General features: G+C 39.9%; 6 protein-coding genes across 16 annotated transcripts; 4 read left to right on the forward strand and 2 right to left on the reverse strand.

Annotated features, from left to right (window-relative positions):
- The first annotated feature begins 1034 nt into the window (after positions 1-1034).
- GEMIN2 (gem nuclear organelle associated protein 2) lies at positions 1035-9881 on the forward strand. Of its 2 annotated transcripts, XM_050897209.1 has the most exons (10): positions 1035-1180; positions 1855-1939; positions 3141-3230; positions 4925-4984; positions 5152-5262; positions 5889-5933; positions 6685-6753; positions 8678-8788; positions 9007-9065; positions 9395-9881. In XM_050897209.1, exons 1-10 carry the CDS (start codon positions 1059-1061, stop codon positions 9432-9434), a joined length of 792 nt encoding a protein of 263 aa, XP_050753166.1. In that variant the 5' UTR covers positions 1035-1058; the 3' UTR covers positions 9435-9881. The 2 variants fall into 2 exon arrangements, with proteins under 2 accessions (XP_050753166.1, XP_050753167.1); XM_050897210.1 differs by lacking the exon at positions 5889-5933.
- A 2295-nt stretch (positions 9882-12176) lies between these two features.
- TRAPPC6B (trafficking protein particle complex subunit 6B) lies at positions 12177-17407 on the reverse strand. Of its 4 annotated transcripts, none has more exons than XM_050897211.1 (6): positions 17243-17401; positions 17099-17207; positions 15765-15882; positions 14201-14284; positions 13038-13131; positions 12177-12359 (listed from the first exon to the last, which is right to left on the reverse strand). In XM_050897211.1, the coding sequence occupies exons 1-6, from the start codon at positions 17325-17327 to the stop codon at positions 12328-12330; spliced, it is 522 nt and encodes a 173-aa protein (XP_050753168.1). In that variant the 5' UTR covers positions 17328-17401; the 3' UTR covers positions 12177-12327. The 4 variants fall into 4 exon arrangements, with proteins under 4 accessions (XP_050753168.1, XP_050753170.1, XP_050753169.1 ...); XM_050897213.1 differs by having other exon boundaries at positions 17099-17142; positions 17217-17401; XM_050897212.1 differs by having other exon boundaries at positions 17099-17166; positions 17247-17397.
- A 1234-nt stretch (positions 17408-18641) lies between these two features.
- Positions 18642-29848, forward strand: PNN (pinin, desmosome associated protein). The gene is made up of 9 exons (XM_050897505.1): positions 18642-18778; positions 19259-19330; positions 20187-20255; positions 21415-21487; positions 22155-22249; positions 24236-24311; positions 26032-26187; positions 26270-26408; positions 27455-29848. Exons 1-9 carry the CDS (start codon positions 18666-18668, stop codon positions 28741-28743), a joined length of 2082 nt encoding a protein of 693 aa, XP_050753462.1. The 5' UTR covers positions 18642-18665; the 3' UTR covers positions 28744-29848.
- Positions 29849-36108: 6260 nt separating this feature from the next.
- Positions 36109-74514, forward strand: MIA2 (MIA SH3 domain ER export factor 2). 3 transcript variants are annotated; one of them, XM_050896901.1, is made up of 29 exons: positions 36109-36223; positions 37722-37855; positions 39160-39246; positions 39591-40749; positions 43936-44154; positions 44276-44373; positions 47749-47880; positions 49870-49891; positions 50010-50098; positions 50499-50567; positions 51300-51410; positions 51735-51806; positions 52227-52331; positions 56513-56635; positions 57212-57335; positions 58159-58205; positions 58403-58493; positions 59798-59936; positions 61893-61994; positions 63345-63405; positions 63728-63763; positions 64724-64791; positions 65521-65603; positions 65965-66096; positions 68014-68166; positions 69547-69678; positions 72404-72480; positions 72894-73119; positions 73964-74514. In XM_050896901.1, exons 1-29 carry the CDS (start codon positions 36109-36111, stop codon positions 74113-74115), a joined length of 4158 nt encoding a protein of 1385 aa, XP_050752858.1. In that variant the 3' UTR covers positions 74116-74514. The 3 variants fall into 3 exon arrangements, with proteins under 3 accessions (XP_050752858.1, XP_050752860.1, XP_050752859.1); XM_050896903.1 differs by lacking the exons at positions 36109-36223; positions 37722-37855; positions 39160-39246; ... (1 more) ...; positions 43936-44154; positions 44276-44373 and adding an exon at positions 45806-45977 and having other exon boundaries at positions 69541-69678; XM_050896902.1 differs by lacking the exons at positions 36109-36223; positions 37722-37855; positions 39160-39246; ... (1 more) ...; positions 43936-44154; positions 44276-44373 and adding an exon at positions 46614-46754 and having other exon boundaries at positions 69541-69678.
- A 3225-nt stretch (positions 74515-77739) lies between these two features.
- On the reverse strand, positions 77740-97611 carry FBXO33 (F-box protein 33). The gene is made up of 4 exons (XM_050898073.1): positions 97079-97611; positions 90278-90388; positions 84040-84725; positions 77740-79899 (listed from the first exon to the last, which is right to left on the reverse strand). Exons 1-4 carry the CDS (start codon positions 97609-97611, stop codon positions 79628-79630), a joined length of 1602 nt encoding a protein of 533 aa, XP_050754030.1. The 3' UTR covers positions 77740-79627.
- An 820-nt stretch (positions 97612-98431) lies between these two features.
- On the forward strand, positions 98432-120539 carry ZNF410 (zinc finger protein 410). 5 transcript variants are annotated; one of them, XM_050897886.1, is made up of 11 exons: positions 98432-98704; positions 99174-99314; positions 102722-102917; positions 112031-112166; positions 112460-112693; positions 112995-113186; positions 114037-114196; positions 115021-115202; positions 117998-118087; positions 119229-119354; positions 119912-120539. In XM_050897886.1, exons 3-11 carry the CDS (start codon positions 102885-102887, stop codon positions 120094-120096), a joined length of 1338 nt encoding a protein of 445 aa, XP_050753843.1. In that variant the 5' UTR covers positions 98432-98704; positions 99174-99314; positions 102722-102884; the 3' UTR covers positions 120097-120539. The 5 variants fall into 5 exon arrangements, with proteins under 5 accessions (XP_050753843.1, XP_050753844.1, XP_050753845.1 ...); XM_050897887.1 differs by having other exon boundaries at positions 98432-98700; XM_050897888.1 differs by lacking the exon at positions 98432-98704 and having other exon boundaries at positions 99131-99314.
- The last annotated feature ends 1280 nt before the right edge of the window (positions 120540-121819 follow it).

Raw genomic sequence — 121819 nt, forward strand, 5'->3', positions numbered from 1 at the left:
AGATGGACTGTGGGTAGCACTAAACTGACTTTGCGTGCAACAGAACTAAGAGGAAAAATAATATACAGATTGACATTTTGTGTAACAGGAATTTCATAATACACAATGTAAATGATTACAGCATTATCCTTCCACTTTTAACTGAGAAGCAACCCCCCCTTTGTGCTAATGCTACCTTGCTTTTGATTTGGCATGTGGATACTCCCACATAATAGTATTTAGATAAACCCATACAGCAATAAAAACAAAACTCAGGCATTGACCCTTCCAGAATGAGAACTGTTTAAATTTATAGCAATTAACTTGTGTAACTGATTTCAACACAGATCTCAACATATTTCAAGGAAGGGACACGTATCATTATTACTGAATGTCCACAGGTAGAACAGAAAATACTGATGGATGAGTTTTAAAGAACCACTTGCAAAAACTACAGTTTATCAGAATAATAGCACAGGGCCTAATAAAAATGGTTATTGAAGGTTTACACCGATTCACCACAGAAATATGCCTAGTTTGATGGGCAGTAAATTGGCACAACCACTTTCTGCACTGCTCTTTGGCCAAAGTTCCTTTTATTCCCCTCCCTGGGTTTTCACGGCACCTAAAACCTGCCGAGCAGGCCGCCGCTCAGGGCTTGGGGTTTCCCGGTGGCGCAGCCCGAAGCACACAGCGCGTTGACGGCATCACTTCCACGTCAGAGAGCAACACCAACGCGCCCTTATCAGGGCGCAAGGACCGAGAGGAGACGGGAGGCCCCGAGGTGTTTATAATGGCATGGCTCCCCGGACGCGCTCCTTGCGGCACTAATCCCGAGTGCCCCAAGACCCACCGGCCGCCACCGGCAACGCAGCGGGCACCGGAGGCACGCCTCAGCACCGCCGTGAAGGCCCACACGACCCCTCTCAGTGCCGGCGCTCTCGCGAGAGCAGCCCGCGCCTCGCACCGCCTCCCAGCACGCCTGCGTCGCGGCCGGCCGGCCCCAGCGGCGCCCGGTTAGGCGGCCTCCGCCGCCGGGGGGGCGGGGCGCGGGCGCCCATAGCGGTGGCGGTGTGGCCATGGAGCCGGGCGTGGAGGAGCTGATGCCGCGGCTGCTGCCCGTGGATGACTGTGACTTGGCCGAGGACTTCGACCCCACGGTGCCTCCCAGGACGCCCCAGGAGTATCTGAAGCGCGTCCAGTGAGTGGCGGGGCGGAAAGGCCGAGCTCCTGCGGGCCGGGGCGGCCGGCCGGGCCCGCCGCCGTCACCTCCCCGCGAGAGGGACGCGGCCGCCGGTGCTGCCGGGGCCGAGCTTCGCGGCGGGGTGCGCGAGGGCGGCTGTGTCGTGCTACTGTTAGCCTGCCAGCTGCAGCCGCCAGAGCCGCTTCCCCAGGGCTCCCGGTGCGGTGGGGTCCCGTCCGGCATCGCGCCCAAACCCATCCGCTTTCTGCGAGGCTGCCGCTTCTCTAGGGCTGTGTAACGCCCGCTGCGCGCCGCGCTTCGCGGCGTGTGCCTCGGCAGGCTCGCTACGCCACAGCGATCCGCAGCTCTGAGGGCCGACGCCGCTCTGTTTTCCACAGAAGGATGGAGGTCCAGTGCTTGTCTCCCCGTGCCAGCAGCGGTGGCCTTCCGAGGCCGCGCTTCAGGCAAGTTAGGATGTAAGCAAGCTTCGAGGAGGCCAGAGCAGTCGTGTAGCAACTGAGAATAACTGATCTGTAACTCTCAAGTCAAACCTTCTGTCAGAATTGCCGGTATAGTCAGTGTTTTACATACCTGAAGATTTCCGCAGATGCAGTATTTCAGAGCCATCCCCCATATAACCAACCACCTGTTACAAAAGAGAAAAAATGTAGCCACTTGATTTTATTTTGTAGGATTGAAGCAGCTCGATGCCCAGATGTGGTCGTGGCGCAAATAGACCCCAAAAAATTGAGAAAGAAGCAGACAGTAAACATTTCAGTAAGTTTGAGAGCTTTTACACGTTCTGAGAGAAAAAAAATTAAGGGGAAAGATGTTAATATCATAATGTTTATACTAATTTTGGGAAGTGGTTGGCATAACTAAATAGCACTGCTGGATTTTAAAAGCATCTACAGAATTAAATGTGTGGGTTTGAAGAAACAGCTGTTCAACTGCTGGCTAACAGCAGTCTTTATAACTGATTTAAATTGATAATATCCATACTGTTTGATACACAGCAGACTGGTTTACTGTCTGAGGAAATAAATTGTTGCATTAAATTTTACAAATATTTAATCATAAGACCTGCATAAACTTTAGAAGAAAGAGATCTCCATACCTATATTTAGGTTTAAATATATATCTAGGGTAAGGGTAGTAAGTGCAGCTAAGCTTTACTAAAGTCAGATGAAATTCTAGCACCACTTCTTTCCTTTTTGGTGGAATATTTTATCGGCATTTTTCCTTACTGCCCAAGCAGATTTTTCTGTTGTCACATTGCCCTGCCAGCTTGGTTTTTAGTCTACTTTCAAATAGTTCAAGAGACCAAGTTTGCCTTTTTGTAGTGAAAACTGTGTAATCTGAAATTTCACTACTAGATTGCTCGAGAAAAGTTTCTAGTACTGACATATGACCATGTAACTTCTGTGACCATTCTCTTCATTTGTCTCATCTCTGTAGTGGCATTCTTAAACATTTGTAGAAACATCCTTTTTTGTTGTTTGTTTTAAATAACTCTTTCATGCTAATCTTTAAAGAGTTTCTGTCTACTTAACTGTCAGAGTTAATTTCCTAAAAGATATTTTTGTGGTCTTCTGTCTTCCTCAACTTATTATCTTGGCAAGTAGAATGCCTAAGATTCGTAGCATCTGTCCAAGATAAGGAAACAGCACCCTGCTTTTTATAAACAGGGAAATTAAGGCAGAACAATTACTAAAAAGAAGACCTTAAATAATTCTTTGACAATGTATTTTGAATACTTAGTTTTCCTTCTTATTTGCATATGAGAAGAGTCAGAAGAAATTTTGTCTAAACCAACTGTTAAGTCAGTCTTGGATGCGGTCATGAAATTACCTTTCTTAGATGAAGATTTAAAGGATATTGTTTACCTGATAGTAAGCATTTACTGATTTCTCTTGTTCTTAAGGATTCTTCTTTAAAAGCTTTCTTTACATTATAATTATTGCCAGTGTTTTCTTAGATTTCCGGATGTCAGCCTGCTCCTGAAGGATACTCTCCAACACTCAAGTGGCAGCAGCAGCAAGTGGCCAATTTCTCAGTCGTTCGTCAGGTACAAAATGGTGTGAGGGGACTTGCACTGTCTAGATGGAACACATCTGCGCTTTACGGGGGACAACTTTGTATCTAGTATAGAAATGTTATGACTTTATGGTAGGACAGATATTCGTAAGCAAATGTTTTAAGTTCTTGAAAAAGAATGGAGTATATACTATGTGGCTTTTAAACCTGTGATAAAGCTCTTGAGAGAGTCACGCTTAAAAAAAAGTTCTCCTTCAACTTCAGCAAAAATATCTGTCAGTATTTAGATTAAATGATATAGAGTAGCTGAGGGAGGACAAAAATCCCTATGATGTTATGCAGTTATATTAAAACCTAGTGCTAGCAGAAATGCTCTGCAGAACTCAACAATAACTGAAAAACAGGTGGATTCTAACCCACCAGGAGATTCATGTACGTAGAACACGCTGTCCCTTTAGGATACTGTTGACAGTGGTGGCACCCATTATGAGGAGAAATACTGATTTGGTAAAATGTATTTCTAAGGTTGCAGTGTTAGCACAGACTTAAATCCTTCCTACCACATTTGCACCCTGCTCTTAAATAACAGAACAAAAATAGAGAATTGAGCAGTCTCTCTCTCTATCCACAGTTCAAACAGGGTGAAATGCAAAACACAATAAAGATGCAGGTAGAGATCATTTATGACTCCAGTACTGGGGAAGGCATGTTTACAATGCATTGATAGTGCATTGTAGGAATACCTCAAGTAACTGAAGTATAACCAACTGCACTGAAGCTGCTGTAGCACTGAACTTTGCATGACCTCATTTACCCTGTTTTTTCAGGGAGGTAAATCAGTGAAGGTGGAGATCTGTACTACTGCATCTACATTGTAAACATTAACTGAGCTAGCCCCTATTTCTGCAAGGTATCACATTGCATACTGTGTGTTAGGCATAATGTAAGGTTTTAGTAGAACTAAGGAAACTGACATCTAAAGGCATATTCACTGTACAGATATTTCTCTTATACACAAATCAATTGTCCTCTCATCTGTGCCAGAATTAACACTGTGAAGCATGAGAATATCCTAAAAACTATCTAAGAGAAAAAAAGAGCATCAGGAGTCATTTGTTCAAACACTGTGCATCAGCTACTGTTGCTTACGGCAGTTTTAGTGGTCATTTTTACTGCTACAATAACAATTGGATTGGGGGAAAAATTTCTTCTGTTACAAAAAGTTTACACCTCTGTACAGGAAACTGCCAATCAGGCCAATTTGTCTTATATGGCATCCCTGTCAGGTAGAAGAAATATACTAGGAAGGCACGCTTGCCTTCTTTCTAACAGTTGTGTAGACATCTGATAGAGATACAGACCACTGTTGGAAACAGGATATTGGCTTTATGTGTGCTTTTGGACTAAACCAATTTTTTTTTTCTTAAGCTTGTTATACCAAGAAAAGTCTGGAAGACTATTAAAGCTTACTACCTCAACTTAACTTTATGTAGTAGACTTTAAAATTCCTTCAGCTTTAACATTACTTCCAAAAACCCAGCATAAGCAACGTAGTTACATTTATACTAAGAGGCATGGGAAATATTTAGCCAGTTATGCCTCTACTGATTTATAGATCATAAAAATATACTTCTTATACATTTTAAGAATAATGAAGAGCAATTATGGGTAGGATAAAATAACTGCAAAGTTAAACTGTGATTTGGCTTTGTTTTAATTACTCAGAGCCTGAACAAGCACAGAAATCACTGGCGGTCACAACATTTGGACAGCAATGTTACTATGGTGAGTAGAATTCGTAACAGTGCTGTGGTTTTTTTCCAGTCATTAAATCCATGGTTAATCTTGCTTTACAGTTTAATGCAACAACTTGTGAATATTATCAAGTCTTTTCTTCAGTGTCTTCAAGATAGCAATATTTCACAGTTTTCATTTATTTTTATTTACTTCAGCCAAAATCAGAGGATGAAGAAGGCTGGAAGAAGTTCTGCCTGGGTGAAAGAGTATACTCAGAAATAGATGCACTATCTGATAGTGAAAATCTAGGAATTGATTACATAAAGGTGAGTATAGGACTTCTATCTAATTTTCAGCTGCTATTTTCAAGAATAACTGCCACAAACAATCCTACTGTTTATTACCACTTTGTGCTAAATAGAAAATAGGCTCTGTGCTAAATAGAGAGTAGGCTCTCTGGTGAGCCCAGAAAGTCCCATTTTTCTTTCCTTTTAAGTGGAAACTGAGTGAAGCAGAGAACAAGTCTATCCCTTCAGTCAAAAGGTTGAAGAGTCCCTTCATCTGTTATCAGCTAAAGCACACTACTTTGTTGCTCACTGAACTGAACGGAAAGCTTGCTGCATAGTCTGCTTTAGTTTTTTGTTGAATGGTGATATGTGGTTCCTCTCCTCATACATGCTATCCTACAAACATGCCATTCACTGCATTATTCTGAAAAAACAAAACTTGAACAAGTAACAGTAAAAGTAAGGTTCTTTGATACCAAATTTGACTGGACCTTATCTTGAACTTGCTTGGAAGATTTTTTTTTTTTAAATAGATTTCAAAGCTCAGAACAGACTTTCAAATCACTACAAATGTCTGACCATCACATTAAAATGTTAGTACGTTCTAAATTAGAACAAAAATGTTTATGATAATGTCCGCATTTTCCAACTTTTGGTTTTTTCAGGTGGGCTTTCCCCCTTTACTAAGTATTGTAAGCAGAATGAATCAGGTAAGCCTACCTCTTAGAATCGCACAGTGACATTGCATAAATCATTATTTCTCATATTCTGTCTGTTGCAGAAGTCGTATCTATTTTTCTGTGCTAGAGTAGGCAATTGTTTATTACAACCGCTATTCATTGTACACTTACAAGGAAAACACGTAATCGTTATCTCACCTTCAGCTACAAACAACTTTACTAGTGGACATTTATCATGACTAGTTTTAAGAGTATTTTGTCCTTGTAATTTCTCTATAGAACATTTAATGTTTGAATTTTTGCTGAATGCCCCATTAGGTGCTTGACAGTGTTTTAAGATTCCTCATTTAGTGTTTTAAGTGCAGTTCTTCAAATTGATTGTGAACTCTTACGTACATTGCAAGGCTAGAAGAATCACACTTACTTTTCCCTTACTACTGTGTTTCCCACTAGTTACCTTTATACAGATACATCCATTCAGTGTGATGCCTCTTTCCTAATCTGTAGCTACTTATCCATAACTTTTTGTTAACACAGAAAATTACTTCATTTTATATAAAGTTCTTTCCAGGAACTGGTGCTTTAATGCTTACTTTACCCTTATATGGAACGTCAACCTGGCATAAATACCATATAGTATCACAGTGGAGTAGAAATACATAATGTGTCTATTTTTAAAAAAATCACATTGCTTTTTATGTAATATAATCCTTTGGGTAGAAGGACAGCAAAAAAAACCATTGCAGGTATTGTATTATCTCCTTCTGTTCCTCTTTTGAAGGCAACAGTAACCTGTGTCTTAGAATACCTGATAAGCTGGTTTGGAGAGAAAAAATTTACTCCAGAACTGGTAATTTTTAATTTATTCTAACTACTTGCATGTGAACGCATTAAACAAGGGATAAATTGTTCATAGTTTTCTATCAAATTATTTTAGTTTCTAAAGAGTTTTCTAGATGCATGTATCATATTCAGTTACTTCCAAACTTTCTTGATTAGATACTAAAGCGAGTATTCACAGAACTTTTTGGAAGGCTAATTACAAAACATAACAGATGCAGACCTATCAAGTACTGCCAAAACCCCCTCCCCTTTTTATCACTGCCCACACTAACTTAACCCACAAGGTTAGTTGGGTATCGGCACTGGGGAGAGACGAGGGTCAGACTGCAGCAGCTTTGGTTCTGACAAGTTTAAGCGGGCAGAGTGCTGCACACTGTATTTACCAACACCTCCATTTTAGTTTGGAGATGCATGACGGTGTGCTGGCAAAGACACATTTAATCTTTTCATGTGCAGCACAGACCAGAAAGCTTAGCGGCATTGATGTGGTGACAAATCAAACCTAGTAAGAAATTCTGATTGACAGGGTACATTAGCATGGAGTCTGGCCACAGCTAGATTGCCTAGCTATATAATGGCATCTGTCCTGGTTTCAGCTAGGACAGAGTTAATTTTCTTCCTAGTAGCTGGTATAGTGCTGTGTTTTGGATTTAGTAGGAAAATAATGTCGATAACACACTGATGGTTTTAGTTGTAGCTAAGTAGTGTTTATACTAAGTCAAGGATTTTTCAGCTTCTCGTGCCCAGCCAGCAAGAAGGCTGGAGGGGCACAAGAAGCTGGGAGGGGACACTGCCAGGACAGCCGACCCAAACTGGCCAAAGGAATATTCCATACCATATGACATCATGCCCAGTATATAAACTGGGGGAGCTGGCTGGGAGGGGCGGATCGCGGCTCGGGAACTAACTGGGCATCGGTCAACGAGTGGTGAGCAATTGCATTGTGCACCACTTGCTTTGTATAGTTTAATTCTTTTAGTATTACTATTGTCATATTATTATTATCATTATCATTGTTTTTCATTCCTTTCTGTCCTATTAAACTGTCTTTATCTCAACTCATGAGGTTTTTTTTCCTGATTCTCTCCCCCATCCCACGGGTGGGGGGAAGTGAGCGAGCGGCTGTGTGGTGCTTAGCTGCCGGCTGGGGTTAAACCACGACAGCATCATATCTACAAAAGACCTTGGTGGATGCATCTCATCTCATTCAGTACCACAAAGCAAAAGAGTAATGAAAAATTACTTCCATAATACTAAACACAGTTTCACTATTTTTGAGTCACTTAAAGTCCTTTCATGTTCTGTCCTTTTCTGTCGGACTGTTTTCTTTTTAACCAATATGCTGCAGAGAATGTGCACGTTGACTTTTAGTTTATTCCCATAATGAAAGCCACTAGACACTGGAATTAAATTAAGAAGTTAGACTGGTAGCGGAAGTTACATTTGTAACAATGCAGTAGAACTCAGTGAAGTAAAATGCAAAGGACATGTTTTCACAGTGGTGCAAATCTTAAAGCTGATCTAACAGCATTAATTCCACAAAGATCTGACTGGATACATTCACCGTTCAGGAATGTTTTTCCACAGTTTGTGGCGTTAAAAATTAATAGCTAAGTAATAATCTTTAGATAATACTAAAATTATCCTTCCCTCAGACTTTAATAGTGTAAGCTGTATTAATTTATATCTTGGCCAGTATTCCAAAAAATATCAGGAAATCCAGGAGTACTGCTCACAAAAAGCTTATCTAAAGGCACAAAATTCTGCTGTGTAGTGTCTAATCTCGCTTTCAGACTTTTCAGTTCTGGCAGTAGCACTTAAATGCAATTTTGTTTTGAGACCTACACTCCAGGCCTGCTCTATATAACAAGAACTGGATGAAACTTCAAGGAAATGCTCATAATTAAAATTTGTTATTTGAATCCACACAGGGTAGATGGCTTTATGCACTGTTGGCATGCCTTGAAAAACCTTTGCTACCTGAAGCTCACTCCCTTATTCGACAGCTGGCAAGACGATGCTCAGAAGTCAGAGTACTAGAGGTAAGATTTAATATAACATTGCGCAAAGGACTTGCTGAACTTAGCAAATTATTAGGAGGATGGTTTTTCAGTTCTTGAAGTCTTGGTAAGTAATTTTTCATGTCCTAAGTTTGCACGAGAATGAAGGGAAGACTACAAGCATGTAACATGGCATGTAACAGCTTTTCTATTTGACACAGATGACAAAAGAACTGTTCTAGTATTTATTTCTCTTTCAGGAGAACAAGAATGAAGAACAAATATCAGCTCTCAACTTGATAATCTGCTTAGTTAGCAGGTAATGCAACTTATGTACCTAAAACAGTAAAGTATGTCCAGAATAAATGTGCGATTACTCTTGTCCTAACCTAGATTCTTTTAAAGTGGAAATCAATTAAAGTACCTGGGCCTATGTAACAAATATACTTAGCTAAAAGGACTTAAGATAAACCTAAGAGTAAAGTAAGCTTATTGGTTTCCTCAGATGAGCCCCCTGAACTGCAAAGCTATAATTATGATAGTAACACTAAAAGAAGAGCTAGAAAGCAAGGGGTCTAACAACTCAGAGCAAAGTAAGGAGTATGTTGCATTAGAGGTTTCTTACCATATTCCACTTCTCTCCACTAGGTACTTCGATCAACGTGACTTGGCTGATGAGCCTTCATAGACTGTTTTGAGAATATCAAGTATTTTGCGTTGCCATAGTACGAACAGCATTATCAGAGTTAACAGCAAGACACTGCACTGTTCAGACCTGAAGTACTATACAACCCCTTCAGAACATCCTCACAATAATGCATTTGGGACAGCTATGAATAACTTAAGCTGAGCTTTAGCATGAGATTGTCAATGTCTCCGATATCATCATCACCATCATCGTAAAATGGTCAATTGTCTAGCATCATCTCTCAAGCTACTATCTCTGTAAACGACATTCTTGGTTAGAAATTTCTACCATCTCAGTAATCCTGTGGACACCGCTATTACGTGAAGTCTGAGGTTATATTACAAATTATTGTTCTTTATCTAACACGCACCTATTGAGGGCTTTTTTAATAAAACTAAAGCATTTTAAAGAGTGTTCTTAAACATTGTGGCTTTTCTCATTCTTCATACTATTTAACAGCAGCCTTACTGTAGAAATCTACACAACTAGGACTGAATGTGTTTTTTCAAGCTTTGATTTCTGAGCTTAAGCACTGCTAAGCAGTTCAACTATAGCCAGTAAGTTACTGAAACAATTATTTTAGTAAAAATAAACATTACTACTTCCTGAGTAGCAATACTATTTTTTAGTAAACAGTTGCAGAAACCAGTGAAAATTACACAGCTGTATTCAATGCTTTTAATAGAAGCATTTATTAAACAGAATGAATAAATTTATTTTCTGTATGGTATCTTGACAAATACATTAGCTCGCCTAGTTATATATTTAACATGGAGTGCTTTGACAAGAGTATCAGCATCTGCTTGGTACATACATGACTCCCTCTGGTTCTAATTATCTTCAACAATTAAAAATCCATGTTAAAGGAACTATGAATTTTGCTGATAGCAGCAAATTGATACACAGTATTAACTGACATCTGCTTTCTGTATATTGTAGAATTTAAGTCCCTCCCCTCGCTATTAAAAATAATGATTAACCACAGCCAATCAATAATTATTGATAAACCTTTAGTGTGTCTTTGAATGATTGGCACTTTTGCATCTGGAATGGTAGTCTTAACTGTTAAGTGAAAAATCAAAGCGAATTACAGTAACTACTAGAGTTTTAATTCTGGAGATGCAAGTAACAATGATTCTGTGTATGTTGATACTGAATGTCTACCACACTGTAGATGCCTAAAATGTGATGACACTGAAATGTCCATCTATTAGACATACAGTGCAAGTTGTTTCTAGTCTCTTTAGTAACATTTTCAGCATGTTGAAAGCAGGATGAGTTGGCAACTGAAGAACCCATGAAATGCAAGAATACTAGTTAGCTAATTCTCTAGCCCTACAATTTCAAACAAATCTGAGTTATAAAAATGAACAACCACCACAGCCTTCCTATAAACTACCAGTATAAGAACCCAGCATTTTCAATCAGTCGAACAGCTGACCCCTACTGAGTACCATACTACTGTAGTTACTTTCATCCTTGCTAGTTCTATAAACAGTGGGACAGCATTCTGCTAGTTTGAGTTCTGCTCTAGATGTTTCCTAGAACTGCCAAGTTACTCAGCTACAACTACTAATCTCAACTAGCATTCACACTACCCAAAAAGATCACAATTTGGTCACATCTTAAGCTCAAGTATAATAAACCCCTGGTTATCACATTTATAATCTATAGCTTGCCAGCTTGTAACAGCTAGCTAGAAAAGGCTTGATCCATTACAAACTTCAGACCTTCCCTAGAGCTTAGGGAAGAACAACTTCCGCTGTTATTGCCCTTCATGCAACTGGACAACATACACTTCTCCCAACACAGAAGGTAGTTGTAACGATCAAAGGTGCTATTTTAACATGTTAGCTTTTCTAGTTAGCCTGTTACTTACTGGTCTCAAAGTAGAAACTGAATCACTATCACAAGGCATTCTCACACTTCTGAATAAACACCGTAAGTTTCTATCGTGATTCATTTGAAAGTATAAGGCCTGAACCTCCCAAAAGAAAAGTCTTACAGCAAAATTCATTAAAAGTTTTAACAAGATGTTTTCATGCTTACCTACAGCAACATATGTATTGTTATGCAAATCTTGTAACAAGTAGTATCTAGCAAACCCCAATGTCCTCAAGAGTCTTGGTGATGTCTTTATAGCTTCTTGCAGGCCTAATCATCTTCCTGCACAGACTCATTACAGAAGTGAGTTGTAGCTAGCAATTAAAAACAATTACATTAATATTGAGTTTATGCACAACAAGCTAAAACAAATTTCCTTCTTTGGCCAGTATAGATGACCTTAGCTGTAAAATTATTCTGACACAAAAAACAGGTGCTAATTTTAGGGAGGTAAGAGAAACTGTTTAACTATGTAGAAATAAGTTCTCTTTTCTACTGTCCCATATCATTCCTACAAAGGAACTAAGCCGCCACTGAACACTGTTAATGAAGGCTGTTGGTTCATGTGCTAATGGCTTCCTCAGAACAGTACAAAAGCAACTGCTGTCTCACAGTTCAGAGTGAACAGGGAAAGGTAGCAGTTGGACATTCATGTTAGGTGACACAAAACACAGTAGTTTCTTATTCCAATTTAGTTTTGGCCAGGCTTTTACTCTGTTCTCAAAGAGTGCCTCTGGTCTTCCATATGTGCTGTTTTGGTAATTGAAATATTTTGCTGAAAACTTTTGAGTAGATAGTGTTTACCATGTAGACATTAATACCTTGGTATAGAATAAATTTCATACCAAGATACAAGCATAGTGTTAAGTTCTTTTGATGAACATTTATTATATATTTTGGAATTGTGCTGCACACTGCTATAATTTACAAGCTACATACAAAACTGAACCAAGATACTGAATCCACACACAAAGGATTTTTAAGGTAGATACCCAGATTTGAATGTGCTCTACATCTTCTGTATCATCACCTGAAATTTACCTGCAAAGAAAAAGCAAAGTCACATCAAAGTATCACCACTAGAGTTGTTTTTCCAAGTAATTATTTGCTTGTAATCATTTTGTTAAAAGAAACAGTAAGGAACATTTCAATCTTACAGTTAAATTGTGAACAATCTAGCCACTATTTAAATTTAGCATTTAAATTTAACTCCAGCTAAACAGCTTTTTCTTTCCTTTCTTTTTTTCTTTAAGATGAACCATGTCCCACGTCACAACAGTTTTGTCAGCTAAATTTAAAATTTGTGCAAAGCCTGTGGAAATTTTTAAATCCACCTTAAGCAGCTTCGGTAGTTACAATGGACTTCACTTACTAACTTTCTTAACGACTTCTGTAGAGAAAGAGCATGTATCTGGTTGTTTTTATCTTCACTTGTTCAAATAGCCGCCTGGATGTACATCCTTATGCCTTTGATGCTTCTAAATGTACATACAACGTTTTAGTTTTGCTTTCCACTCAATATCATGGAGGTTCACCCTCTGTCAGTATTTTCTAAACGCTAAAACATTTAGTGACAAGCCATATCCTGAAGTTCATACTGACTCCTATGGCCCAGCAGCTTCAAACTAATCCCACCTTGATAAATGCTTACACAGTGATGAAGTCAGTAAGGAAAGTTACCAAGTGAGATAATAATTGAATACTCTGAGAACTACTTACATGCAGGCATTGATGAAACTTCAGCTGTTACAATACTCTTTATTCCCAAATTCGATAGGCCTCCTCTGATTAGTCCACAGGTAAATGCTAAATACTAAATATAAAGTTGCACTTTAAATAAGTGTCAAGGGTGAAGCTTGTTGCTAAAGATTGAAACCAAGTACTCAAGAACAAGACTTAACACTTGGACAATATAAAACTATGGAGGTTTTGTTACTGTGCTCGAGAAACTTCGTCATGTCTCTAATAGATGAAAGCTCTGATATTTGGTACAGCGGAGCTCACAATAGTCCCTCTAACAAGAGAAATCTCTATCTTGAGTCACTTGTTTGTTTCCATTAAACTTGTATGAACTTAATATCCTTAAAACAATTATTCCCAGGACTTAGCTGAAATTAGCAACTGGTATTAAAGTTGACGAAGGAGAAACAGTCCAAGACAGCATTCTTGTACAGGCCGCATCTTAGAATACAAGGGCCTGCAGATATTTAGAATATATGTTGCAAAACAGAAGAAACATTTCACCAAACACCAAAAAAAAATCCCAAGGACAGTAGCCTGCAACTGTGATGACTAAGAAGATCAAGAATTAAGAAACCAGAAAATGGAACTGAATGCCCCATTTCTTACATCCACCTGAACCAAAGTGATTTAAAGAGCTTCTGCAGAGGCACTGATTTCACTTACCTAAACTATTACCCTAACTCAGCATCTACACTCAAAACTATTTTTAATTGGTGGAAGATCTTTCTGAATGTTCATATAATCTCAGAAGCTTGTTCTAGGTAACAAATAGCATCTTCCAAATATGTTTTGGAAATTTTAAAAAAGCTTCTGAAAGCACATGCTTTCCAAAGAGAAAGAAAGAATTTGTGTGATAATGGCAGACAATGGCAGACAGTGGCAGACCAGCTCCTACCATCAAGTAACTCAAATGTGACAACAGCAAGTTTCACGACTATGACTGTTTCTTGAGCCATAAATCAAATCCACTGTTCCGAAACAAGGTGCATTTCTAAAAAGCACAGGTTTTGGAGACTAAACTTTAGCTGCCCTTTTGAAGAGTCTGTATCCATTCAATTACAAAATTTAAAGTTATTATTAATAGATCCAGATTAATTCAAATCAAACTGGCAGATCCCAAGGATAAAACTGAAGGGTACCTTTGGTGCATGTTCTAAATACTGCTTTCCTGCAGACATTTGTGTCAAGAGACGAAATTTATTGTCTTGAAGGACATAAATACCCTGTTTTAAATTAAAAAAAAAAAAAGATTTTTAGTTGACTATGCAGTAACATGTAATCAACATTTTATGTGAAGGGATTTGATTTGTAGATGCAATGTAAATGTTCTCAGGTTGAAAAATGAAATTTTAGATTAAGGCATATGTTATTTAAGTTTAAGCTATTATTTACTTACATGAAATATCAAAACAAAAGATACTTAATTGTGAGTTTACAACAAAACCCCTAGATAATAATATGATCAGTTAACCCTAAAAAATGTTTATTTACATTCTTCTTGGAAAAGTCCTTCCAGTGCTCAGAAACAACAGTTCCATATTAGAAAGTCTTTGTTAATATATCAAATGCATGCTGATTTTTACATTCAAATCTGAATCTTCATTTGGTATGCAACTCACTATTCTTCTTCTCAAATTCAGTGAGAATTATCTTCTTTAATAGTGATACAGGCAACAACACCCAGCAGATGATCAAATTAGAAGCCTAGTGTTTTCTACATTACAATTTTGTGCCACAATATGCATTTTAATAAATTAAGTATGAACACAGTATAGCTTAATCTACACCTGTCATTTTAATCTCTTTGCTAATGACTGTACTACTTTGGAACTTCATAACCCTTGAAATTAAATTAAGGCTGCGTATACAACTGAGACCTCAGCTCGATACTGCAGCTTTCTTTGAATTCAAAAACAGATTTCTAAGGTAATCATTATCTGATAAAGTTATTACTTGATAAACAGCTCACTGAAAAATAAAACCTATTTTATTTGGCACAATTCTTGTACAAATTCTCTTGTTCCTACTTCGATACAACAGGAAAATGGCCGTAAGAAAACCAAGTCATTCAAAAGGAAAAAGATTTTTTTACTCTAGTAAAATGGCTCCTTAAATTATTTTGATCTTAAGAACTGTGGCTGTTGACATAGGAAAGGACAGAGATACAACACGATGTCACCAACATGCAAATTTTGGAAGTTTTTCAGCTGTTTCTTACACAAGTATGTTCAGTAGAGTGCAACTAAGTGTCTCAACTGCTGAAAACTGTAAATATTCTTCAAAATAAAAAAATTACTTCAAGGCAGCCATTCTATTTAAATAGACATTAAGACAGCAATACCACTTTCTCACACTAGTTTTCTACTAAAATTTATTGGGAGATACATAAAAAAGTTCCTGTTTAAGTGTTAATCAGCTGTAACCGTTACTGTCCTGTCAGTTTGTAACTCTGCAACAGCGCATATGAAATGCGCTTTTCAAACAGGGTGGCAATAAAGACATCACAAGCAATTATTAAATTGTATTCTGAAGCTACATGCTAACATGAACCTTAAAAACATGCTTTCTAAACAAAACAAATAAAGAACATGTTGGGTTTCTTATCAGGTAATTAATTCTAGACCAAGAAAAATAAAAAATGCACTAGTAACTCAAAACTGTTACTGATTTTTTAAGTTAAATCTTATTCTACAGCATTAGTACCTGATGATTAGTCCTTAGGTTATCTATTTGTTTTTTGAATACAGTTGTCCAAAAATCTTTGCAAATGAACTTCATAATATCTAATTCATCCTTGAACCTGGCAGTATCTTTTGTAAACCTAAGAGATAAGTGAGAAATATATCAATAATGAAGATACACACATCTTGACCAATTAAACAGAAAAAGAAAATACAAAAAAAAGGTACTATGCAACATTATTTTTGAGGCTGTTACAGAAATTAGTTTTCCAACCATTGTACAGTATCGTTCTAGCATCACTCTGTGTTCATCAAGTATTTTAACTTAAGAGCAACACAGTGTTATCTTAATACCGGCAACATGACAGCAGAATATATGGTTTTAATTATGTGATTATTAAAGACAGCTGAAGTACAGAAAGATGCAAAACAGTCCATCAGTTTTATCTTCAACTAAATGTCTAAATAGAAGATAAACAAAAAGCTCACACCCATACTACTGCTTGGAAGGAGTCCTTCAAAAATGCAAAAAAGTACTAACACATAGGAACAAACATGTAAAACTTGTTCCTGTTTCCCAAAAAGGGATCTCTCTCTCTTGCTTATTTCAGAATTCTCTCCCTTTATCCTCTTTGAGGGTCTTTATCTGGCACTAGAGCACCTCTCTGTTCAATGAAAGCATGACTTCAGAAGCTCAAGAGTCTCCACATGACCTCAGAATGAGGGCGCTGAAGTTGGATGTGCAGCAAGTCATCGTGCATCCCCAAAGGGCCTGGGGAAACAAGGAGGCAACGTGCTCAGTCGCCAAGTTCCAGGGACTGAGAGTACTTTAGAAAAACGAAATCCAGGAGCAGCCAATCATAAAATTATGTTTAAGAAGGAAATTAGAAAGAGAAGAAAATCATGAAACGTACCAGAAGTAGGAAACATGCAAAAGTAGGTCTACAAAAAGTGCAATTAAGAAGGATTATAAGTATTAAAAGTAACCATATACCCTGACTCAATGTTCATGATGGAAAGCACTGGGAAAATACATACTCCAAAACTGTCCTATGGTATTCAAACACAGGTCCCCATAAGAATGAGGTGCCAAAAGAGAGGATGCCAGAACGCCTAATAAGAGGAACACATTCGCAGCGTAACTCTCTGTGCACTCAAAGCAGCGAGCAGCTTTCCACCGAGCGGGTGAACACTCCTGGCCCCAGCAGGCCGGGAAGGAGGGGGCGTGGGCCCTCGCCGGGCAGACGCAGGGGAAAACCCCCGGGGACGAGCAACGCCCGCCGGCCCCAGGAGGAAGAAGAGGGGCGCTGCAAGGGGCCGGCTGGGGGCGAGGCCGCGGCAGCGACGGGGACTCACCTCTCGATCAGCCCCTGCCCGACGCGGAAGCCCATGCTCTCCAGCTTGGTGGTGCAGCGGCCGTTCTCCTGCAAGACACAAGGCGCCGCCAGAGCGTTAGCCCCGGCGGCTGCCGGGCGGCCCCCAGGGCGGCCGCAGCCCCACTCACCCCTTCGCCCTGCTCGGCGGCGCGGTACAGCCCCGCCACCATCTCGTTGTGCAGCAGCAGGAAGAGCGCCTCGTCCGCCATCTCCGCTCCGCAGCGGGGCTCCCCCCCGCCGCCACCTCGCCCTTAGCCGCCACTCGGCGCCGCGGCAACGGCCAGCTGCCGCTGGGGCTCGCCGCCGCCGCCGCGCCGCCCCTTCCGGCGCGCCGCCGAGGCCCTGTCAGCCTCTGATGCTCCCGACCGAGGCGGAGCGGCCCAGCCGCGGTGGCCTGACTGGTTCTCCCCGTCGTGGGGAAGGCCTGCCGCGGCTGGCTGGCACCGGCCGAAGCCTCTCCTCAAGCGGGAAAGGGCCTTTCACGTTATCGCTTTCCAGAGCCCGCTGCCCCGGGCGGTGGCGCAAACCGGGGCTGCACAAACGAGTGCCGTGAAGGGGGGCCGGAGCTGGGGGGCAAACACGTCTCTTCCCTGCGGAGCTGCCCCCCCGCACTCCTTACTGCTGAAATGGGGGGGGGGGGGGATTGCTTTCAGAACGTCACTCGTTCATTCGCCTTCCATTTCCTGCCGCCGTGAACCGGCTACGGCCTCCGGGCCTGGGGGCTCACCCCAGCCTCTCCACAGAAACGGCACCGGCTGCCCGGCGGGGAAGAGCGCAGTTAAAAACCTCGCCACCCCAGGCGTCAGGAATAACGTCCCGTAACGGAGTCTCGCAGCCGCTAAGTGGAGAGCCAGCTGGCGAAGCCCGAGCCACGAAGCTTCGGGTGGCGGCCGGGAGGCGTGAGGGCAGGCGCGGACCCGGCAGCGCCCCCCAGCGCGGGGCCGCCCGTGAGGCCGCCGCCACACCCCGGCTTGCGCGCCACCGGGCAGCGCGCCTGCTCTCAGTAACGTCCCCGCCTATTGGCTCGCCTGGCGCAGCGGCCTCTGTAGTGGAGCGGTGATTGGCCCCCGCCCAAGCCGCCTGCGTGCCGGCTTGTCGGTCCCATAGAGAGTGAGAAAGTAGGATGCGTCCTAGGTGGGTGGGGATAAACGTCCCCGAAGCGGCTTTCTGATTGGGCTGTGGGAAATGGACGCATGAGTTCTCGTTAGCTCTGAGCGATGTCACTCCGGCGGTCCCTTTGGTGATTCGTAGAGCTGGCAGGCAGAGGCTTCCAGTGGTCGGTCGGTCGGGATGCCAGTCTGCCTCTGGGCCCTGTGATTGGTGGGCACCTTCCGTGAGCCGTTCCCGCGGGGCGTGCCCTTTCATCTCGTGCCCGCTTATTGGCGGTCAGAGGGGACCGCCGCGGGGCTATTGGCTGCGCCCTCCCGGCCCGCGGCTGCCGGAGTGGTGGGCCGCCAGGCAGGCCGCGCGTGGGCGGGGCCTTCCCCCCCCCCCGTTACCCAGCGGTGCCTTGCGCTGGGCCCCGGCTAGGCCGCGCTGCGGGCGGGATGGCGGTGGCAGTGCGCGCGCTGCAGGAGCAGCTGGAGAAAGCCAAGGAGAGCCTCAAGCACGTGGACGAGAACATCCGCAAGCTCACGGGACGGGACCCCAATGACGTGAGGTGAGGCGAGGGGGGCGCCAGCGGCAGGAACGGCCCGGTGGGGGGAAGGGGGGGCGTGAGAAGCGGCCAGGCCGGGGGGGGGGGGGGGGGGGGGGGCGGGGGTGGTGAGGGGCCTGGCGTGCGCGGCGACGTTGTCCCGGGGCGGGGGGGGGGGAGGGGGTGTTGCGTGAGGGGCGCGAGGGGCGGGCGGCGAGGAGCTGCCCGCAGGCCGCCGCCCCCGCGCCCTTCTCCGGGCCGTCCCCGCTCTTCTGGCGCAGCGCGGGGGGGGGGGGAGCTGGTGGGGCCCCGCTCCCGCTGGTTTGCCCGCGGCGTCTGCCCGTCGTGGCGGGGATGGAGGGATACAACCGTGGGGTGCGTGAGGGAAGGGTCATGGCCGCGGGCATCTCTGGCTAGGCGAGCTGCGGCGCCCCGGGGAGGCTCCCTGCAGCGGCGCGGGGGGCCGGGGCAGGTACCGCTAACAGCGCCCGCCGTTTCTTGCAGGCCCCCTCAAAACAGACTGTTAGCCATCACAGGCCCTGGTGGAGGTAGAGGGCGTGGGAGCTTATTGCTAAGGTAAGGAGTTGCAGAAACGGGCAGTGGGGTTTCTTCCGCCCTTTACCCTGGCACTGATTTGCTGTCCTTACGCTGCGGTGTTTTGTATTTCTCGTCGGACCCCGTTGCTCATTGTACTGCTGTTGCACTAAGTAGGCACCAAAGCTGGCCTACAGGGCATTTGGGGTTTTATGTCACAGCCTGAAATTTAAAGTACCTTCTCATTCTGAGTTATAACAGGTTTAAACTGGTGGTTTTCCCTAACCTTTTCAGTCGTTAGCCTGAAAAATAAGGGGGAACATCAAAGTTAAGGAAGGTGTTATGTGGTGTCTGGGACCTTGTCTCTTTGAAATCATCCAAAATCAGTCTCTCAGTAATTAAGAAACTGGTAGCTTTTCCAGGAAGAATAGAAAGAGTTGAAGTCGACAGGAATTTTAAAACACATGTAGGTAAAACCACTAGTGTTTTGTTGTGGCTTTTCCCTCCCCCTTCCCCCCCCCCCCCCCCAGTAGAATGAAAAGGCCAATTTTTGTTCCGTAGTTATTTCTTAATGGAGTATGTAGTGGCTTTTTTGTTGAATTTCAATATCAAACTGCTGGTTAAGACTTAATACATCTTGAAAATTGTTGCAAATATGAACACTTGAACATAATGGGGCTCCTTGAATAAATGCAGAAATTCAAGTTTAAATTAGTTGGTCCACAAGCAGTATGTTTAAACACTTTATTGCAGTAGTAACAGTAAATGATGATAGAGTTGAGTAAAACTTATTGTTACATCATGACCACAAAGCCAAAATATAGTTTGATTGTGCAGGCTTAAGGTGGACCTGGGGTTAGCCTAACTTGTTCTGAGATCACAAGCATTTTCTTTTTAGGCGTGGATTCTCGGATAGTGGAGGAGGACCCCCAGCCAAACAGAGGGATCTTGAAGGGGCAGCCAGTAGGTGGGTGCAAAAACTGATGCAGAGAACTTGCTTTATCAGAATAAGAATTTATAACAGTAAATTTTAAATACTTAGATTCAATAACTGTTAATAACTGATGACTTTCACTGTTGTCTTCAGAGATTACATATTCAAGACTTGTTGGAAATATATTTGGATGGTAGCAGTTGACTGTGGTGAAATCTTTTTTTTCCCCATACCTTATAACAATATAAAGATTATAGCAATAATATAAAGATATAGCAATACAAAGATTCTTGGAATTTTCTGTTTTACTTGGTGTACCGTCTGCTATATTCTGCTTAGTAGCCCAGATTTGTTTTACAGGAGACACAAATTGAATCATGACTGAGATCTCCCGCTCAATACATTGAATGCATACAGTGTGACAATAGACTCAGATTTTGAGCTTTCACATCTGGATGCAGATCCGTCAGATGTGACTGATTATAGTCAGCTTCATTCTGTGGGCACTTACGTGCAATGGTAGTTCTTGACTAAAGCAAGGCTTGCTTTTGAATATTTGAGTTAACACAAAATGAATACTGTGAAACGGCTTTACCAGTAGTAAAGTGCTGTGCCACAAAGCTGAGAGTGAAAGCTGAAAATAAGTTTTATTTAACACACTGCCTAGTTGTTCTTTGTTAAAGCCTCAGTTGGTCCAAGTTCTCAGGTCCTAAGTGCTCTGCCCCTCCTCACCTGTATTCTAGGTATTTGGCTAGGTAACTTAAATAGCGTTTCCCATTTGAAAAATCATACCAGCCTTTGTATCTTGATGCATTTAAATCTGTCTCGTGATCCCCTTATACCAGTAGCCATTTTAGAGGTTCTGGAAAAAGAAAAATGCAAACATTAAAAACAAGAAATAAATTCCAAAGGTATTCTAAAAAGTCAAATATGGTAGTAATGTGGGCTCTTCTGTTTTACTTTACTGTGCAAGTTGTATTAAAACTTAAACTGTTTTCTCTCACGGATTTTTACCGACAGTAGGTTCTGTCTGTAAAATGCTACTTACTGGTCATTGGAACAGTGGCGAGATTTTTACTGGAAGTGTTGGTTCTTCTGGCTAGATATGCTGACTTGTATTTTTCTTGTGTTAGAACAGATGCTGTCCTAAATATATGTTCTGTAGTGACCACTAATGCTTTTTCTTCCTCAGGCTGGGTGGAGAACGTCGGACAAGAAGAGAATCACGCCAAGAAAGCGACGCAGAGGATGATGATATTAAAAAGGTAATACATGATAAATGGATCTGTGCAGGAAGAAACTTACTGTCCTGGTTTCGGCTGGGATAGAGTTAATTCTCTTGTTAGTAGCTGGTACAGTGCTGTGTTTTGGATTTAGTGTGAGAATAATGTTGATAACACACTGATGTTTTAGTTGTTGCTAAGTAGCGCTTATCCTAAGTTAAGGATTTTCAGTTTCCCATGCTCTGCCAGCAAGCAGGTGTGCAAGAAGCTGGGAGGGAGCATAGCCAGGGCAGCTGACCTGAACTAGCCAAAGGGATATTCCATACCATGGAATGTCATGCCCAGTATATAAACAGGGGGGAGTTGGCCAGGAGGGGCAGATCGCCGCTCAGGCATCGGTCAGCGGGTGGTGAGCAATTGCATTGTGCGTCACTGTTGTTTTTTCTTTTTTTTTGTTATATTCCTTTTCATTACTGTCATTATTATATTTCATTATTGTTAGTATTATATTTTACTTTAGTTATTAAACTGTTCTTATCTCAACCCATGAGTTTTACTTTTTTCTTTCCTGATTCTCCTCCCCATCCCACTGGGAGCGAGGCAGGGAGTGAGGGAGCAGCTGAGTGGTGCTTAGCTGCTGGCTGGGGTTAAACCACAACACTTACTTATCTGGAACATGAACAAAGTAGTTTGTTTTTCTTTGTTGTAGCCAGCGTTGCCATCTTCTGTTGTTGCTACCTCCAAAGAGCGAACACGTCGAGACCTTATACAAGATCAAAATATGGATGAGAAAGGAAAACAAAGGTATGCAGCAGTCTCTTTTAAGCACTAACATGGTACTTCTGGGTGCTAGCATAGGAAGTAGCTTTAGATTTAAAAAGTGTTATACAGATGCTATTATGTATCAAAGATGATGTTGAAGAGGTACCATAATGGTATAAAATTGATTTCAAAAAATATTTTCTCAAAATACTTCACAGCAGTAACAACACATCGTTCACTTCACACACGACGGGTTCTACTTCTCAGGCCACCTACAGGAATAGGTTTGCTAGTGCTATTGTAACTGATTGTCTTTGAGTAAGACAGAAATATATATAGCTTCATTGGTTACCTAACGTTTTGGACTGTTACAGTGATGTCTTGGTACATCATTTATTTTGTTGGTTGAAGGAGGCTTTTGGGTATGGGTTTTTCCTTTTTTTTTTTTTTTTTTTTTTTAATGCAGTAGTTCCATCATGTGTTTCTTTTCTCTTATTACTTTCAGACTCATTTTGTGTACAGTCTGACCTTCCTTTTGCCTGCTTCTTTTTTGATTCCTCCTATGTATATCTTCTTTTTCCTATATTTTATTTGTGTCAGGGTAGCTCATAAAAATTCTTGCTGGAATGCAGTTCTACTGGAAAGAGGTTTTAGAAAAGCAAATTTGCAACTGTGTCCAACCTCTTGGACTCCATCCACTTCAGTCTGCAGCTCACCTGATGCAATAATAACCCATAGCTCAAATAAACAGAAGAATGAGAGCTGGAATAAGGAACTGTAGAGAGTTTCTCTGATAAGGACCACAGATCAATTAGCACAAAAAAGGCACTTCGCTTGCTTCTTTTACAGTTACAGCATCACTAACAGACTGCTGTTGCTTCCATCACCAGTTTCCAACTGCTTTCGTCACAGAAAGACTTTCAAAATTCTTAGTGGACTTCCTACAGCTTCAGGCACTAAAAGTTTGTTTCCTCAGAACTGTAGTTTTACTGTTCTGCACTTAAGTAGTCTTCTGGGGAGATGAGAAAACCAATATTGATCTCTGTGTGGCTTGTGGTGGAAAGAGGCTCTTTAAGAGGACAGCATCCATTGAACTCTTGATTTTGCTTAGTGTCTTCTGGGATGTCATTCATATACAAATACATTTTGAGTAATCTCTAGCTCTCAATTCTTTATTTATTCCTATTTCTACTGTTTTCATATACAAGAACCTTTGCCTTTACATGTCAGGTTTGTGCCACTGGAGTAGAGTGGTACTGAGTGAAGAGAGTAGCATTTCCTTTCTCTCTTAATTGGGTAACAGTTAAAGACGAATAAGAGAGTCTGCCTGTTGCTGTAAAGGCTTAATTTGGGATTAAATGGAAAGAAAGAAAAGGTGAAATTCAATAAGTTAGTTCTTGTTCAGAAGAAGGGAATTCTTTGAAGAATTTTACTTATTTAAGTTTTCTCAAAACAACACTTAATTGGATGAGAGCAATTCTGGTTTCATCCCACAGTGCAGTGTCTCACTGTAGAAGATAGGGTTAGGCAAACTGACGGATAAGCTTTCACTCCCTTGTGGCTCCATTTCTCTTTAATCCTCTGAGCGGCGCTGGCAGGGGGTGTGGGGGGGGTACGTTTTTCAGAAAGCCAAATGACCTTCCAGTTCACTGCCTTATTGATAGCTCACACTGTATTTACTCAACCTTTTCTTCAGTACTCTCTACTTTTGGATGTTTTTTTTTAATATTTCCTTAGTGCCATTATTTCCAGATGTAAAATGTGCAAGCTTCCAATTTTCTCAATGCTAAATGTGCTGTGTTATGGATAAGAGCTGTTTCTTACTCTTAAGCAAAATATGATATGTCACTGTAAATTATATCCTTGACTGTTGGCACAGTCAATATGTGTTCTATTGCTAATGGCCTTGAGTAATACTGAGCCTTTAAAAATAAACATCTCTGCAGTGGAAAGTTTCTCTGATTGTTTATGCAAATAAAAATCTTAGGCTTTGAACTGAATCTTAAACTTTTTTTTATTTTTATTCAGGAATCGACGTATATTTGGCCTGTTGATGGGCACTCTTCAAAAATTTAAACAGGAGTCCACAGTTGCTACTGAAAGGGTACTTATTTTTCGTTGTATCAGATTGCAAATAATAAAGCAAAATTGTATGGTTAAGCTGCTTCAAGTAGGAATGAAAATTCCCCATGGTGTAGGTTGCAGGTGCAACAGATTGGTAAGAGTGCCTGTAGGTTTTTGTTTGGTTTAGTTTAGTGGAATTGGGGTGGGAGGCAGGAAAGGGACTCTTAACAATTTCATGACTTTACAACACTATTTCTGACCATTGCAGGAGTGAAAAGGCAATGTCTTGTTGATTGGGTTTTTTTAATTGCTGTACATTTTTAAAACGTGTAAACCACAAAATAGATTATCTTTTCTTGTTTACATTATTTGGGGATCATTTCAAAGTAAATGGAATTTAATCAGGTTAACTATTTAATGGGTCATAGGCTACTTCTGTAAATAATGGTGATTCAGCATTGCTGAAGCAGTGCCCACCCGGATGTGTCCCAGATGTTTAAATCACAACCAAGTATACAGAAATGTATGGTTGTATTATGCTATCTGTTTGACTACAAATGGCTTCCCCCTCCCAGTATAGATAACAAGAATTACTGTTTTTAATAAATGAATATGTGATTGTACTGAAGTGAAGGCTTTGCATAGCTTAGTGGTAACTTCGAAAAACTTATATATAGGATAGTGGTAACTTTATTCCTAGTATGCTTTTTTAAATTGTGGAGGGTATGGTATTTGTTTACTGTTGCCCTAAATGGGTTATTCAGTTAATACTAATAACCTTTAGATTAAAAGCAGTGTTTGAAAGTTCTACTTTCAGCAGTCCGGTAGAAGCAGATACGAAGTCTTTAAACTTAAAACCTTTTCTGTGTAGTGTTAGCATAGCTGGTTTGCAGTGTTGGTATTGATTACTTTCAGATTCAGTATTTGGATATCCTGCTGTTTTATCTAACTTGTCATGTAGCACATGAGAAAGGACCAAAGTTCTCTGTTGCCTGCTTGCCTTTAGAACAAGAAACTATTGATTAGGATGGTCTAAAAACATGCAGTCCTTGTCTAATTTGTAGTAGTACGTGTTTGTATAAAGAGACTTTGAGGAGTTACTGGTCTTTGCAACGTTTTTCTGAGAATTTGTATAGGCATTGTTCTCTTCATACATAAAAACTTACTATAAATCAAAGTAGAGGCCTGAGGAGTTTTGACGCAGTGATTTTGTTGTCCAAGCACTAAATTGTATTTTTTTAATTAGACAACTGTTGTACAATCTGAGCATATGGCTGTCTAGAACATACAAACAGGGCATTCCTGGATTATAGTAATATATCTAATTAGCGATGAATATACTGGAAGTATTCTCAATGTAATTTGTTTTGTTCGTCACAAACACCAGTCTGCAGTCCTTCATTTGTTTCTGTGGGAGGTGACTTTTTTCCCTCCAAGTGGAACACGTGAAATCTATTTCTTTTTTTCTGCCGTTGGGGGAAAAAAACATGTTGAAGCTTGTATTGAAAATTCAAATTGAATGATAGAAAAGCAGACAGAAATCCACAGGGGCCCATAATTTTATAGTTAACCCACAAAAAATTAGGTGCCAGCAAGCAATGACACTCTTTTCTTCCATTACCTGTAATTTAGGAGATATTTCTTAATCTGTTTTTAGGAATGCCTTTAATGGTGTAAATAATTCAAAATTTTAATTGGACCAAACTAGAGCACTTCTTGATTTAGAAAAAATATTTAAGATGCTTCTTTATTTATCTTAGCAAAAGAGACGACAAGAAATTGAACAAAAACTTGAAGTGCAGGCAGAGGAAGAAAGAAAGCAAGTTGAAAATGAAAGGCGAGAACTATTTGAAGAAAGGCGTGCTAAACAGACAGAGCTGCGGTTACTTGAGCAAAAGGTTGAGCTTGCTCAGTTGGTGAGTTTTATTTTTGCTCTTGATCTTTCTCTTGTTTAAACTATTCTTGTGTATCTTAGGGTTATTTTCTTTCATTTCTCAGCAAGAAGAATGGAATGAACATAATGCTAAAATAATTAAATACATAAGAACGAAGACAAAACCCCACTTATTCTACATACCTGGCAGAATGTGTCCTGCTACGCAGAAGTTGATGGAAGAGTCACAGAAAAAGATGAATGGTAAGTGGTCTTTGTGATACAAAGGCCCTTGTTCTTGCCTCCCTTTGATGTTTGCTGTACAAATTTCTTTTAAGTCTCTCTACTTAAATACATGAATTTCATGGTTAGGACAAACTCTGTGTTCTTGCATGGGTGTTCATCATAAGTGAACATTACTCTTTCAGTGACTTATTTTTATGTTGGATGTGCTTTGATTCTCTTACAAGAAGTCAAAAGAGGTGTATGCATAATCTCAGAGGTATGTGTTTAAAACATAGTCCTTTATATTAGCTGTAGTATCCAGATGTATGCCAGTGCAGCAACTTAGTTTTTGAAAATGCAGATTCTATGGATTGACGACCCAAGGAAATGCAGATTTTTACAAAGGATTTGAGAAGCATTTTCTTAAAAATCATCATAAACTTTAGTGCTGTGCTTTTTTTTTTTTTTTACCTTAATGTGTGTTCATTTCTGTTTCACAGGATGACTATATTTTTCTTTTGGAAAACAATTTAAAATACTGCGGTTGATGGTAGTCCTACTGTTCTTTCTTATTAAACTGAGAATGTACTGGGTTTTTTTCTTAAGGAGTTTTTCTTCATTGTGTGGGGTTGGGGGATAAGAGAAGCTAGCTCACCTGTCTGAATAGCTTACATTATTTAAGCTTTCTTAATACCTAACCAGCTTTTTGCTGATTCTTACTGTCTTTTGTTTACCTTAGGAAATATAACCTTGTTAATATATAAATACCAGGAAATTAAGGTATTATTTTGATATACTGTTGGTTGGATTGATTTTAATGAAGTCAAAAACTCTTTGTTAGCTTAGATTTAGGGCTTTACTGTTCTGATACTCAGCTGAGCTGACTATCCCCTTTGCTTTGTTTTCTTAAGGTAACTAGCAGTCTTTTTCATTATGCATGAATGGCTTGCTACTTCAGAATGAATAAGGATGCAGTATTTATAAGTTAAAACAATTTGGTAACTTACTAGCTCATAGTTAAGGGGAAAGTAGACTTCAGTGTCTGTAGATTATCTGAAACTATTATTTATGCATTTATTCCCTAGCACTCTTTGAAAGCAGGCGAAATGAATTTGCAGAGCAGATTAACAAAATGGAGGCCAGGCCCAGAAGACAATGTGTGAAGGAAAAAGAACAGCAGGAGGTGCAGAATGAAGAAAAGAAGGAAGAACAGAACAAGGAGCAGGAAGAGGGTAAGGTGGCTCAGCAGGTGGAAGAGTTGGAGACAGGTAATCAGCACAATGATGTAGAAATGGAGGAGGTAGGGGAGGAAAAGGGAAAAATAGGTTCAGGGCATAGCGATGCAGAGAAAGAACAGGAAGAGGATGAACAGAGACATGAAATGGAGATTAAAGTAGAAGAGACTACCGAGGTGAGGGAGAATGACAAGCAACAGGATGGTCAGCATGAAGAGGTCACAGTTGTAAAAGAGGAAAGTGAAAACATTCAGCCAGTGGATAATGAGCAGGATGTGGCTGAAATGAATGAGGCAGATAGTGTAGAACCTGTAGAAAATGAAAATGGTAAAGAAGTGGAACCAGAAACAGAGTGTGATGCTCAGCCAGAAAAAGTGTGTAATGTTCCTTCTCCTGAGAAGGAGAAAGGTATCAAACCAGAAATTGAAGCTGAACCTGAAGAAAAACAGGAGAAGGCCCCTGAAGCTCAGCCAGAACCTGTGGCTGAGGCTCTGTCTCAACCACAGTCTGTGCCACTGCCACAGTCACCTCAGTTGTCTCAGTCCACTCAGGATACAGAGCCCCAGGCAGAGAAGGATGAAAATGCTGTGGTGTCTGTAAAGGTGGTTGAGGCACAGACAGAGCAGAGTCAGACACCGAGTGTAGAAATTAAGAATAAGACTAGGAGTAGAAGCAGGGGTAGGGCTGGGAACAAAACTGGTAAGAGTCATAGCCGTAGTAGCAGCAGTAGTAGTAGCAGCAGTACTTCAAGCAGTACTAGTAGTGGAAGTAGTTCCAGCACAGGCAGCAGTAGCAGTCGGAGTAGTTCCACCAGCAGCAGCACTACAAGTGGAAGTACTAGCAGGGACAGTAGCAGCAGTAGCTCTAGCAGCAGTGAAAGTAGAAGTCGAAGCCGAGGAAGAGGGCATAACAGAGATAGAAAACGCAGAAGGAGCACGGACAGGAAGCGAAGGGATGCTTCAGGAGTAGATAGAAGTCACAAGTCCTCAAAAGGTGGGAGTAGAGATACCAAAAGCTCAAAGGATAAAAGTTCAAGATCTGACAGAAAGAGGTCTATATCAGAAAGTAGTCGGTCAGGCAAGAGAACTTCACGGAGTGAAAGAGACCGTAAATCAGACAGGAAAGACAAAAGGCGTTAACAGAAGAGACCAAGCTTCCTTAGCCTAATCTTTGCAGCGGAAGATTATTTGAGTGAAAGGATTCCTTGTAAGGAGGAGGAGAAGGCTGCCTTAAGAATTGCATGCTGTAAAAAATCTTTTGGAAAAATGCAGACTGTTTACCAGGCATTCTTGTACTTTTTACATAATTTTGTAAAAGGTTACTTACCAAAATTATGTGAAGTTCCTGAAAATGTAAAAAATAAAAGATTAACACTCCTTTGCATCTTTTTTTAAATATCCTGTACTCATTAAGATTCTCTGTATATTTTAATGGGTAAACCTTTAAGTAGGTGTGATCACTTCTTCTGTATCATACACTTTTTTTTTTGTAGAAATAAATGTGCATTTTAAATAAATTGTTTGAGATGTCCTGTTGACAATTAAATTCCCCTTTTAGATCATATGTAGGGAGGCAGTGTTGCAGGAAACATGAAATTTTGCTTTTCCCCTCTATTCCTTGCAAGAATGGGAATCTTAAGACCCAGTAAAGGGAGTAATCTCTCTGGTGCTGGGTAGGAAGGGAAAGTAATTGATTTGGATCTATACTTCTTGTTTTCTTCTGTAATCACAAGCTTGTACTCAATTCTATCTTCCAGTTTTATAAAACTTTTTCCTATCCATAGGCAAGCAGTGATTAAATGGGAATGTTAACACTGGCCAAGATAGCTCAAGTCAGTCTGGAATACCACTCTTATCTGCCTTCTGCAGGTGCTTTGGTAGTATTTACATCTATGTTCTGGAGACAGTTAACCTGTTTAATGATGTTCCTTGCTTTGATGGCCAGTGGAGGAAAGACTTCAGCTTGCTTCTCAACCAGAATTCTTTTTATTTTAGTTGCAGACTAATCTTTCATCCCTTCATACCACTAGGAATAATTACATTGCAGTGTTGGAGTTACCTGGGACTACCTAATACTAATGTTGTGTGTGTGCAAGAATGCTTTCTGAATGTATTTAATACAACTTAAAGTGGTATGGTGTTATCTATGAAGGTGAATACTGTTTTTATATAATTTTGTATGGAAAACAATAACATCTGTCGCTCTGTTCTGTACATGTGCAAATAAATGTGGCTTTGTAGACTACTCTCTTGATGCCTATGATGTTTTCTGTAACACAGGTGTATTACCTTAGTCTTTCTACATTTAAAGCATGAATCATAGTTGCAGGTGACTGTACCTTAGAAGCTCTGTATCCAGAATGGTTCTTATAGGCTTTAATTAATGCCTATTAACTGAATATGAAACACTGTTAGAATCTGTGTTGTCTTGGCAGGAAGAGACGTCTCACACTTGCCAAATCACAGACTTGGAAGCCCTAGAAAGATTTCGGAATGGAAATGACATGTAAGCTTGTTTTAGTGTACAAAATGCCATATATACCCCATTTTTCTGGAACATAGAGCAGACTTTTGCAAAGTTTAGTTTGGGAGGGTGTCAATTTTTGGATTTTTCGTATGAACTCAGTAGTGACAGACTTCTGAAGTGCTGAACTTCCTGGCTTAAAGAAATGTGTCTAGCAAGGGATGAAGTGGAATGTTCTTTCAGCACAAATAGACACAGTGGGAAAACTCCTCAGGCTTCCCCCTTCTCAACAAGTTCAGTACTTGATTGATTCTTCAGTCCATTTGCTACTTCAGTATCCTGTCTGCCTCTGCTTCTTTACAACTGAGAATCATTTTTAGTTCCTGTCAGTAGTCTCCAACCATATTTCCTTCCCTTCAGAGGAATGTGGTGGCTTAATGTGCCGCCTTTTTTGAAGGACAAGCAAAAGTTCAAATGCCTCATTGAAAATGTTAAACATAGCAGTTTACCACAAGGAGCAAACTTACTGAGTAGTTGAGTCAATGTTACTGGTTTGCATGTTTCAACTAACTTCATATTTCAAATTGCCTTTGGAAGCCATTTTAATTTTGTTGACTAATTATATTTTTTTTTTTTCCTAACACTGAGTATTTTTAAGGTTTCTTATTTTGAGCTTGAGTGATTCACAGCTGTAGTGTATTTACAGGTTTTAGTGGCTGATACTGTGGTCATTATGCAAAGCTAGAGAAGCAGGTTGCTAGTCCAAAGCCATTGTTTCAGAGGACCATATTAACAGGGTTTATAAAAACAATGTGGTGGGCCCTGGTAACAACTAACGATTGGATTGATTACATTGTTTTAGGTTATAGGCAGTAAAGTATTTTTGACAAGGTGAGAATAATTGATTTTTGTTGCTGAGTACAAAGCTGGTGATGTATTTGATAGTTTAATGTTTGTTAGAAGAAACTTACTGTCATGGTTAAACTGTGCTGTTAATTACTAGTTAGCCTTGCTAAATCTAAGCAGCTCAATGCAACATAAACATCAGTGTGAGAAAACTTCATTCTTATGAAGTTATCAAAAAGCTAGATATTCCAACCAACATTCCACTGCAGAAATAGTATAAGATAGTAGTATACTATTAGCACAATATTACATGAAGACCTGTGTCTTTATAAAGCAGTAGTATTTTTAGTAATTGTTACATTTGCCCTCAAGGTCCCATCCTTGTACCCTGAAACAATTTCAGAGCTGTGGATAGGGCTGAGACCATGGCTGCAATTTCCTTCATCTGTTGCCAGTCTACTGTTTCAAATAGCTGACAATTTTAAGGCTGAATTTAATGCAACAGTTTGGGGTTTCTCAGAATTAAGTGCAGATAGCATAGGGGTAGGAAATGATTAAAACATTTTCTTTTTTTCCCTTCCCCATAGTGGTGAGTAGAGATCAAAGGAAAAATACCTTGTTCTCTTTTCTCTGAAGTAATGTGGAAAAAGGAACGATAGAAAAGGGGAAAAACTACAAATGAAGTAGAGATGCTTTATGTCAGTGGGCAACATACCATGTATGCTCTATGCCTGTCTTGTGGAGTGCTTCCATCAGATGGTCCCTTCTAGCTTTAAGTATAACTTTAGAAGGCAGTTGGGTTTGGTTTTTTTTTTTTTAGAGCTTTTATACTATGCACTGACTCTATACCATTTACTTGTCTTTTTCTTCAGTCCTGATGCACAGATAACCTGGAGGACTCCAAGAATGTGGTTTTTTCCATGATGCTCCACTCGGAGTCCTTGTTAGTAGATTTTATGCAGATTGTTAATTAATTATAAGCTAAAACATGACTTTGCATAAAAGGTACACCTCTTCAAATTCCTGCTCCTTTACTTAAGGTGATGTCTTTGTGCGTAGAACAGTGTCATTGTGTGTATTCAGAGGAAACCTGAATGTAATTTTTCTGAGGAAAGCAGGTATTAGTGAACTAAACACCCCCCTGCAGCAATATTAATTTCCAAAGCCAGTAAATTTGCAAATAGATTTCTGGAGCATCTTTTGTTTATCAGGGAAGTAATGGTCTTGTGGTTAGGTCCCAGTTATAATTTTGAAATTCAGGTTCAGCTGCTGATTTTGTAGCAATTCCTGTGGTACAACAGGACAAACCTATTCATTTTATGTATGTCCCAGATCTTCAAAATCATGCACAAATCTTAAAATCTGCTCAAAGAAGTATTTCTCTGAGACTACATGTATTTATGATGGGATCAAATGCTGTGGTGGTGGTATATGAGTAATATACAGAGATCTGTGTTTTGGATGATATAATTTTGCTCTTTCAGACTTCTTCCCCCCACTCCCCCCATCTCAGTTTTTTAGCAAACCTGTGTTTTACCACAAACCTTGTTTAGGCGGTTGTTATTAGGTGACAGTGTTCTATTATATGGCAAAATGTGAGGCAGTCAAAGCTTGGAAATGTATTATCAAGATTCAAAGTAATACAAGTCACAAGTTCCATGATTTTCTAGAAATGCACTGTGAGTTGTCATGCTTGTAACCATTTTTGTAATAGGGAAGCAATAATGGCTTTTTCTTGCTATTTGTTGTCCTGGCTGAAAAAGTTGGTTTAAATCTGGATGACAAATGACTGTTACCTTTTTAGATTTGTCTAACTGGAAGAGTGAATTAGTGTTCCTTTTCTTCCTTTGACTTATTAATTTTTAAAAGATACTTGTTTAAAAAAAAAAAATCTTTTTGGCATGACATTTGATTCAATGTAAAAGTTGACCTGTATTTTCATCCAAACGTCCCAAGTCAAGAGAACTATAATTTTAAAGTGTTTTTGCCATGGACTATATTCTTCCATGTATTAATGCAATATTCCACACAGTGAAACCCTACATTCTGTATGGAGCCTTCTGGTGCTATCATAAGAATATAACCAAAGCTGTTATATACTACTGTTGTTATAAAATAGATGTTGACTTTAATGTACTTAGAAGAACTTTTACCAACTTATGATTTGCTTTGGGATCTTTATTGTTAATGCAGATACTGAATAGTCCAGGAAATGCAAGATCTCTTTTACTTACACAAACTCATGTCTTAAAAGAGCCATCCAGTGTGTCATACTACTCAGTTTATTTAAATTACACCGTTAATTCGGAGTTGATCCTTCTGTGAATTTTAATATATCCTAAGGGATCTCTGCATTTCTAGCTTGGTAGTTAAAGCTACTAATATGTCATTGCAAATAAAAAGTTAATGGTTTCATCCTAACAAAAGCTGTTGGAAATAGATCTTACTTTTTCATTAGCATTGTTTGTCTTCGCATGTGTAATAGTACTCACATTTGTTGCTTCAGTTCTGCAGAACAGAAATTAACTGAAGTCTCACTCTATCTGCTATAAAGCTTTCAACTTTGTCCTTTGGAAGCCAGCTATGATAAACTCCATGAATCTTTATCTTTGACTTTAGTTCAAAGGTGATTAGAAGTTATGCTTGTATAACATCTGCAAGCATAGGACTTACACCCAAAAGAAAAGAATATTTGATATAAATATGATTTATTATTCAAGTCACTAGAGGAACAAATAACACAGAACAGAGATCAGAGCAGTGCTCATCAGCCTTTTAACAGCTTCAAACCTAGAAGAATGATTGTTAAGACTAAGCTACACAATGAGCAGTGCCCAGAATAACTTGAAAATTGCAGACGTAGATTAAATTGAGTAGCTAAGATGAGCTGCAACATTTTACCTCCATATAAAGACTTGAGAATTAGTTTGGGTATCCATATGAAACTGAAGTCAGAGCCATTTTCAGAGCTATTTTGACAAATACAGTAATAATGCGCAGATCTCAAGGTGTGGGTCTGATAGTTTGTTCTCCCACACAAGCTTGCTGAAGTACGTAATTTTAGGTGTCAGAATACCTGGCTTTTCCATTTTTAGGTGAATCAGCTCCATGTTACCAGGCTCAAAAAGGGACTGTTAACCTTTCTAGGCCCATTATTGGTTTTTGTTCCATGGTTAGTGTGCAACGTTATGAAAGACTCTTCTGACCAGTCGTTAATCTTGGTGGGATAAAAATGTTGCCCTTTTTTCAATTTTGTACAACACTTAGTATATATAGAGAGTCCCCCAGTATAAATTTCTTGTATATTCCTTCTCACCAATCTGTCCTAATCTGTAGAGACTTGGGAATGAAAAAAAAATGCCCGTCCTACTTTTCTGCTCACCAGCTTTCTTTGCATTTGTCATGTTGTAGCTGCTTGGTATTCCATTTCTCCCCTTTCACCTCCTACAGATAAACCTAGAGGACCCCAGGGAAGGTCCCAAATCACTGACCCTCTAAGCAACAGAAGATCCAGGGGAGTGAAGAGGAGAGAAGGTTGATGCTGGGGATGGGGCTGCATCAAAGCTAGTCAGGACCAGGGCGGGGGGACGGGGAGGAGCTGATCTATCGTGTATTTTCCCTGGTGCACAAGACAGCTCTCCGGTGGATTACCTAACAGCAGAGGCAGCTGGTGTACTAGGTCATAGGATAGGCCTGTCTGACTACCAGGTCATGTGGCAAAGGAAGGGGCCAAAGTGTTAGATTGCAACTAGAGGACATGTCATCTACTGTGATTTTTTTGTTTGCAGGACATATTGCTGGTTAATGTGACCCTGGCTCACTGTGCCCTCTCTCTCAACCTCCAGTAGATGATCTGTTTGCTGGCTCAGTAGATCAGGCTAAGCACCAGTGTCTGGCAGGTTTGAGTTGTGGAGCAGGAGGGAGGGGGAACTACGCTGCAAGCAGGGTACAGCTTAGGTTCATGGAAAGAGAAAGCACAGTGAATTCCGCGTGAGTCATGCTCGGGACTGAAGGAGGGGCAGGCCTATCAGGAAGCATATGGCTGCAAATATTATCAGGTTGGGAAGGAATGCAGATTCTTGGGGCGCTATCAAGAAGGGAGAGAGAAGAGGCTACCTCATGCAGGAGAGTGGGAAAGGAAAGGTGAAGCCCCTTTTGCAGGTAAATTACACATACTGTGTTTAGATGACCAAGGAAGTGCAGGACAACAATGTGAAGCCTTTGAAGCAAAGCTTACTTCTAATGCAAACCTCTCTGCAAGATTTCAGTTATAGCACAACTTCATACCTATATAACCAGTGTACAACTCCCTGCATAATTACTACTTTAAAGCATAACCTGTATTTGAGAAAACATTCTTTATAACTCCATATTGGATAATAGGTCGCTAAGAAACAGAGGGTATTCCTTAGAAAGCAGGACATATCATCTGCTTAGCTTTGGTATATTGCTCTGTGATATATGATGCAGAGATAGCATATGGATTTTCCAGTTGTCTTAAGAGCCTGAAAACTGCCAAGGACCTTTAAAAGACTTTGGAGTTGAGGAAGTATTCCCCGTGCTAAAGGATTGTACTTCGCATCTAGTGCATGAGAAAACTCCAAAAGAGCATGTGGAAAAAATTTCTGTTCTAAGTTCCCAATGACCACCTACAAATAATCTAAAACATATCAGTGCACATAAAATATAGTTTATTAAACAAAAAAAGCTAGAAAATTGTCAATAGCTATATTAGCAACCATGCAAATGAATACAAGCGTAAAATTGATAGTCCATCTTAAAATCAGATGGAAGATGTATATTAAAAATGCATTCATAATCCAGAAAAAATCCTAATACAACTCTTGTTGAATTTCCCCTAACACAACCTTCCACAAATTCAGTACAAAAGAACCTATCTGATAGAGGCTAAATTTTGATGTGACCAGAACTAGTTTCTTTGTATTCAAAACATCAGTCTAGCTAGCAGAACATAGTTAATTATTAAACGTATGTGTATAATCAGGACAACTGACTTCGCAGATTGTTAGCAGGTTAGCATAGTGTACTTCTGTTTAAGCAGATGAGAACGAAAATAGGATTACAAGTTCATTTGCAATGTTTTGTTAGGCTAAGAAAAATAATGTAGAATATTCTTGCTAATCGCACATCGATGCAGTTTCCACAGTTTCACTGCATTCCAGATTTAATCTAAAATGTCAAGGATCTTGGATCAGAGAATTTTGCTGTTAGTAATTTCATTTTTAACAAGTCTGCAGAGTACAAAGGTACTTTCAGAATGGAAGAAGTGTGGTGATCGGGAATGTGAGAGTAAGTAAAAAGTTTTTTGGTTTTTTTTTTTTCAAAAGGAGTCTGTGGTGTATGTGCAGCTATTACGAACCGTAATGTCGAAATCAGCAATGAAACAGACTAAAAATTAGTAGCCATAGAAAATGTTTGTTGTCAATATACTAAGTTTATGAGCAATAGGCTTAAACTTTTCAAAAAAAAAGAAAAAAATACTTGCTGGATTGCGTTGTGTAAGTATATAAAGATCAAAGTTCAGTAAAAATACTCTTGAACAGCTAGTTTTTCTCAGGTTTCCTCAAAACAGGCAGTATAAAGCAGCTTTAAAGTATTTTTAACTCATTCTTTACAGGTACAAAAGAAATTTTTAAAAACCAAAAATGGTAGGCTATAAACTGAGGAAGAAGACTATATATCTTGTGTTTATAGTACATTCACAGCCCATTTTGCTCTATTATTTTCTACTGTAAGCAAACTGTTTGGTTCGGGTTTTTTGTAATCCTTCTTACAAAAGACCCTATTAATATATCCTCTTTACTTATTTTTTCTTCTTTAACATGAAGTAAGAGCAGTAACTAGTTATGGGCTTCCTGGGGAGTAAATACCTCTGCGGGAGGTAGAACCACTGAATCACAAGCAGGCAGCAACAAATAATGCCCCATTTATTATCCATTGATTACCATTGTGAAACCTGTCATAATCATATGTAGTTGAAGCTGTTTCTAAGCTAAGCTGTCTCCATTGGTTTGGCAGTCTTAATTGTTGCACTTTCAAGGTGGATAGCTTGTCCTGAAGTGGAAGAGACCTTAGATTTCCTCTGCTGATGGATCTTCATTTTCCTGTGGAACCATACTGACTTCAGTGGGTTCTGGATGCTCAGAGATGTCTGTCTTTGTGCAACAGCATGTGGAATGGGCTCCAAACTGACCAGAGTACATCAGCAGTGGTTTCTGTGGGGAGACAGGGGTGGAGACAAAGAGAATTTAAAGTCATTCAAATTGAATTGGAAACTTTGTCTTTGACAATGTGTTTAAGGTTTATATTGCTTAAACATACCTATTTTCTTCATAAGATAAATGTATTCAAAATAGAGGACAAAATCCCTGAAATAATTACTAGATTTAACTTAGAATTTCTAAAATATACAATTATAAATATGCCTGGGAAATATTTTTTAGCTGTTTAGATTTGGCTTTAGTAGTTGAACTTGCTAATTCTCCACATGCATTTCAGCATTGAAAGCTTGGCTGAATAAGGACTGGAAAATGCCCATATAGGACAAGAGCTTTTCTCCTTGATGTCTGTACTAAATAGGAAAGAAGACAAGATAGGGCTGCTTTTTGTATTAGCTGCTTTCCACTTAATGATATAAATGGATTATTATCATAACAAAGCATATATTGATGTATCAACAAACATTTTAATGTATTTATATATATCAGACTTCTTCAGTAACCTGTCTGACTTTAGACAAAATGGTTGCTATACTTATTTGTTTCTTTCCTTCTACATACTATTCCAGCAGCAATGAGCAGAGTTCAAGCCACCACAGACTACTTAGGGCCTGATTGCCGGTATCTTAACTTCAAAACAGGGGAAGAGATAATGGTATACTCCAAACTTTCAAGGAAAAATGAAAACTTGTGGACAGGAAGTGTAAGTACTTAAATCTGAAAGACCTTCCCCATAAATAATTTAGATAGTACAATAATAGCGTAACAACTGCAGTCTGCTTGCTTCTAGGGATCTTCCATCTCTTTTGTAACATTACCCAGTCATGGACCAATATAGTATTTGGGAGATGGGTCATTGTTATTAACTTTATATAGAAAGGGAAAATCAAATCTTGGCAAAGATCGCTCATGGAGAAACAAAGTCAAGATCAGAATCCAAGTTTTCTATCTCCTTCATCTAATCATTTGGCTGTAATGATTTCATTTGATTTCTTTAAAAACATTCAGGTCTATCAGGTCAGGTACCTACCTACAGGTCTGTGGGTAAGAAGGTTTTACAGTGGCTTAATCAGCAATCCAGTATTGGGACCTGACTTCACAGTTCAGCGCTCAAGGAAACTTCCCAGAGAGGTTATCACGCATATTTAATGATTTGGAACAACTGACAATGTAGTTAGAACAGCCATGTAGTTATGTTATAGCTAAGAAGGAATAGATGCATTGATCCAAATCCAACTGCTAGTAAAACTGTGTAAGTGCTTCAAAACCAGAAGATATTGGTAAACTTTTTTTTTAAATGATCTGTCACATTTATTGTTTAACGGTGAAATTCTGTCTTCCTTTTTTTTCATCCGAGAGTATCTTTGCAGGTACCTCACTCTTCCTTGCTTTCCAAGATGTATTCCTCCATTAAAGGCTACGTGCAATGGTTTGATGAGAAAGTTAGTGGTTGGTTTCTTGGTCAGACTGACCCTTACTTGATTCTTTTGGGCATTATCATCAACTTATTTTCTGTAGTGTTGCCATCTTCATTGCCATTTTCTCTTCAGCCGCAGCTGGCCTCGTAGCTGAATTTCATATCCTACTTTTCTTGTAACTTATTATGGGTCATTAGTTATTAAGGCACGATTTTTCTCCCACTTGAGTCAATGGGAAATGTGCAGCTGATTTTAGCAGGAGATGGCTGAAACCATCTGTGCACACAACGTTGTCTTCAGTTGAAGCAGTGTTAAGGCTACTGGTTTGGTTCTGCACAAACACAAGGTCGTAAAAATAATACAGAAAATAACAGTATGGAGTAATATACTTCCCCTTGCTTTCTGGCAAATGGAACACTTTGGTGAAGGAAAAATAAACCAATCTTTTGACCAAACAAAATGAAGGGGGTAGGAGGCAGTCCTATAAACTTATTATTTGTTTATTCATACTTTTCTAGCATATATGCAAGCACCTAACATAGTTAGCACTGAAGTTTAAATGCTCTCCTTCCTTTTATATTTTTTACAGAAAGGAAAGGATTTTGGATATTTCCCAAAAGACGCTGTGAAGGTTGACGAAGTTTTTATTGCAGAAGAAGTTGAAGTGCTCACTAAGGTAAACCAACATCACCAGATTTTCCAATGTAGTTCACAGCAACTGAAAAATCTAATATCCAGTTAGAAATTCAAGTGTTGATGCATGTTTTATTTCAGATGATAATTCAAAACATGTTTTTTTCATTATTGCTCCATTTGCGTGTTTATTGTCCTCTAAAATAATTTTTATCTAATAAATGATATAGAACCATTAGGAATAATATAATTACTTACAGTCCGTGTAAAGTTTTACACAGGTATAAATACACAGAAAGAAAGAGAATAAAGATATATTGCTGTGCTACACAGTGCTGTAGAAAATTACACATGAAAACATTTTAAAAGTTAATATTGTTCTTTTAGGAAACTGATTTCCTTTGTCTTCATGGAGATAAGTATGCTTTTGAAAATGAAGATAGTGCATTACATGATCACAACAAAGAAAGTGAATATTCATCATCTGATGCAGAATCAAAGCTACATGAAAATAAACTCTTAAAATATACAAGAGACTCCATGCAAAGGGAAGAAGGAGTTGAATCAGTTTCTGAAAATGATCCCAAGGAATCTCACGCTCAGGAGGAGTCTGCAAGTAAAAAGCTGGTTAGAAAAAATGAGAACAGAAAAGATGATACTGAAGAGCCACAAATGCAAAACAGTCTCCCAATAAAACCCATTCCAACGCAGTCTAGTTGGATTGCAGGATGGTTCACCACAGGAAGTAAAAATGATGAAGAGCCCTTAAAAGCCATCACTGAATCTTTAGAAGAAAATACATACCGAGGCAGAAAAATAGTGGTAACTGCTGAAAATGACTTACAGGAGCCAAATGATAAGGAGGAACAAGAACCCCCAGCAACTGTTTGGTTTCAAAGTAGACTGACAGACTTTCTGTATTTTGGTGAAGAGAATGTGGATGTTGGTTTGGCATCAGAAAAAAATGATCCACAAATCCATGATGCTTCTGGTGTGCCTGGACATTCCAGTAATGAACAGGAAACAGCAGTCACAGAGTTATTGACAGAAGAAGAAAAGAGTGAAAGCCAAGAATCCAAATCAAATTGGTTTAATTTGGGTTTAAGTAATGTTCTTAATTTTGGCTATGCTGAGAAAGATACAATTGCTATGGAAGACCAGCAAAGTGGAGAAACAGAGGATGAAGCAAATAAGAATGAAGTGCAGACTTTAGACCAGAAAGAATCACACATGGACAAAGAATCAAAAGAGGCTGTTAAAGCAGTGACGGATGAAGAAGATGAAGAGAATTATGCACAAGAAATAATAGATTCAAACAGTAACATGCTAAATCCTTGGGAGATACCAGCAAGTGTGCGTACTCTTAATGACACCAAAAGCACCTCAAAGAGCACAGAATCATCTTTTGATATACTAACAGGTGACAAAGAGAAGCCAATTGAACCTTACAGTTCAGAACAAGACTTGGTATCAGAAAGCCAACTGCTGAAAAACACTGAAGCTAAAAAGAGAAACCAGGAGTCAGAAAGCAAACATGGCCAGTCAGGTTGGTATACAAATATCTATAATAGCTTTATTAATTATAATATGGGCACATATGATAATCAACAGGGACATGAATCAATTGCATCAGATCAGATTTCTTCTCCTAGCCCACCTCAGAACTGTGATCCCTCAGACACAAAAAATACAGAAGAAAAGCCTAACATAGCTGAAGAACAGAGCCATTTCTTCTCTTTTAGTAATTTTGCAGACATACTGAAGTTTCGGAGTTCAACAGCCAAAGAAGAGCAAGTGCAGAGTTTGCAAGATGATGTGGTTTTTAGTGAAGATACCCCTCAAACTGAAAATGATGATGAAATATTACAAGGAAACAATAACAGAGCCATGAAAGTACAAGTAAATCGGAGAGTTAGTGAGGAGCTGTCTGAAAAAGATGAGGGTGCAATCCAAGAAAGCAATCTGTTTTCCTCACTAGTTGTGCAAAATAATAAATGCAGTAATGAAAAAGCAAAACATTTTGTCAAATTAGTTAGCGATAGTGATGCTTCACAAATTTTATCTGTTGAAACACTAGTACAACCTGAAGTATCTCAAAGACAATACGTACCCTTGTTTAGTTATTCCAGTGCTGAAGAACATGTTTCTAAAAGTAGTGAAAGTCAGGAAAAGACCAATATAAAAGGTTATTATAATGACCCTGTCTCCAAAGATTCTCTATATTTACCTTCAAAATTAAATCTTGAAAATACAGTGGAAATTGGAACTCATCTGCAGGGAAAATAAAAAATGGAAACAGTTGAAACAGCGTAAAAAGAACAAAATACCCTGAACACTTGTATTCAAGAATCTGTAAATTCAGAAGGCGAATTACCAAGTTATGGGGAACTACCAGGAACTGCAGATAATCATTTGGGCATCAAGAAGACCCCATGTGACAGTGAACAGTGTCTTACTCTGGAAACATCTGAGAAAGGCAAACCAGTCGAATGCTGTGATACAGAACAAAATTCAGCATCAAAAATCCAGTTCAAAATGGATGGTGATGCAAAAGAGAAAATTCACAAACCAGAGAATAAAAACAACCCACTGGGCTTTTATGAAAACAACATCAAAGATTTCAGTCAGGATATTTTTAATGATGAACAGGACCAGAAATCTGAGGAGTCCCAAGAACTGACTCCAGACCAACCTTTCTCTCCTCACCCCTCATCTAGTGGCTTCAGTCTAACAGGTACCAAAACTTCCAAAGAAATTGGCCATTTGGAAGACATATCGAGTTTCAGAATGGAAGGTAAAAACTGCTTGCTGAGAACAGAATAACTAAGCTTCCATAATGAAAAAAGGCCTCAGTATAAGCCTTGATAAAATACTGTGGGAAAAAGAATCTTGAAGGCACCTCAAATCAGAAGGTTAAACATAACAAATCAGATAACAGTAATGCAGATACCTCCAAAGAGAATGATCTTTCTCTTCAGCTGGCAGTGCAAAATAACAAACAGGGCAGTGGAGGGGAAAAAACCCAACAAAATCTACCAGATTAGTAAAAGATAGGACAACACTTGATGCCCTTGCTGACAGCTTGTCAGGAGAGAAGCTACAAACTGAACAAATTCCTATGAATGTGCAACATCATCAGAAAGGTGAAGCAGAAATAACACGGGAAAATTCATGTTACCAACATGAGCTTCTGGTACCAGAGAATGGGTCAGAGGACAGTCTTAATCCAGATCTTAGAAAGAAATATAAAAATCACATGTGATACAGTAAAAGAAAAGATTATTCTGTATCATCAGATTTAGGCCCATCAATTCAAGCCATTATGGCAGTGCGAGATACAAAAACACAGAAAATGAATCTGAGTTTTGGAAGGCATCATCAAACACTACTTCAAAAGGCACAGTAATACCAAAGTCTTCAGCTGAATCCAAGTCCAAAAAAAAAAAAAAAAAGGAAAATTCATTGACAATAAAAGCAACAGAGCAGTCATGTGATATTAGTCTGACTGAATGTGAACTTTTACCCTAGAAGCCCTCTAAAATAGAAGACAATTTTAAAGAAAAAAAAAAGGCATTACAGTTAGTGTAATGATGCAACTGCACCAGCAATTTGAAAAGATTCATCATGAAATCACAGCTTACTCATGTAAAGACGATGTTATGCAGAGGAAACAAGTGATTGTGTCTGCACAAAAGGGGCACAATTTCGACACTGGGCAGGAAAAATGTATGGAAAAAAGGAATGTTCTTCTAGGGCTGCCAGAGCTTTTGTCTGCTATAACAATTAACTGTGCAGCCCGAACTGCAGCTAAAGGTACTGGACTAATGCTTCACTAACAGTGATTTAGCAAGAACAAAATATGCCTTGTTTGAGGAAAAAAATACAACAGATACAATGCTGTCTCCTTCTGGTGATTTAAAATCAAGAGGTAGCGAGCCTAACTCACAGTAGTTAATGACTGATTTATGATATTTTGAGGATCTGATAATACAGATTGAGTTAATATAACAGTAACAGTTTAAGAGCCAGTTACTCTTCCTGACTTTTGACTATTGGACTATTTGTGATACGTATCTTTGGCTAGCACTGACTTGAAGCATAGAATTAAAAAATTAATCAATTTGTAAATGGTATTTTTTTTTTCTACATGGGTAAGCAAGATGTGGGTTTTTTTGAAAGCGGTATTTTATTGGCTTCAGGAAATTTACTCCAAGTCACTGAAACTGAGGCAGCTAGGTGCCTCCAGTCATACTTCTGCATGAACATGCCTGTGGTTTCTTGTATTTTGCAGTGAAGTTTGTTATCTTGTGGGAAGCTGTTAATCTTTAATCCTACATGGCATTTTTAATTGTTCTTTTTGTAAAGCTTTTCCCACTTGTATTTGGATATAAGAAAGAGACCTAATAATCCTGAATAGGTAATCTATAGGCTAACTATAAAAACCAAGCATATTTTTTCCTGACCATTGATTTTAACTACTTTTTACTACAACACCAGTTTTGCTTAAAGCTCTATCCTCCAAACTCTGTTCTGAGACCATTATTTGAACAAGTATTTCTTAAATCATAAATCTGTAGCACATTTTTACTCTAATGTAGCACTCGAGTGTTTGGTTTTGAGGAAAATAAAAATAAAAAAATCAAAATCTCCATAGAGGTTAATATCTTATAAAAGTGTGTGTAAGTTCAATTCTCTGAAAATTAGCATGATTTCCCTTTGCAATTATTTGCAGGAGTACGCAGCAGAAGAAAGCTACTAGAAGAAACACCAGAGAAGGAACATGAAATGAATGCAGCTGTAGACAGTGAACACGATAATGACCAATATTCAAAAGCAGTAGCGATTCCTTCAGTAAATTCTGAAGAAAAAATGGACAGTTCAGTAGCTGACTCTCCATTTGATATCAAAAAGCCTTTCTCAGATGCCATCCAGAACTACGTTCCAAGTAACGGTAAGTGTTAATTTTAAGGAAAATAAATTTGCAGTCTTCAAAAAAATTGGTTGGAATTACATAAGTTGACAATTGTAATGTAAAACCTTTTTTTTTTTTTTCCTCCTTATGAACAAACCAGGAGGCTGGATGCATCAGATACTTCTGTGCTTGAATGCTCTTGAGATCAGGGAATCGATAAAATCTGTATTTTCAGCAGTGATGAGTATGATCAAAAAGGTAAGAATTCTTTATGTGATACAGTGTTGACATTAGTGCAAAATTAAGCCAGTTATTGGTTATGTTCTGCAATTAAGCTCCTAAAAAAAGAAAGAAAGAAAAAAAGATCCTTTTAAATAAACCCTCTGCAGTCCCCTTGCTTCTGGGGGTATCTGATGCTAAATGAGATAGAGATGGAACAAGAAAATGCCAGGTTAGCTGCTGTTCATCTGTCTCTGTTGTTTGCACTGCAGAACCTGATGAACTTAGTGTGCTTTTTTTTTACAGAACAGCCAGGAAACACCTCAGTGGTCAAAATATCAGCATTTGGCGTTTGGTTTTGTTTTTGCTTTAAATGAAACTCATGTCTCCCTCTAGTTCCCATGACAGTACTAATTAAATTTGCTTGGACTTAGAAAGTTTGGGTTAGGATGAGTAAAATAACCAGAATACTTCAGTTGTTTTTACAAAGTAATAATTTCAAAGCTTTGATTCCCAAAGATTCCCATACTTCATAATTGCATAAAAAATACTTTTCTAAGCAAATATATAAAATACAAAGTGGGATTATGAATGCTATGGGGATGTCTTAAATATCAAAATGTAGGGGCAGAGTGAAAGTGGACCTTACTGGACATAACTGCACAAGAAACAATGCCGCCAGAGGAATGTGAGGAAAGGTAGATGGTGTTGCACTGTCCCATCTAAATAGAAGAGTAGTATCAGGTAAAGTGGTATATGGTGAACTTCATTAACTTTGGTACTTTCGTTTAACTTTGTTTAGATTGGGTAACTGAAGGTTAAGAACCACAGAAATTTGTTCCTGATTTCTAGTGTACTTACATAGGTTCTGGTTAAATTGCAGCCTAGAAGAAAACTGAAGGGCTTTGCTTTTTTTTTCCCTCATGAAGCAGACGGGATTTCAATGCTCATTGATAGCTCACTGCTATGGCCAAACTCATTCTCGTACTGTTTGATACAGCTAAAAAAGCCACTTCCACCTTCTACCTATCACTGTCTCTTAGGTGGTACCAGCTTCACGGGCAAGTCACTCACCTTGCATTGTGAAAACTGAGTTAGCATACGTTAAAAAAAAAAAGTAGTAGTTAAGTACATGTAAAAAAAAAAAGAAAAAATATAATACAAAAATAGTCCTGGCAAATGAGATGAAAAATAACCCATTGCTATGTGGCACTGCAGCTACCGTTTCCCTTACATTCGCGTAGCAGCAGCCCCAGCACGATCAATTTTTAACGAAGAAACTCAGCCGAAGAAATGTGGCTTAAATTACGCTGAACTACTCCTGAGCGTATCGGGGCGTTACCGCGGGCCATGAAGGGCTGTGTACCGCCGGTGTACCGCCGCTGCACGTACGCAACCCGCTTGCGCAAGAGGGAGCGGCCGCCGCCGGTCGTTGATCCACCTGTTGCCCTCCCCCCCCCCGCCCCCCGCCCGCCGGGCAAATGACCGCTCCGGCTCCCTGGGTGGCACCACGAGCGGCGAGGTGGCATGTCCCCCCGGCTGGGCCAGGCCCTTCCCGAGGAATCTAGCCCAGATAAGTTTTATTTCTGTAAAGACCCGCTGCTGCACGGGTACAGATGGAAACGGCAGGCGCCAACGGGGAGGTGAGTTTCCCTGCGCGTAGCTTTTAAGGATGGAACAGGAGTAGGTTTCGGGGCCAGCGGGGCCGCGTCAGTACCGGAGGAAGGGGGGACGGCGGCGGGCGTACGCTGAGGGGAGCTGTCGGTCCTTCCCGCCTGCGCGCGTAATGCGAAGAGGAGGGCCTGTGGGGAGAGGTCCCGGAGACCTGCGGCTCCCTGGGCCCGCAGCACCGCCCGGTCCAGAGCCGCCGGGCGCCCCCCGCGCCAGACAGCTGCGCGGGGAGGGCACCCCTGAGCCGCACCGGCCCCTCGGCCCCGCCGGCTCTGGAACTCGCAGCCGCGTCCGGAGAGCACCCGCGCTCTGGGCCGAGGCGGGGCGGTGAGGCCCGAGGCCTGCTGCTGCCGTCGCGCTCTCACCTCCCCCGGCAGTGGTATCTCCCGCTCCGCCCCCCCCCCCCCCGGCGGTGGTGTTGCGCCCCCATTCATGTCGCAGTGGTACAGCCCACCGCCCCCTTCAGGCTCCCCTGGCTGCTCCCATCTGCGCCCGGGCTATTCCACCATTCCCGTGGTGTAGCAGTGGTTTTTCTCCCCCCCCCCCGTTGCAGTGGTACAGGCCGGTTGTCAAGCGGCGAGCCGGAAGGGGCCGCGCGGTGGGGGGCCCGTGCCGCCGCCGCCGCTCGCGGTAAGATGGCTGCCGGCGGCCGCGGGGATGCTTTGGACGTCGCCACCGCCAGCTTGTGGCTGGGCCTGCGAGAGAGCGCGCAGCGCTACTGCGGGTTGGCCTTGGAAGGGGCGCGCAGGGTGAGTGCGGGACCCGCCTCCGCCCGGGGTCGGCTCTGGCGGACCCCCGCGAGGGCCGGCGTCTCGCGCAGCGGCGCCTCGGCGTTGGGGGAAACGGCGCTGCCGGGGGTGGCGAGGGGCTCGGGTCTGAGAGAAACGGCCCCGCACCGGAGCGCACGGCTGCGGCACAGGAACCCCGTGCGCGGCGTAGAGCCGGGCTGTGCTTCGCCGGCGGCCTCGGGGCCCGGCAGCCCGCCGAGAGCTGGGCGGCTGGAGGGGGCCTGGGGGCATCCCGGGCCGCGCGGGTCCTGTTGAAGCTGGCCGTTTCTTCGAGAATAACGGAGGTCTCAGAAAGGCAAAGCAGTGAAACGAACGCTCCCTCATCACACACGCACAGCCCTCTTGGCTTGAGATGGGGGTAGTCTGGCCGTTTTATTAAAGAAATCGAGATTAAGACTTTACTGCACAGTAACACGTTCTTAAACACAGATCACACGTAGTAAACGTGAGCTACATTAAGCAGGTTATATCTTTGAGAAAATAGTGATATCCGTTTACAAATAAAAATTGGAAGTGTGTAAAATGTGTTAAATCATTGACTGTGTTCAGTATGTTATTTTAGCATGAAGTTGTTTGAGCAGGTTTTTCTACCAAAGAAATTTTCTACCAGTAAATCATAAAATACTTATTAGTATTGGTTTTTCTAACAGTGAAACGTGTAGACAACTCGAAGGAGAATTTACCGTAATTGGTAGGTTCAGAAGGAAAAGTTTTCAGAGCCTTATCTAGTCATCATCATATCTTGTTGGAACTTTTCTCTTTTCTTATTTTTTTTCTTCACTTGGTAAATGTATAATTTAAAAATCAAAGGCTTCTGTTAACCATTTTCTCAGAGTTTTGGAAAAAAATGGAGGTACAAGCCTTAGAAGTAAAGTAAGTCAACATGTAATGTCTATTTCTGTTGAAAATATTAACCTCTTTTCCTTTAGTTGAAGCTTTTTACTTTATTTTTCAGGCTGTGGCTTCACTGCCTGAAGATATGAGACCTGGTCCTGATCTGTATGGTTTCCCGTGGGAAATAGTGATTTGTGCTGGCATTGTTGGAGCTTTTACAATTCTCTTGTTCCTGTATAGAAGTTATCAATCAGTAAGTGTTCAAATTACATGCAGATATGTAGAGTGCATTCATGGTTTGAATTGAAATTGTTATTCTGTTCAAGATGTATAACGCTTCAGAGTTTTAAATCTGTTGTGATTGAATTTAGAATCCCTCTAAAAGAGAAATTGAGTAGTAGTCTGTTTTGTCAAGACAGTAAGTGTTTGGACGTGTACTGAGTGACTGTTGTCATTAGAGGAAATGTAATGAAACTCACGGTAGTAAGGCTTTCTTTCTCCTTCCCTTCTTAATTTCTACACCAGACTTTCAAAGTCAGCCCTTAAATTATTTTCACGGGATACAGAGGTCTTCCCTAGAGCATATGTATTGCTGTGTGTATTGATATCTCTGTGACTACCCTGGCTATAGCCAGACCAGCTCAGGTCTTTCAAGGTAATTGTAAGCAAAAGCAATGCAGATGGATTCCCATCGAAGGAGGCATTTTAAAACTCTTTGGACAGTGACCTTGATTCTGTTTATTGGAACACTGAGCCAGTTGTACTGTGTGCTGTTTGTATGCACTAAGCTGATGACTTTGAGAAAAGCAGTACTGAAACATTTTAACGCACAAATCAGATTATATTTTTTTGAGGTAAGGGTTGTCTTCTATTGTGAGTAAGTAAGGATCTGAGTAATAACAGCTGCCTATCATACTCTCCCTACTAATGAAATGGGGTCAGTGTCCATAATTCAGTATTACAAATTTCTCCCTAATTTTTGCATACTCTTAAATAGACAGAATGTGATTTTGGTGCTAGGAGTAATGATGCTCATGTTTGAAGATAGAGTGCTTAACGGTTTAGTTTTTCAGATATGAGCAACTGCATTTTTAGAGTTCTAACATCAACTTAGATCTGGAAAAATGCCACCTTATTCTGCAGCAGCATTTCAGATTGTCTGGAAGGGGATCTGTATTTGTATAAGTTAATGTATCTATAATTTGGGTCATTCCTTCTGTTTTCTAGCGGCATCCCTCTAGGTGGTATGAAAGAGGCGTTTCAGTTGAAATCAGTCAAGCAGCAGCTCTTGTAATGTTTTCCTCCTGCACATGTCACTAAGGCATTAGATATTACAGAAGTTATTGATAGCTTTTTCAGTCATCCATACTTAGAACTGCACTGACTGCTCATTGAAGAATTAATGGTTACTTACTCAGAAGTAATGGGGTTTGGTTTGGGGTTTTTGGGGGGATGATAGGATAAGGCGTGCTTATGACTTTCTTCCCGTTTTTCTATTACTTGGACTCCTTGGCCATCCCATGGCTTTAAATGAGGACGAAACAGGGAAAATCTGAGGGACCCATTGTATGTTAGGCAAGTGATTGAGGCCCAGCCTTGAGAGGAATGTTGTGTTGTAAAGTTTTTGTGGGTCCAGCCAAGTTCTGCATCTTTTGTCCAGGCCATTTGTGACAGATTTTGTCCCACAGTTTGTTAGATTTTGATTCTAGGACACTAGACCCCATGTGGCAGCTGCTGATTTGGCACTTCCCACTGAGTTGCATCTGGGCAGGATGCCCCTCAAGTAGTACCCTTACTGCAGCTCTAACTGTTATGTGTTATAACGTGTGGGTTTTTTCCTCATAGGAAGTTAATTCTGAGCTGCCACGTGGAGCTTCCCCCTCCCTCCCCTTTCCTACTCTTTTGGCTGTGCATGTCCACTACCACTTTGTGTTGGCAGTCATGGTTATGTGATGACTATGCAGAGGTTTGTTATAAAAGTGATCCAGGTGAAAACTAACTTCCTTTCCCGTCTTCTCTCTGTTTAATTAGAGTGGGAGAAGGACAGGGCAAACACATAGCCATGGAGGGGGTAAGAGCAGAGGATGCAGTTGCCCATTTTTAACAGCAGCCTGTATTTATATTCCTTTTTTGAGTTCCATGGTTAAACTGATCATGGAACCACAGCTTAAAAGATTAGTTTTCAGATACTATGCAAGAGTAATTGATCAGACATTTTCAGTATTTATTCTTTTTATTTCAGGTTAGAAGTCGACTTTATGTAGGTAAGCTTATTTTTCATACTGTTTCTTTGTAGTATGACTTTCTTTTTTTATTTCTTTCTTTTTTTTCTCCTTTTAATTATTTAGATGTTGCAACACTTAACTGCCTTTCTTTTTTTAGGAAGGGAAAAACAGCTTGCCAATAAAATTGCTGAGCTAGTTGAAGACAAATGCAAAATTCTTGAAAAACTCAGCCTTTGCAAAAAAGAGGTAATGGTCCTCATTTATTGCTTTCAGATGTGTCACAGAAATGGGCTCAATTTATCAAGTATTTAAAGTATTAAACTTACCTAAAAGTAAGATGTTTGAAACCTTTTAAAGTGGTTCTTCAAATGCTTTTTCCTGTCAGTGCCTTTAAGTGCAATTAAGGAGTTAGCAAGTTCTGCCTTTAACTCTTTAATACGATATATTTCACTGGGAGCAACTTTAAAATGTCTTTGTTTTATGCCACTGGGATAATCTACTAAGGCTAAGGCTTTCCTGATTTCCAGCAAGGTGCATTTGTGAATATTTAGGCGGTGGCTATGTTTCAGACTAGAGCATCATAAATTAATGCTATTATTGAAGCAATTCTTTACATACATTCTGACATAAAGTATTTCCTTTTCAGTTTGAAGATTTAGAATTGTCTCTGAAGGATGATAACATGAAAGAATCAACGGACACATCTTTTTTTGAGGTAAAAAGATAAATGGAAATTGTTACTTCTACAACTTAAGGCAGTATTTCAGGAAAATGCTGCCCATATTAAAAAATAAAACACCAAAAAACAAAAACAACAACCAAAACCCCAAAACAAACCCCCCAAAAACCTTAATTGTTTTAATTGAGAGCATTGTTATTTTAGTCCTGGGTTACTGAAAATTACATAGAAGCGAGGCATTTAAATTAAGAGAAGTTTTTGTAACAATTGCATTACAAATGATTGATACTACAGCAAATGGCATATTAGTATTTAATTTTTTAAAAAGTAAATTGTTCCCGTTTCTAGGGGAGAGAGAGTAGTGCATGAAGTATTTTTTCTCACATCTGATTTAATTCAAATATATTTTATAGGCTACTGGAGCACAGTTGTAAACAAAAGTTACCACTACATTGTTTATATCCCCCAAACTGAGAATACATTTGTAAAAGAGTTCCGAAGAAGTGAATCAAATACCTAATGGGCTCTATAAAATTTATGTAACAAAAAAGCGAATAGATTTATTTCATTCTGAACCTCAGAACCTATAGAGCTAATTGTTACAGGTTTTGTTAACATCCAGGAGTCTCTAGAGTGCTTGAAGATTTATCCTTGATACGGTGAAATTTGTTAAACGTACTTTGCTGTCATATTTAAAACATACTTGTCATCTTCATATGTAATTAATGTCAAATGTTTTATGTTAACTGTCAAAACAACTTGATTTAGGAAATGCATGAAAAACTGAATAAGTCAAACTTGGAACTCAACCAAGAAATAGAGAATCTAGAAAAAGAACTGGAAGAAGAAAAATCTAAGCAATCAGAAAATGATAACTTGGTAAGAATAAATAGAATCCTGTCTCTGTTACTATTCATTTAAAAAAAAATTCCCACAAAAAAATTCTCTATGGAGAAGACAAACTATTCTCTTTGGGTTTTTTGAAACAAAAACTACATTTCCCATTTTGTCTCCCCTCATACTCCCTGTAGCATATTAGAAAAATAATACCCATAAAAGAAGATACTCAAAAGAAGAAAAGCTGTTTTTACTGATGTGGCAGTGGAACCTTCTCAGTTTGAAAATTAAAATAACTTTATTAATTGCCTAGACCTTTTCAGTCAAATCTGTGGAAGAAGCTATATGACAACTAATAATTTTCAGGTGGCTGAAATTCAGAAGAGACTGGAGTCTTTAGAGAATGAAGCAAAATCTATCCAGTCACAAATTGATGAGGTATGTCCAATCTTTATAGTTTCTGTTTTCAAATCTTTGCAATTTATCTGTTCTCCATGTAGTTACTGTTTTAAATTTTTTTCTAGTAAGGGTGCAGAAATAATATGCTGTGTAAACCAAAAGACTTTGTAAGGCTTAGTACATTGGTGTGACTTGATTTAGCAACTTTGAGTTGCATATAGTGATTGGCATTTATTGGGAAGTACGGTTACCTTTTCTTTTGTTTACCTTCTTGCTCCACAATGATATATAGTGTTGCAAAACTACAATCAGCAAAAACTGTTGAAATTGTAGGGAAAATGTGAGAATACGTATATAGCACAGCTAGAAAACCTAAGAATAAGTCCAATAATACCATCATGACCTCACTTGTATCTTCACCTATACTGTTTAAACAGCACACTTTTTTATTTCACTTAGGCCAAGTCCACCCTAAAAGTATATCAGATTAATACAGAGAGACTCAAGACATCCGTTCAAGATGCAGTAGATGAAAACTGCCATCTCCAGGAAAGTGAGAAACAGGTAAGTTCTTCCTAGTTATCCTTAGAAATACTATATTTTCTTATGATACTATGTAAATACGGTTTTTCCAAGGAGCTTATCCTCAACGTGTTTGTTAATACCCCTTGCATGTTCTAGTAAATGGAATGAGGAGGAGGACATGGCTTTAAAATGATTTTATGTTGGAATAACTTTGTGTAAAATAGTCCTGTTTTAAAAGAAATTTAATAATTAGAGTTTGTGGGGAAACATGCATAGAGTTCAGTGAGAAAGAGAGCATATGGTAATGTGAGACCTGGAGGAAAGCAGAAAGATTTGCGCAAGTCCACAGCTAGGATCCTCTACAGAGGCAGAGAGAAAATGCTTGTACTTGATCCAGAAAACAAAAGAAATGAAGAAATTTCAGAGTATGCAAAAGGCAGGTAAAAAACTTACTGTAGTACCACTATGGATGAATTCATGGAAAGTCAGGTAAGTAATATGAAGGATCAGAAAAGACTGTTACTTCCCAAATTTTAGCTGTTTATTTTCCTCAGTGCCATAGCCAAATCCCAAAGAACGCTGATTATTTTAAAATGTTCAGCATATGCAATAGTTGTCCTGTGCAATAACTAGTTTTACAATGAAATTATTCTATTTTTTTCCTAACAAAAAGATATTCTCTCTGAATGTTAAGTGTTCCATGGGATGTTTTTGGGGTTTTTTTGGGGTGGGGTGGGGTGTTTGTTTGTTGTTGTTTGTTGTTTTTTTTTTTTTTAATGGATATGTGCTTATTTTCCTGACTGACTGATGATCTCCTTGTTGTCGGAACAGTACCCTGATAGATACCTTGCGCGGCAGGGGGAGTAGAAGTACAGGCCTGTTGGATTTTAGCAGTCTTATAAAAAGCTGGGGAGTGCTTTAGTCCTCTCTATCAAAACATTGTGCATATCAGACTTACTGATTTGGGGGGGGAAAAAAGGTTACTGGAAATAGAAAATTTTCTGTAGGAGGAATGTTTCAGTTCTGCACAACTCTTATCAGTAAAACTTCATATTTTTTCTAATTTTAGAAGGAGTACATGTTTGTGACTACAAAAAAAAGGACAATTTTATTAGATGCTGTGAGTGGAGAAACAGTAGATTTGGGTGTTATCACTGTGAGATGAAGTTGCTTGAGAATTATTTTCTTTCACGAGTCTTTTTTGTCTAATCTATACATCCTTTTTGTTTCTGTGGTCTTGGTGCCTTTTTTTCAAATGTGGCAGTATACTTATGTAATAAAGTTTGAGAAGCAGTACACAAAGTTTCAATAGAGAGGGATTTTTTTGTTTTTTTCTCTGGTAATTTCTTGGGTTCAAACAGTAGTAGTCCAATTATTTGTGTGTGTGTGAAAAGAATCTTCTTTTTCTTTCCTTTTATTAAAAAATAGTACTTAGAGTAAGATAATACTAAGGGCTGACAATTACTCTACATTTTATAGGCAATCATTTTATATCAAGCAAAACCAGGAAAAAAAAATCAGTAAAAAAACCTCCCAGGATGTAATTAACTTGCCAGGTTCCTAGATAAAAATAAGGGGGTTTGCATTCCTTCCAGATAAAATAACCTGGGTTATAGCAGTCCCTTAACCACATTATTTAGGATGAATTGCTACACTTTAACTGAGCTTTGTTGCAGTTTTTAGTAATTTGAGAGCATTTCTGTATATTGTATTTTGCTAAGCTTTTTAGTAGGTAAATAACCTGATAAGAGTTGATGGAACATGATAAGGAAAGAAGAGAAAGTGTCTGCTTTGCTTATTTGTATTCTCTTTTATGAGATTGTTGTAAGCATGTGAGTTAGTTTGCTATATTAGAATATCCATATCCCTTTTTTATTTTTCTTTCTTTTTTTTTTTTTTTTAAAGATGGAATTTCACTTGTGCTCAAAAGGTAACAAAGGTGTTATTTGTTCACAGAAACTAGAGTACTTTCTTCCTCTGTCCATTTGCACTAATGGGTCATAATCTTCTGGCACATCATAGCTTAAACATTATAACAGATGTGCTGTCTCAGATTTATGATGTGTCGGAGAGAGGATTGGGCCTTTTAGTTTGAACAAGGGAACTGTTAATGAACTCCAAACTTTCTGTGCTTTGTTTTTTGCAGGAACATTAGAAATATATATTGCTTTAGCTTATTGCAAATCCTTGCTATTTCTCTTTATTGTAATTCTTACAGGTATATAAAGTCATGCCAATTTATTTTCTCTTTGACTTCATGAAGAAGGAATCTCTTAAAAGTTTAGCTTCCCTTTGAGGATGACAATTAATGATAAAAGTAGTTGCCTGTGTACGTCTTCTGAGCAGTATTAGCAGAAAGAGTATTTTTGTTTTATCCGTAATACGTAGTTTGCATGATGCTGCAAATTCATACATGGCTTTTACTGCTTGAAAGGTGCAGTTGTGTGCCAAGTGGGGTTCATCCAATTCTAGTCACATACCTTTTGTTTTATGCCTTCTAGTTTATCTTTGATAAGTAGTGTTCAGGCTTGCTTGTCTATTTGCATGGCAGTTCCCCTGTTTAACTACCATTTTCTGGTTTTATTTTTAGTATAACTGGCTGTTATGTTCTTGTTCCTCAACCTAGTTATTCCTTTCTGTACATTCACTGCTTTTAAATTGGTTGCCTGTTGTCCAACTTTAAGCAATATTCTTTTGACAGACTCTTAAGACAAATTTTTTTGTACTGTACCCCATGTTTTTGTACTGCATGTTTTGTCTTAACAGAAATTTGCATCAGTTCAATTTCGTTCTCACAATATGAAGGCATGGTTTAATTAGTTAATAAGTTGCAGTGGTTATTTTTAATGAACTGGTGCTTAAGTGTACTAATGCCTTTGCTGTAAAGTATTTTTGTGAAATGAGATTTTACTAGGGGATGTCTGTAAAATGTAACCTTGTGTCGTGGTTTAGCCCCAGTCAGCAACTAAGCACCACGCAGCCGCTTCCCCCTCCCCCCTCCCAGTGGGGTGAGGAGGAGGAAAGGGGAAAAAAAAGTAAAACTCGTGGGTTGAGATAAGAACAGTTTAATAACTGAAGTAAAATATAATACTAACAATAGTAATAATGAAAAATAATAATAGTAATGAAAAGGAATATAACAAAGGGGGGGGGGGGGGGAGAGAAAAAAACCAGTGATGCACAATGCAATTGCTCACCACCCGCTGACCGATGCCCAGTTAGTTCCCAAGCCGTGATCCGCGCCTCCTGGCCAGCTCCCCCCCTGTTTATATACTGGGCATGACGTTCCATGGTATGGAATACCCCTTTGGCTAGTTCAGGTCAGCTGCCCTGGCTATGCTCCCTCCCAGCTTCTTGTACACCTGCTTGCTGGCAGAGCATGGGAAACTGAAAAATCCTTGGCTTGAGATAAGCACTACTTAGCAACAACTAAAACATCAGAGCGTTATCAACATCATTCTCACACTAAATCCAAAACACAGCACTGTACCAGCTACTAAGAGAGTTAGCTCTATCCCAGCTGAAACCAGGACACCTTGGAATCTACCTGTCTTTTTAGTTAACCACAGTTAATTACAAAGATACATACTAGTAGGTGTTGATTACATACAGTTGCTGTGACTTTCATTAACAGGGAAGCTTTTTTAAAGTAAAATTTAAAAATTACTTTAAGAGGTATGGAGGAGAGTAGGAAAAATAATATAGTTTTGCAAGTCACGTGAATTTAAATAGCTGTCTAAAGCTTCCTGATTTCCCTTACCTCACTGACCTCTTCTAGGCTGAAAAGACACAGGTACAATTTCAGAAGTGTGTGTGTGTGTATTGGGGAATGAGTGTTCTCCTCTCCATCCATTCCCCAGTGTTTGTAGCTGTTACACAAATTGTCGCTATTTTATATCCATTGCTATTGTCACACCAGGGTTTTTAAAATGAGTGGAATATTAGCTGAACTGTTCCTATAAATGTTTAAAAATATCCTAACAACTAATTACAATGGAGAGCTATTGCAGCTAAAGCAACTGGACAGTAACATAGAAGCCTTATTTTTCAACTCTCAAGGTTTAACTTCTTGTAGTCTCTCTCTGTTAATTCTTACTGATGGGTGAGAGGTTAAAATTCTGCTTATGTATGGATAATGTACATAACAGGCTCAAATACTATTCATCCTTGATTCTTGGTTGTAATAGACAATCACACTAATCTGGTATTTCCCTTTTTAGCTTTTACAAGAAGCTGAAGGATGGGGTGAACGATTTAGTGAACTAAATGAACAAACTAAGATGTTTGAATCGTCTAAAGCCGATATAGAAGAAGTATTGAAAAATAAAGAGAGTCAAGTCAAGGTAAATTATCACAGCTAGCATTGAATCAAATTATTCAGACTGATGCTAATCATTGAGTTCCGAGAAACTCTAACAACCCCTCCTTGTCTTAATATGCATTAAGCTGTTTTGGGTTTTTGTTTGCTGTCTCCATCCTCTAGTATCTTGTTTCCTGCTAAGTAAAAAAGGTTGCTTAGCAGCACAATGGAGCAGCCTGATAGCCTTGGAAGCCAGCACGTTAAATAAGGAAAAACTCTTTTAGTTCTGATAGAGTATTTGCCTTTTTTTGAATTTGGAGCGTGGGAGTTGGGAGTGTATTCTTACATGTGTATACCTTATATACACAAGCCCTGCCAGAAGCATGCATACTTGGCTATCTGAAAATTCTTCACAAGGGTGCACCTGTTGACCTGCAGGTATATGTTTTAATAGAAAAAGTAATATCAGACATCTAGAATCCTGTATATGTTGCTCACTTAATCTACTGAGGGAACTAAATAAAGGACAGAAATCCTGAAAAGATAATTGTAATGGTAACTACATTTTCATTGCCTGTATTTATTTCACTGTTTGTGTTTTGTGTGGGCTTTTTCTTAGTCGCTGACACAGTACTTACTGAAGATGAAAGACTGGAGTTCAGCAATAAGAGATGATGATGATGATGAAGATAATCACTGGGACACAGATATAAAGGGTGAAACAGAGAATGGAGAGCACTTAGGTATGGTTTGTACAGCTTTCCATCTTAAATACTAATTTAATAGATGTTTTAGAAATACAGAACCAACAAACTTCCAGGAAAGTTGAAAGATTAGCTCTGTAGAAGTTGGATTTTCAAAACTCACCCAATGTTACTCATGTTGGACGGTTGACTGATGCTTGGACACCTCCAGAATAACGATCTATGCTACTATTTAGCAGTGCGTGAATATAGCTAAAGCATACATATTATCAGAGAGCAATGTAAAGACTCAGTGCTCAGTCTATTGCAGAATGACTTTAGCCTATGTTAGTATTAAGCAGTGATTCTCAGACATTTTTAGGTGGAAACCTTGCTTCCATTTCTTCTTGAAGCTCCTCCCAGCAGTAGCACTGTGGGTCCTTAGAGCCTAATTTCTGCTTCCTTGTCCTTATGCAGATGTTACTTGTTGCAGGCAGTATGGTAGCACTGGAATCAGATGGGTGTAGATGTTGGTCCCCTCAAAACAGCAGCACAGAAGAGCCTTTCTTCCTCCTTTTTCTTGCTGCAGCTTCTTTTTATGCTGGTGCTGATTATAGCGTAGGGCACATCCCAGTAAATCTTACAGTGTGTATTCAGCATCTCGGATTTAACATGAGCATTCTGAGTCTGATTGATTGGCAAACAAAGCACTAGAATATAGGCTCCCCCTGCTTTTTTTTTCTTTTTCCTCCAAATATGCTATCCTATCATGGTATGTTGGGGATTGCTTTTTTGTAAAAACAAAATAAAATAATAGTAGTAAGCTCTGTCACAAACCTTTTTGTGCTTTTTGTGTGACGTATTATTCTATTCTGTGAATTAGATGATCAGCAAAAACGAACTGTAAAGAAATTGATCTATGCTGCAAAGGTATGTGATTTTAAGAAACTTGTGGATGGAAGGGGGGAAACTAGAGGGAATATATGCAATTTTTATGGTAAGTTTAATTGCATATAGATATCAGTATCACAGAGTTCAGTATCTTTTAATGTTTAATTAGATATTTTTCAATGCAAACAGTTTCTGGTAATCTTAAAATGCTAATTTTTTTAAAATTTTGATTGTAGTTAAATGCTTGTTTAAAGACCCTGGAAACAGAAAGAGATCAAATGTATTCAAAACTGTCTGATGAAAGTAAAGCTAAAGGAGAACTTACAGGTAATTAAATGTTGTTTCACCTTTAAGATTAATAAGATACTGCTTTTGTAAAATGGTGTTACAGGCTGTAAGTATTACTTCCAGTAAAAACTGAATTAAGTTTACATTAATAGCTCTACTTGGTTTTTAAAATGCCTGTTTGAGTTTAAGTTGCTTAGCTATTTTAAATATTTGATTTTAGAGGTAAAGCAATCGAAGTTGCTAAAGCACCATTTGCAAATTTTGTTGTACTCTGTTGGAATATTCTATAACTGTTAAGTTATAGAATCTTAAAATACATGGGCAAAGTGATGTTAATAAATATATTTAACATTTCTTTATTTAATTTACATAATTTCTGGACATGAAACAATGGAGTTTTAATCTAAATTTTAAAGCCATTATTAAAAATGGTAGCTTAATTGTAATTAGTTTGTAATGGGTGCAAGCTCAATACTTTTTAAAATCCAAACCACTGCATTTAGAGAATTGAACCTAAAAGCATCTTGCTCTGGTTTTTTTCCTTTGTGTAGGACATACTGAATTAAACCTTACAAAATGAAAACACTGCCACTTTAATTCAAATTAAAGCCTGTAATTAGCTATTGCTTTCATAGATAACAGCCAGCGGAGTAGCCATCACATTTGAATGTATTGTGCTTTGTTATTTGGGTGATGAAATGCTCTGTGAAACTGTATTTTTCAGTTTTTGATAGTCCTTTCAACTGACTCTTTGTGCTCTTGTGTTTTTCAAATTGATTCTAACTCTGTCCCATAAAGATACTCAAACTTACTTGAAGCTTTCTGTGTTTCTTGGAGAGGCGTAAGAATAGTAAATAGGAAAAGAAACATGACTGATTTTAATTTGGAAAGATAAGGTAGTTTGACAAATCTGAGTCATCCCTTCAGGCTACTCAGCAAGACCTTGTGTGGGTAAATCTGCAAGAGTGTATAATGGTACCGAATCTACTCCTTTACTAGAATAATTACAATAATAAGAGCCCTAAATGAAAATTTATATTGTGAATTACAAAACTGCATTGTTTTCAAAGAAGCTATACAATTTGGAGTAAAGGCTAGATGTACACTCAGAGCTGCACTTTGTGGCAGGTAGAGAGTATAGTTGCTGGTTTCCCATCAAAAGGAGCAATACTGCTTCTCAATTTGTATAATTTATTGAAATATATTAACGTATTATTGCTTATATTATTAAGTCAACATAGGATTAAAGGATTTTACAGACTTTTTGTATACTAAAATACTGCAAATATTTTGATTTTGTAAACTGTGCATTGTCCCAATATAATTATCTCTAAATTTGACAGAACGTATAGAAAACCTTCAAAGTCAGCAAGCTTCCTTGCAGTCTGAAAATGAACGTTTTGAAAGTGAAGTTCAAAAGCTTCAGCAGAAACTTAAAGTAATGACTGAGCTTTATCAAGAAAATGAAATGAAACTACACAGGTGCTGGTTCCTCTTTTTATATTCAAAGCTTACTGTTTGATTTGAATGTAACTCTTTGATTTGGGGGGCTGAAAATTATTGAAAATTTGAGTACTGCTTTCCAGAGTTTTCTGAATTGTGAAGACCCTGTTATTTTACACCTTCATGTACATTTGTGATCACACTAATTTTATAGAAACTGTTTCCATGAAAATAGTGGTATATTATTTTAGGACTTTTCCACAAGCAAGTACAGAAACAAAGATAAAACAAGAAGTAACAAATTTTTAATCTATGAAACAAAGTAGGTAAAGTTGGAAAGCTTGATTTTTTTTAAATTTTTTTAAATTAAATTAGGGTATGATGTAATACAGCTATCAAAGTTGCTGAAAGATAATCAGTAGCTGCTTTAACTGTGGGGTATATTTTATATAGTAGAGAGCTAGTCATGTCAGTAGAGGAGTGATGCTATATATAAAACTAAGCTTGGAGTTAAAACATAGGCAAGCTAACTATTATCAGTAAGCAACATAGTACAGCTCTCATTCTATCTTTCTTGCTGAGGAAAGCCCAATTCACAGGGGTTCTATCTGCCTCATAGTCAGGATGATAGTAGGGATTATGACTTACTGATTGAAATCAGAAATATGTTAAGGACTAGAAATAAAGTTGATTGGGATGGGATGGGGCATGTAATAACCTTCGGAAGTGTGTGTGTGTGGATGGGGCAGGGAGGGAGCAGGGGGCATTATTTTAGGGCATGATGGTAAAATTACAGTTTTACTAGCCAGAAATTATTTCTTCAAGGAGCAGACATAATCTTGAAGGCAGCAAGAGAAGCAGCACAAGTCTTGATCCTGTACTGAGCAGTATGCAGGACCTTTTTAAAGTATTACTTTCAATAATCTGCTCTGTAGTGTGTATATATATTTGTATAGATATTTGGCATCTTTGTAGATGCAACAAAACCTAGAAATCCACTACATTAATGTTTAATTTTAAAAAAGGGGGGGGGGGAGTGGGAAGGAACCTATTAAAAAGAAACTATGATGGGCAGTCAGAAAGGAAGAATGTTTGCAGACTGCGTGGATGATATTTAAAAATACCACACTGAAGCTCAGCAAATGTATGCTGCTTATCAAAGATTTTAGAAAAGCCAAAAAGGAGAGGGGAGAAGCTGGCGTGATGAGATAGCAGCATAAAAGAGGCTATTAGTATTAACAAGGCATCTTTTAAAAAGCTAGGTGTGTTCGAACAAGGGAAGTAGGAAAGTGGAAAATGAAGGTTGAGTAGAAAAGAAGTTTAAATCATGTTCAAAAGATCCATAATTTAGATAGTTTGATTGCTAAGGACTGCTGTTTACAGGAAGATGACCAGTTTATCCATTCAGGGCTGTATGCAGCAGTAGTAGCCATGTGTGTTCTGCAGAATTACCTTGTGCATAATCTGTGGTCTGAAATAAGGGTTTTCTCTTCTGTAGTGCCCGATAAGGCGTAAAAAAAGAGGGACCTGGAAATAATTTTTTTTAATAACTTTTTAATAGCTAATGAAAACCTTTTTCTTCTCTAGAAAATTATTTTAAAATGTAAAAAAGTACCAGAACAAATCACTGAAAGTTAGTGTAGTTTGGTTTCTAGTTTGTTTGATTTGATTTGTGGCTGCTTCCCCCCTCCCCCCGTCTCCCCCCCCCCCAAATAGAAAGATTCTTCGGGAATATGGATAAGTCTTCCAGATTCCTTTTAGGAATAGTGCTAATCTAATTGTTTCATATAGAACAATTAATTAACTGAATAAACTAATACGAATACAAACTAGTGCTATTTATGTCACTTCATACGTTGCCTATACAGCTCTTTATCTGGATAAATATCATGTATTCATCACGCCTAAATAATTGGAGAAGTTTTTCTTGACAGACCAGCTACAAAATTGTTGACTTGAAACAGAATTAACCATCGTTTTTGAATTTTCTTAAAGGAAGCTGACAGTAGAAGAGAGAGAACGCCTACAGAAGGAAGAAAAGCTTTCTAAAGTAGATGAAAAAATTAATCATGCTGCTGAAGAACTAAACAGCTACAGGTAATTACAGATTTTAGTTGCTGTAATCACTTGTTCCAAAGTGAACAAAAGGGCAATAGAGAATTAATAAAAACACCAGCATAAGTGAATGTATTTTCTTCCAGTTTCTTTGTTTTGTGTGTGTGTGTTACATGCTAGTTTGTGTAATAATACATACTAAGGGAGTTTTTGCTTTGTTAAAAAATTTGGGTATGGAAGATCACTAGCCACTTTTCTTCCATTAGAATGCTAATTGTATTGACATGTTAGCTTTAATGGAATGGTAGAAGTGGGTCTGTAATCTAGTTCCCTTTACTGAACAGAGGTAACAATACGAAGTTAAGAGAATGCTGTAAAATAAATGCAATGTTGTTTTCCTATAGATACTAACATATTTATGTTGTATAGTTATACTAGTCTATTTCTGTACCTCTAAGCTTGTCAAATAGTACTGTTGTTTAGAAATTCTTTACTAAAATACTGTGATGTGGGAATATTTTCTGTAGTTGTGTTTTAACTGCTTTGCTCTGTTTTGTGTGACACCAACGGTGTATCTCTAGTTTGTTTCTGTAGTTTCTCAAACTATAGCATAATTCTTCAGTCTGTAATGTATATTCCCCATCTTCCTTCAGTTTTTATGGGAGTATTGACTGTAACTGGATGATACTGATCAACAATGCTTCCTGAAGAGTTAATTAGATTAATTCTTTCTCTAGAATGTAAAGTTCTTGTAGACATTCTTCAGTATTCATACAGGAAGACAGAATTCACCCTTCTTGATTTACTCAGATCGTGAACTTTGTAGATATCTTAATTTTAACGAGAATACTAATATTGCAAATGGAGTATAACTAAACAATGAATGTGTCTTTGGCCCACCTGCTGAGAGAGTGTAGAACCTAGAGAGGCTGTGCACAGGGCAGCTAGCAGCAAAGGTGGCATCATACTTTCTGTGGTCTTGAAATAACTTTAGTGCAAGTGACTATCCCTCAGGACTGACTGCGGTAGCCTGTGACAGCATGATGCTCCAGCCACATTGGTACATTTGCTGAGCTGGGTGAGGCTGGCTGTTAGGGCATGTGTAGAGGGATATCCTTTGTGTTGGAAACATATCGCAGACCACTGAAAAGTTGGGGAGATGTTGGGTTTTTGGTTCTGTTCTTTTGTTTACATTCCTGATTGCACTAATCTAGGGCCTAGAATTTCCACTGCTACTATAATTTTTATGTATCCCATGGGCCTAAGTGACAATACTGTCTTTTGGATAAAAAAATCTTAATTACACCTTGTGTTTACCATCGTGTTTACTGTATTTAAAATTACTTTCCTCCACATTTTATTACAATGCCATAAATCCTAATGTTGTTACAGACAGCGAGCAAAAGATCTTGAAGAAGAGCTAGAAAGAACCATTCGTTCTTACCAGAATCAGGTATGTGCTTTGTGTTACTTACCATCTATGCCGACTAGGAGAGGTGTTATTGCAACTGAAATACCACTTTCAGCTAGATTGTCACAATGTATTTGGCTTGGTTTTGTTGGGTGTGTTTTTGCCCCCCCCCCCATGTGGTTTTGGCTGATGCAATTTGATAGCAGAGATCACCAGGTAACTTTTATTTAAAAGTTAAATTTTAAGCTTAGATGTCTCATTATAAATTATCCACACACATTAGATTTACAAATTAGAGCATATACTCAATCTTAAATTTTCTTTTTTAGATGAATATCTAATCTAATGAATCTCTCTTTCACAGATTACTTCACATGAGAAAAAAGCTCATGATAATTGGGTAAGTTCCAAATACTGAATTTTCTGAACTTTGTGCATCTTCCGTGATTTGAATAGCTTGCTTTATCACTTTTTTGTTTCTTATTAAAAACAGATAATCAAAATTAACCTGTCATCTTTAAAACATACAGATTTCTTGCAGAAATACACAAAACAAGTTAAAAGTACTTCTGTCATATAAAATAGTCGGAATAATTAAGCCAGATACCTATGAGCACAGTAGAATGATATTACAATATTATTTGCTATAGCAATAAATCTGCTGGAATAACATGTTACCATTTAACAAGTGTGTGACATTTTGCTAATAATAAAAGCTTTTGGCCTTGTTTCAATGCCATTTTAATCTTTTCCCTGGATGTACTTCACTCCTTTTATCTACTAATAAAAGACGTTATGTCCTCCGAGAACAGTATGTTCCATTGACAGCTTCCTAAGAATGTTGCTACAAAATCCCTTTTTACCTTTTTTTCCAAACAGGAAACTTTAAAATATTTCCTGACTAATACATTCTTCAGTTTCACAGAATGGTCTGCATAAGATAGAATCCTGTTAAAAGCTATGGCGCTTTGTGGTCATAATTTTACAGTTTTTAACTATATGATTTTAAAGTAAAACTTTCTTACATAAAATTTGAGACTTTAAATCTTGTACATATTCTGTAGATGCTTCAAAGCAGCTATAGCCAAAGAATTTCATTTCTGCAGTTTTAAGAACCTGCAGGAAAGCCATATCATTCCTCAAAAATTTGGGTAGTAGAGCTGCTAATGTCATTTGGTGACGTACGTGAGGCTCTGTTTCATATGCTTTATACACAAGTCATGCTTGTGAAAATACAGTCCACACACTTCAGATAGGGGAAAAAAAAAAAAAGTCTTGGATCTAGGACCTGTCACATTTATTAAGTGTTTAATTAATAAATAGCAATATCTAAGCATCTGATTTTTGTCTCTCCCCAAAGCTGACAGCCCGAGCAGCTGAAAGACACCTCAATGATATAAAAAAAGAAAATGCACATAACAGACAAAAGTAAGTGCAGTCCTGATCTAATTCTAAACAAATGCAATTTGGCATGTGAGCATGTTTTGGATTTATGCAATTTGGTGTTTTCTAGACCTATGTTAATCAATTGTGGCCCAAACAGGGCAGAGAGAGCACAGTGTACCATTGGAGTTCTGAAAGAAAGGGAGTCATTTGAGCATTACTGTAATGATAAGATGCAAGAAAGTAAGAACTTAAGAAGTATGTGAAGTATTGAAATACTTCAGGAAAGAAGCAGAATGTCGTACTAGAACTCAAAGGTTTTGGGGGTTTGTTTTTTGTTTGTTTTAAATAAGTATGTATCAACCAGATGTCATGGTTACCTAATGATTTTACAGCTTATCTTAGAAGTTAATACTGAGCTAACAGATCAGGTGGTGGTGGTTGAAAGGAACCTTTAGGTGTGAAGTTAACTAATACTTGGAATGCAGTTTAGAGTACTCATGAGAGTAATGACATGCTAGGAATCGTGACATCTAACATGCCACTTCAACTTCTGAATTACAGTTTAAATACAGCAGCATAGAGAAATACTTCCAGGAATTCTTAAGTTCAGAATTCTGTGACATCCTTTGTCTGTCTTCTTTTTATTTAGGGAATAAAATACCTTGCTTCATTAACCCTTTAAGTAGAAAGCCTAGCAGGAAACAGTGCAGTCCAGTAAAACTTTTGCACTTCTTGGTTATTTACTACTTTTTTTTTTTTGTTTATTTGCAGATTAACTGAAACAGAATTTAAACTTGACCTTTTAGAAAAAGATCCTTATGCTCTTGATGTTCCAGTTAGACCATTTGGCAGAGGTACAGTATTGAATTGTAAAATAGAGCCCAATTGTTTTGGTTTATGGTTTTGTTTCCCACGACCACACACATGTAATTGTTTGAAAACTGTCTTGGCCATGTGTATGTACAAATAACAGTCATTTAAAAAAATAATTGGGTCATAAGTGACTCTAGGTCATCTTGAGTATTTTGTTGAAACTAAGAGCGTTTGTAGTACCGATGAGAGTAGACTGGGAATATGATACACATGGTAATTAGAGCACAATTTTCATTTCACTTATACAATTTAGTTTTAAACTTTACCTGAGAAGTTAATTACTTTATACAATTCGCTAAACTAAATATTGTGAACTTGAGTATTTTGTTTTAACTGTTCCAGAGCATTCCCCATATGGACCCTCACCAATGGGCCGGCCTTCATCTGAAACAAGAGCTTTTCTTTCCCCTCCAACTTTATTGGAGGGTCCTTTAAGGCTTTCACCTATGCTTCCAGGTGGAGGAGGAGGAAGAGGTACAATTCTTAAACTTGAAAATTTATCTATTCTGGATTTCTCTCTCCTCTACTATAAACCTGTCACACCTTTTCCTCTTGCTGGTGACAAAAAGTATTAAAACAACCAATTCAATATAAACAGTTAATTGGACAAACTTCCTATTTTTCAATTTGCTTCTAAAGCTGTCTGGTGTGTAACAATACAATGGAAAATTTAGTTGTTACTAGTAGGTTGGTCAGTGGATTCACTTTAGAAGCGTAGATTGAGAAAAGTGAAAAGCCAAATTTAATCAGTCTTGGTTTATTTCTTGGACAAATGGGGTTCTGCTGAAATAAACTTACGATTTTAAAGTAAACAAGAGTTGATTAGTTTTCTGAAGAAAGAATACTGCCACTTCCATCTCATTGGTCTACAGTCGGTGAGAGAAGGAGAGGGTACCTGCATTGTCAAAAACATGAGACAGTTTTATTGCAGGTCGTGATACTGGAAAGTTACTGATTCAGTAAATTGTTTCCATCCCTTTGTTCTGAATTTGAGGCAGTCGTTATACGTGGAGACTGTTTCTTCCCTAGTGATAAAAGGGACCAGGAAGGTTGTGTGCAAGGAGTAAAATTCAGAGATGGAGGACTGGGTAAGAGCAAGCCGTGGTGTCATGGGTTGTAAGGGAAGAAAAACACTGTTCCTTCATATTTTTGATGTTGATGGAAGTAGTGTAGATAAGTGCTAGAGTCGAGTTCAGCATCTGTTACAGGTAATAAAGAAGCTACTATTTCATTTACTACTACTGTTACACTTGTTGAAACCTGTACTTACTTCATGGGAAATATGTCTAAATGGCTCTTCTGTAAGGATTTCACTAATCAACATTGATTTTTAAAAGACCAGCATGGACTATTTATTTACTTTAATTCTTTATAAAAACCATATCCAGGTGCATATGAAAGTTGATTCATTTTCTAAGTCAGAAAAGCTTGAGATTGAATGTTCAACTGTAGCTATAACACACACAAGCAAAATCATACTTGGCAATTTATTTGTATAGAGACAGTAAGTAATGAAACTGAGCTGTCCAATGTATCTTTAACTTGTAGCTCAGCTGTTGCTGGTGAGGAAGAGTAAAAACTGGATTTCAGGATGCAGTATGAGCAACGAAAGAGACTATGCAAAGGCATAACTACTGCCAATTTCACAACGGAGCACTAATGTAACTTGGGCAGATTAAACAAATGATGTGTTTAAATAATGCCAGCTACAGAGCAATTACAGTGCTCATCTCACTTTGCGCAAGACATGAAATGGCTTCAAATTTTAGGTTGAATTTTAGGATAGAGAATTAGAGAATTATACCAGAATTCAGTATTTCTGTCATATTTCAGACCAAATCTATTTTAAAGGAAGCTTGCAACCTAAAATCACTCATTGTTACAGTTTCTCTTGCACTTGCTTGTGTGTTGACCTGCTCTTCTCTTTTTTTTTTTTTTTCTTCCTTGAATAAAGAATTAGAAAGAACCAGAAGAGTGTTGAATGTAATGTGGATATTTTCTTAAGATGAGGGTATTAACTTCCAGTGTGCTAATTTCTAGTTTGATTAGCAGCAGGTTTTTTAGCACTGAGAAGATTTATCGTGAGGGCACTAGTTTCTCTGATTTGAACGAACCGAAACTCTTAAAATGATTATATTTTTTTTTAAATTGCAGGTACTCTAGTTTGCACTCTTGTTGAACTAAGACTTTTTCATTCCAAACAAACCTTTTAAACACTTCTAGTAAACATAACAGCAAACAGCTGGAGAGTCCTGTGGAGGCATGCGCCTCTCATATCTTGACAGTGTTGGCATTCCGTGATTTATTTTACTGTTTTCAGACTTAATGAAGAAAGCCATAATAGAGGATTTAAAATACCTGGGTAAATGGCTATCTGATTTCTTCGATTAGGATCCAGAGGACCAACTGCCATGTATGAAGCTGGTAATGAAAGAGGAGAGCTGAATTCTGATAGACTAACTGATCCCCACAGACCACCATCAGATACTGGATCCCTGTCTCCTCCTTGGGACAGAGAACGCAGGATAATTCTGCCTCCACCAGGTATAAAAATCTGCTTAGATACTGTATTTATGGAAAAATGGATTTACTGACTTGCAGTGTATATATTTCATATTTTTAAGCAAAAAATACTTAAATGTTTTCTTGGAACTGCATGTGCAACTGCACTGGAAGGGTTTTTTTAATAGTAGGTTTTTTCCCCTTCTTGAATGGTGCGGTTCACTTGCATTTCTTCTATACTATCTTTTAAATATATATTGGTAGTAGCAGTGTACAATCAGCTGTTTGGTTTCATAATTTTGCTGGAGGTTTGTTTAATGCGTCAAAAAACCTGTCTGGGCTGGATAATTAATAAGAGATCTGAGAAAGTAAAAAGTTTTAATGGTACATTCACCATAAATAAATAAAAACTAATGTTGAAACATACTATGTTTTTCAAAAAAAACATATTAATGGTACAGGAATACCATGGTACAGTCATCCTGTTCAGTACATATTTTCATGTTGATACTGCCTCTTTGATAATTAACAACAGCAAAATCAGTCTTCACTCTCACTTCTTCAGCTAAACATCTGTATTGCACATTATCACTCAAGGAAGACAGATGAATCAAAGAGGGACACTACCAATATTTCTCAAGTAAACAATGCAGAGCGAAGGACAACCTTCCTGTATACCTGTAATAAGCAAAAATGCTACAAGTTAAAAAAAATTTGGAAAAATTAGGTAAAGTACACAGATGAAAGTACCTCAATTATTAGATGCAGCAAGCAATATTGTAGTTGCTACACATCTGTGTGAAAGCCTGTTTATAAAACTCAAAGTCCACTCAGGATGCAGTTTCTCATTTGCCAGATCTGGTCTACTGCCAGGATACTGCAGAGAGGTAGTCTTGTTTGCTTGACCTGAGCTGTGTTCTTACCCCATCTTTGCACTTGGATCTCACTGATACAGTTTGTCTTGTAGCTGCATGATTGATTGCTAAATCTGATGCAAGGGAGTTGGTGGAAACACATTACAGCACTATGAAACGTAACGGAAAACAGCACTCTTATCTAAGAATGGCTTAAAACGTATCATACCTTATTTTGCCTTTGACCTTCATTGCTATGCTGAACCTTTGTTTCAAGGCCCCACTGTTTATAAGTTCGGCAATCATAACTTTCAGAATTCTACTGTATGTTAAACCAAAAATCAATGAACTTTCTCTTTTGCAGCTCCTTAGAAACGTAAGCTATAGTACATACTTCGTGGGATTCCTGTGTTTGGGGTTTTTTAAGATGTGTTTGCTCACTCTGATTAATAATCACTTTGGATATTCACAAGAGCATAAGATACCCGGAGAATTTTGGTCTAAAATTGTATGGAATGGAGGGAATAAATCTTCATTGATGTGTTTTTTGTGATTTCTTCAGTGTTAGGTGACCCTTACACTGATCCAGTTCTTCCTCCTCGAAGACAAGAAAGATTTTTCCCTATTCCTCCAAATACTGGAAGACTTTCTGGACCAGCAGAACTACGAACTTCCAGTGTGCAGTGTTTTGATAAAACAGGTGGGAATTGCTTCCATGATAGTATCAAATGGAGAATCTCAGTATAAGTTGACTATGCGTAGTAAGCCATGGTAAGAGGACAACTTTATAGCTACCACAGACCTGATGATCCATGGTGTAAAAACATTTTAACACCTGCCAGCCTCGATGCAGCCTCTACTGTCAGATGGATGGGATTCAGTGAATGGTAGTCATGAGGTATTTTTTTTGTCCACCTCCACTGTTCCGTCTGGTAACCATTCAGGATTGGCCTTGAGTCTGTTTTGGCCCTTCCCATGAGGCTCACCACAGCGTTAAGATATCACGAACCCTTACCAAATGTGGCATGGAAATGCAAGTAAAGTTAGAAAGAGTTAGAGTCAGTAAGACTGAAAGAATAACAGCAAAATTTTCAAATCTCTACTTCAGTACGCAAAGCCAGTGGAAGGTGCTGAGGTCTCCTCCTTCAGACTGTTTACCATACTTGCAGCTTTTTGTAATTCACAGTGCAGTTGCCCACAACTTAATCGCACATTTCACTGACCCAAGTACCATTTGTTTTAAATTGGCCAATTACATAAATTCTAGTTTGTGAAACTTCGCAACAGCCAGAAGATCAGAGGCAAAGTTTTGGTCACTTAAACCTTATCACTGAAACAGTTTAAGAGCTTAAAGCCTTAATACTTACTAAGCAGTTTTCATCCTTATTTAATGCCTAGTAAGTCATGTGTCTGATTCATCAGCTAGGCTGAAGCCATTAAACTCACAACAGAAACTTTGCCACCCAGTATTCAGTTACTCATATGATTAGTAGTAAGTTACCATCTTTGTTGCCCGGTTCCTGGCAATAGGAGAGAGACCCTTTGTTACCTGGTGTCATAATGTGAGAACTGGGAACGCTGAATTCTGTTTCAGGTTGAAGGTTCAGGTTTTACAGGGAATTCTTCTCTACTGGAAGACAATTCTGTTCCTGTACAGCTACTCACCTTCCTACCCTCTTTCCCAAGCCCCTCTCTGTTTCACTTCTGCTTTCTAATACTTTGTGTTCCACTGAGGTCTGTCTTCTAGCACCTGGATGCTGACTGAAGGACAGGAGAGGTGCGCTGTCTTTGCACTCACTTGTTGCATCCATTTTTACCCTTTTCTTCAGCTGCTGGCAAGCAACAATTAAAAAAAAATTTAAAAGCTATATTCAGTTCTTGGGCAGTTCAAAACCTACTTAACGGAAACAGGGTTTTGGATAACCTTGCTGCCAGCATTTAGCAGGTCATTAAGCATATGTGAATGTTGCTTTTTAGAGGCATATAATTTCGCTAGACTTGGGTGAGTATTTGTAAAAACAGCAAAAAAATCTCCAACAAATTAAAAAAACCCACCCCATCCAGCACACACCATCTGACTTCAGAACAGCAACGTGTCTCTCAGTACTGAAATCCAGGCTCCAACTCTAAAGAGTGAATGAGCTGTACTTCCTCAGCAAGATGATCAAAATGTTATTTAAAGTGAACAAAATAATGTGCATTTTCCTAAGCTGGAGTGGCTTCCAACTTGAGGCAGGTACCTGGAGCAGGAAATGTCTTGTCATAAAGAAGAGTTAAAGGTTGACAGAATTTGTGAGCAACTTTACAAGGATTTAAAATGGAAAGTGTTATGCAACCTAAGTATCAAGGCATGAATATTCTCTGTGTGACACAAGCAGTTGAAGTGCTTCAGATTTTTAAGTGACAGTATCTTCAACAAAGGCAAGGCCTGCTTGAAATGACAAGTAATTTAGATTTTTGGAAAAGACCTATCTGTTCATTGAGAAAAGAGCTTTGCTTGCTTCAAAGGAGAAGAAATACAATATATGGCTGAAAAATCTGTCACTTGTTAGAAGTATTGTTTCAGTCTTGTGCTTTTTAGTATTACTGTCTCTATTCAGGCACAAGTGTAAGAAAGCAGTATTTTTCAAATCTCAGTTTTGGTTTTTTGTTGGGTTTTTTTGGTGGTTTGGGTTTGGTTTTTTTGAAGAAAGGAGTTCATTTAGTGTATATATTTAGTATATATACAACAACAAATAATACTTGTTCTCAGGGAAGTATAAAGGTAAAAACACTGAAGTTCCTATTTATCTTTTAATTTATAAAGTGAGTACAGCAAATATGAGGATGATTATTATTATTTCTGAATGCTCATCCAGAACTGATGTAGTTCTGAAAGTCTCCTTGATGCTTAGCAACTAAGGAAGGAATCAGTTTTTGTCAGACTTGAATAGGATTGCTGTTGGGCTCTGTGCCAAGAGCATATCATAGTGCAGTCATTCCCAGAGTGGGACTTAAGAAAGAAGTAAAGTATTAGCAGGACGGAGGGGAAAAAAGGAACTGCTACAGTAATGTTAAGATGTATCATTAGGAAAATGCACTTGTAACTTCTTAAAAAAAAAAAAACAACACTAAAATGGAAGAAAAAGCCTTATTTGGATACAAGAAACTTTGGTAAAAGCGGCAACCTTGTAATTCATGTGCAACCTGTACAGAAGCTGGAGAAAATACTCAGGCATAGCTTTGTGTTCCTCAGTTGTCTTTCTGTCTGCCTGCAGAACAGTTGCTTGGTACAGCAATGTTTGGTGTTTGGGTTTTTTTTTTGTTTTTTTTTTTTCCCCTCCATTCCCCCTTGCCTATATGTCCTGATTTCAGAAAAAACACTGAAATCAGTGGTGGAGAGAAGGAGGTCAGCACTGAACAACTTGTTTACCTTTTGCATACAGATGGACAAACATCTTCAGAAAATAGCCCACGAACAGAACCAAGTGGAAATGGGATGAAAGATCATTCTAACCTTAGCGTAAGTAGCTAAACAGAAACTTGATTTAAAGAAGCTTTAATTTTCTGCAAAATATTTAGGAAAATTTGTCTCTAGTACATTGGTCACATTATATTGCACTGTGCAGTCCAAATTATAAAATTATATGTATACTTTTATCATGGCATTTACTGTCTTGTGAGTTAATTTTGATGTATGACTAATATAATCCTTGCTGAAAAGTAATTATAACCCAAAAGATGAAACTATGGTCAAGCTGCTGGTCAGTGCACATAGATAGCCTTGCTCAGGATTATGCCGTAGCTAAGGCAGAGTTGGAACTAGCTGTTAGCTAGTGTGACCGTCTACATCAAAGGGGGCCTGATGGGATTGGAGGTGTTCCCTCTCCTTATCCCTTTCCCTAAGCTAACTTCCCCGTTTTCATTGTGTTGCAGAACTCACTAGCTGATCAGTCACTGGCATCTGAAAGTGAAGCCGTCAGTTCAGGGTTTGCTCCTCCACCTTTCCCTCCAGTCAGACCTCCATTGATGCCTGTAGATCCTAGAGCACCTTTCATGAGACGAGGACCTCCTTTTCCTCCCCCTCCTCCTGCTGGCATGTATGGACCACGTGAATGTTTTCCAGTACGAGACTTTGGGCTTCCGCGCCCTCCACTGCCAAGTACGTAGCTTTTGCCAGCATTTACTTCAAGTTGATGAACGTGAGTGCTTTGTGCAGGTAGTGAGTTACCACACTCAGTGAACACTTACATCTTTATTTGCACATACTACTTCTCAGTTCAACTAACAGGGAGCAGGTTTTCTGGTTGAGGTTAATTGCATTGTACACTTTCCTTTTCACAGTTGCTCATATTGGTAATGTTTTTACAAATACTAGCTTTGGCTGGAAAATACACATATACATACTGTTCAGCATTTAAAGGGTTCTTTTTTGGGGTAGGAAAATGAGTAGATGCTTACCTTAATCCTTTTCCTCCTACGAGGTTGCATCATATATAAATCTTAGTTTCATCCTTTAGCGTTGAGGTATGCTAGTGTCCATGCGAAGGCATGCATTTGGGACATACAGGTTAATTGTTTTTCCTTGGAGCTTGCATCAGTGGAGCAAGATGTAAGTATCAGACTGAAGGGCTTCTTTCTGCCTCCTGCTGTTCTCCGATTAACCTGTGAAGAACTAAGCTGTTTATCTTCCAAAGTATCTGTAAAGTATGACAGCCAAGGGCTGCTACAGCAGACAATGGTGATGGTGGCAGCAGCAGCCCATTAACAGTGACTGGCTGCTGCTGTGAGCCTGTCGCAGGTAAACTGCTGAGAAAAGTGATTGTTTTGTCCTCCTCCTCCTTGGCATCTCTGTCTCTTTATGGCATAAGACCTAACCTGGGTCCACTTTGTGACTTCTCTTTAGGTAGGCCATTGCTGAGCAATAAGATAGGTGGGGTAGGAGGAGCAGGTATGTGTTTACTGTTGTGATGGATATTAACTGGACTACTCTGATTCTCTCACAGTAAGAAATCCATTTCCAATGAGATCGTATCCTCACTATCCACCTCAACGACCTGGATTTTTGCCTCCACCACCTCCTCCTGAAAATAGAGTTGAGCTACCTCAGTCAAATCCATCAGCTGTAGAACAACCAGAGCCACAGCATGAGACTTGAGAGAGTCATTTGAGCAATGTGCTGAACCATTTCTGTACTCTCCTAATGGCATTTTTCCTTATGTTAAGTAACCATTGTTACTTTGCAAGCTATTTTGCTCAAATTGAAGCTTCATAGAGGAGTCTCAGGATAGTATTTTGTAAATAATGAATGAAATAACTATGAATATTGTGAATAAGTGATTTCCATTGTACAATAGTCATTTTAAATTAAGTATTTTTAACTCTTCAGAGGTGTATAAAATTAAATCACGTGAACCATATTTTAAAAGTCCAGCTGCTTTGTCCTTGTTTAGCTGTACAGGGAATCTCTTTGCATGCCAAAAAGTGATGTTTGCTGCTTTATGAATAGAATGTGAAAACAAATTGAAACAGTTAATAAAAGTCTACTGAAAATGAAGGCAATGTCATTGTTAACATGGTGCTATAGAAGTAGTTAAGTGAAGAGGAATTAATATCATTCCCTACTACATACATACTCTGTTAATGACCTCATACGTAATCTTTCAGCTGTCACACCTTTGCAAAGTGGCAGTTGTCCTGCCAATACAGTGGGTGTGAAGGGGAAATGGAAATGTAGAGCAACTCTCTCTTCAAAACTGTGTGGGGTACTGTTTTATTGAAGATGTGTATATGGGGTTTTCTAGTGACATGGGAGGGAGGAGTTCACTATGTGATGTTTCAGCACCACCAGACCCTTGCCTTTGAAGATGCATGTCTGCAGCAAACTAATATGAGGCTGGGTGGGAGGAAAAAAACATTTCCCAATTCCTTCAACTCTAATTTTTAGAGAGCAGTCAGGATTTATCAACAAAATGGCCACATAGGATGGAGCAGGAGATTTCTGTAAGCATGCTTATCCCAACACATAGAACAGATAATTAAAACTGCATGGCAAGGTAGAATTTCTTTCTTGTTTAGAACAAGCACAGAAGCAAGTATACCCAATACACTTAGCAAAAAAAGCAACAAAAGCAGTCAAGAACACGCTGCTGTGGCAAACATTTAAAAAAACCCATGCAAGCATATCATTTTAGACATGAATTGGGTCCATGCACATTTTGTAGTGATTGCTAGGCTTCACAAAAAAGCAGAATTAAAAATACAAGAAAGAAGTGGCAAACTGCAGCATTAATAATTTTGTGCCTATAAAGGCATTTGGTGCGTTGTCTCGTTCACCTCTTCACCTGAGGTTACTATTTGCTTCTTCCCTTGCGGTAACAGCCACCACAACAGGCACAGTGCACACACTTACCTGCTGCCAGGGCACGGGCATGTCAGTGCCGTGCTGGATCTGGACACAGCCTAGCTCTGCTTTTACTGACTGACTTATCGTACCATCTGTAGACTTCTGCTAGAAGCTGTTGGCTGTTCTGACAGTTTTGCTTCAGCTTGAAAACCATGTAATTACTGACAATGCAGTCATTTGGTAAGGGACCCTTTAAGATAGAGGAGGAAACTGTTCCTAGACAAGCCCCCACTCGCAGCAGCAGCAGCGGGCAGTTCAACTGCCATTCCCCCATTCTCTGCGCGCACACACGCAACACACAGTTGCAGCCTTTAATATAAATGCAGCCACCACACCCCATAATTAGAAGTTACCAAAAAAACCTCCAGCCCACTTTTTTTTGTAATTGCTTAGGTCAATCTGCCAAGGGAGCTTTTTCTTTCTGCAGCTCAGTACTCCTGCTCCTACCATTATTTCCACATAGGCTTATTTCAGCTGCAGCGCTCTTCCAGGGCTCATTCCTGCAATTTCTTTATTCTTTCTATTTCTAGTTTAGTCCTCAAAGGCATTTAGAGAAGCCTTTGTACTTGAGCTATTCAACGACAAATTCTGACAACAGACATTTTAAAGCATCATCCATGTTAAACTGTTTTAACAACTGCTATTTAGCTTAATTCAGCAGTTGCATCATTTTTAGCCAATTAGTTGTTTTGTGAAGGCTCTAAGTCTCTGTTCCCCCTCAAAAGAAAAAAGCAATCCAGTTTTAACAATTGAGGGCTTGTGTTCCAAGTTCCTGCTGCTAAATCTAGAATGCAGCAAGACTAAACTTGACAGCGCTGTCTCTTTAGGAAAAACAAAGAGAGAAACAAAAAAAAAAATTAAAACCCCATTTGGGATTATGCAAGCTCTAAGTAATTTCACACAGTTTGTAATGCACTCCAAATGCAAGTGCACTTTCCCCATTAGGACCATCTTTGTTTCCTAACACTTGATTTCAGATGGCTTCAGCGTGAATCCCTTCATCATGCTATCACTAATTCAGATTACTGCCAAAAATCCAAACAAACAACAAAACCAACTTTTATTTATTTCTAAGACATTAGAACAATCAGAGGTGTACTTCTCCAACACTGCTCAAGGTATGGGTTTCACCGCATACTCAGGCCTTACTGGACTCCCTATACTTGTAAAGTAAGAAAGATTATAGTAGTCTGTTCTAAGTACCCCAACTTTGTACCTGGAACACAAGCCATACCCAGTGATTAGACTTCAGACTGTATCAAAAAAATGAGACCTGGAGCACTGACAACAGACATCCGCTGATACAGCCTATATTAAACATTGTGGCTATAACTGCAGTAAGTGAAAGGACTGCACATTTCTCTACCGTAGTCACGTGGCCTGTTTCTCCTGCTCCTCATCATATCTTTCAAGATTAAGTTAATTAAAAACAAAGCAGAAAATAGGTTAGACTAAAAAGAGAAACTCGTTCATATAACAGAAAAGTAAACAAGTTACTTCCCAACTACATTAAGGCAGTTATCCATAGAAACACAGTAGTCTGCAGAGATAAAATTAACATCCTGCAACTGTTTAAATGAGAGGACACAGCATTTGCTTCAGGAAGTCGCACAGAAAAAGCCAGAAATCTTGGTCACCTTACGACCAAATTTAAGGTCCAGATGATGCTGAACAAGTACTATCAGATTAAACTGCTACATAAACCTCCCTCCTGAGGCTGAGCCCTGAAAGGCACAGAGACCAAGGCCTGTTATTTCACTTTTTACTGGAATATGAAAAGCTGTGACTGTATTTACCTTATCTTCATTACCCACAGCATCTCTTCAGTAAGTTGGTAAATGATCTTGCTTACCAAATCTAGAAGATCTAGGAGCCCGCTTAAACAACAAGCAGCGCAATTCTCAGGCTTGGTAGTGGTTTGGACTTATCATAAAATGAAGTTCAGAAGCTCAAATTAAATCCGTGCTTGGCACGCACACACTGAACAGCCACTCCGACAATTCTCACAACACAATCAGCCATTGCAGGGCATGGCAGCTCTTCGACAGCTTACCAGACATTTGCAGTTGTCATTCACAATGCACAGCTACGTGCTCTTGAGTACGGATAAAATGTCAAACTGAAGCATTGCAGGTATTCATAATCTATTTAATAGTGGGACACCAAAGAAGTACTACACATTTTTCTTCAGCACATTAATTTTGATTTAAGCAATTGCAATGGATGCAGGAATTTCTCAAAAAGAGTCTTCTATATTCTACAATCCATAGTTTACTGTATCAGTCTAATAAGTCATATCATGATATACTGTTTGTGCTAACTGGTCTGATAGTCTGATCTTTAGCAAAGCATCCTTCCCCTTCCTCCAACCCCCCCCCCCAAAATGTTGACAAAATTCAGCCAAATTAAAAAAATTACTGTACGACTTACTTTAGACTCTTTTGTTGACCTAAACACAGTGGGAGCTACCAGTTATACACAGCTTATGAATGATGTTGCGTTTTAATTCTAAAATCTTCATGCTGATACAATAAAATATTTTATACAGTGATCAATTTTTAATGCTTTATTCATTGATTAAAAGAATATACATTTAACATAAACCATACAACATCAGTCATCAATTCAAACATTCAGCTGGTTTCCTTACATTTTCTGTCAGGAGTTTTTTTTTTATCTGATCACATTTATAAGATAAAATCTCACCACATCTGGCATATACACACACTGTGCCAGTGGATTCACTCTACTGATGTACATATAAAATCCGCATGGTATGTGCTCACTGGAGACAAAACAGCGCACACCTGTCAAAAGGTCATTTTAATATAAGATGGTAAAACCATTTGTAAAACACATATAAACTTTTTCCATAAATAGAATCATATCTGGACATCTGTTGCATAAATTGTGTTTTCCAAAGCTTACAATATAGCAGCCAGGTCTCAGCACTGCTGGGCACCCACGTTGGCCACTTACTTTATTATTGCAGACTGTCCTTTAAACATTAAATGCACAACATTCGTACCACTTAAAACTGGGGTCAGGTGGAAGTCTCACAGAGACCACGTCTGTACCGCGGTTGCCCTGAAACAGTTAAATCGGCTTTTAAAGCCTCTCAGATATAACAAGATTTTAAAACATACTTCATGGAATGTTCTTCATGCATCATAGCAGCTCATACCTGTGATAGAACAAGCTTTGTATTTGTTTCCTTTCCTTCCTTTACATTCACTATTCACAGTGAAACAGGTGCATGTTTGTTAAGAGTTCTGAGGTTGCTGACTGAGCCACAGCACAGCTGTGTACCACAGGTCGAAATTCGACCTTATATATTACAATCTAGCAGTATCTGGCTGGCCAAAAGTTGGCCTGCCCCTGCCAGCATGTGGGCACTTCTTCGTTTTTAATCTATTCTTTGGCAGCTGACACAGGCGCTGACAGAGAAAATCCAGTGACTTGGTTGCTAGGGATTTCACGACTAATGTTTGTTTGCAGGTGTATACCTTTGTATTCAAGTCTTCACTGTTACGTTTTTACCTCATCGGAGTGCACATTCTTGCTTTTTTCTTTTAAACTTTGGCCCAAAGCTAACTTTTAAGGAAGATGACAGAACATGAGAATAAATGAGGAGGAGTTTGCAAAGAATCCGAAAGACTACAGCTTATGGAGTGAATCTGTAAGTGCAGGTACCTGAAAAGCTAGCGTTTCACACCGCCGCTTAACAGCCCAAAAAAGCTGAGAATGGTAGCTAAGTCACGCTTCAGAATCTGCACGTGAAATAAAGCAAGGTGAGAGTCTTACAATTAACAGCCGGGGACAGACTTCTCTTCCTTTAAGCCTGTTAAGTAGCATGCTACCAGATTAAGCACACAATGACAGCATGGAAATCCACTGGGCTATGGGTATGGGTATTAAAAAGAGTTGGCTCCTGAGCACAGAACTCCGATATAATAGTAAAATCATTCAAAATGCAGTTACTCAATAAAAGTAAAGTTAGCCGGCAACCTCAGACAGCCTTTGGCTGTATCTCTGTAAGGTTTGGTAGACAAGTCCATTAACCGTGAAAACCCTAAACACTGCCACTTTCAGCTTCTAAACCAATACCCGACTACGTTCTTTGATCAAGAAGTAGAATACACATATATAATTCTATATAGCTAATACTGATTAAACACAGCACAAAAGGGGTTAATTCACGCTACTGAAAAAACATAATAGGACCCTACTTGCATATGTAACCACAGGAATTGTAAATAAGGAGCTAAATGCCTTCACTGAAGCTTTGCATCTCTCTGTAAAAGTGACGCGTTGGCTCAGTGAAGACACTGAGCAGCTCTATGTCCATGACTGCGTGCCAAGGTCGACCCAATCCAAGAGATACTTGCTCAATGAGATTGTGTACTGGATCCACATCCTGATCAGCCAGTTCTCCTTGGTCGAAATCAATGCTTTCTTCTGTGACTTCCAGAACTTTCAGGTCAGAGCCACGAAGACGAGCAATTGCTATAAGATTATGAGCCCAAACTGTGTAACCTAGGGGGGGGAAAAAAAAAAAAAAGAAAAAGAAAGTTGCTCTGTCATTTTGCTACAAGGCTTTTTTTTACTGAAGTACTTAACACCAGACCATCTCAACATCCTTCCCAACCTATTTTGTCATCTTCCATCTGGCAGAACCCCCCTACAGCTTTTTTTTTTTTTTTGGTTGCAAGTTGTACAGCCCCATTTTATATTCTGAATAAGGAAGTATCAAAAATATTTCAGGTAGTTTGACAAAGCTTTTCTAGATCTAATTTTTTCACCATTTGTAGAAAAGTGGACTTCTTTACTCCAAGTTAAGTTATATCTACAATTTCAAATCTCCTGTGATCTACTTTGTAGTATAAATAAATAGAATGAAAAAAGTGAGTAATCAATTATTTTAAGTGAATTTATAAAAGGACTGTTTTAAAACTGCACTTGTGCTAGAAAAAAATGTGAAGTTTGCTTTTGTTGCATTAGAGGTAGACTTTAAAAAAAAGTCAAAACCACCCCCCCAAACCCAAACCAAACCAAAAAAACCCAGCACACACAAACCAGAAGCCTCTCCAGTAAATAGGTCACACTAGTATTAAAAAAAAAATTAAAAAATCTACATATATCTTGTTATTCTGTCTGAGATGAAACATAATTACAAAGCTTCCCTCTCTTCCCATTAGTGTATATTGGCATCCCTCTTTAAAAACACCTACTCCCCAGTTACCTGATAGCTTTCTGTACCCTGGCTAAGGCAAATGCTGAGCCCCTCCTTACTGAGACACAAACCACAGATGATCTGGGAACCTCCCTTTTTGGGAGCTCTGCCAAGTCAGCCCTTCCAGTGCAAAAGGAAAGGCTCATTTCTGCCTTCATCATCATTCTCACAGGTGCTAAGCCTCTTGGGGAGATGCCCACTTAGATTCCAAGTAAAGCTGCAGTCTGCACAGTATTTGAACTGGGAAAGTTAAGCTGCTGAGAAATAAAAACTAACTGTGGTTTGGTCTTCAACAATGCAGTTAACATGCTCTACATCATAACGTATCAAAATAAGACAGCTAGTTAAAGAATGAAGAAAACTGATGTCAAAGTAATAAAGAAAGGAGAATTTTTCATTCTGTTTTCTTTTACTTTTTCCTACTGTTTGTCTCTAAGGTTTCCTGTAAATATGTTGCTCAGGGTAGGTTTTCAACAAAGAAGCCTGCACACATCTGTATGGCTCATTTCTGGTATATTAACCATTAGGAATGCATGAATTCCCACAATTTTCATCTGCTGACACTTCACCTCCAGCACAACTGTCCACAGAAGATGAAGCTGTCAATAAGGCTGTAGGACATTAAACCCCATGGAAAATTCCACCTGTATGATGGCACTCCCCTATCAGGATTTGAAGGGGCTCACAACACCTTCCAGTTATCTTGATCGTAAAGGAACTTACTAAAGAAATCCTTGACAGAAAGTGCAAGAATAAAGGGAACAACAACTGCAGTTAAGTCCCCTGTACCACCCTTGTGGTTCAGGTATATGGCTTTTCCTACAACTTTTCATGGTCAGATCCTCTATGCTCTGGAACAACCATCTTATTCTCAACTTAATCTCATTTTAAATTAACTCTCCTTTCAAAAGTTTTGCCTGAAGTTTCTCAGTAACCTTCCAGCAGCCAAAAAGCCTCTGCCCAGCTGAAGTATTCAGAGGTAACAGGGAATGATCACTTCACCACAAGTATCACTGAACAACAAATTCACTGTGGGCAGCACCATAATTTGTTTTTCCTTGCTAGTAAAAATTTCAACTTCAGTTTTGCTCATGGACAGAATAAAACTGAGAATCTCATAGGTAACACAATATGTTTACAACACAAAGTCTTGAAAATCCACATGAAGTGTCCTTCTCTTGGGGGGGTGGGGGGGGGGTGGGGTGGGGTGTAGAAAAAAGGCTTCCACCCCCATAGATGGGCTGTGCTTTTTATTCACAGTGCCAGATCATACCACTCTGACTATCCTACTGTCTCCATCCCAAACAACCACACACTCTTCACATCCTTCCTTCATTCTGCAAGAATGTATTTAATATCCTTCAATCAGCCTTCCTCTGCTCCTGAGGATGCTACCTTGGTGGAAAGATCATATGACTTCCCACAAAAGACAGAAGAGAATCTCAAGGCACCCAAGGAAAAGTGTCCTTAGGGTATGTTTTCCCCCCCTCCTCTTCTGGTCAGTGAAAAGTGGCAGCCAAAACTATATGTAAATCAAAGCCTTTTTCAGAGCAAACTAATAGCAAAAGAGGGAAAACAAAAAAAACCATGAGAAGTATTGGAAACTGAAGAATAACCACTTCAGGAGACAGAAGAAGAAACCTGAGCACTTACATATAAAGCAAATTATGGCATCTTGAACAAAACTACCATTTTTTCCTGAAGGAAGCTTGATAATATCATGAAGAATATGACAAGTGGAGCCAGAAACCATTATTTGGTAAACCTCATAACATCCAAGCATGAGGCTAAGACACTGTACTGAAGCACCACAGCGTTCTAGATCTTTCTTCCTAGTCATCTTCTTCTCACAGTCGCTACTCTAGAAGGAAGATGCTTATGCTATAGTACCAGAGAAATCATATTCACAGCTTAAAAAAGATCAGGAGGCATTTATGAGCAGCTTAGCTAGCTTCTGCTGCAAGGAGGGGAGAAAAGAAGGGGAAAGAATCTGAATCCCAACATCAGAGCAAGGGTGATATTTGGCCATTCTCTCCCCTGGGTACACACAGCATCTCTCCAAATATGCAGCAACAACCATTTGCTAGACAGAATTGTAGAAGGCGTTTGCTTTCCCAATGCTCTGCACAGACTAATACCTTCTACCAAATAGACATGCACTGGTATTAAATGATACTCACGCTAGCTTATATTCAGATATTTTACCATCTTTTTAAGTTTAGATAATATATTAGAGGACTTCCCTGCAGTAGAATAATTTAAGGTAATGCTTTTTTTGTTGGTTTTTTTGTTTTGTTTTTTTATTTTAAAAGGTCCTCCAACTTGTATCCAAATGTTAAAAGAAACTGCTAAAATCCACATTTAGAGTGGTAAGGTCATGTGCCAGTATCCAAAATCTGTCAGACCTGGAAACTATAAAGGAGAGACAGCTGAATTGATTTTTTTCCCCCCCTGTGATTTTTCAGTAGAAGACAGTGGAAAAACTTTTTCTAGCAAACGCAGCAGGACCTTCTGACTTCAACCAACGGAAATCTGAATGTACAACCTTCACTGCTGAAGTTCTCTCCTGTTTGTGCTGAATGACTGGAGATTTACTCCCCCAAGCAGTCTGAGAAAATTCATTCATTCTTATGCAACACAATACAGAGTCATCACTTAACTCCTTCATGCATCGGCAAACTTGGTCTTGGTAAGCTGATTCCAGCACAAACAAAAAGAACTATTCTGCATTATTTCAGTTCCAGGTGCCTTAAAATTTGCCAAACAACTGTAACTTCTAGCAAGTACTGTACTGATGACAGAGCTGAATACAAATGTACACTTTTTTTTTTATTTGCAATTATATGGCAAATAAATAGGTGGGATAAACCTAGCTCTGGTATTACTGGTGAAACCAATACACTCAGCGAGGCAATCTCCACATTATATTTTTCAGTCTTCATCTGCTGGCAAAGTCTTACCAAACTGGTAACAGACTTCCTCCCCTCAGCCTTGGGGCACTGAACCCATGTTATTTACAAAGAGGAAGCAAAATCATCTAATCTTGCCAGTATATGAGCTCACAGTAAAACAGCAAATGTTTTCAGTGTTCACGTTCACATATCCAGCCACTTGGTGGAACTTGCACGGGGCAGACCACGTTCAGGATAAGCCTCCTGGAAAGCTCCGTTCTTAGTTATCCTCATTTCCGTGAGCAGTCTCATAAAATCCTATGTGACTTCTCAACAGAAGCTAGTAAGCTACAAGTATGTTTAGAACTCATACACAATAAACACCTTCATATTTTCAAACACGAAAATACCAGTATAAGGTACAACAGCGTGTATAGCACTGTGCAGCAGACTTTTGAACACCACTCCACTAAAACACATTATGATTAGAAAGGCTGAAGTGTTTTAAGTATTTCAAAGTCACATACTACGCCCGTGCAATGTATTACCTACCATGAACAGCTAGGAGAGACAGTCTTGTGCACCTCCAGGCTAGTAAGACAAGTGGATCTTCATTCCGGTTGTCGCTAAGATCTGGGAAGCCAGACATATCTATCACATCATTCATTAGTATAAAATGAGTGAGGAACTTGTCATACTGCCTGGATATGAGGTCAACAACAGCCCCTGAAACACAAGTGATGTAGCTGTCAAAATGAATCCTCTCTAGAGGGATACTGGGCTTAAGAATCCTTAACATATCATCACTCTTGACATCAAAAGCCATTATATAGACCCGAAGATTAGTGCTGTTGCGAGTCAGTGCCTTCCAATTCTCATCTTCTGGCATACTGTCCAATGACTTGTGCATTATGGAAACACTGTGGACCAGGAGAGACAGTCGATGCAAAGGCACATGGTTGCTGTCAGCCAGAACTCTTGCCATTTCAGCTGTAAAATCACAGAAATCCAAAGCGAGCGAACGCAGATTCACAAAGCGCTCCAATTCAACCGCAGTGATAAGAGTGGTATTACCAGGGATGTGGTTGTCCAATAAGCTCAGATGTTCCATGCTGTTGGCTATGGGGTTTGATAAGGAGGACAATGATGTGGGAGTTACTATTTGCAGCATAAACCCACAAGACAGCCATTTCAATTGCCTGCTATTGCCTAATATCTCTTCAAACAGCTGTTGTATTCTGCAAGTAAACAAAACAGACAATGATCCTATTAAACATGGTTTAGTCTTACCAATTGCATACCATTCTATTTTTTTAGTCGAGAATTATTCTTCTTCTTTCATTTATGGCCTTACTCTGCAGGAAGGTGCTATCATTATGGTTCTCGTGAACTACGAATGTTAGAACCTGACCCTGCAGACCTCCCACAGCAATTTAATCTTCACTGCACTTAAAAGGTTAAAATTGTAAACTATCTTGAGAAAAATTATGTACTTAGTCTTTCAAAAACAGTGGCACACTAGGAACCGTCATTTCATGTATTTCTCAGCACGTATTTAACACCCTCCCACATACATTTTAAGGTTATGCAAATAAGAAAACCTGTAATGCTTTTAAAACACAGTTCTTGTTTTTAAAAACAGCTTTTCATATTTGCTAACCTCTCCAGAACTGCAAATTCAACATGGGAAAAAAAAAGTCATTTTCAACGAGAGGTTGCAGTAACTTGACTTGGAGCATAAGTTAGAATGATCTGAAACTACTTGCTTGACTTTGCTCATTAAAGGGTAAAGAACAAACACATAAGAAGATCCTTTAAATAATTCTGAATGTACAGCTAACTGGATTTTCAAGTGTCAGCAGGTTCAAGTTTTACCAAAACAACTTGGACCTGGTAACATTTCAATCTCAGATTATCAGTGCCAGATGATTGTGGCACTGCCAAAATCCTCATGCCATTTATTACGCTGCATGATTATTATGCACTTATTCTGATGCATGCCACCTCTCCTACCCCTTTATTTTTTTAATGAAGGGATGTTCTTTAAGTTAGATATTTAATTCAGGAAGGCAACAGAAGATAAGATTTTGAATACTAAATTCAACTAGTACAGTCAAACTCTACAAACTTCCTCCAAATAAATATTTTTCCAGTCTTCATCCCACAGCTGTGAAGGCCCAAAAGAGTCCGCCTGCCCAAATGACAAGTGTTCTTTGAGTATATACCTTCTAGGACACACGTATAGATGAGAGTTTGATCTCAAACCCTTGTCAGCCAAAAGGAAAGATCACCATTTAAGGGAAGCAGTTGAGCCAGGCTATGACAGTTCCATGAAATGGCAAGAAATAAGATGTAAACACCTCCAGTACAAAATTAGCAGAAATCTCTGTGCCTCAAATCAGGTAATGATTTGCACAGAACACTTCTTCCTTTGTTTTTATGAATACCTGTATACTTTATACATCTAAGCAAAACAATGTTACAAAGTTGTTATTCTCATCCATGTATCTTTAATCAAGATAATGTCCAGGCAAAATTGAAGGCTTATTTAGCCCAGTATCCTGACTGACAGCAGAGAAACACTAACGCCTTAAGAAGTGCGACAGAACAAGAAAAGCACATAGGGATATTTCTCAAATATCTCCTTAGTTTCCCAAAATTTTTAATTCAGACCTCCTGAGCCAGAAGCGGCTTTCTGTAAGGAGGGGAGGGGAGGGGACTGAGAGGAGTCCTCAGGGACTTCACTTCTACAAATTTATCCAGGCTCCTCTTTGAGCCAAGTAAGCTTTTAGCAACTGTAACATTCAATAATAAAGAACTCCGCAGTGTGATTCCCTGCTATTCTTGCTTGCTCTGAACTGTCACTACTACCTCTGATGCCCCATAATCCTTCTGTTGTAAGAAAGTTAAAAGATCAATCCTTATCCATCCTCTCCCTTGCCTGTATGTGCTTTCTGCGTTCTCCTAAGAGTGTATGGGGTTTGCAAGCCCTGACTTCTCTTTTTAAGTGGAAAAGTTGGCGTGGTTACTGTATTTATCTATTATACACCTCAGCATAGTTCCCAAGGTTTTGCCTAGTATAGTCGTCAAGTTTAAAGACTTCAGTTCTTCCAGATCTTCTCCGAATATTTTTTTTTTTTTAAACTGAGGACTAGCAACTGCAACACAAATTAAACACAGTTTTAAACAACAGGTCAAGAGTCACAGATAGTGTAGTCTTGCTATTTTATGTCTAAATTCTTTTACAGTTCAGATGACCCCTGTTTGATCCTGGCAACTTTTGTTTCATAATTATTCCTGCCAATGCTCAAATTGAAGGCAGATTCTCTGACAATCCCCCAAAGAAAAAGGTTCTACCACAGGAACCTGTCTAATTTCTTCCAAGGAACAAAGACTCTTCTGTCCCCCCTCTCACCATACACATCTACGAAAGGTGCTGTAATGGTTGCAGCAATGGTAGAATTTATTTTGTAATAGTCCAAGTAGTCAATCTTAATAGTGCTTGTAATATTTTACAGAACAATTGAAAAGATGACAAATCAATTTTGAGATGCTCAGTAGAATACTACCATCCATATACCTCACTGCAGTAAAAAACTGCTTAAATTGTGCTTCTGATACGACTTAAACATCTAAGCTTAGAAGAGTACTGTTCTAGTACTTGCACAACTTAATGAAAAGAAACATGATACAGAACTCAGCAGCTGTAGGGTGGGTTTTCTCCCCTGTGGGAATTGCACCAAATAATTTTTTAAAAGAGAGATACTGATTTAATGCTATCTACACATCAACTTTTTAGTGCAAGCACCAAAGTATTTAGATTTGTGCTGATAGTCTACCAACCCATAGGTCCCAAGAAAACTTTCCAGCCACCTTCCCCCAGTTCTTTGCCAATTTAATAAAAACATGTCAATAGAGAATATTTAATAATGATCACTTCTGGATTGTTTTTAATACCTGCTTTATATAAGGCCAGAGAGGAAGCACAATATAAGCCACATGCCATTAGTTTTAACATATTTCAAATAAATTTTTCAAACACCCTAACAGGGGTTTTTCCTCCCCCGCAAATTCTTATGCACATCCTATTTTTCATAAACAGACTGCATCTGACTGGCGTTTGCAAAAATAGTTTTAACTGTGTTCTTGAAATTTAGACACATTAAGTGAATCCTTGGGAATTAACACCTACTTTATTATCATATTAACTTTTACTTCAACTGCCTAGCATGTAGTACAACATTTATCCTAACTTACACACGGTTATCTTAAAGCTCACTTATAAAGCTGAAGTTTAATCATGGTGTAGTAAGTATAACACAAAACATAAGCAGAGCTCAGCACACGCAAGAAAGCAACATAACCTAGTGATGCCTCAACAAGTGTACTTAATCAGTCCCCTTTGCTCCCTGTAAGCAGCAATTATGGGATGTTTACCATCAGCCTGAAACCTACAAATGATCATACTGGAGCAAACTATTTAAAAAATAAAAAACTCAAAACAAATTACTTTCACAATTACTGCCCCAAACAGTACTTTCAGCCAGAGGACAGACCAAAGCCTGACTAGACAGGCTGAGTTACTGTTTAAGCCCAAACAACAGTCCTGACCAGTACTGAAGCATATCAATGGCCCCGGACAGGAAACAAACGTATTACTAAGGTCCATATGGACCCCATTTGTTTAATTAAAGACTATCAATCAGAATGTTTTGTTTAATAACAGAGACTAAACTCGTTCTTTTGCAAACCAAACTATCTGAACCACACAGATCAATCATGGGAAGTCAATTTCAGAAAGCCAAAATTTTAAACAACTACCCTTTGTTCAACTCAAGACAAATGTATTGTTTACGTTGAGCTTCCCAACCGTAATGAACTAAGTTGTAAAAAGAATTTCAGAAAGTAACCAGGGACACATATGCTATACAATCATTACAAACCCATGGTTATCACTGCAAAAGTACATTTTTTAAAACACAATCCAAAGCCTCCTCTCCCTCAGAACAACCCTTAGTCTTAACCTGGGGGAGCATCCTAATGGTTCTGTGCTAGCTGAGATTTCACCCACCGTCTGTTACACCCAGCTCAATGCTAGAGACTTAAGGAAGTGTCACATTTTCTTCCCTGACTGCTTTAATTGCAGGAAGTTCCTGAAACAGCTAGTAAGGTTTACCACCATACAGATTCCAAAAATCCTCAACTACCAATAACGCTGTCTCCAAAGGTTGCTCAATATCTTTCAGTGTTAGTTATCAGTATCCATGTTTTGCAACTTAACTGATGCAAAACCCAAGTGCAAAAGACAAGACTAAGGAGCCATAAAGATTTACTTCCTGAAGTAAATCTGCTGTTAGTGCTGATGAACTTGAGAACACCGAATAAAACACTGCCAGCTTTCCTTTAATTTAGTAAAGGACTAGCAGGTCCCAAATACATTGTTTTATTCTAGCAAAAAACCCCCACCAAAACCAAACCAACAAACAAGAGGTAGTATTTATTTGCTTATTCCAAAATATGCAAAGGTCAATATTCACCTAAAAGACTAACTTGAAATTAGATAATGAGTTTTGAATGGCTTATGGCTCTCAAATGTGCATACTTATTTTTGCTATTTGTTTGAAGAAATGTTTAACCATGCACTCAGCTGAGTAAACATCTGCTTAGATGGCTCTCTTAAAGCCCCTTGGCAAAGATTTGATTATATATTTATGTTTTCACAACAAAGGATATGAAAAAAAGGGAGCTTTTACCAAATCGGCCTTTTACCTGCACACAGCACTATAGTACATATGTTAAATAGAATCCCAAATTGCTCTAAGTTCTGCATTCTAAGCATAATGGATGACAAAGACACAGTATGTGACACATCTGTATTTGCACTGTTTTGCAAATTTAAGTCAGGACCAAACATTTAGCTCAATGGTTGTGCTCACATACATACATTGATCTGATAATATACCTACACTAGTTCTAAAACTACTCTAAAAAAATAATAGTAAAGATCTAGAGTGGCTGTACTTATTCCACTCCAAAGCTACTGGGAGAAAGATGTTTAAACTGACACAAATTAAAATGATGGTATTCAGGTTTTATCTATATGGGAAGTTTTAGCAGAACTGCTAAAATAGTTAACTTAGCATCGCTCCCTCTGTGGTAATTATTCCAGAAGTCAGTGGCTTTCTACATTGTATTTAACCTTTTCCAACGAAGAAGAACTAGCTATTCTGATTATAAGCATTCAAGGACTGTACCGTAATGTAATTGTGGCAAGCTAAAATACACCTCTGAACTAAACAAGCACATCGTGAGCTATGATCTTCCAGGAACTCTGCAAGTACATAATCTAGTTTTGAGATGCAACTTGAAATAAGTTGTTTGTGTTCATGTTCTCTTTCAAGTTTACTTGCTACATGTCCTCAATTCTTGTGAGATACAACAGATCCAATTCCTTTTCTAATTTTTTCATGTACAGCAATAGTGGAGGTGCTGGTAACAACCCCCCATCCCTCCTCCCCTTTTGTGCCATTAACATAATATTGTTTCTAGAACACGATGAAAAGAGGAAAGAACGGATTCTCATCCAGCTGAGAAGCGAGAAAGAAAAAGCCACAAAAACAGACTACTTTATGTAAATAGCAGGAACAGAAATCAACTCAATTTAAGAATCTGGATTCTCATCCTATTAAAAAACTTAAAGCTCAGTCATGTATTTCAGGCATGAAAATCTGTGTTCTGTTATCTGGTTTTATTATTTGAATGTATTAGATAATTTACAAATATAACTTACTGCTTAATCTTCTTGCCATCAGGGTCAACCTTGCCGAGGTATGTATTTGATATACTTCCATGTTGCTGCAGAATGCTTATATCCCCAAAGAGACTTAACTTCTGGAGGTTCCTATGAAATGACAAAATAAAAAGGAATCTGTACACAAAATTAAAACACTGTGAGGAATCATTCTGGATAAGACAAACACAGGCAATAAGAACACATTATTACATGGAACATGTAGTCTGTTTTGGGAAACACCCTACTGTCCTGGAATACAGGCACATATGCAACTAGAGAAAATGAGACTGAAGTATAAAGGGGAAGAGAACTACGCAAACTGCTGAATCCAGCTGTAAAAGCAAATGCCAGTTTTCAGTCACCACAGGAGGATTTTCAGCAGGCCAGAGCCATAAAGAAAACTTTTAGCAGTGCTTTCAAGCACTTTTTAATCCTTGGAACATGTGTGTTAAGTGTCACAGATGAAAACATCAAATACCTATTCCTTTTAACATTTAACACTGCATTTAATGCCCAAGTAGAACACAACCACAAACCCTGTCTGAGCACTTCTGTATTGTAGCTGGGTTACAAATGGGAGCCCAAACCTGCTTCAATCGAGGTAACACAAACCTCAGACAGGAAAAGTGAAAGCTCCCCACCCCCTAATCAGTGTCTAATTTCTGTTATATCAAAGTAGGGGAAGCTGTTCTAATTATTTCCCATCAGTGACCAGAAGAGGATTAGTGGTCCACCATGACACTTAATTTTAATTTTTAGAAGGGATACCTAAAAAAAGAAGTGAAAGAACCTCTAAGTTTATGCTGGACATGACTCGGTGTGCTAGACAGTCAGTTTTCCTTTCCCCAGTGCAGTTTATTTCTCTGACTTGCATCTTTTTTATTTCTAAAAAAGATCAAGCAAGAGATATGAAAGTGACGGCAGTTTTAGAGTACCTGTGTGGCATTTACTTTAAGAATTTTATTTTTTTAACTGACTAAGTTTCAGGTCAACTTTTTTTTTTATTTATACATGCTGTAAATTAGATTTACTCCTAACATGCAAGGACTAGTCTGCACTCGATAATTAACAGGCAGAAACTCCCGTTTCATCACAAATGGATACATGAGTTAAATTCATCTTAAGCAGTAGATGCCAATTAACCTGTAGCTGACAATTACGTGAGTTACATAAATCCTTATTTCTGCTGGCTTACAAATCATATGCTAATATTTCAGATCAGCTTTGAGGAAAATGCAATACAATTACAATGCTGAAAGCGTAGGGAAGCTCTGGTGCCAGTTCACTACCTCCACAGTATGAGCTGATATTCCACCAAGGGGTGGGGGCGAGGGGGAAGCATCAAGTAGTCAAGTTTTACATTTTTTAAGTAAGTATGAACTGCAGTCTGTAATTGGCATCTACCATAAATCATAATTTACCTGTTTTGATGTTCCTGTGTTCAATAACTGTACACTAGTTTCCCGAAATCCATCCACTGTTGCACCTGCTACTTTTCTTCTATAGGTGAACAACAACTTAGTAGCAAGATCCACAAGCTTCATATTGAGTCAGACAAATACTAGAGCAAAATACCTAGATTTTATAACTGTTTCAGAAATTCTAACAATTTAATATTTAGTCTTTTAAATACAGGACTACTGTACTGATGATACGTTAATATAAACTGAGCTCTGACCACATGCTCAATATTCTATAAATCTGACTAAGACAATGCCTGATCATACTGAAGAATAAGCTTGGCAGGGAAATCTGAAGACACTGGCGGCACCACCACCAAGAGTATTTTGGGCTCTTCTTTCCTCAAAAGCTGTACGAGAGTCTGGTATCACAGGGAAAGCAGCAGAAACCTCCACTTGCTGTTAAAGGCAGTGTTCACAGCCAATGCTATAATTAAGCTTTTATCTTCTGATCTCGGTGACTTAATTCTGAGAGCTAAGAGACCAAATGCAACCTTCAGAACAATTTTGAATCACCTGCATATTGACATCACACAAAGGTCTTGTTTTGTGCTACTCATACCCCCAGTGAACGCTACTGTAGGCAAGCATTAATTTTAGAGCCACGGAACTACAGGACACATGAAACACTATTTACTAGTATCCCACACATTTTTACTATATCTATTTGACTGCCACTTCATGCGCTACAGAGACACACGGAAAAGTTCTCTGTCTCAAAACTGAAGCAATGAAAACATCCAATTATTTTTCCATTCACAGCACAGCTATTACCATCAACAAATCTGATCACAGTTCAACAAAATATTAGATTCTTGCTACTATTTGCAGTGTCATATAATCTCTATGGCATTCAGCTCACATCTCATCTTTATTTCAGAGAGCTAGTAAAGTGATTGCTATTTAAATAAAATTATTTAGAAGTTAATTGTCATCTTTTGCTAAAAGTCATAAGGGCATCTTAATCCTACGTAGTACCCATACACACAGCTGGGGCAAAACATGTGTTTGGAGGGATTTCTAAACCATTTGTTTTCCACTAGCTCAAAAAGCATACTAAAAGTAATAAGCTTCTTACTAGGCTCCATCTTCAGTTTTGGTCGGTCTTTTTGAACACCCAATGAAAAAAGAACAAAAACGGCCTTTACATTCAACATGAACGAAGTGGTAAGGCACATATTGTACTGTTGTACTAGTTTTTGCCAGCTTCAGCTGCCTGCTCAGACCAATAGAAGAGAGTCATTAGAAAACCTCAAATACAGATGCAGTCTACTGTTTTGAGCGATCCACCAATTTTTGGCAACTCCAAGATAGATACCATACTTCACTAAGATACCACAGTTTTACTATAATCTGCATTTTTGTTTCCACAGCAAAGATCAAACAAGTCACACAAATTAACGCACTGCCGGGGGGGACGGACAGATTCACTACCTTCCTATCTTCCTTTGTAAGCAGCTAGACGAGAGATCATACTTTGGGATTTCAGAGTTACATAAAAGAACACAGAATTTTCCTACTGAATGATCAGCAGTTGCTTATTAGCTGCTGTATGCACTGAAATGACTCACAGAAAGTTTGTCGCCCTCCCACCCGCCTTCCAGAACTTAGTTTTGAAAGATCAATTTGAGAAGGCACAGATTATTAGGATCTCTTAAGAGCTGCTAAGAAACAACTTGTCCCTCCTGATATTGCTACAGAACATTATGCCCACCCACCTCCTTTTTTTTTAATAGGAAGTAGAACATCAACTGTTTAAACAATAATATACTTTATGTTGCTTCATTTACTGTCATAAACATAACAGCTCATGGAAAAGTTACAGATCACTATAAACACTACTTTAGTATGTTTAATTAAATAAATTACAGATTTTTAGAGCTCATCATGGTCCCAGCACTATAAAGCAATATTTTGGGAGTAATATGCTGCCACCCACAAAATAAAGTTTACGGTGACTTGAGCTCTACCTCAAATATGAGACAGACCCAGAACGTACCTTTTTGGATGATAACTGGCTGCCAGCAGTAATACTTGTCAGAATATTATCAGTTGATTTTAAACCGAGTTGTGGACAAGTAGTTATTTCCTTAATTCTATCAGAATTAGCAAAGGTCGCTCTGAAATATTTTTCTAGAGACTTAACATGCAGATTTGCTTAGAAATTGGCGATTTTATGTTGTACAGAAAATGCTTTTATTAGAAAAAATACACATCATTCTCCTCTACCCAAGAGAGCATCTAGAAATTGCATTACTTTTAGTCATTACTTTTCTTAGGTCCTGCAGTATTGTAAATCCTCAAGGAATTCTAGAGCCATCTAAAGTACATTTTTTTCCTGCAAGGAAGGGGGTTGTTACTGTATTGTTTAATAATAGATTTAAAAGCCTACAACAAGATTACACAGTTAAGAAACAGCATACCATTTTACAAAAGTAGATTTCTTCCTCCCCAGTTCTGAAGTATAAGATGGAAGCTCTTTGAACTTCTCTGCCAAAAAGCTATCATAAGGGCTGACAGGAGTTATGAAAGAACCATCCTGTTTTAAACTTAATTCCAAAAGGAATGCATTTACAGTGATTCAGCCACTACAGAAGTTAAACACACTGCCGTTTCCATTATTTTGGAAATTACAATAGCTATCCCATGTACAATGACATACGGCAAACACAAGAAGGAATCATTAATTATCCTTCAGTTACAGATGAATAAACAGAAGCAGAGAAATAAAGTGACTGGACTGTGGTCATTCCTTAGACAAAACTAAGCATCAGGCAGGTGACAATGCCTTCGATTTAGACATGCAGTCACAGTGAGAACTAAGCAGCGATTTGGCACACATTAATGCTCCTTCCTACCTCGTTTCAATCTCAAAACTCTACTTAAAGAGCTAAAACCCAATGTTCTACATGCAAACTAATCAGTTATTGGTAGTTACCTTGCAAGAAAAAATAACATCAAAATAAACTAAAAACCTTGCCTGTTCAAGGGAAAAAAGGAGTCTATTCAGAAAGCAAATCTGAATAAAAAGTCAAGTGTTTAATATAAATTCCCCCTCCTCGATTTTTTAAACGTTCATAAAAAAAAAAAGCTTGCTGTAATAACCAGGTACCTTGTGTTCCCCAGTCATACATCCTTCATTTCAAAACAAAAGAGCAACATGCAAATCATTTGAAGACAGCAAGAAAGTACAGTAATGCAAAATCCTATCAAAGTTGGTAACTTTTCACCTCTAGCTTACCATTGAAATTATACTAATCTACCAGAGAACAGGTACTGGAGAAACAACTACTTCTACATAGTATTTTACTGCAGTCCTGAGCCACACTGTGTACAGAATCTGTAAAAAGAACTTTAGAAAGCAAGTGTCCTTGTACAAGTTTCAGATAAGGCCATGAAGAATGAATCCTTTTCAAAAGAAAAAGTGTACCAAAAGCCTTCTCACAACACATTTAATTTTGACAGCCTCATATTTCAGTGAGACAGAGAGGGGGGGGGGGGGGGAAAAGGCATTCTAGTTTTTCCAGTAAAACCCCCAGGCAACATCTCCTGCAGACTCTATTTATTTTAAAATTCCAAGTCTATGTAGTGATATTTGTCTCAGATCAGATAATCACCAACATTGCTTCAACATTTTTTCCACTTATGACATTAGCTGGATTTCCCAAAGATTCAACAGTTAAGTGAAAGTTCCTTAAAGGCAAGAGAAGACCCATCAAGACAGACGCATGATTTGCACACCGAGGATTCACATGGCAAGAAACAAATTAAGATAAAGGTGACCTGGGACCAACGAGCCATTTTCAGATGTAATGTTTGTAACTCTCAACCATCGCAGTTGCACCACAGGAAGTACCTAGTGGGCACAACAGAGCAGAGGAACTGAAAGTGAGACTTCACACACCACATTTGCATTCATCTCCAACCAACGAGGAATTACATTTAAAGTTCTCTTGCTACAATTCAAAATAAAGAAGCAAGGAATGCCTCAAACTACTCTCTAATCCCTCCAGAATCAAAGAGAGGCGGTGCCCAGACCATGATTCAGTTGCAGACAGTTTTCCAAAGGCCATCCACAAGGTTTAATTCATCCTAAAGATACCCTGAAATACTTACAGCTTTTTTTTTCCTGATAGGTGAAGCTATATGCGCAAGAGAGGAAATAATATTAACTATTTCCTATCCTAAAATCTGCATGGCTTTCCAAACACATCATAACCTAACTGTAACATCCTTGCTTTCCTGTCCTAGGTGCTGACTAGAGGCCACATATTAGGATATCTGATTATTACCTTTTTTTAAAGATATTTATCTTGATCACACCGACACACGATAAAGAGAATGCAAGTATTTTCATTTTAAAGAACTCCAACCTGAGGAAGTTATCTAACCTGCCAAAGTAAGTCTGTGAAAAAGCAGGATCCAAACACATCTTAAGTCCAAACCACAGGAAAAGATTTCTATCATTTAAATTCAATTTGGTGAAGAAAGTCCTACACCTGAAGTATTTTTTTCAATAAATAAACATAAAAACCTCCTCCTAGTTAAAACCGAGTCAAATCTCAGTTTAATAGGTAACATGAGAGCTGGCACGAAAGCTCAGCTTCTCAACAGCAAAAACCCTCGTAGCTGGAAAGGTGAAAGTATTTTATTGGGGCAGTACTCCATCCCTCTCCCTCCAGAAGAACACCAGTGCTGTAATTTTAACCCCCCTACTAATTTCTCATGACATTAATTATTTTTCAATCATGCATAAGGGGTCTAAGGCCCGTCCGTAGTAAGGCTTATATTTTAAAGTGGTAAAGGTGCCTTCTTAGGCACCAAATTCAAACTCCCGACTCTCGCTTGCTCCATTTGAGCTGCATTCCCCCTTCCTTCAAAAGGATGAAGGAGTTTTTATCATTGCAGCTATATCCGTTTTGCGTATCGACTAGCCGCTTGCCAACTAAACGTCTGCGTTTATATTCTCCATCAAACTACAGAATGTGATAAAAATTAGGTAGTTTGAAGCAGCGCGCCTCCGTTTCTGCTCAACTCGCAGCCGCAGAACCATCCCCTGAGTTACCCGAGCCGGCTGCGGGGGTCTCCCCCCGCCGGGGCTCCAGAGGCGCAGCCCCCGCAGGAACCGGCCGGCGCGGGTCACCCACAGGCGCCGTTGCCGGCGGCGGGAGTCGCTCCCGCCCGCGGAAGCGGACGGGACGGCCGGACCCCGGCCCCGTGCGGCTCAGGGGGGCTTCGGGGCTCCGCCTGCCCCGCCGCCTCCCCTCACGCTCCCGCCGGGCGAGGCGCGGCCCTCTCCTCTCCTCTCCCCTCCCCTCCCGGGGCCCGGCGGCGGTACCTGTTGTTGCGGACGCTGCTCAGGACGCACAGCACCAGCTCCAGGTAGGTCCTCAGCAGGTCGAGCCAGCGCGGGCACAGCGGCGGCGCCTCCCCGTCGCCCGCCGCCGCGGCGCCCTCGCCCGCCGCCGCCGCCGCCGCCGCCCCCCCTCCGCCGCTGGGGTAGTTGTCGGCGGCGAACTGTACGCGGAGCTCACGGACGAACCAGCCGCACTTGCGCATGAGGAACTCGAGGCGCGGGCGCTCGGCCGGCGAGACGCGGAGGCTGAGGCGGAGGCGCGGCCAGAGGGCCGGGTAGAAGAGGCACTCCCGCCAGTGCGAGCAGGCGGCCGAGGCCCGCAGCCGGTCGGGGCCCGCCAGGAAGGAGAAGATGTGGACCACCAGCTCGCTGGGCAGGGAGCCGGCGCCCACCGCCTCCCCGCACACCGACATGCCTGGCGCCGGCCCGAGCCCCGCTGCTGCGGCTGCGGCGGCGGCCCCAGGCGGCGGCGGCCCCGGCCTCGCCTCCGGCTCCTGCGACAAAAACAACAACATCAATGACAAGGCGGAGGGGGCGGGCGCCGGCCGGGACGCGGCTGCTGCCGGGACGCACCACCCGCGCCGCCGCCGGGGGGGACGAGGGGCGGAGCGGGCCCTACCACCGCCCAGCGCGGCGGGGAGGGGCGCGACGTGGGCCGGACCCCCCTCCCCCACCCCCCCTCCGTCCGCATGGCGCCGCATGGGCCCTACCACCCAGCGCGGAGGGGGGGTGTGAATGAACACGCCGCCGGCGCCGCGCTCTGTTCCTGCGGGGCGAGGAGAGCCGCCGCGGCGGAAGGAGGAGGAATTACCCCGCGGGGGGAATGGAGCGTGCCACCGGTGGAATGGGAGGCGGAGCCAGCCCAACCGCCTCCGCGAGGGGAGGTGGGCCGTTAACCCTTCCGTGCCGGCAGCGAGGGGCCGCCTCTGCCCCACCGCCCCGTCCCGCAGCAGAGCCCGGGAGCCCCCGACACAGCGGCGGGGGCTGCGTGCCTCCGCCCCAGCCCCCCCCAGCGGAACCCGGAGCGGCGGGCTGAAGTGCAGCTCCGCGGCCGAGCGGGGCGGCAGAGTCTGCGTGCCCAACCGGCGCGGCGCCCTGAGGGGCCGGCCCGGCAGCGCGGGCCCCCCTTCTCCCCCCCCCCCCCCCCAACGGCTCCTCCGCCCTAACGCAGTGCGGCGGGAGGCCCGGGACCGGGGCGAGGCTCCGCAGCCAGCTTCCCTGCGGGCTCCGCAGCCGGTGGAGCCGCCGCCGGTCTCTGTGGGAGCGCTGGGCGCTGCCGGGGGGCAGGCGCGGGAGGACCCCCGCCGGCCGCGCCTGCCCCGGCCGCCTTGTGTTCGAGAAAACTTGGAAAGGGTGTCGGGTCGCGGCGGCCCGTATCTGACGGCACGTACGCCTTTCAGCCAGCGAAATTACCTCGGCAGCATTCCAGCTGCCGCTACGGGAAACGCGCTGACTACGCAGGAAAGGTGAAGCGCGACAGAGAGTCCGACATGTGACAGAACTGGATGCGAGCCTGAGAGGATACGGGAAGAAATGCTCCAAATCTTGGTTCTCTCAGTTTCTTAAAACTCATCCGCTCTGTAATACCTGTGCCAGCATCAACTGTAGGTGTGGAAAGATAACTTTGCTTGTGCATAGACTTTTGAGAGAATTTAAAAATCTGTTACATACTGATGCTGCAAAGGCTGAACATCAAAGTGAAGTTAATTGCAATTGTACATATAAGTTTTACAATTTTAAAAACCGTATTGAAATAAAATTGAGTACTGCCAGTATCTTGGAATAATGCACATAAGGTTATATAACAATGTTATATCTGAGCGTACAGAAATGTACACATGAAAGAGCAAAAGATGTGCCAAGAGAAATAAAGCCTAGGCTCCTCTTTGCATGCAGAATAGGGTCCCACTATAAACAGATTTATCAACAACCAAATCTAAAACACCACTCTCCCTTTACTCCATGACTAGCCATTTTCTCTGTCTCATAGCAGGGGTGAAAAACCAGTATCGTTTCTCTTTTCTTGAATCTGGTCATTGGGGAAATGTGACTGAGTCTTCTATTTCTCCTTGATTAGAGAGAAGGATCCCAGAGGGGCAGATGTTATTGAGAAAGTGAGACTGTTGAAAATTCCCAGCTGGACAATTCTTCTCCCATCCGGGACCACTGCTGCTTCACACACCTGCATGAGTGATTTGGACCTGCATAAACAACTCAGGTAAGCGCTGTGCTACTCCCACTGCAGATTCCCCTATCAGATTAGACCAAAATTCCCCAGGCAGTCAAGATGCAAGCTCTGAAGCAGCCAAACTCATCTGGCCTAGAACGATGCAAATGAAAGAAACTTATGTGCCTACATGTCTCCATATTTTAATACCTACTCAACAATTCCACATTGTTGGGCTGATGATGAGTCAAAGGACTTATGAGATTACTAAGTATCTTAATGTAACAGTATCAAGCTTTACGATTTGGTGCCCTGGGATGACTGAAGTGGCACCAAGAAAAAACAGTTTATGAAGCTAGTAGTTCTGCGTTTCTGGTTGCCTTTGTTGGATTGTATTGCATCAGCAAATGTGGCATGCTGGGATCGTGCCTGTGATAATAAACACAGTGAAATGGTCTTTTACTGTGACCGTTGCATGGTCATTTACTCAGCTCCAGCTTATTGGGGTTATGTTAAAAAAATCAATCTTGGGAGCTATTACCTTCAGTTTTGTAGGCTTGAGTGAATAAATGGGTCTGTGTAAAGCTTGAGGTCATCACAACTATGGCCAAGTGGTCTGACATGATAAATGACTTTCTGAGGTTCCCCGATTCAATCCATCTGCACGGCCAGTATGGCACTGAGGCAACCAAATCTCCGAGGCTGCCGATTCCGGGTGTTGAATCACAGTTTTCCCTGCCTTGGACATCAGAAATGTGCTTCAGCTTGACTGAGAGTTGATTTCACAGTGCAGGCTTTTGTTAGTCACTAATGCAGTGACTGCAAGTTGATGGGATAATACCTCGGAAAAAGACGTGCATCTAACTTGCTTGCAGACTTTAGGGAGTTACTGGGTGGCTCCAGGGGGTAGCTGGTCAACAGTCTTTTTGCTGAAGCACTAGGCTGTCAGTACAACTCCAGTGCATAGCCCTCCGTGAAGCCACTCGCTGAACATTTAAAGCCAAGAGGGATAACCATGAATCTTTAAGCTGCAAATCAAAATTTTCAAATGGCTGAAAGGCAGAGGAGCCATACCGCACATCTTGGAGGGGCTGAAAAGAGGAAAACATTCCAAAGCAGTTCACAGGCAGATGACGACAGTCATTTCCCGGGAGGTGACCACGGGTTCTTGCACAGTCCGTGGATCAGAACGGGCTGTGCGCCCAGGGAGCCCTGGAGCACCTGGTTTTGCCAGCCTCGACAGCTCCTGTTGGGTTACATCCATATTGCTGGGATTCTCATTGCTCAGCAGCACCAGCGCCAGCACCGTCCCGCGAGCAGCCATCTGGCATGAGGGTCAGGAATCACACGTGGCTCCGAAGCTACGGACTAGCCGCAACCAAGTTAAAGTTGACTGGACCTGAAGGTCACCGGTTCAGCAGCTAACGTCAAGACCCGAGGCTGCCAACCCTGCTGCTTCAGGAGCTCTGTCCTGCTAACCTACAGATACCAAGATAAGGCTAATAAGCGAAAACCAAAGTACAAGCTTTTTAAATTACTCAGTCCCTTCTTGGGTTTTAGGTACCTTGTTAAGACATGTACGTTTCTGGAATTACTAACTTGGTATGTGTCATTAGTGAGCTGCTGTGAAGTCAGGAGTTCTCCACCACCAACTGCAAGAACAGACACACCAAGTCAGAGTAAAGCAGAAACAGAAACCAAGTACTGGCAGGAAACCAGTGTTTCCACACGTGCTGTAGCAAACTGAAGTAACGTGTCTTCTGCGTTCATTGAACTCGACCGTAAGCTTCCTGCGTAATCTTCACCTGTAAAATATTCTCCGTATCAAAAGGTTATTTTAAGAGGCATCAGGCTGCAGCTGAACACTGTGGCCTTGGTAACGATCCTGATGGAACCGGGGAAAAACCCAAGCACCACGCTGTTACTGTTCTGTCTTTCGGGGCCGAGGGGAACGGGCACCCGGTAAGGCCGGATGGGGGCGGGCACAGGGACACCGCCCTGCGGAGCCGCCGCTGAGCCCCGGCGGCGGCCGGAACTGGAGGCGGCGGGCGGAAGCGGCGCTCCTTACAGCGCTCACCATAGAGCTGGAGGCGAAACATCCACCCCCACCCCCGAGCCTTTGGCATTTCCGGTTGGGTGCTCCGTCACATCCGGGCGGCTGAGATGCCGGTAAGGCGGGCGGGGGGAGGCGGGGGCCTGGGCGCTCCTCCAGGACTCGCCGCCCTCTGCGGGGCAGGGGAGCCAAGCGGGCCGGGGAGCGGGGGTGGGCGGCCCGGCCCTCCCCACCGCCGGGGGCCGCCCCTCACGGCGACGGACCGGCCCCCGCGATGGGGGAGGGGTGGCGCACCTGCCCCGCGTGGGGGAGGGGCGCGGCCCTAGCCGGGCCTCGGCGCTCCGCCCTGCCCCGTGGCGCCGGGGTCTCCCTCTCTCCCCCCGCCCCCCCTCCCCCCCCGGGCTCCGGCCGGTGTCCTCCAGGCTGCCCCCCGTGCCCTCCCGGCTGAGGCGTGGGCAGCCGGGCCTGGCAGCTCCGGCTCTCGTCCCCGTGGGTCGCTCGGGGCCCGCCCTCCCGGGTGCGGGCTGAAAGGGGGCAGCGGGTGAGCAAGCGGGAATATTCCCGAGCCCGGGCTTGCGTGCGTTGGTCTGAGTTACTCTGCTTTCACTGTGTTTATTATCTTGTCCCTTCACGGCAGAAGGTGAGGCTCCTGTACGGAGTATCTTGTGCCGCACTGTTTGCTGTCAGGAGTGCTAAAGGAAGGCTTTTAGGTTCTCTTTTTAGCTGATCCAGTATTCTCATTATTTTTTAATATATTCAGTAGATTTGTAATTGTGATGGAAGGGGGGGAAGAACTGTACATAGTTCACTTTCTTCTCCCATTGCTAGCGTCTTGAGTACTTTCCCAATAGGCAAAAATAGATACAAACTTGTTCTCATTTTCCCTTGTAGCCCAAAGAAGAAACATTGTATGGGTATTTGTGAAATAACTTCTAACCTACTAGGTTCATCAAGATATTTCACATAATCAGAAATGTAACATCTTAACAGACAGGAAAAGCAGAGGTTTCCTGGTGACAGGTTGTTTGTATATGGTTGCCTTTCATCAACAATTTGGATAATTCCACTGTTTTGCAGGCTGGGCATTCAGCCTCCTTGTCTCTTGCATGCTCTATGTGATTTTCAGTTGATCCTATAAGCTTCCAGGACAAACAGTTCAATTTTCCACTGAAAATGAGCTATTGCAAAGAAAATGTGGTAAATAGCCTTTGAAGATTAATTTTGCACTGTTAGGATGTGATTTTGCTCACTCAATGACAACAGAAATACAGGAACCTGGGTAAATGAGTTTTCCCAGTACTTCAAAGTATATTTTACAGTTACATGCAACATCTGCTCGCTTCTTTTTGCTTTGCTCTCATTTTTTGGTTCCTATCTCTTTATATTTCCTTTCTTCTTGTTTTAGGTTAAATTGAATATTTGCACAACACAGCTTCTTGCAGAAGGACCACCACACTGTTTTACACTTAGGAAAATATGAGAATAAGCAGGGAGTGTTGTTCTCTCTGAACTAAAAAAAAAATCTGTGCCTTGCTGAGGACAGCTGCAGGAATCGGACACTTGAATCAATGTTATCGGATGAGTTAGAATCCAAACCTGAGGTGAGCAATTATGAACTGGGTTTGGTTCCCAGGAACGTTTATGGGCAACACTTAGAAAAGGTTCAATGAGTTTACTCAGTTTTCTGCTTACATATTAATTCTCAAAATGGTTTCAGTGGCATCTTCTAATGCTTCCATGTTTTGATTTGAATAGTAAAAGATTAAAAAATATTGCAGTTTTTTTCCCCTCCTTTCAAGTGTCAGCCAATACTCTTGCCTGTTCTCAGGTTACATTTTTTTTTCACTATTATAATGTCCTTTCTGTTACAAGAATAAAATAAATTACTGTATTGACTACTTCTTTCCCTCAAACCAAATTGACTTTACTCCATTTTGGGGAGTCTGGATTATTCTGTTAGCATCAGCCAGTTCTGTTTTTTAAAGTACTCATGTTTCCATTAAGCAGTTGGCAGAAGTGGTAGGCAGCAGCACCCAGGGGATCCTGGTTGCTCGGTGTGAGGCTGCTGGACCGTTCCCAGGTTCAGCCGGTAGCACGGCTGAGCATGAATTGCAGTGATGCACACAAGTGCACGCAGTGCACACACAGCTGGCCACAAACAGATTAACACATACACAGGTAAAGTACCTTTAAAAGGTAAAGAAAAACAGCATGAACAACACTAAAGTTTGTTAGTGGAATATATCTATACCCTCATCACTCAACTCTCATGCATACTGACATTCACAGATGTCTCTGCGAGGCCTAAAGTCTTTCTGGGATCTGTGCCCAGACCCAGGGCTTTTCAGCCAGTTTCTGGCTGGAATTTTGGGGTTTTTCAGACTATGGTTGCCTCCTCCTCACATGTTAGTCAACTAGAAGTTCACTAGCAGTGCACTCACTTGTGGGTAGAATATTTAGGAATATGTTTAGTAAGTAGATAGAAGGGACTGCAGTGATCAAACACAGCAGTGTACTGACCAACAGCCAGCGAACATACGATTGGAGTCTCTTCTCTCCCCCCTGCCCATGGTTCTTTCTCCACTTACCCACCTTGATTCCTCCTTTGATCCTCCCCCTAAACATTGCATAATAAGTTTTACACATCCTGCAGTCCCTGTTACATTGAATAATAAGTTTGGTCTTTCCTATTAGACCCATTCAGATAACCCAAGACAATTTTGTTTTCTTACCAGTTACAAAAGTTCTGCTTGAACATCTTCAAGATTTCACTTCAGCAGTGGCCCATTGATCAGTGTCTGAGGAGTTCTGGTCTTTGTTACTCTTACCTATAATTTGCTAGATACAACAGTCTGCAGTTTGTTACATTCAACACAATTGTATCAGTGTGTTCAATTTATTACCTCTCCTGTTTCTTGCCTTTGTCTTTTAGGCTGAATAGCCATTAGCCAGCTATCTGTACATTCCCCCACTTAAAAGTGCAGAGGACTGTATCGCTTTGCATGCTTGCTTTTCTGGTTCTCAGCTTTACCGCTTCAGAATGCTAAGGTCCTAGAGCAGAGGACTTAGTACTGCTATGAAGTACCTTTTGGGGAAGTTTGCAAGTTCAAATTGAATTGTTTTTATTGAGTCTTCTGTTTCTGTCCCTTTTCAGTCCCTATGCAATACAGCAGGTATCTTAAACTGGTACTCTAAAGAGAATGATGATTACATGCTGGTAATTCATCACAGCCCAGGTGATGTGGTAAGGTATTTGTTTGTTAACAGAGCAGCCAAAGCCCTTTCAATCACACTATTCAGGAAAAGTAGCTGCAAATTCATAGTAGCCCTGAGTAGTCTCATCATGGGCTGCAAGGAGTTCCTTTCTCTTGCCTTGTGGTTGATATAACTTCTATCAAATTTTCTCCCAGTTCTGAATGATATGGTGGGGGGCTTTGTTACTTCAGTCTGTGAGTGGGTGGGTTCCCATAGATTATTTCTGACAGCCAAGGACCAGGATAGTTGGAATACTTGTTCCCTTGTTCCTCAAATAGGAGCTGTAAGTGGGCCTTGCCTTTTCTCGACTTGAGTAAGGTATTTGTTAATTAGGCATGTTTACATAATAGTCCTATTTCCCCATAGCAGAGTTGCATTTCCTTCCCAGCAAGCCCAGAACAGAGTAGGCCATTCTCCAGTAGGAACAGGCCTGATGCATGAAAGCTATGGTGGTTGCAAAGGGCATGCTTTCCATAGATGCTGTCTTCTAAACCATGTTCCTCAATCTTGATCAAGGCTATTTTTTACTACAAATTGGGATTCATTTGCATTGTGGATTACCAAAACTATACACACCCTCTTTCTGGTTCTGGTTGTGAAAGCTGAGTGTTAAATTAGCACTATTTTCTACTCCTTTGATGTGAAACTGGTAGATACCCTTTTTACACCTTTCTCAAATAGCAGTTCAAGTACCTCTGAAAGTCAATCATGGTTTTATATCCTCTGGTGAGCCATGGCACAATAATTCTTATAGCTACAGATGTTCTTTCATATCCCCTGCCATGTGAGAAAGGTATTAATTAAGAGCTAACTGTATTTGTGTGACATCTAGATAATATTAATCAAAGCACTATGGATGGATTGCATAAGCTTCTTTGCTACTGGTTTTATCCCTAAAGCAGCCACCAACGTGCCAGTAAATGTTTAATACTTGAGTGGAGGTGAATCCTCCTCTCATAGGAAGTTACAAAGTTGCTTGGAGACAGTTTGTGTGGGCAGATGGATCTGCTTTTTCTTCTGGAATCCCTGGCCCCAAAGCTGTGTTACCAGCATTTCCCAGGAAACTGGTAAGATCTGTATTTTGCATGCTTTAAGCCTTCAGGGTGATTTGTTACAATTGCAAATATTTCCAGCCACCTTCACCACCTGGTCCACTGGTAGCGCTAGCACAATCAAGTGAACTACAGGTCTGGTTTATAAATTGAATTGGCTATTGAAAAGGGGGTGGAGGGAGGTATTTTAGCCTCTCCTTTCTCTCCTCATCAGCGCCTCACAAGGGGAGACTCTTGTGAATGAATTAATGCCCCAGAGGTTATATGGGAGGAGGGCATCCCAGTTTCTAGCTAACAAGCCTCCTGCCCTCCCCACCCTTCAGCTCCACCCCCTCCTTTCCGCTCCACCCTTCCCCCTCTGTTAAATGTTCTTTTGACCTCTTTATTTTGTAGTGGTTTACTGACTTAATTTAGAACAGAAACAGTATCGATTGAAAACATGGTCCCTGCTGCTCTGGGAATCTAGTCTAGCTCTCCAGCTGTCCAGTGGGAGGATAGATCTGAATGTTGGTACTGGAGAACCTTCCTCCCCTGTCCCTCCCAGCCGCTCCCACCTCAAACAAAGCAGCTGCCTGACACTTGGCTTTTGAATCATCTGATGAAAGGAGTCTGTTATGGGACACAAACTTCAACCTGATCCATCCCAGATGGCCATATTTTCATTTGTTTCTGCAGCGCTTTGGGGTTCTTTTAAGGATCTCTAGGAGGGGTTCCCAGTTCTTTAAACAGATTTTTCGTTGTTTTCCTTCCGCCCGCCGCCTGCCCCCCCCCCCCAGGTCAGGGACATTATCTCCAAGCTTCTTGGTAACACAAGCATTCTGCACTGCTTGTGGTGATAGACCCTGGGATCATCCTGTCCAACTATCTCTTGTTGACCATCAGGGATGACAATTATTTGTTTAGTGACAAGAGCCAAGAAATATTTTACATTTTTAGTACATACACTGTCTACATAGAGGATTTTCAGTTATGTGGTGTTTCAGCAGAAGGAGTAAAAGGAGGGTATATTCAAGAAGGTGGTATGGCAGAGCCAAAACCAAAAATTCTTCATAGCAAGATGCAGCCGAACTTTGACTATTTTGTCCCTCCAAGGCTTATAGATTCTTTCTGTATGACTCACATCTGGCCCATAAAGTTTGAATCTCTAAGTCGAGGGTGCCTTTTGTAAATAATCAATATAAAAATTTGTTTCAAATTCCAAGGGATATCTTGGCTATAGAGTAAAGCCACCTCACACCTCTTATTGTTCCTTTTGTGTTCTGTTAATATTCTGTACATTCAGTTTCCCTAACTATTCCTGTTCAGGTGCCCCAAGATGTTCTGTCTGCTTGGTTACAAATTCTAGCACTTTGGCTGTATTTGCAGAAGGAACAAACTGTAGCATCCAGGAGATTCCTTCCCTCCTGATCCTTCAGACAAGAGACCACTGGACTGTTCACAGGTGCACGCAGAAGTGAGGCTGAGCCTGAACTGCAAATATGAACCCATGCACACATAGACAGTACAGACATGTATGGCTGTAAACACTAACACATGTCAGGACAGTACTTTTACAGGCACTCACAAACACAAATGGCATTCATGTGGAACAGGAAGACCACATATGGCCTAATCCCGTTCCTGCTCATCAAGTAACCAGGCTTGAAATTTGCTAGCATATCACACACATGCCCTCGCTCAGCTGACATGCATACTCACAGTCATGCATCTGTCCAGTCTCTGCCAAACCTTGAGTCCTTCCAGTATCCATCTCCAGGCCCTGGGCTTTTTAATCCAGCCTCTGGCCAGGATCTTGGGTTTCCAGATTGTGGTTTCCTCCTATTCACAGGCTAGTCCAACATGAAGTTAACTAGATGAACATACTCGGAAGCTATTCAGGAGCAAACAGCATTTGAGAAGACGACGGGATAGGCTACAGTGATGAGGCAGAGCAGTGTACTGACCTGCAGCCTGCTAATCTGGTCGACCCGTATTATCCCCCACCCCCTTCCTGTTCCCCATGGTTGTTCCTCTCCTATCCACCTTGATCCTTCCCCTAAACATCCATAAGTTTTTCACATTCCCACAGCCTCCTCTTAAGACATCTTAATAAGGTTTACCTGCTCCCAGAATTTCCCCCATATCCCATAAAAAGTTTCTCTTGTCTATGAGATGTGCTCTGGTAACCCATGGTAATATTGTTCCTATTTCTTACAAAGTTTCCAGTCGAATTTCTTCAAGGTCACACTCAAGTCATTCCTGTAATGGCCCATCCATCAGTGTCCCAGGAGTTCTGGTCTTTGTTACTCTCTCTTATCTGCCATTTGTTAGAGTTTGTGTATCTGCACATTTAATTTATCACCTCTCCTGTTCCTAGTCTGTCTTTTATGCTGAATAGCCAATTACCAGGTACCCTTACAATTTCCTATTTGCTTTCAGCTGCAAAACCAGATTAAAAGAAACTTAAGAAAGCATCACACTGTTTGTAATGAGTTTTTTTTCCATATTCCAGTTGCTGTAGTTGTCACAAAGATATTAAATGATTTTGAATAGGAAGGAAGGTTTATGAAAGTACTTACCTGTCAAGATACAACTGTCACATGAAAATTTTTATTTTCTCTGAATTATTTGATGTAGAGTTGGTGATTGGTTTGCTTTAGTTTATGGGAAGCATTGGGGTTTTTTATTCCAAATTTTAATAATGAGCATGATTCATGTCCTTTTGTTTACTTCTGCTTCTTTTGCCCCCTTTTAATTCTCTGTACTAGTTTGTTATTACTTTACAAAGAACATTAAAAGGATCTCTTTTCTTCTGAGCATCTGTTTGTGGCTGCTGCATTTTGCTTTTCCCTAGTGGCTTAACGTTGCTGTGTGGAAGTGGAGGGTTTGAAGCAAAGCTTTCCTATTGTAGGAGGAAAGTTTTATCTAAGGCTTTCTGTATAAAAATAGAAGAGTCCATAAAACAGGTGTTTCATGGTGGAGTAGGCAGCAGTAGGGATATGAACAGCATTTAAATGAAAGACAATCCAGTAATTTAGAACCATCTTGCTGCTCACATTTTTTAGTCCCAACTTCTTTCTTCTGGTTGCCTTGCTCTGTTATTCCTAACTGTCTTCTCTTTTTACCCCTCTTTCTCCTATTTTTTAATCTTAAGTTAGAATGCATGGCCTTGAGGGAGGGACTGTCTCTTATTGCCTATGTATTTTTTTGACAACATAAAAATAGTTCCCTCTTCTGACTGGGTCCTCTGGATAATCTTATAATATACCTAAGAGGAAAAAATGCTAACCTTTCAAACTGCAGTCTGGCTTGTGGCCTAGTTCAAGTGGCATAGTGCCATCTGAATGACTTCAAGACTTAATTTTTACCTTCATATTTGTCAGTGATGACAGGCTGCTCCTAAGGGTCCTCACTGACCAGGGCACAATACTGCAGCACCTGAGCATGGGAGGCAGAGATGGGTGCTGAAAACAGGGTCCATCCACAGCGCTGGATGAGACAAAGGGATGAACCAGGTCCAGGGTCTATCCAGAGTCCAGTCAGGAATAGCAGGATGTAGGGCTGGAGAAGCTGATGCAGTAAAAGTCTGAGGTCCATCCAGGAGACAGGGCTTCAGACAGGTAAACCTACAACAAAGCTCTTGGGAAGGGACTAGAGAGCACAGGCTGAGCTTAAATGGAGCCCCTGGGCAGAGGGTGTGGGTGGGGGCCCCAGGTGAGACCACTCAGGACAATTAAGGCCTCAGGGGTCTGGCAGCAGTAACTCTTGGAGGTAAAACTCTTTGAGGAAGCATCAGTATTTCCAGTGTTTTCATGAGAGGAAATAAGCATAGAGAAATCAGATCCCAAACTGTTAAGTTTTTCTTTGCAGTTTCTTTGATTTAATGAACTTTGTCCTGATGTAGGAGAGGCTCAAAAGGCTGGTATCTGCTATAGAAATAATTTGGAATTGGGTGCCAGTAGTTCTGAAAATTAAAGTCTAAGACAGTCACAACATACAAAATAAGAATCAAATTATTAGTGACTGTTGGGTTTTAATCACAAATATACCATGGGCGTATGGTGTATTTACTCTTTTACTTTTTTACTCTGTTTCTTTTGACACTGATGAACCATCTCACTGCACAGACAACACCATCTGGGCTCTGCATGAATGCATGCTAAAATATGTCACAATGAGGGTAGTAGCTTTTGAATAACTATCTTGTACAGTTTCCTTGTAAACGCCAAAGATAAAGGAAGTCTGTTGCATACAGTTGTTTGCTAGACAGCAGCAGAATGCAGGATCTTTATGTCAAGGAGTTTCCTAGAGATAAGGAATAGTGACTTGAGGGTTAAGTTTTTGGTGTATTGTTATTTTCCATATTTCTTTCATCTGTATTTTTCAAAATATTTTGAGAATGTGAGTATAGGAGTAAGTCTGTTTGACGGAACTTATAGCCAAATAAATAGATCCTATATATGGTTTTTGAGGGGCATTTTCTCTGAAACGTGGAGTATGTCTCTGGGTCTGTTACAGTTGACCCCTTTCAGTCTTTCTGGTCTCCGGAAGTTTAATTCCGTACAGGGGAGGGATTTGAGACCATGTTTGTTAAAAAAACTTGTGGAGTTCACAGAAGAATTAGTTCAGTCCATTGCAAAAGTTGGGCTGTGTTATCTCTTAACTCCCAGCAGCACTTACTTTGTTAAATCAGAATATTTTAGTATGGACTGCTGTGCCACTGGTAATGGAAAAAAGAGAGTCTCATTTCTGTGTCTGTGCCTTGGAGGTAAAGAGGAGTCCAGGACTCTGACAAAAGCTTGAGATGTTGTCAAGGGGACAGAATGAGTAAACAACACACATGCTTTGCTGCTCTGAACTTGGTTAAATACGGGAAGACTTTCAAGGGTGAGGAAAGGCATTTTTCTGACTTCCAGTTCCTTTTCAAATGTCAGGTTCCTTTTTTATAACTCAAGATATTTAGGAGTTAGCCAGAAGTAATTTTTGCATTGCCAGAGCGGACTGATGTTAAGGATAGCTACATCTGCTTGACTGAATGATCCAGGCATCTCTCACCTCCTGGGCCCACCAAGATGAGGGCTGCTCCCTATTTCTGCTCTTAGATCCAGCCACTAGTGAGGTTTAGTACAATTTTCAAATAGGTGCACACACACGCACTGTTCAGATGTGTCTGGCGCCAAGCAGATTAACACAGGTAGGACGCTTGCAGCTTTACCCACATAAACACAGGCAGCACAAAGTGCCTAATTGTGTTTCCAAGGGTTGCTGCCTAGAGAAAACCTTCATGGGTTTCTCCAGGATATGTCCCCACGCTTCTCGTTCTGCTTGCCAACTAGTCTGGCTTGGAGTTCACTAGCATATGACACACACACTCTAGAGAGCGGGATCACACAGGAAATAGTTAGGAATGGAGTTTAATAAGACAGGACGGACTGCGATTGTTAGGCTGCACCAGACGACTGAATCGACCAACTTCCTGCTTATATGTAATGGGCCTCTTTTATCCTCCCCTCTCCATTTTCCTGTGTTTGTTCTGCCCTGATCCACCTTGATCCCTTCCTTTTCCTGCCTTTGGCCTTTCCCTTAAACAATGCATAATAAGTCCTGTACAATCCCCCAAATCTCTTGTTCAGTCCCAAAGTCCTCCCCAGGGAATGCATCCCAGTATAAGTCCTATGCAATAGTCCCCCTTATTTTGCATAGTATTCTGGAGAGGGTTTCTTCTGTTGAATCCCCTTAGTGGGTGGGTTTCACACTAAGGACAATGGCTTTCATTGTCCATCTTTGATGGTCTTAGTAGTAGCTGATTTGGATGGATAAGGCTGTCTGTGCTCTCCCCCTTGTCATCCCAGCCTTGTTCCTCTGATCATTATCTGCCTATTTTGAATAGCCATTAGCTAGACATCTTTGCAACTAGTCTTTTGCTTGATTTTTATTTTAAAAAGGCCAACTTTCTTTCAGTTAAGTATTTAAAGACAATGATTTAAAAAAATACCTGTACCAAAGGCTGGGCATGGAAAACATTTACTTGGAAGGTTAGAGCGTAGTAAAGTATCAAGTGGTAAAAGATGAATTAAAAAGGAATATATGCCTTAAAACATGGCATATATTGGTAAAATTTATCTTGGTAAAAGGTTAATTAAAAAGGAATATAGCCTAAGTAGCCTTCAGAGTAGTCTGCAATGATCCAGAGCTGTTTATTGTATGTTAAAGAAATGAGAATTTTGTAGGTACTTCAGAGATGACAAATACAAACAATTCCTTCTTTGTCATTAATGTAAATTGAAAAGCTTCCATTTACTTTGATGTGTATTCATGGGATTATATTCAGTGTCTCCTAGAAGACAGTAGGGGGTAATGGACTGGGTTTAGTACCTTTCTAAATGATTTGTGTTGCTCTCGACCTAATCTTCAGTATCTTTTTTCAGCTGCTGGTTCAGTTTGTTCAGAATACTTCTATTCCACTGGGCCAAGGGCTGGTGGAATCGGAACCAAAAGACATCACCTGTCTTTCACTCCTTCCTGTTACTGAGACCTCAGAATGCAACAGACTCATGTTGCCAGGTAAAATCTATGCGGCAGATCTTTGCGAGCGTGTCCTTCATACAGCTGTCTTTACCGTGCCACTGTGGCCCACTGCCTCTTGCTGATAAGGCATTCCAGGGATGGAGGAACAAATTCAGAAGGGTGACTGAAACTTTCCTCATTTAACAGTGAAGTCTGAGTAGTTAGAAAATTCCTTCCTCCTCCAATCTCTCTCAAGTTCTGATTTTTTTCTAGAAAAATAACTTTATAGGTATCTTTTAGTCATAGTGTATTTATACTTATATTTACTCTGGTTTTGCTTTCTTCACTAGATGATGAAAGAGATCTCACTTCTCCAAGTCACACTAATTCTTCCAAAGATATTTCTTCATCTGCTGTCTTGAGAAGTCTCCAGGTAAATGTGGGCCCTGATGGAGAGGAAACAAGGGCACAGAATGTACAGAAACCATCTGAACTTCTGTCAACTCCAGAGACTTCCAGTTTATTGCAAGACCTCCAGCCCAGTGACAGCACTTCATTTATTCTTCTCAACCTAACAAGAGCAGGTAATTCTCCTTCTGTTTGTCATCTGGCTGGATATGTCTCAGACAGCAGAATGTAGGAGATACAAGTACAACTCTGTCCCTGCTGTGTATAAAGGGGAAAGATCATGAAATTTGCTGGGCATTATTGGATATTTCAGGAGCATTTAATCATCAACAGCTTTCTACAATGTAGAGGTCAGTGAAGACTTTTTCAGTGCAGCTATTGCGTTTATGCCATGAACACTAGCAGCCTCTGGGAAGCAAAAGAAATTTTCCTCTGTTACATTATCCTTCTGTTTCATGAAGCTGTCTTCTTTTCTAGGGCTGGGGTCTCCAGCAGAGCACTTGGTGTTTGTTCAAGATGAAGCAGAAGATTCTGGGAATGACTTTCTCTCTCATGATAGCACAGACAGCAGTACCCCGTGGTTCCTACGAGTGCAAGAATTGGCCCATGACAGTTTAATTGCTGCCACTCGGGCACAGCTCGCTAAGAGTGCCAAAGCAAGCAATAATGGTAGGAAGTCCCCTGATGCTGTCTCAAAAGTTGAATGTTCCATACAAGGCCCCTGGTTTCAGCTTGTTTCTTCCTCTCTTTCACTCTCTTTTGCTTTTAATCTGTTCTGACATCTTCAAATCATCAGTGACGGAATTATACAGAACAACCATGTATTTTTTCTGCAATTTAAATAGGCTCCTCAGTTTTTCTCAGGGAATGAGCTTTAGTGGAGCCAGCAGTTCCATTGTAGTCCACTTGTTCTCTGGTACATGTAAAGAGTATCTTCTTTCTGACTGCAGCTGCTTGTATTTCAACTTTCATTTTCACTTTCAGGTGTCTATTTTTAATGCATACTGTAATTCATACTTTCTTTTTAGCTCCACTGGGTTTGGATATCAGCTTTCTGGAGAATACGTGATTGGATTTAGTTAAATGCTTTGTGACTTAATTATTTTAATAAATAATTGCAAACAAACGCAATATCTCTTTTTTAAGCTAAGGTGTTTTTAAAAGAGTTATCCTGGCTGATACTTAAAATTGGTTGGTTGATATTGATATAGAGACCATTTTTACAATTTTTGATGCATTGGCTTTCTGTTCTTCTTGTGATAAGCCTCATCTGGTAGCAGCTGATCTGCTACAGATAGCTTGTTGGGAATAGTTTATGGGCCTGGTAAGGTTTGCAGATCTGTGTCTGATCCCTGTTACGGGCTAGGCAGCGGCACGTAGGACACGGTAAACAATTAGTAACCAGGCACATACCTGCTTTACATTCCTGTATTATACATAATGCTGTTTTTATCTATTAAATTTGACACATTATAGTAATCTGTATCTTTTTTAGATTTTGGTGGGCTTTTTCTTCCAGGTGAAAATGTTCATCTTTGCTCAGGCGATGGGCAGCCGAAAGACTCTAGCCCCATTCCTCATTTATCTCGCGTGGAAAGAAAGCTGAAGTGCACAGTTGAGGGCTGCGATCGGACATTTGTGTGGCCAGCTCACTTCAAGTATCATCTGAAAACACACCGGTGAGCAGAATAAAGCTATATGTTGCAATGACTTTGAAAAACTGTGCTCTGTATTTGGGACAGTGTTAGTTTTTGACATCAACAAGCTGTGAAAACCTGGTATTATTCTCAGAAAAACTAGGCCTGTTGCTTGCTTTAGGTCATTTATGTTGAAACACTTTGACCAGGTTTAGATTATTTTTGCAGGTCCTTGTTAGTGTTCGGTTTAGAATATTTGTATTTTAACAGGTGCTCAATAAAGAGCATCACTATCACTTCTGTGGTATAGTGAACATTAGAACTTGTAGGATGCTGTCATATTTTTATATATCCTTGAACAAAGTTGCTTGCTCTAACAAATGACCCTAATCTTTTTTAGCTAAGAAAATGGCAGTCTCTAAGTGAAATTGTAGACGAGAAGCTTAAAAACTGGGAAGGACTCCAATAGACATGAGACCATCATCTTGCCCTGAGACAGGGCCAGCAGTAATTGCATATGTTATATGTATACATACAGTAATTTTTGATCCTCTAGTGACTGAAATTCCACAACATTCCTATATAATCTGTTGCACTGCTTTACTAAATCATTCTGGATAGGCAATAGGCAAGGTAATATGATGAAAAGATACTACCTGAACAAATTCTTCCAGTGGACCACCCAGACTCTAGTTCCTTGGGACTAATGTAGCTCACTCAGTTCGGTTGAGTCTCTCTGTTTTCTGATATAATTAATTTTGGTTTAACTGTTTCTGCTTTTTATTTAATCAAAAAAAGAAGTCAAGTGTTCATGAAAAATACATTGCAGTAGCTGGTAATGAAACAGCTATTTTGTTGCTTTCCAGGAACGACCGCTCCTTCACTTGCCCAGCAGAAGGCTGTGGAAAAAGTTTCTACGTCTTGCAGAGGCTGAAGGTGCACATGAGAACTCACAATGGTGAAAAACCCTTTGTGTGCACAGAGCTGGGCTGTGGGAAACAGTTCACGACAGCCGGAAACCTGAAGAACCACCTACGAATTCACACTGGTGTGTTTTAGGCCTCACCTATTTGTGGTCTGCAGAGGTGGGGTCTTTACTGAGGAATAAACCTCTTCCTCCTCCGTCCTCAAACTTTTGAGAATATTACGTTGTTTATCTGTGCCCTTCATTAATGTCCCTTTTCTATGAATTCACATTGATCTATAGGTCAAATTAATCAACTGCTTACCCCCTTTACTATCCTGTATAATTTCACACAGGTTTCACCCTTCAAATACTATATGATGATGCTGTACTCTGCTCAGACCCATGCTCTGAAGATTCCCTTCCGCCCTCAAGTTGTTTGATGGAGGGAGGGGTGTGTGTTGTTTTGGGTAGAAACTAAGCTGTTCCCAAGGGAATAGTTAGTGAACACGACTGCTGTAATTGTTTTTTATAAAGAAGCTATTTTAAATTCCTGAAAGGCACAATAGCTTAGATATTTCTCCAGTGTGGAGTCCTGGTGGACGCAGTTGTAGCTGTACTAACATCTGGCTGAATCTGACCAGCTTATGTTACCTATGCTGTTTGTCAAATGACTACATTTGGGAAATTTAGGGCAATGAGGAATACAGTGGAATGAATAGCAAAAATACAGTAGCAAAGTCTAGTAGGAAAAGGCAATAATTAGAAGACAGCATTTTGGCATGCAAACTGCTCTGTTTGTGCTAATGCTAATTCGGGATGTTACCATATGCTGGAGCCTATGTACTCTTAACTCATGCTCAGCTTTTTATATTAAATAAAACAAGAACCTTTATTTCATAGTGCTGTATTTTATACATGGTTTGTTTACGCTGTCTCCTCTGGAGAATTTGATCCTGCCTTGTCAATATTTTTAGAAGTTGGTGTACCAGCCAAAGTCTTGACAACTGCATAAAGTGCTTTAGGTGTTTTTATCCTAGAAAGTTGTTTGAGAAAGGCACACAAGTTACTGCTGAAATGATCAGCAATTTAATAGTTAGCAAAGTTCATAGTGAATATTCTGGTGGGTTTGTTTGTTTGTTTTTTAAGCCTCAGGGTTATCACACCACTTAAACAAATGGCCCGGTTCAAGCCTCTCAGAATATTGTTAAGAGATTCCCTGATGGCCTAGGAAGGTAGCATTGCATTACAGTTGGTTAACATTTCAAAATAACCTTGACAACTGTGAGAGCACAAGGCCTCTCTAGTAAAATGAAATCGCAAATTATGTGGGCCGCCAGCAGCTGTTTATGCCTTCTGCCTTACTTAAACACTACCGTATGGTATGTAGTTTGTAGATACACATGGGAAAAGGTTGCTATTTTAAAGACTTTGCAGTCTAGCTAGAACACATGGTTTGGGGGCAGATGTTGGGATGTAGTTACAAATTATATATACCAATAATAAAATTTTGAATGTGTAGTTACAGCAGCCATAGTTTTTGCAGTTTTCTTTTGCACTTAAAGCTCCCAGCCAAGGTGCAGATAAAGTTAATAGGCCCAGCTGACACATGCACAATCCTCCATGATAGAGTGTTCTGCAACCAACAGAGCAGTAGCTTCTGGAGGAGTAAATAATAACTTTCTTAACTGCAAGTTGATAATGTGCAATTAAGAGTTTGAGCAGACCAAAGGTGTTGCAAAACTGCCGGTGTAAATAGACCTAGGGTTTCTTACAGATGGAACTGTGTGCTGTTATTTTTGTCAATGGTAGTTCTTCTTCCTTCTTTCCAAGTTTTAAATATTTATAACATTTATGTTGTTATATCAATCAACATCTCAAACATAACAGTGTTTGAGAATCTGCTACGTATTTCAGCTTTGTAACACCAATCAGAACATGCTGTGTTGATCCTTGTTGCTCAGATCTGTTGAATGCTATAGTAGGTAAGAAGCTGAGAAATGAACTGTAGGGAGAGGACTTCTAAAGGCAAAATCACAGTAGAAACAACTTTAAAAACAAGTTTACTCTGAAAGAACTATATATATGTTAGACAATAAAATAGCTAAAATAGCTTGCTTAATCTCCTGTGGACTTGCTGTTACTCTGATAGAGTAGTCTAGTTAAAGACTTGAAATCGTAGTGTTAAACATGGTATATTGAATTCTTTAGTGGGATGTTGCAGGCAAAAGTTACCTCTAGTTTTATTTAAGGCTTTATTAAGAGGGTGTTTAGAATAGATTAATTACATTGCATTGCATTAGTGTAGTGACCTCTCAGTTTATCATCATTTAGACAAATACAAAAATAGCTGTGGAGATACATAAACATAACAAATTTCAGCCTATGAGAACAAATTGTGCCTTGAATTACCGTTCCTCCACACATAAATATAAATGACTGACACATCTCTCATGGGATTTTGGCAAGTTCAGCCTGATCTGAAATAAAGTATAGAATCTGATATGAAGGGAAATACAGTTAATGGGATTTTTGGCACTGAGAGGCAGAAGGGAACAGGATCCTGGGAGTATGTGAAGCAGAAAGCTGGTTGTAAAGAACTGCATATAGAGGATATATCATAGTCCAAGTACTTTTATTTTACTGTTTTGGTATTTATATACTTGGAAGATCTATTTAGAAACAGTGGACCCTTGCTTCACTTTCAGTGAATGATGATCTAAGAATATTTCAGAAAGAATGTCAGTGTTTCCTCTTGAAAGCTGATGAAGAGAACGCTTTAAAAGCCTTAGGAAGCATATGTGTAATTTCCGTTGAACTTTGTCGCATGTAAGGCCAAAAGGGAGAATGGGGTAGAGATCTCCAGGCTGTTCCCAGGGACTTGGACAATCAGATCAAGTTGTGATCCCAAAAGCTAAGAACTTACTTTTCCCTTGTAGGGGAAAAACCCTTTCTGTGTGAGGCACAGGGATGTGGTCGCTCCTTTGCCGAGTACTCCAGCCTTCGGAAACATTTGGTTGTTCACTCAGGTAAGAGTCTTCATGTGACATTCTGTGACCTATCTGAGAAAAGATCTTTATTGTAGGACTTTAGTTTGATTTCCTTAAGAAAAATCCCCTGGTTTCTACAGGACTTCTGGTCATAGTGTTTCACGACTTCCTTTGTGGTGCCTGTAGCCTGTACACTTTAATCTTTTCTGTTGTTTCTGTTTTTAAATTTTATGTTTCTAAATTCAAATTACATTTTTAAAATTTATTTTTAAAATTGTTTCTAGAACGTCATGAAGTTGGATATCTCTTTTATAGCTTCCATTTTCTTATTTAAATGAGAGAATCTAGCACCTCTATATATTAATGAAAGCCATTCAAATCTGAAATCTCTCATGAGTGGGTTTCTGCCATAGGTAGGGTTTTCCTTTATTTTTTAATACTATATACTTGTAATTGGACAAAGCATTAGATGGAAATGTATTTCACAAGTGTTTCAAAGCTTCTGCCTTCTGTTTTGATTGATCTATCTTAAATATCATCAGCACATGATGAATATAGCATGTTTGGGGAAGGGGAGAGTTTATTGGGGTAGTAACTTTTGGGACTACCTGAGTTCTCCACGCTTTTTCTTTCCTGTCTCCTTGGCTTCCATGCTATTGAGCTCACACGTATGGACATCATACTTCTTGTATTGTGAAAATGATAGACTGCTGTGTGAAATGGAAATCCTTTCAGAGTGACAAGTCATCATCTCGTCTCTGCTCAGTAATGTGTAAACCATATGCTGCAATTTGTTGTGTGATGGCAGGCGATAGCTTCCTTGCCTCTGCTTCCTTGCTTTTGGTCATTTTATTCTAGGTGTGGGACATAAAATATTTCCATGTCACTAAGAGATTCCAAATAACTTGTTGCCTCTCATAAATCAGACTTGAAGACTTTATGTTACTCTCCAGACTTGACTTTTCCAACAGCTGGCAATACTGATATCTAAAACTCTTCTGTTCTAGAAGCTTATTGCTCTCCAGGAAACAGGAATATTTCTCATTTGTTTTTTCACTGATAATTAACACCAGTGGTGTCAACAGCCATTTCAAGACAGTATTATTGGCTTCTTGGTTGATGAGGTCTTTATTCCCAATTTGGTAATTCTTGGGATATTTTTTCACCCTTCTGCTCCAAGGAGTGAAGCCCCATCAGTGCCAAATTTGTGGGAAGACATTTTCCCAGAGTGGTAGCAGAAATGTGCATATGAGGAAACACCACTCCCGAATTGGAACAGCTGGCAGCAGAGAGCGGGAACAGCCAGGTAAGGAAGGGAGGGCACTCTCTGGGGGGGAAAAGTGCAGGAAAGAATTAGTGGATGGTCAAACAAAAGGGAAGATGTTTGTCCTGAAAATACGAGTCCACAAGCCAGTAAGGAATAAAAGACTGTTCCCTTGGAGATGAGGATGGATTGCTCATCCTGCCGTTTTCTAGGATAGAAGACAAAGGTATATTTCTGTATTGGGGTCAGGGGGTAGACAGGTTTACTGTTTTCAAAATTAACATGAATCTAGTATCTTTTTTTTACATGGAATTTGTGCCCTTTGTTATGTATTCTTGTTGTAAGCAGCCTGTTTTTTTATGCAATGTGAATTATTTAGAGAAAGCCAAGCCTGCATGAGATCCCGCCATACTAAGGCTCAAAACAATAAATATAGGAGTTACCATCCATTGGAGCGCCGGATGCCCAAAGAGTAGGAACGGATAAAATATGTGTCTAGGGAAGAAGTCTATGTGACTTGAAGGAGGGCAGGGATTGTATCTTATATCGCAGTATCATTACATCATGGGAATTTTGTTTTATCCTTTTTTTCACCGTAGAGTCACTGATGGGCAGCAGTTTGCTGGAAGACTCTACAGTGCATAGTAAGAATCTCATCTCCATGAACTCTCAGCCCAGCCTTGGTGTTGAGTCTCTGCACCTGCCAGACACTGAGTCTATTATTGGAGTAGAGGAGGGTGAGACCAGCTGCTCTTTTTTCCGCCCTCTTATTTGTGGTGACTGAAGTGGGATCGATCATTCCTCCTAGAGGCTCACCATGTTGCAGTGGGATGAGTGAACATTGCTTTAACTGTGCACAGAGCGGGTGGGTAGATGGAGAATGAATCATAAAACTGGAGTTGGAGAAGACCTACCGGACCAAGTTTCTCTCTTGCAGAGCTTAAAAGGTGAAGTCTGCTGCTTAGGTGTCATTTAGCCCATGTCGTGGAACGCCATTTCAAAACTGTTCATGCAGTCCATTCTCCTAAAGCCTAAAGTGTTTGTTTTGCTGGAGCACCTAGGAGCCCCAGTTAAGGACCAGGACCTCATTGTGCTAGGCACTGTACAAACTTTCAGTATCTTGAGCAACAGGCCTTCCTTCCATCCTTTACCTTCAGAGACTATATTCTAATACATCTCACTGTCAGAAGCTGACTTACTGTCTGAAATAAATGTACTACTTGATATCATTTAATTACATTTGCTGTGTTCTTTTCCTGCTTTTCCCAGTCACTTTTTCCTCCAAAATTTGTTTGGTATATCAAGCTCTTTAAATGAGTCTACCATGTAGATGTTTTGAAGACTTTCTTCAGAATTGGCATTATTAAGAATGCAGAGTTTTGCTAAGATACTATGCGTCTATAATAGCTCCTATGTGAAGAGAATGCTTTGAGTTTATATTGCTCCCTAGCTGAATGTAAAGGTAGTGCTGCTGTTGGTAAAGGTATTGTAATTTGGAGGTTCTTGCAGAAGCTCCACCAGGTACCTGTGAATCAGGATCTGATGTGGTTTGGCTACCATCTCATCAGTTGATGGGAGATGCTCCAGTGAGATGTCTTCTTTACTACAGTATTTTTATAGGTTAGCTGAACAGGCTGTAATTCTTTTAACTAAAAATAACAAAAGATTTTCATAAAATGCAAAAATCCAGAGCAGAAGTTGAAATTCTTTGTTTCCATACCATTTTTGAGAAATATTAGGAGATTACAAATCTCTTTTAGGATGACAGAAATGTAATCCTACTTTCAGAACAACACTTTGTTTAGCAAGAAAGGTGCTAGTGAGTTTCAGTTACTTAGTTTGATGCTTTTACTTTCATCACCATTTCAGCAATTTCTGTTCAGGGACCAATATTAAGACTTGGATTTATCTGTTACTGTATTCATGCATGTCACCTTAATATTTGTTAAAGGGATATGGCATAATATCATATATTAATTTAAAGTGAAGCCTTTATTCCTCCTTTCTTAAGGTTTTCCTTTACGCTTCACATACTTGGAAATTTCCTTTTCCAGCATCATCAAGTATTATTATGGAAATTAGCAACCAATTTTAGTAAATACCCCTTAAAATGTATGTATTAAAATTTCACTCCCACTGCTCCAGATATATCCATACAAGCCCAATGGGCTTTAGACCACAGACTTGGAGCATGGAAGAAATCTTCTTTCTTTCCTCTTTCAATGTGACAAGGCATGGTGACAACATGATTACATCACTGCTCTTTTCCAGGGGATACAGGAGAAAGAACAGCCTTTGTGTGTCCTACACAATTAAACCTATGTAGAAACTGGAACACTGATAACATCCTTCCTTGAACCCTCCCAAGTGCTTAAGCCTCTTCTCAGTGTGGAGATTGTTTGAGTCAGTAAGGAGGACTGCTGCAACCCAGTGCATTCAGCTATGTATTGATCTCTGTGGAAGTGTAACATAGCAGCCTGAAACCCCGTGGCCATAAATTCTTGGAT

Source organism: Gymnogyps californianus, chromosome 5 (genome assembly GCF_018139145.2).
Source record: "Gymnogyps californianus isolate 813 chromosome 5, ASM1813914v2, whole genome shotgun sequence".
Classification (NCBI taxonomy): Eukaryota; Metazoa; Chordata; class Aves; order Accipitriformes; family Cathartidae; genus Gymnogyps; species Gymnogyps californianus.

Coding starts and splice junctions, on each gene's coding strand:
- GEMIN2 (XM_050897209.1), top strand. CDS start 1,059: ATGGAGCCGGGCGTGGAGGAGCTGATGCCGCGGCTGCTGCCCGTGGAT. Junction 5,934..6,684: donor TTGTAAGCAGAATGAATCAG/GTAAGCCTACCT, acceptor CCTCTTTTGAAG/GCAACAGTAACCTGTGTCTT. Junction 9,066..9,394: donor ATAATCTGCTTAGTTAGCAG/GTAATGCAACTT, acceptor TCTCTCCACTAG/GTACTTCGATCAACGTGACT.
- TRAPPC6B (XM_050897211.1), bottom strand. CDS start 17,327: ATGGCGGACGAGGCGCTCTTCCTGCTGCTGCACAACGAGATGGTGGCG. Junction 15,883..17,098: donor GGGCAGGGGCTGATCGAGAG/GTGAGTCCCCGT, acceptor CTTATCTCTTAG/GTTTACAAAAGATACTGCCA. Junction 14,285..15,764: donor ACCTAAGGACTAATCATCAG/GTACTAATGCTG, acceptor AATTTAAAACAG/GGTATTTATGTCCTTCAAGA.
- PNN (XM_050897505.1), top strand. CDS start 18,666: ATGGCGGTGGCAGTGCGCGCGCTGCAGGAGCAGCTGGAGAAAGCCAAG. Junction 18,779..19,258: donor CGGGACCCCAATGACGTGAG/GTGAGGCGAGGG, acceptor CGTTTCTTGCAG/GCCCCCTCAAAACAGACTGT. Junction 19,331..20,186: donor CGTGGGAGCTTATTGCTAAG/GTAAGGAGTTGC, acceptor TTTTCTTTTTAG/GCGTGGATTCTCGGATAGTG.
- MIA2 (XM_050896901.1), top strand. CDS start 36,109: ATGTCAAGGATCTTGGATCAGAGAATTTTGCTGTTAGTAATTTCATTT. Junction 51,411..51,734: donor AATCAGAAAATGATAACTTG/GTAAGAATAAAT, acceptor AATAATTTTCAG/GTGGCTGAAATTCAGAAGAG. Junction 63,764..64,723: donor AAAAAGCTCATGATAATTGG/GTAAGTTCCAAA, acceptor CTCTCCCCAAAG/CTGACAGCCCGAGCAGCTGA.
- FBXO33 (XM_050898073.1), bottom strand. CDS start 97,611: ATGTTGTTGTTTTTGTCGCAGGAGCCGGAGGCGAGGCCGGGGCCGCCG. Junction 90,389..97,078: donor AGCAGCGTCCGCAACAACAG/GTACCGCCGCCG, acceptor GTCATTTCATAG/GAACCTCCAGAAGTTAAGTC. Junction 84,726..90,277: donor GATGGCAAGAAGATTAAGCA/GTAAGTTATATT, acceptor GTTTACTTGCAG/AATACAACAGCTGTTTGAAG.
- ZNF410 (XM_050897886.1), top strand. CDS start 102,885: ATGTTATCGGATGAGTTAGAATCCAAACCTGAG. Junction 114,197..115,020: donor TATCATCTGAAAACACACCG/GTGAGCAGAATA, acceptor GTTGCTTTCCAG/GAACGACCGCTCCTTCACTT. Junction 115,203..117,997: donor CCACCTACGAATTCACACTG/GTGTGTTTTAGG, acceptor TTTCCCTTGTAG/GGGAAAAACCCTTTCTGTGT.